Source organism: Plecotus auritus (genome assembly GCF_963455305.1).
Source record: "Plecotus auritus genome assembly, chromosome: 2".
Classification (NCBI taxonomy): Eukaryota; Metazoa; Chordata; class Mammalia; order Chiroptera; family Vespertilionidae; genus Plecotus; species Plecotus auritus.
This window is the reverse complement of record NC_137771.1, coordinates 9,762,612-9,882,422: the sequence shown is the minus strand read 5'-3', so window position 1 is coordinate 9,882,422 and position 119,811 is coordinate 9,762,612. Positions and strand designations below refer to the sequence as shown.

The 119,811-nt window shown below is 54.2% G+C and overlaps 5 protein-coding genes across 15 annotated transcripts; 3 read left to right on the top strand and 2 right to left on the bottom strand.

Moving 5' to 3' along the window:
- Positions 1-4,466: 4,466 nt before the first annotated feature.
- Positions 4,467-23,987, top strand: SDHB (succinate dehydrogenase complex iron sulfur subunit B). Its single transcript, XM_080656854.1, has 8 exons — positions 4,467-4,799; positions 13,160-13,287; positions 15,575-15,660; positions 18,069-18,205; positions 18,786-18,902; positions 21,722-21,823; positions 23,116-23,238; positions 23,782-23,987. Exons 1-8 carry the CDS (start codon positions 4,728-4,730, stop codon positions 23,857-23,859), a joined length of 843 nt encoding a protein of 280 aa, XP_080512980.1. The 5' UTR covers positions 4,467-4,727; the 3' UTR covers positions 23,860-23,987.
- Positions 23,988-34,269: 10,282 nt separating this feature from the next.
- On the top strand, positions 34,270-51,497 carry ATP13A2 (ATPase cation transporting 13A2). Of its 8 annotated transcripts, none has more exons than XM_080656187.1 (29): positions 34,270-34,475; positions 38,901-38,995; positions 39,108-39,290; positions 39,596-39,654; positions 39,818-39,944; positions 40,261-40,340; positions 41,389-41,466; positions 41,672-41,741; positions 42,516-42,650; positions 42,745-42,811; positions 42,904-43,035; positions 43,643-43,798; positions 44,707-44,817; positions 44,904-44,950; positions 45,043-45,231; positions 46,302-46,508; positions 46,972-47,067; positions 47,206-47,305; positions 47,410-47,530; positions 47,644-47,768; positions 48,394-48,554; positions 48,676-48,792; positions 48,921-49,000; positions 49,283-49,435; positions 49,516-49,612; positions 50,289-50,512; positions 50,597-50,748; positions 50,855-51,024; positions 51,105-51,497. In XM_080656187.1, exons 1-29 carry the CDS (start codon positions 34,466-34,468, stop codon positions 51,237-51,239), a joined length of 3,477 nt encoding a protein of 1,158 aa, XP_080512313.1. In that variant the 5' UTR covers positions 34,270-34,465; the 3' UTR covers positions 51,240-51,497. The 8 variants fall into 8 exon arrangements, with proteins under 8 accessions (XP_080512313.1, XP_080512312.1, XP_080512310.1 ...); XM_080656186.1 differs by having other exon boundaries at positions 34,279-34,475; positions 47,146-47,305; positions 50,929-51,024; XM_080656184.1 differs by having other exon boundaries at positions 34,279-34,475; positions 47,146-47,305.
- A 3,772-nt stretch (positions 51,498-55,269) lies between these two features.
- Positions 55,270-61,314, top strand: MFAP2 (microfibril associated protein 2). The gene is made up of 9 exons (XM_080655139.1): positions 55,270-55,330; positions 57,550-57,634; positions 58,748-58,834; positions 59,030-59,056; positions 59,136-59,222; positions 59,342-59,386; positions 60,057-60,144; positions 60,289-60,362; positions 60,557-61,314. The coding sequence occupies exons 2-9, from the start codon at positions 57,598-57,600 to the stop codon at positions 60,658-60,660; spliced, it is 549 nt and encodes a 182-aa protein (XP_080511265.1). The 5' UTR covers positions 55,270-55,330; positions 57,550-57,597; the 3' UTR covers positions 60,661-61,314.
- Positions 61,315-62,236: 922 nt separating this feature from the next.
- Positions 62,237-96,940, bottom strand: CROCC (ciliary rootlet coiled-coil, rootletin). 4 transcript variants are annotated; one of them, XM_080656269.1, is made up of 37 exons: positions 96,828-96,940; positions 96,154-96,295; positions 94,830-94,984; positions 90,158-90,343; positions 89,973-90,056; positions 89,838-89,899; positions 89,586-89,751; positions 88,920-89,026; positions 85,593-85,829; positions 85,109-85,205; positions 84,148-84,231; positions 83,535-83,768; positions 82,742-82,941; positions 81,465-81,647; positions 80,469-80,613; positions 79,675-79,821; positions 79,057-79,287; positions 77,926-78,119; positions 77,535-77,662; positions 76,383-76,552; positions 74,760-74,939; positions 73,939-74,073; positions 73,467-73,610; positions 72,814-73,052; positions 72,202-72,361; positions 71,820-71,987; positions 70,194-70,578; positions 69,015-69,184; positions 68,784-68,904; positions 68,299-68,462; positions 67,221-67,436; positions 66,346-66,570; positions 65,756-65,905; positions 65,206-65,406; positions 64,897-65,028; positions 63,552-63,740; positions 62,237-62,814 (listed from the first exon to the last, which is right to left on the bottom strand). In XM_080656269.1, exons 1-37 carry the CDS (start codon positions 96,885-96,887, stop codon positions 62,728-62,730), a joined length of 6,078 nt encoding a protein of 2,025 aa, XP_080512395.1. In that variant the 5' UTR covers positions 96,888-96,940; the 3' UTR covers positions 62,237-62,727. The 4 variants fall into 4 exon arrangements, with proteins under 4 accessions (XP_080512395.1, XP_080512396.1, XP_080512397.1 ...); XM_080656270.1 differs by having other exon boundaries at positions 94,842-94,984; XM_080656271.1 differs by lacking the exon at positions 90,158-90,343.
- Positions 96,941-104,692: 7,752 nt separating this feature from the next.
- On the bottom strand, positions 104,693-118,751 carry NECAP2 (NECAP endocytosis associated 2). Its single transcript, XM_080655300.1, has 8 exons — positions 118,623-118,751; positions 116,148-116,248; positions 113,685-113,789; positions 113,521-113,602; positions 112,448-112,556; positions 109,990-110,167; positions 106,918-107,002; positions 104,693-105,937 (listed from the first exon to the last, which is right to left on the bottom strand). Exons 1-8 carry the CDS (start codon positions 118,712-118,714, stop codon positions 105,889-105,891), a joined length of 801 nt encoding a protein of 266 aa, XP_080511426.1. The 5' UTR covers positions 118,715-118,751; the 3' UTR covers positions 104,693-105,888.
- Positions 118,752-119,811: the final 1,060 nt, after the last annotated feature.

The following is a 119,811-nucleotide window of genomic DNA, read 5'->3' as shown; positions in this document are numbered from 1 at the left end:
GGTGCACCCCTTTGTGGACTGTGTGTACAGCCTTGTTGTAATTAAGTCTTGATTGTTGTTGGTATCACTGGGAAGAATTGACCTCTAGGCCAGTTGGCTGTAAGGATCAGCTGTGTCTATGCTGGGAGAAGTTCGGTGCTGGAGACAGCCTTATAGGATTAGACTTGCCAAATTGCAATAGCCTCTGTGCTCAGCTTGGATGGGGTAGAGTCTCAGTCTTGGCTTCCCGTCAGCCTTGCCCTTGCGCACACGTGTGCGCCTTCAGACCTCTGCCTTTCCTGGCTCCTGAGTCTCCGCCCGAGAGTCTAGACTCCCCCCACAAGAGCGTGGGTCCCCAGGGGCTCGCCTGGAACTGGGATTCAGTGCAGTCAGAACTGGGGCCCAGTGCAGTCAGGAGCCTCCGACTCCCTTCCACTAGGGAAAGCCTGTGGCAACCTCCGCAGCCTTTGTGCGCACTGGCACGTGCGCGCCTTCAGACTTCTGCCTTCCCCAGCTCCCGAGTCTCCGCCCGAGAGTCCAGACTCCCCCCCGTAAGAGCATGGGTCCCCAGGGGATCGCCCGGAACCGGGGTTCAGTGCAGTCAGAACTGGGGTTCAGTGCGGTCGGGGGCTTCCTTCCCCCTTCCGCCAGAGAAAGTCAGCCAGGCTCTCAGCCGCCCTTCCTCTCTGCGTGCACAAAGCCCCTTTGCCGTACCTCCAATTCTCTGTGAGCTTTTCTCTTTCCTTCTAGTTGTAGAATTTTCACTCAGCCAGCTTTCCTGTGGTTCTGGATGGTGTCCGTTCTGTCTTTTAGTTGTAGTTTTGAAATTGTTGTGCGAGGCAGCAGTTTAGGTGCTTACCTATGCCGCCATCTTGGTTTCTCCAAAGGGGTGCTTTCTTAAGGGAAGAGAAAGTTGGAGCTGAACCCTGAATGATGAAGAATTGGCCACATGGGGAAAAAAAAGGAAAGGGCACTCCAGATCCAAGGCCCAGAAATGAGCCAAGATGTGGAGGTGAGAAACAGGGAGGGAAACAGAACGGGTTTATCACAAGGAAAGATGAGACTGGAAGGGCGAGGGTGGGCCAGCCCTGGAAATCTTGGAGGCTAAGCTGGGAGTTGGTGGTTGATTGGATGTGGCAGGAGGAGAGTCATGGACCACACTGGGTTTCTGGCTTGGAGACCGGATAGATGGTGGAGCCAATAAGAGGAGAGCTAAGCCGAAACCGGTTTGGCTCAGTGGATAGAGCGTCAGCCTACGGACTGAAGGGTCCCGGGTTCGATTCCGGTCAAGGGCATGTACCTTGGTTGCGGGCACATCCCCAGTGGGAGTGCAGGAGGCAGCTGATGGATGTTTCTCTCTCATCAATGTTTCTAGCTCTCTATCCCTCTCCCTTCCTCTCTGTAAAATATCAATAAAATATATTTTTTTAAAAAACTAAAAAAAAAAAAAATAAGAGGAGAGCTAAGCACTCCCCGACGATATGTACAGTTGGGGGCAGGTGGAGTTTCAGAAGCCATTGGGACACCCAAATGGAGATGCTCAGGAGACAGCTGGCCAACGGGAAAGGGTCAACCGGAGAGATGGAGCAGAACAGCAGCGCATTGGACAAAGGCAAATGAAATCCTGAATTTTGGATGAAAAGACCCCTGAATCCCATCAGAGGGATTACCTGGAGGGAGGCAAATAAATCACCCAGGCAATCAAATCATATGATATTATCCCCCCTAAATCCAACCCTCCTTAGCCCTCTGGCTGCAAGGAATCCAGCCAGGTTGCCCTAAATCACAAGACACTAGGTATGTAGTTGATTGTATAAACAGCAATGCTTTTTGGTTTTAATTTTTAATTCTGGACTTGATTCCCAGCCCTCTCAGGGAAGAAAGAGCTCCTGAAGCAAGATTCCCACCCAAGATTGCTCAGCTTTCCCACCCAGCCGGTGTGGCGCAGTGGTTGAGCATCGACCCATGCACCAAGAGGTTTGCTTCCTGATCAGGGCACATGCTTAGATTTCAGGCTCCCAGAGGCAGCCCATAGATCAGCACTGATGTTTCTATCTCTCTACTCTCCCTCTCCCTTCCTCTCGCTCTAAAAGTCAATAAAAACATTTTTTAAAAAGACTGCTCAGCTTTCATTCTCATTTCTCATAAGAAAGTCTGTAACATGGGATGTTATTCCAACCTAAAAGGGTTGTTAAGAGAACTAAGGGAGCCCTAACTGGTTTGGTTCAGTGGATAGAGCATCGACCTGCAGACTCAAGGGTCCCACGTTCGATTCTGGTCAAGGGCATGTACCTTGGTTGTGGGCATATACCCAGTAGGGAGTGTGCAGGAGGCAGCTGATCGATGTTTCTAGCTCTCTATCCCTCTCCCTTCCTCTCTGTAAAAAAAAATCAATAAAATATATTTTTTAAAAAAAAAGAGAACTTAGGGAGACTTTATATGGTCACATTTGCAAATGATGAGGTTCAGCATAAACTTAAAGCATCTAGCAGACTGGGGAAAGCGATACTTGACTTGTTAGATAAGGAGTAACAAACAAACAAAACCTTGGGCCTGGTCACGAGGACACCTTGGGAAGATGTGACAGGAGCGGGCCATGAAAACCTCTAAGTCCTTCTGCAGCTGTGCCTTTCTGAAATCCCAAAGTTCAGGGCGGAGGTACAGCCGCCCAGGAATTTATTCCTCCATCACTTTGAGCTCCCCAAATCCCCATGAAGCCCAGGAATGATAGGACTGGAGGGTGTGTGGGCCCACTGGCACCAAGAGCCTCTTCATAAATCAAGATCTTGATTCTGCTGGCCTCAGGCTGTTTTTTCCAAGGTGACCTAAGCAAAGGGAAAGCGTGGCCACTTATCTAGGAGTGGCACCTGGCTCTGAGATGAAAGAACCTTGAAAATGCCAAGAGGACCAGTTCTCTAGAAATCTGTCCCTTGGAGAAAGAAAACACTCTTCCTTCACCTCAGAAGGTAATTCAGCCAGAAATTAGAAGGAGTGACAGTGTTCCCGTGATTTCAGCCAACTTGGGTGACCCAAGAGGCCCCTTGGGGCAGACTCGGGGGAGCCCTATTCCAGAGCTGGGTCAGCCCCATTGAAAAGTCAAGGTGACCTCAGCCCTGTCACCAGTCACACCCCCACAGCAGCCCCCCAAGGCAGCCATGTGAATCACAGAATCTTAAATCAGCTGGCCCCACAGCCTGATGATACAGGCAAGGAAAGCATAGGCCAGAGATGGGGAGGAACTTGTCCAAGGTCGCCAGCCTTGGGGAGAAGGTTCAAGGTTAGACCCAGGGCACCAGGCTATTTCTCATGGCCTCCTACATATCTTCATGAAGCCACATGGCAATGTAGCTGGGTTCCAGCCCAAGACCTCAGAAAGTTAGCCCCACCCAACCAATTTGTCTGACCATCTAATTTCTCCATTTAAATGAGTTATGAGTGTGAAAAGCAAAGAATATAATATATGACATATAACATATGTCAAAAACAAGTGAGCAGAGAAGGAAAAACATCATTCTTGAAAAACACAGGTACCTGCAGAGTTAATTACCTACATCAATGCCTGAGAAGACTGAAGAGACCAACTGACTTGAAGGACTGAGGCCACATCCTGCCCAAGGTAATCAAGCCCAAGGAGTGAGCCAACCTCCACGCTGACCCATAGAGGAGTCTGAAAAAAAGCAGCGGAGATGACTAAAATGGAGACAAAACACACAACTCTCTCATAAGATAGTTGTGGGATTAAGTAAGGTGACGGATCGTAATGTTCACATCAGTAATTGTTCAAGAAATGGTGTCTGATGCTAAGTGGCTAACTAAGCCACCAAGGGCTGGGTTCCTTCTCACCCTACTTTACAGAAGGAGTGTATTGTAATTGTCCAGTTACTTGCCTATTAGTAAATCCAGGGAGGGCAGTAACTGTAGCAACCCGGCACCTGGCACATAGCAATATTCCATACATTTTTAATGATTTTTTTCATCGATTTGAGAGAGAGAGGAAGGGAAAGGGACAGAGAGATAGAAACATCAACGAGAGAAAAATCTACATCAACCAGCACGCTCCCTACTGGGGACTGAGCCCACATCCCAGGCATGTGCCCTGACCAGGAATCGAACCAGTGACCTTTTGGTGCAGTGGTAGACACTCAACCACTGAGCCCACTGGTCGGGTCTCCATACATATTTTTTAATGAATGGATAACACCTTTGTCTGTCATCTTTGGAATCCCCTGGGTTCATTCAGCAACCCTCCCAATTTCTCTGGGCACGGGACTCGGGACTCAGTGCTGAAACCTGGACAGTCTCGGGCAAACCGCCCTGTGTCTGACAATGTCTGACTAACCCCACTAAGCGACAGAGGTGAATGATAGAACTGAGAAATCTTCAGAAAGAAAGGGCTTAAAATCCGACAGAATTCGGATCGGATGGCCCCGCCCACTCATGGCCTTAGCCCCACCCCTTCTACCGCCAGCCCTCTCTGACTCCGCCCCCTTCTGGGAAGGTCACCTTAAAAAAACGCGGGAGGCCAACTGGGCATGCGCCGGGCACTCCGCTATTGCGTACGCTCGCCTCGGCCTTCTCGGCTTTCCCTCCCCCTCAACCCGGGAAACCGGAAGCCGCCTCCCTCTCTGCGGCTTGGACGAGGCTAGCGGATCCCGGGTGGACCTTGGCTCGGCGCCGCGGTGCTCGGCGGGACGCGGGCGGAGAGCGACCTCGGGGTTAAGGGGTGGGGTTCGCGGTTAGAAGCCAAGATGGCGGCGGTGGCCAGAGTGTCCTTGAGGCGCCGGTTCCCGGCCGCGGCCCTCGGTGGAGCCTGCCTGCAGGTGAGCTCCCGGGTCGCGGAGAAAGGGCGGGCACGAAGGGCTCGGAGACGGCCTGGGCCTGCGGGGGAGGGCGAGGGAGCACCGCGCGGGCTTCGGGGAGGGGAGGGGAGGGCCGCTCCCGCCTGCGCAGTGCTCTGATTTATCCCTGTCAAACTGCTGCACCTGTCGCAGCCTGTGAGTTGTTGAGGACGAATCCGATTTTTAGAAATAAGAAGTTCAGAGAAGGGACTAGAACCGCCCAAGGGCACATGGCAAGTGCGTGACTGGTGGAAGCAGAACGCGATTCCAAACATCTAGGCTCCAAGCCCTTTTTCTGTCACCGAACTGTCGCCTCTGCGGGAGTGTGAGGAGGGGTAGGAACCGGGACGCGAGGCGGAGGGCTCAGGAAGAGGGTCTGGACGGGGATCGGTAAGGACAGGGCAAATGAATTACTGGGGACAGAGCAGGGCAAAGGAGACTGGAGGGAAGTCCAGGCCCCTGGAGGATCCGAACCCTTTCCTCCTGGGGGCTGCGGGAAGGACTCGGTTCCTTACAGCAGGTCCCCCTCAGCGTCGCCGTCTGTAAAGGGCACACAGCAGTACCGACCTCGCAAAGGCTGGGCATGGAGCACATCGCGGCAGCTCGGCGCTGCCCCTAGGTATTTTATTCCGTGTGCAGTGACAGGCTTCCCAGGCCTCTCTTGTTGTCAGGAAGCTACATCCTTCTGATCTGCATTCCTAACGGGAATATGTAGGAGGGGAAGGGAAACTGCCATTGCATACCTAAGGGACTAAGAATTTACTAATCCTTTCCAAGTCTGTCACCTCCTCTGGGCTCCTCAGCCAGCCCTGTTAAGGTGGGCCAGTGGGGACTCTTACCTCCTTTTGGGAGATTTGAAAACTGAGGCTTCAGCAAGAAAATGTGTTAACTTGCGCAAAATGTCATGGCCAAGAATTGGTAGGTCCAGGATCTAAATCCAGGTGTTTGTTTGTTTTTAACATAATAATGTGAGGACCTCCTGGCACAGATCTGGGCACATGGTCGGTGTACAGGGAGTACCCGTTCCTTTCTTGCCTTTCTTGCACTTAGATGAGAATCTCATTGCAAGCACCTGCTCCGGCTGCATAGTACCGTGTACACGGCCGTTTCTAATGCTGGCCTTTTCCAATGTGCTGTCGGTGGACTTGGACACGTTCCTTTTATAGTCTGAGAAGAGAAATAGGAAAGAGGACTGCGACCAGAGCCTCAATCTGGTGTCTTCTGAGCATTAAATTGACGACTGGTAATGACCTTGTTTACCAGTCCCTTTCATAGTCGTTGAGCAAGCCGTTACACGGTGAGAGCCCCACCAATGAGACTGAGTTCCACAGCTCGGCCCTCTTCCAAGAACACAATGTAGAGAGAGCTAGTTTCACCGGTCAGTGTTGTCAGTGTTGTCAGTGTTGTCATTCCCGGTGAGGCCATTGTAGGGCCTCCTGAGGGCAGGAAAACAGAAGAGTCGCCACCCCCCCCCCCCACCCCTTGGCAGGAATGTGCGTTCATATCCACAAAAGCCACTGCGAAAGAATTAAGCAATGAATGCGGTGTTACCGGTGGGTAATACTCAGGTTCCTAGGACTCTAGGACGCAGTAGGATTTCTCGCCTGAATTCCTTTCATGCTCTAGTCTGCCCCGCTAAACCACAGTTATGCCTGTAAGTAATCAGTTGTTCTCTGTGTTGCCTTATTTCTTCATCCAGACTATGAACTCCTTTAGGGCAAGTACCACCTACTTTCCGTCGTGGATCTCATTGCTCCTGGCACTGGCAGAGCTTCCGATACCTGCCTGCCAATCAGAATAATACAAAAACTGATAACGTTGCCATTTGAAAAGTGGAGATTATTTTCTGGACTATATTAGAGCTTGACCCCTTCCAGTTAATCTTATGAGGTAGATTTTAACCCTACCCTTTCACAAAAGAGGAAATGAAATCAGAGAGGTTAACTAATATGCCCGTGAACACACAGCTTCTGGCCCTGGCCGGGTAGCTCGGTTGTTTGGAGTGTCATCCCCATGCGCCAAGGTTACAGGTCCGATCTCCAGGCGGGACACGGGAATCAACTGGTGAATGCATGGGTAGGTGGAACAGCAAGTTGATGTTTCTCTCTCTTTCTCTTTCTCTCTCTCTCTCTCTCTTTCTCTCTCTCTCTCTCTCTCATCAGTAAATAAAATTTTTTTAAAAAATACGGCTTGGATTTGAACCTTGCCACACATTTCTGAAACTTTGCCACACATCTCCCTTCATCTCAGAAACAAGGCTGCACCTTCTGTTTTACTCAGGTTTACACAGATCTCCTGCCCTCCTCCTTTCCATTTGCACACCTTTCTCCTATCTCCCAATCTGAATCTGCTCTAACTAGTTCCAAGCCTACTCCTTGAGGAATCTTTCCTGAAGGAATAACAAGCAGCCTTCAGCATGGATCAGAATTCACTCTTCTCAGTTCGGTTCAGTCCAGTTATCTTCCTTCCTTAAACTATAAACTATGAAGTTAATTTTTTCCAAGGTACACTCAGCCTTGAGTACTCATTAGTTTTATAGATTGAAGGAGAAATGCGTTTTTAATAAATATATTTTTATTGATTTCAGAAAGAAAGACATCAATAATGAGAGACAGTCACTGATAGGTTGCCTCCTGGGAATTGAGTCTGCAATCCGGGCATGTGCCCTGGCGGGGAATTGAACCATGACCTCCTGGTTCCTAAGTTGACGCTCAGCCACTGAGTCATGAAGTAGAAATGCTTTTGAAAAGCCCTCCGCTGTCATGGGTGTATAGTAAATTGCTTGATAGGCAACAAGGGAAAAACCTCCCTGCTTGTGCCCATGTGTTCGTCTTTCCTTCCTGTTATTGGGGAAGAATTGGCAGTACTCCCTTCACTCGTCCTCTGCATCTCACCACTTGTTCAAAGATAGCTCTCCACATGGGCTCGCACACTGAAGAATCTCAAGTTCAATTCCCGGTCAGAGGCATGTACCTCCGTTACAAGCTCAATCCCCGGCCCCCGGCCCCGTTGGGGCACATGTACGAGGCAGCCAATCAGTGATTCTCTCTCATCATTGATGTTTTTATCTCTCTCTCTTTCTCTCTCCCTCTCTCCCTCCTTCCCTCCCCCCCCCTTCATCTCTGAAATCAATAAAAATATATTTTTTAAAAAAACGAATTGTACAATTGCTCTCGCCTGTGTGGTTCAATTGGTTGGAATGTTGTGCTATACACCAAAAGATGGCGGGTTTAATCCTCAATAGTCAGGGTGTGAAAAGGAAGCAAACGATGTAAAAAAAAGAAATCAATAAAAGAGAAAGAAATTGTAGCCAGATCTCCTTCCCCCTTCTTTTTTCTCTCCATAACACTTACCACCGTTGGACATGCTGGAGATTTTATGTGTGTGTCTCCTCCATTCATTGTGTAAGCTCCAGGAGAGTGGAAATGTCTGTCTGTCTTGTCCTTGATCCCCAGGCCTAGAACATGCTTGATCTACATGGTCTAGTCGAGACCTTTGTAGAGTGAATATAAAGCGGACATTTGAGTATTGGAAAGAGGTGTTAAGTTAGGATGCATTGCAGGTAACCATGGTCATCTTTGACAGGCCTTGTGAGAGTGAACCCAAACTGGATCAAGCCAGATGCCTATTGCCCACTGATAATACTATTACATCAGGCTTTAGAACCATAGCTGACAACCCCAAATTCCCAGGTGAAAAGCTTTTTTAATTGGTATTTTTTAAAAGGCATTTTGTCCCTCTCCTCCTACCACCTACCTTAGCACAGTGACCACCCACTGGAAACAGTTTGACAGTTTCTTTAAAAAAATAAACATGCAACCACCATATAGCCCAGCAATTACTCCTGGACATTTGTTCCAGAGAAATTGAGACTTATGCTCACACAGAAACCTATTCACAAATGTTCATTACAGCTTTATTCATGATAGACAAAGACTGGAGACAGTCGAGATGTCCTTCAGTGGATGGATGGCTAAACAAACCATGGTTCAACCATACTCAGTAATAAAATGAGACAACTATTGAGGCACACACAGCTAGGCTGAATCTCCAGAGGATTAATGCTGAATGAAAAAAAAAAAAAAAAAAAAGCCAATCCCAAAAGGTTGCATAGTAGATGATTGCATTTCTATGACATTCTTGAAATGAAAAAATGATAGAAGTGGGAACAGATTCCGATGGCTAGGGTTAAGGAATAAGGGAGAGAGGCATGAGGGCCGTGGGTGTGGCTGTAAAAGAGCAACACTAGGGATCTTTGTGGTGATGGAAATGTTCTGTGTCTTGACTATGGATGTCAATATTCTAGTTGTGATATTGTGCTATAGTTTTGTACAACGTTACTATTGGGGGAAATTGAGTAAAGGGTATGTGGGATCTCAGTATTTCCTATAAATTCATGTGATTCTACAATTATTTCAAAATGAGAAGCATTAACTTTTTGAAAAAGCAACAGACTGGATATACCCAACAACGTGCATGAATCAGAAGCATTACGTTAAGTGAAAGAAGCTAGACACAGATGTACTCTCTGATTGCATTTATATGAAATTCTGTAAGTTTCACATAAATCTGTAGTGATAAAAAGCAGATTAGTTGCAAGGGGGAAGGAAAGGCACTGACTGTAAAAGAACCTGGAGGACTTTTCTGGATGGAAATATTCTATCACAATTGTGGTAGTGGTTATTCCACTTTACCAAAACTCATCAAATTAGTCATGTGCCCACACAATGTTTAGGTCAATGACACCCTGCATGTACAACAGTGGTCCCATGGGATTATAATGGAACTAAATTTCTGGTAAGAAATGAAGGCTATGTGGTTCGGGGGGGTGGGTATCTAACGGGAGCAGTGTCTGGAGCTTGGCAGTAGACTCCCTCTCGCTCACAGCACCTCAATTCTGAGCGCACAGATTGCACCCCAGTCCCTCAGCCACTGACCTGTTTCCTCCCAGAGGAGCCCGTCCCCCAGCGCTGCATGTTCAGAGGGCGCTGCAGCCCCCAGGCCCGGCTGATGGGCTTCGGAGGACCCGGCTGTAGGTGCGCTGTTGAGGACCTAAGGTCCTGTCCACGGACTCAGGCCCACGGGAGCCACCTTAACCAGTATGAAGTGCCACTGCCACTCCAGTCAAAGTTTTCCCTTTCCCTGTGGGACCAGCCTGTCCCTGGACGTTGGAAACATTGTCAGGTTGTAATGGTGTAAAGCATAGATGGTTTTATTTCTTCCATCAACTCAATGCCGGAGAGAGCCTTTTATGCCAGATAGGGCCAGTGGAACCCAAAACAAATTTCCAAAGTCAAAACAGTGAGTTCTGAGTCCTACACTCTCTCCATGTTAACACCCTCTTTTTCCTGAACCACCACAAAGTTCCTTGATCTGACCACTGCTCCAGCAGGCACCAAACCACGTGGCCCTGGCAGTCCTATGTTCCTTACCCTTCCGTCCTGGTTTCTCATTTCTGCTGACCCTCAGGCCACCGTTCACTCCCTCCTGACAGTCACTGTTATGGTGATCGGCGTCCCACCCAGCCAGTTTCTCCTAGCCCACATCCCTGTTCATGGGGCAGCGCTGACAGCTCTGTGTTCTCTCTCTGACCCTGTCGGAAGGAAGCCGGGGAGGACTTGGGGGACAGTGAGATAAAGTCTGCAGTGTGTCCAGTAATGCCCTAGGTCTTCCCACTCACACACTGACTCCCCGAGCATCTTCCAGTCCTGCAGGCTCCAGTCATGGTCAATGCCCTGTACAAGTGTATGTTTTTTTTAAAAAAAAATTTTAATATATTTTTTATTGATTTCAGAGAGGAAGGGAAAGAGAGATAGAAACATCAGTGATGAGAGAGAATCATTGACTGGCTGCCTCCTGCACATCCCCTACTGGGGATCGAGCCTGCAACCCAGGCATGTGCCCTTGGCTGGACTTGAACCTGGGACCCTTCAGTCCACAGGCCAGCGCTCTATCCACTAAGCCAAACCAGCTAGGGCTTTAAATTTTTTTACACTGTATTTTTACTGTACCTGTTCATGTTTAGTTATGCGTAGATACACAGATACCATTGCTGCGTTGCCTACAGTATTCAGTACAGGAACCTGCTGTGCAGGCTTGTAGCCAGGATCAGCAGGCTGCACCTTGGAGCCTAGGTGTGGAGTGGGCTGCACCATCCAGGTTTGTGTAAGTGCCTCTGTGATGTTCGCACAAAGATGCATTTTTGCCTGATGATGCATTTCTCAGAATGTACCCCATCGTTAAGTGGCGCCTGACTGTATGTAATGAATTATACCTCATTAAATCTCACCAAAACAAAAATACTGGTGGGCACTAAGCAGCAAAAGCTGCTGGAACAATCTTCAGGAATCTTTTCTTTTCACTTCCTCTTCACTACCACAAGGTGGCAGTAGCCAAATGTTCCTGTCCATTTGCAAAATGGAGTCTCTCAGGGAAAATGTTCATTTGTAAAAACGACTTTCCTTTTATTAATGATCTAGCCAGCTTGGTAATAAGGTAAAATACAGCTTCCATCTTCACTTTCACTTTTGGTTTCTTCATACACTTTCTTTCCTACTGAAAGCTGATATTTTCCTTTTCAGCTTCACTTAATTTGGGGCACTTTTTGCCAGCAAGTAATAGACAGCATTACTTTCTTGTAATTACTCCGTTAACCTTCAGAGTTTTTACTTTCTTTAACAATTTATAAGATAATTAGCTAGCTTAGAATATAGTCTGAATTTTCTATATAAAAATTGAGGGCTCACCTTATACTAGTAATTGCTATTACTAGACTGACAGGATCCCCCTCCCTGTCACCATAGTAGAAGCTTAGAGGACTTGGTGTGGTCTCTGCCTGAATGGAAAAGGGCTGCAAGGATTGTGGAATGGGGAGGGCTTAGCTGTTGACTTAGGGGTGTTTTTTTATTTTTACTGACTTGATATAGGTTGCACTACTCAGCCTTTTTTTTTTAAATATATTTTTATTGATTTTAGAGAGGAAGGGAAAGGGAGAGAGACATAGAAACATCAATGATGAGAGAGAATCACTGATCGGCCGCCTCCTGCACGCCCTCCGCTGGGGATTGAGCCCGCAACCCAGGCATGTGCCCTTGGCCGGAATCGAACCTGGGACCCTTCAGTCCGCAGGCCGATGCTCTATCCACTGAGCCAAACCAGCCAGGGCGCAGCCTTTTAAGGTACCTTTAAAATAAAACACATTTTTACATTATTATAACACTCAGTTTTTGCTCTTTTCTTCCATCTTTCCTAACCATGGATTGAGCTGCAATATGCAAAGGCCTGGACCAGGGATGCTGGGAGTGTAAAACAACCTGTCCCGTGCTGTGACAGTTCATTTTATGTGTCAACTTGACTGGGCCCTGGGGTGCCCCGATAGTTGGTCAGAATTATTCTGGTGTTTCTGTGAGGATGTTTTGTGATGAGTTTAACATTTATATCCAAAAACAGTGATGCAGATTGCCTGCCCTAATGTGGGTGACCCTTATCCAATCAGTTGAAAGGCTGATTAGAACAAATTCCCTCTTATTCCTTCAATTAAGAGGGAATTCCTCCTGTCTGGCTGCTGTCAAACTGACATCGGGGTTTTCCCTGGGTTTGGACTCAGCCTGAAACATCAAGTCTTCCTGGGCCTTAAGCCTGCGGCCTTGGACTAGAGCTGTGTCATCCGCTCTCCTGGGGTCTCCCAGCGCACTGACTACAGATCTTGGGACTTGTCACCTCCATAATTACATGAACCAATTCCTTATTCTAAACCTATTTTTATATCTGTATAAGTGCATATGTATGTATGTATATGTGCACATATGTATCACACCTTTATGCACACTGCTGGTTCTATTTCTCTGGAGAACACTAATACACATGCCCTCAGGGAGTTTAGGACATAAAGAGAAGACAGCAGCAAGAAGAGACCAGGGAATATTCACAAATAAGTGAATATTTGTGTTTAGGAACATGGGTTGTAGAGTCAGACAGACAGACCTAGATTCCAATTCTGGCCCCACTCAGCTCTGTAAATGTGGGCCCATAACTTGATCTCTGAGTCTCTTTTTCCTGATCTTTAAAATGCAGATTCAGTGGAATCATTCATATAAAGCATTTAATATAGTACCTGGCAATAATAAATAGTGACTTTAAAAATGAGTATGAATTGGCATGTCTGGCATATGAGAAATGCTTAGTATTTGTTGAATATTGGATGACTGCCTTCCCCAAGAAGACTGTCAGTAATGTGCGCGTTTGTATCCAGTATTGCAGTTTACAGTGCAGCTAAGTGAAAGGATTTATCTTGCATTTTAAAGAATTTTTTTTGTTGTTCTTGTGAACTTTTTAAATTTCAGGCCTGCCGAGGGGCCCAGACAGCTGCTGCCGTCGCTCCCCGAATCAAGAAATTTGCCATCTACCGATGGGATCCAGACAAGACTGGAGATAAACCTCGTATGCAAACTTATGAAATTGATTTGAATAAGTGAGTATCTCGGTGAAAGCTGGGTATTTGATAAGTGAAGGTGAGCTCTTCATCTGATTCAGGGACGTGCTTTTCACACCCTTGGAAGGTTTAAAACTAAGGTCATCCAGTGGCTCTGGAAGTTATCATCTCTTTAAAACAAGAATGAGAGGAAATATAAGTAACTTTTTTAAAAGGAGAAGAAGAAAAGAAACAATAAATAAATACAACAAGAATGATGTGGGTGCCTGAATAACTTTGTAAGATTCTTTTTCTTCCCCCAAATCAAAGCATGACCAATTTCTAGGAATCATGGTAGAGTCGGCTTTATGCATAGTGCTTTAAGTCATTTAACACATTATCAATTTTAGAATTCTGAATGTCTTCGTGTTGATTTTATGTATCTGGACCTATGTGTTATATGGTAATGATAAACACCATAAACCTGGCTGGAATGGTGGGATTGAGTTACACTGTGGGTCACCCAACTGATGTTGCAGAATTGCTCAGTATGGGGAAAACACCCACGTGTTTGGTGATGAGAAATGAGGTATTGGAAGCAAGTAATAGTGAGAAAAACATAAGAGTTTTCCCTTTATAAGATGAAAGCTCAGATCTTAAAAGCAATTTCCTAGGATCTCAGTAGACAGAGTCAAAGAACATGCACAGACTGAGTCCACTAGAATTAGTCCAGCAGAGTGAACCCTCCATGGGCAGGAAGTTTCATCTGTTTTGTTCTCTGGTGTATCTCCAGCACCTAGAACGGAACCTGGCACACAGAAGACTTGCAATGAATAATTGGTGAGTGAAGAAAAATTAATGTATTTATTACAAATACTCAACCATTGTAGTTAGTATTCAAAGATCTCAAACACTGAGAATAGCAGAAGTTTTTAAAGGTTACATTTCCCAGTGTTGGCAAAAGTCCAGTGAAAAGGGTGTTTGCATGTTGCTGATAGAAATACGGATCATGCAAATGTGTTAACTAACCTTACTGTGCTAATCATTTCACGATATATACATATATCAAATTGTCACGTCATACACCCTAAATTTACACAGTGTTATGTTTGATTTTTTATCTCCATAAAGCTGGAGAAAAAGAAATACAGGTGATGCTAAAGGATATTTGGGGCGGGGGCATATTTTTTTAAATCCCATGCCTAGAGAAATACTGAAAGGAATCAGGTGGCAACCAGGAAATAAGATTTGTTGAGCATTCCTGTGTACTCCACATAAAAATTGCATGTTTTTATTTAATCTTCATGACAGTCTTGTGATACAATATTAATTCCATTTTACAGATAAACTGAGGCTCAGACAGGAAGCCATTTTCACAGAATCACAGATTCTGCCTGAGGATAATGGTTAAACTAAATGTATGTGGCAGGCAGTGCTCTCTTTGTTTCTTTCCTCGTGTATTCATTCACCAGCCGCAGTCCTGGGAGATGTAGGTGTTGCTCTCTGGGCTTTATAGACAGGAAGCTGATTGATCTGCCTGTAACCTAGTAAGTGTCCAAGGCAGGTTTCAGACCAGTCTCTCAAATGCCAGGCCTGCACTCTGGGTCCCAAGGCCAGGGCCGCTGCCCTTTTTTTTTTTTTTTTTTTTTAATCTTTTTATTGATTTCAGAGAGTAAGGGAGAGAGAAATAAAACATCGATGATAAGAGGGTATCATTGATTAACTGCCTCCTGGAGCCCGCAACCTGAGCATGTGCCCTGACTGCGAATCGAACCGTGACCTCCTGGTTCATAGATCGATGCTCAACCACTGAGCCACGCCAGCCCTTATGTCTTTCACTGCACCCATACGCATGGAGCACTCAGTGCTTGAGATTAGGGGACTGTGGGTGGTCGATCTTTTATTCTCTACCATGTTTTTGTTACGGTTGTGCATTATTATTGTTATTAACGAACCATTTAAAGCTACTTATTGTTTGGGTTCTGAAATTTTTAAATTTGAAATAAATTATTTGGGAAAGCTTTGCAGGGAACTTTAGAAGAAAAAAGAAAAACTGCTAGTATGTGGAAGTTGTTTTCTAACCTAAATATTTTTCTACTTTAGCTTTCTATTTCCTAGAAATGTATATTCAATGTGACCACCAAAATAGAACTCTGCAGTACTCTAAATGTGTAAGGATGTGCAAAAATAAAACGGGGAAATTCTGTAAGTGCCCTGCGAAGGCCAAGCGGATAATAAAAGCAGCTGATTAGGCAAATGTCTCATCTTATTATGATAAAAGTGTATGGAGAGTGAACTTCGCTTAAGTATAACTGGGTTCTTTTGTTGTTCTTTTGGTTTGGGTCAGATGTGGTCCTATGGTGTTGGATGCTTTAATCAAGATTAAGAATGAAATGGATTCTACCTTGACCTTCCGAAGATCCTGCAGAGAAGGTAAGCACTTCCTACCCTGTTAGGCCCCGCATACTTACGTTCTGGTTCCCCAAAGGGCTGGCCAGAGCTGACAGAATACCTAGAGAACAGCTGCAGGCTCTGCCCGCTGACCTGGCTGTGCATTGCACTTCCTTTTCTTGGGTAAAGGGGTCGGAAATTTTAGCTGGTACAAGTTCTGGTTTCTGAGTTTGCTTCTCTTCAAGAGCTTTCTGTCGCGTGCGTGCTGCATCTGGCGGTGCCCGAGAGCTGCTGCTGCCTTCGAGGACTAGCTCAGTATGCTAGCTGGCTGCCTCTGCTCTCCCGGGCTCCTGTGTTAGGGGGCAGTAGAAAGAGAGTAACATTTGTCCAACAGGGAGGTGTGTGGGTCCCTCCAGCTCCCAGCATTACATGTGCACAGAGCAGGTGCTCAGTAGGAATGTTCTGGATGGGAACAGCGTGTCCCATAGTGTGCTGCTGGTGCCACCCGAGCTGATTTCAGCAGTGTGCAGGCTAGCCTTTTTTACCTTAATAGCTATGCATTTATTTACATATTAGAAAAACATAATCACTGCTGACAGTGTAGCAGTGATGCAGGAATGGTTTTTTAATATGAATTTAAGTAAAAATGATTTGATTTAAAGAAAACCCCTAAATAATCGTTCAGGTGGCACTCAGATGTGGCAAAAATCACACAGGGGTGCCGTGAAGCCTGGCTGGCCGGATGGCCGTGGAGCGCAGCGTGTGTGCCAGGCTCCGTCCTGTGCATTCTATGTGAGATAGATAAGTGCTGTTATTATCTACATTCAATGTGCAGATGAAGAAACTGAGCCCAGGGAGGTTAGGGACTTCCAAAAGGACACACAGCTAGTGAGCTGGGAAGCCAGGAGTCAGCCTGAGTTGTCCGATTCCAGAACTGCATTTCAGGCAATGCAGTCTGGCCGGGCTGGGAAAACCCGGGACAAAACCAAAAAGCATAGCTTGGGCCAAGACCGAGGGCTGGGATTGAACTCTCTTCCTAAAATAACCTTCCAGAAAGGAAAAGTCACTATAAATATTGGCCCATCACTTTTTATGTTTGTTCTGCTGTGCATTTCAAGACCTATTTCTAAGACATCTGTTTTGATTTAGCTAATCTTACAGGATTGTAGCAAATGCTGACAGATATTTTGATAGTTGGGCTGAGTCCTGCTGTTCAGGGAACATTCTGCTGTAATTAAACACCAACTTTCCCCACATAAATCCTGGCAACACAGGAAATAGAGATGCTTTTCAGTAACCTTCTTTTCCCCGCTCCCCCCAGACTCAGAGCCAAGAACATCAGGTGTGGCCCATCTGGACTAAAATACCCGAGGCAGGATGAAATTAATTGCCGCTCCTTTTTACTTCCTTATTACTTGTTAAGAGAATTTCCAGGGGAGCCTTTTTAAGAGAACATTAATTGGATTTATTTTTTTAAATTATGTACCATTTCTTTTAAAACACAGTGCTATGTGTTTAATAGAAACACAGTTGAGTGCCAAGTGTACATCAATATATCGATAATATTCAATCTCTTGAGGAGTATTTGCCTAAAACTTTAGAAGTAGAAGAGATCTGTGTGTTCTCTGATGTTCCTACTAAGCTTGACAGGAGAAGGAGAGGGGAGGGTCTTATAAAAGTGGTAACCCAGTGCAAGTTCCATGAGTAATCCCATTTCTCTGGCCTGATGATCAAAATACAGCTCCAGAGAAGCGGTACCAGGGTTTAACTTGCATAGCCAATTTTAAACTCGGATATACCTCGGAAATTTCCATGCACGGGAAGTGAGTCCAGGCTAAGAAAATTCTCATTTCAGGGTCCCTTGGTCAGCACCTCGTTTCTGCTTTGCTTTGCTTTGGTTTGCTTTGACATTAGTCTGTTCTTCTCCTTGGGAAGTTAGTGCTCAGGCTGCTTCTGTGGGTTTCATATCCTCCATCCTCCGGCTGCTTGTCTTGTGGAGACAATAGGGTAAGAGCTGCCTCTGGGTAATCTGTAGCCAGGCCTCGGCCTTCTGGCTTCCAAGATCAGAGATGGGGCATATGGCCAGAGACGGTGGCTTTTAAAAATACAGGCTGATTTTTCTCTCAAAATACGTGAAGCATAAAGCTAGGACTGGTGTTGGGAACTCCGTGGTGCCAGCTGGATCCCAGGCTCCTGTCCTAGTGCCGTCCACCCTCACGGTTGCCTCATGGTCACAAAACGTTTTTGGAATTGGAACTACAGCCCGTAGATCTGCATTCTCGATAAGAAGGAGGGGAAAAGGGCCGCAGGCACCTCTGCCAGAGCTGTGTTGCCTGCCACTACTGCTCCCGGTGGCAGAGTAACTGGCGGCAGTCCGGAGGAAAGAACTTGGAGCTGGGTGACTGAACCGGAATCTGGGTGAGGACGTGTTGGCTGTCTTTGTCGCTCAGGTATCTGTGGCTCCTGTGCAATGAACATCAATGGAGGCAACACTCTAGCTTGCACCCGGAGGATTGACACCAACCTCAACAAAGTCTCAAAAATCTACCCTCTTCCACATATGTATGTGATAAAGGATCTGGTTCCTGTGAGTTTCTGCATCCCTGCCTCCCTTCCCCTCCCCCCCCCCGCCCCCATATTTTTTGCAAGGGTCAGGGGAGAGGTGTGTTCGGGTTATACTATTAGTTCTTTTGGGCAGTTTTTTCCTATCTGACTTTAACTAAGCAATTTGACTGTTGGGAGATAAACAGGCCTGGAAGATCTTCCAGCAGCTCATTTAGTAAAGATTTTATGGGAATAACAGGGCACAAAATTGCAACAGCCCCAGAAACGAAGAATTTGGCCATAACTACAAAGAATTCATGTGGGAAATACCAATTGGGAAGCAACAGTTGATACACATTTTACTTTCATTTCTACCGCCCTGTACTTGACCATCTTCGCTGAGGGTCTTTTCAAGGGTGGGTAGGATGAGGTTCCCGGGGTGAAGAGGAGATTTGCTAACAGCACTCAACATTGTGACCATTTCTCCCTTCTGAATCTCTGCACGGATCCTGCCACGGGGAAGTCTGCCTTCAGTCTATCAGAGGGCAGGAAAGTAGGCCGAGAAATGGGTGAAGAGAAAGCTAGGAGATATAGAACCTGACCTTTCTCCCTCTTCCCCTCAGGATTTGAGCAACTTCTATGCTCAGTACAAATCCATTGAGCCTTATTTGAAGAAGAAGGATGAATCCCAGGAAGGCAAACAGCAGTATCTGCAGTCCATAGAAGATCGCGATAAACTGGTAACTTCCCCCATGTATTATCCTGATTTGAAGAATTTCATTGCAAAGATGTTTTCCAGGAAGTGTGTCTTGAGGGGGTGGGAGTGGTCGGGGCTGGTAAGTGCATGAGGTAATGCAGACCTTTTAGTGTGTTCTGGAAGGAACTTCAAAAGCATCCGCCCAAGCGTTGGACACCTCTCCTCTCAGGGCCGGTGGGAAGTGTGAACCCATGAAGGGCAGAGCAGACCCCGGAGCTGGAGTGCCTGCCCCGGCTAGGAGCAGATTGTTACCATGTTGCAGATGCTTGTCTACAGAAACGTGTGGGAACTGCCCCTTCTGTAGAAGTGACAGCTAATGAGAGTTGCACTTTAGCACTGTCTTATAGGTGGGAATGAAATGGGTAAGGGTGAAAATGGGTAAACTGGGCCTGGGACCCTGTGTTCTCTCCTACCATCGCACGTCTGGCGATTGCCTTCGCAGTCTCTTGGAGCTGCTGTTCTGTGTGAGGCTAGGGAGTCTTTGAAAGTGAAGGAGTTATTACCAAGTTTTCACTCTCCTTCTCCTGTACTACTTTCCCCTCCTCTCAGAAGTGTCTGCTTTGCACGCTCATCCCCTGCACACTTTGTGTCCTGTGGAGAGGAAGAGGTGGGGAGGGGACCAAATGGAGGTGGGTCCCAACCATGGGGCCAAGGACATGTGCTTCCGACGATCCCCACTTCGTGTGCCCCTCCAGTGCAGCGCTGATCCTAAGAGAGTCGTTTACATTCCTGTCCGTTAGACTGAGCCATAGTAGGGATGGTGTCTTACCCCTTCTGGATCCAAGACCCTGGCGCATGTTATTTTACCAAGACATGTTAGTTGTGTGCATGAATAAATGAATTCTACCTTTTCGGTCTTGGGGAATATTTAGCCCCTCTCCTCTTCCCCATAAAACGTTTAAAAAGCAGAGTCCTACTAAGACTGCCCAGCTCTGACGTGGAGACGACGCGGGCAGCACGGTGATGTGAGTCAGCACAGCCCCCACTTCTGACTCCCAAGGAGTCGGACGCATCCCAGGTCCAGGTTGGAACTGGCCACTCTGGCCCAACTAGTCATCCCTCATGCTCGGGTAGCTTGTAGCTAGTAAACATCTCCTTGATGTGTGCTCATTAGGGAATGAAGCACGTTTTCTGGATAATCACAATTTACTCATTTAAATACCAAACATTTATTTACTTAGCATTTTTCACTGCCTTAAATTAATATGCTAAACATACCTTTTTTTGTGATTTTATGTAGCTGAGGTCAAAACATAAATATGCTTTTGTGTCCACGTTTTTCCTTTATGTTATTTGAGCATCTTCCCACATTCTTAGAAGTTCTTCATAAGTGTGAAGCTTGAGTTTACACTTGACTTTCTACTGCTTCAGGTGTGCACATGGTGTATTCTTTAACCACTCCCACTTTGCTGAACAATGAGAGTACGTCTTAAAATTTTTATTACAAAGAAGGTGTGATAAACATCTTTATCCTTCAAGTTCTATCCAAAAGTTTTTAATTTCTTGTTAGATTTTTCTAAAGTAGACTGAAGAATATGACTATAACTAAGGTTCTTAATCCTGTTACCTTATGCTTTCTAGACCAGTGGGGCCACTTTATACTCCTACCTGCTGCCCGAACAGAACATAGATTTTGTTGAAGACTCATAAGGTTTCAATCAGGACCAACAGCTCTTTGTCACCTGTCATCAGCTGTCACTTCAGATGGCGGCGTGCCCTTCTGTTGGGCTGCCTTTAATCAGTCTCTGTCCCCAGAATCCGGAAGTCCAGTGTGTACAACTGGTTGGGCAGATAAGTCAGTGTGACAGGTGATTAGGAGCAGGGCTTCCAGAGTCAGGCTGCCTGGGTCCCATCCCAGCTCTGCTACTTGCAGCTCTGTGACCCTGGGCAAGTGACCTGACCTCTCTGAGCCTCAGTTCCTTACCTGTAAAATGGGAATCTCATAGGATCATTGTGATAATCGAAGAAGGTAAAGTCGGTAGAGCATGAGGTACTCAGTGCAAGTTGGCTATTACTTAGGGTGATGTTGGTTCCCATTGAAAACCTGATGTCTCCTGTGCTGAGCGGGCAGAGGCTGGTATAGACTACTAGAGGCCTCAGCAGCAGGCCCTGTCTGTTTCTCCTAGACTGTATTCTAGGTAATGCATTTTGTTTGTTTGTTTGTTGGGGGGTTAGTGTCCTTTTTTATTTTTGTTTGTTTGTTAATCCTCACCTGAGGATACTTTTCCCATTGGAAAAAAAAATACTTTTTTTTGAGCGAGTGAAAAGGAGGTGGGGGGAGAGAGAGGGAGAAACATCAAGGTGAGAGAGACACATCAATTGGTTGCCTCTCACACGTGCCCCAGCCAGGGCCAGGGATTGAACCTGCAGCCCAAGTTATGTGCCCTTGACCAGGAATCGAACCTGTGACCCTTTGATCTGTGGTCCAACGCCCTATCCACTGAGCAAACGGCCAGGGCTGCGTAGTTTTGTTTTTTGTTGTTTGTTGTTTTCATGGGGTGTTTTTGTTTTTTCATGTTTCTTTTAGATAAGAGAAGCATTCATGACTAAAGGATAAGTACAGTGTACTTGGACTTAAACTCGGGGCTGTAATCCAGCAAATGATTACATTTCAGTTCCAAGCTCTTTTGTATGGCTCTGGTAAATCTCTGCAAACTGCTCCTAGGATTTTCCCAAGAAAACGCACATGCGAGCAGATGCTTTGTTCATGGTCTAACCCCAAATACCACATTTAGTCAACTAAGGACACGGTGGGCTCTTCAGTCCCGGGCTCCTGACTCCGCTTCCTCCTCTCCCGCACAGGATGGGCTGTACGAGTGCATCCTCTGTGCCTGCTGCAGCACCAGCTGCCCCAGCTACTGGTGGAATGGAGACAAATACTTGGGACCTGCCGTTCTTATGCAGGTAAGGTGCTCCGTAATTGCTTCAAGAAAAGCTGAAAAAAGCGTCCAGAAATCCAAGTGCACAATGTGTTGTTGGCAGCCAGACATTCTGAGGGGCGATGGCTTCCTTGATTTGCATCCAGTCCGAACACGGTCATAGATTGCTTTGTCTTCACTTGGCTTTCAGTAAACCTCGGGCTTCATCTGCAAAATGCCTTCGTTCTGGTGTGGCGAGAGGCCCGCCCTGGGTGGTGGCATGCTGGTGGGCAAACCATGCCTTGCTGATATTTAAAATGTGTTTCCTGTGCAGCTGGCTCTTGCCTGCCCACTTGCCTGCTTTCCCCAGACTACATCTGTCATGGCTCCCACCTCCCTCTCACGGGGATTTTAACACGCGAGCAGGGGAGAGTGTAGTGCGTTGAGGGGGACTGCCAGCTCTCAGGTTGGAAATGGTTTCCAGGCTAATGGAAGCCTGGCGGACTGGCTGTAGGGGTTGCTCAGAAGAGAAAGGAGTATTGCCTTTCACTATATGAATAGTTCACTGTAAAGAAAGTCACTGTCTTCGTTCCCAGAAAGCTTATGCATTAGATTTATGGTCCGTGCTTTCCAGACTTAAAGCAGCGCACAAAACAACTTATCATTTCTCATTTTCCCACAAAAAGAGAAGTTATGTGGTTGTGTGACCATGTGGCAGTGTTGATTCCCAGCCATGCTAGAGATTGTCAGCGAGGTGCATTCATAGTTGGCCCTTGAGCCGGTGACCTGAGTTGTTGGGAACATAGAAGTCCTCCAGTAACACTGCAGGGCAGGTCCAGTGATGGGGAGGTTAGTCAGTTCAGCTGGCTGGTCTCAGGCTTCTGGGAGACATACTCTAATTAAAAGAATCAGTAAGTGAAGCAAAGATGATCTCTAGACAGGGCTGTGAAGTCATCAGTTTACTCAAAGACAGGGAGCAGGTGCTATGAAGACAGATAAAGAGTCATTTGACTCAGTGCCTGCCTTCACTAATTCATAATCTGGGTAGGAAGCTAATGAGCAACGTAATAATTAGAAGACGATGCCTGATCGCATACACTTAAGCCCCAGGGTACCAGATGCACTGTGGTTCACAGGTTTGTGGGGATCCCTAATCAAGAGAAGTTCAGGAAGCGTTGGGAGCCTTTCCTTGAAAGATGGCGAGAATTAAAGAGTGTGCAGACAGGGCGGCAAAGCTGAGAGAGTTCCCTCTCCTGCGCTCCTGGAGCTGGGAGGTGAGCCAGAGGCTGCTCTGGCCCCGTAGGTTGACAGCTCAGCTAATCAGCCCCTGGTTCCCAGGCCTATCGCTGGATGATCGACTCCAGAGATGAGTTCACAGAGGAGCGCCTGGCCAAGCTGCAGGACCCCTTCTCTCTCTACCGCTGCCACACCATCATGAACTGCACAAGGACCTGTCCCAAGGTAGGCGGGGCTGGCGGCCCTCAGAGCTGCAATGACAAATGGCCTCTGCTCCAGAGGCAGTTGGCAGAGTGCAAACTGGGTCATTGGAGCAGGAGGGACCAGAGCCTCCTCCACAGCTTTGGGAGCTTGTATGTGCTGGTTTCTGAAGATGAGTTAAAGATCGTGGGAATGTGTAAAACCTTTAGAGATGTCTGGTTAATTGTGACACCAGCTGTAGTCATAGAAGAGAAGTTCTTTCTTAGATATCTTTGAGCATTCAGAACATGGTTCTGCCCTGGGCTCCCTTGCCTGCTAAGGTGAGGCGCACCGTGAATAAAACACGACAGGACCCTTGCCAGAGAGAGAGAAGTGGATAACCTTGGTAAACATCTGAAAGGAGACCGGAGAGAGTTCTTAGCCCAGCCTCTGGGTTTTAGAGGGCCTGGTGTGCATTCACTTTGCTTGGACACTGCACCAGCGGGGAGAGGGGTTCCGCCCAAGGTCATCACTCCTTCCATTCAGTTTCGCTACCATTTGGTATTGATTCTCTTCTCTTTTTTCAAGGGGCTGAATCCAGGGAAAGCTATTGCTGAAATCAAGAAAATGATGGCAACCTACAAGGAAAAGAAAGCTTCCGCTTAACTGTTGTCATGCTAACCATGACCTGTAACCAGCTCAGCTGGACATAATTTATATCTAATCCGAGTTTCCATGATTACAGAATGTAAAATAAAGTTTTAAGAAAAAAATAAATGTTATTCTACTTTATTAACGAAAAAGCAAGCCTATCTTTTACTCACGGCAGAGGAATGTGAAGGTGCCAGAAGGAGGAGCCTCTGGGGGTGAAGGGGTGGTTACAGTGGGTCCAAGCATGAAGCTGGTGTCATGCAGGACCTGGGGCTCCTCCCAACTTTGCCATTCACCAGCTGGACAGCCTTGGGCAAATTCCTTCTCTTTGCTATTCCATGTACCCATCTGTAAAATGGGAGTCATAATTGTGACTCTACCTCACCCTCCTGGCACTTACTGAGTGCTCAGTAAATGTTAGCTTCTGATGATACAGCGTCCCAATTTCTACTTTCAGTATTAGAATTATTTAAAACCAAATCCTGATAAGTCTTTTTTATTTTAATAGGTTTTTATTGATTTAAGAGAGAGGGATAGCTGAGAGAGAAACATCAATCGACTGCCTCCCCCCGCCCCCACCACCACTGGGGATGGAGCCCGCAACCCCGGCATGTGCCCTGACTGGGAATTGAACTGGTGATCTGGTTTATGGGTCAGTGCTCAACCACTGAGCAACACTGGCTGGGCTTGGTAAGTCTTTTTTATCTCATTGAGGCAAGGTTTGAGATTCCCCCAGCATGGAACAGTGACCCAGATCAGCTGTGTTAGTCCCACAGATGCCCTCAAGGGACCTCGCACCACAAGCATGCATTCCCACAGTTGCTGCCAGGGTTCGACACTGCAAGAGGAGTAACTCGCTGAAAACAGTGCACAAGTAGGTCAAGTAAAAAGTGGAAGGGCCCCCCCTCCCCCGCCCGCCCAAACTGCCCAAGTCCCGCATCCCCTGTTGACAGTATGTTAATTTCCTTCCAGATCTTTATGTCATCATGCGTGTGGCATATATAAACTTCTCATCAAAAACAGTACAATGTAATCTGTTAGCAGCTTTCTATTTTTCATTTTTTTATTTTAAAACAAAATTTACCATCTTAGCCATTTTAAGTGTATGGTTCCGTGGTGTGAAGTACATTTACATTATTGTGCAACCATCATCACCGCCCATCTCCAGAACTCTTCATCTTGCAAAACTGAAATTGTTCCTATTAAACAACTCCCCATTCCCAACCCCCAGCTCCTGGCAACCACCTTCTACTTTCTGTTTCTGTGACTGACTGACCCAGGGGTGGGCAAACTTTTTGACTCGAGGGCCACAATGGGTTCTTAAACTGGACCCGAGGGCCGGAACAAAAGCATGGATGGAGTGTTTGTGTGAACTAATATAAATTCAAAGTAAAGGAGCGGAGGGGAGAGCAAGAGAACCGGATGGAACAGCCGGATCCGGCCCACGGGCCGTAGTTTGCCCAAGGCTGGACTGACCTCACATAACTGCAATCATACAGTAATTGCTTTTTTGTGACACATTTTCAGTTAGCATAAAGTTCTCAAGGTTCATTCATGTTGTAGCATGTGTCACAATTCCCTCTGTGGACGAAAGGTGAGAGTAACCTCGCAGGGTGATCTGATCATTCCTAACAGGGCTGACGGGGCATGTAACTTTGCCTTAAGCGAGCCCTGACCATTGTTCCTGTGCATCCTGTGAATACACCTTTGAAATGCCCCCTTTCCAGCGCCTTCTTCCAAAGGGTGGCCACCCTCTGAAGAGCACACAGTCTGAACTCTTCTGTAGGCGATGCCCATCTTGCTCTTTCCCACCTCTGAGTAATCTTACATTGCTCCTTAATCAAATGCAAAGAAGAAACTACAAACATTTCCGAAACATTTATCTCTCTGCTATCTTCCTTCCAGGTGTTTCTTCTGTTTGACTCAAATTTTTTTTTTTTTAATTCTCTACAAGTTTGGACATGCTTACATGGACACTTCCCTTTTTAAGGCTGAATACTATTCCATTGTATGTATGTGTCACATTTTGTGTATCCAGTGATGGATGTGTGTGTACAGAATGTATTTTCTACCTTAGCCTTTTTAACCATCAGTTAAGTGCTCTGTGGTATAGATGCACCATACTTACTTAATCATTTCCCCTGCTGTTTCATATCGGATAGACCCTGTTTTCACTCTTAGGAAAATCCCGAGGCTACTCTTTAAATTGTAGCAATGAGGTAACCAAGGCTGCTTGTGTCGTGAGGCAGGCGGCGAAGAAGAATGTCGGACTCACTGAGAATGAACCTAATGAGTACTCTGGCTCTTAGCTTTGCAGACCAGGCGCCTTCAGCGCGGTATGGCCTGACAAGCTTTGTGGTTGCGTTTCTGGCTTTTTCAAGGGAAGATTCAAAAGCACTGCTCTCCAGTATCCCCAGAGTGGAATGCTGATGCAAAGATGGACAAGATTTGCTCCCTGCCACCTAGGAGCCAAGGTCACTAAGAAAAAAGGAACAAGCATTGAATTGGAATTTTAGAGCACAGGGTCTTTGCCCTTAAGTGTAGCATCTCAGAATCCTTGACCACCTCAGTAAGAACACACAGTACACCGTCCTCTGGTGTTTAAGCTCAGAATTCAGAAGAGAACTGAAAAGAACTCAGGCAGACCCCCCAGGCCCCGTGCGTGGAGGGCAGGAGGAAAAAGCTGCACCTTACTGATTTCTGTCAGCCTCAGGAAGGTCATGCTCCTTGGATTTGTGGAAAATGTGACTTTGCTTCAATCTCCAGGTCTCTGGGGAAAGATGGGTTTTGCTCATGAATAACTCAATGGCGTGTACAGAGGAGTTCGGCAACCCCAGCGACGGGTAAGAGGCAGCGTGTTGTAGGGAGCTGCCACTTCAAATCAGCTTCATCGGGCGTCAAGTGTGCCAGTGTAGCTCACTCTCGCTCTGTTTAAACTCCAGCTAAATTGGGCTGTTACCCACTGAGAGTTTCATTTACTGCTTAGCTAACCGTTCACTGGGTAGCAGACAGCAGGCAGATGTTCTAGTTCAGCAGTCACAAGACTTTCCTAAGAGAACTGCGGACCTGGCCAGGGACAGTGTTGCATGCTTGATGCTACTTCTGTGTCCTGACTGTGTGCAGACAGTCAATCTCCACTCAAAATAACACTGTGGGGTGCTTCGAGTTTCTCTCAGACCAAAGCCGGACATGTCTTCTTCACCAGCTTTTGGGAGTTGGTGCCTTTCTGTGCCTCTTTTCCCATAAAAGGGGAATGAAGAGCATTCACCTCTCAGAACTGTGGTTGTCGGCCAAGTAAGAATAAACGTGGCCCTGGCGGGGTTGCTCAGCTGGTTAGAGCATCCTCCTGATACACCAAGGTTGTGCGTTCAATCCCCAGTCAGCGCACAGTCAAGGGTTAACCAAGACTGTATAAATAAGTGGAACAAAAAAGCAGTGTTCCTCTCTCTCCCTTCCTCTCTCTCTGAAATTAATTTTTAATTGTTTTAAGAATAAATGTAGCCCTAACCGGTTTGGCTCAGTGGATAGAGCGTTGGCCTGCGGACTGAAGGGTCCTAGGTTCGATTCTGGTCAAGGGCATGTACCTTGGTTGCGGGCACAACCCCAGTGGGGGGTGTGCAGTAGGCAGCTGATCGATGTTTCTCTCTCATCGATGTTTCTAACTCTCTATCCTTCTCCCTTCCTCTCTGTAAAAAATCAATAAAAAATATTTTTTAAAAAAAGAATAAATGTAAATTCTCACAAAACCAAAGTAAATATGTGAGGTGTTGGACGTGTTAACTCGATTGGGGGAGTCCTTTCACCGTGTGTGGGTCTATCAAAACATGTCATACACTTTAAACAGCTTCCAGTTTTGTCAGTTATACCTCAATAAAGCTGGAAATTTGTTTAAATAAATAAATACTTAACATATATTCATTTTCCCCAAAAAATGTGAAAAGCATCTAACTTGCAGTAGAGCAAATGCCCCATAAACTCAGTTGAGGGATTTGCCTCAAATACCTACCCGGTGAAAGGCCACCTGCTGGAGGCTGCAGGGACTACAAGATGATCCATTCGCAGCCCTCTGGACTCGACCGTCTGGTGTATTTCTGGCATGACTGGCCAGAGTTAGAGATGTCCTGTCCAAAGGATGGTTTTTCTGTGCAAGGCTAATGCTGCTCGTTTTCCAGCTCTCACATCACCGGACTGCTCAGTGCAAAGAGGAAGTGCTGCCAACTGACCCTCAGTTTTCTTTGGCTCCTTCTCCCCTTTGCCCAGGAAACTCCTAGCCGAACTGCTGAAACTCCACTTTGTCTAGACAGCCAGAATCTTGTCACGGGGTTTGTCACTAGATAAGAAAATCCCTTTTGTTGCAAAAATTTAGTGAAATCTCGAAAAATAGAGAAGTGAGGCAATGATGCTCTAGAATAAACCAGTCCAAATTAGCGACTTTTCAAGCCTTTTGCCAGGCATACTATGTCCTTCCTGTGAACCCCCAAGAGAGCCGCAGCCCTGGGAAGAAACCTCCTCCATCTCCAGCATCCTGACCCCCAGGTGACAGGAGCCCAGCCCACAGACCGCCCAGTGACCACAATGAGAGCTACTTCCCCAAAGATAAACTTGGATAGAAAGCAGGGCCTCCCACATCCTCTGTGGCTTGGAAGGAAGCTTCCTCTGGCCTCTTGCCCCATCAAGGTGATGGGCAAAGGGGCAGGTCCTTCCCAGATGGCTCAGAGGATGGAGCCTCTTCAATGCCAATACGAAGAGTGAGGGGACCAGTCTTGCAATGCAGTCCCCAAACCCCCTCTCTTATGAAGCTTCTAGCCCAGTGCCAGGATCTAAAGAAAGTCACTGGCTCTATCAAGCACCTGCCACCTCATTTCGTTCTCTCAACAGCTTTCATTTTACCAATGAGGAGAGAGGCTCAGAGAGGGAAGGTGACTTTTTCAAGCTCACACAGCTAGGAAGCAACTGATGCACATCCAGACCCAGGTCTCTGGTGCCAGAGCCCAGCCCCTGGCCACAGAACCACACTGTCTCTTGGCAAGGCCATCTGAGCAAGCCTATTTCTAAACCCAGCCATCCTGCCTGCCATGGGGGTCTGGGTTCCCCTGGTTAAGTAAGTGGGCTGCCAGGGATTGGGCTAAGCCCTGGGGTAGAAAGTGGGGACCCTGAGAAGGTAAGTCGTCTGCCCCCACTGGAAATGTCACCTGCAAATGAAACAGGTCTTCTCACCTGAACTGAGTGAGGCCAGTTTAGACAATGCCCCTGGTGGTCAACCTGCTCCACCAGCAGCCTGCGCCAGCTCAGTAAATGGCTCCACTGTCCGCAGGCTACTCAGGCCAGCACCCTGGGGGGCATCTTTGATTGCACACATTCCTGTACCTCCACACCCCGTCCATCAGCAAGTGCTGCCAGCATTCACTCCTTTACCAAATGTATTTACTGGCCCAGCTGGCATGGGTGGTCACAGTTCAATTCCTAGTCAGGGCACATGCCCAGGTTGCAGACTTGAGGGGCATGCAGGAAGCAGCCAATCAATGATTTGCTCTCATTATTGACATTTCTATCTCTCTCTCCCTCTCCCTTCCTCTCTGAAATCAATAAAAATATTTTTAAATAATAATAATCTATATATATAAAAGGCTAATATGCAGTGTCCCCATGGGAGTTCGACTGGAAGACCAGGAGTTTGATCACATGCTATGATGTGCACTGACCACCAGGGGCAGCACGGAACAAAGGGAGGCCCCAGCCAGCAGCTGGGGAAAGGAGGCCCCAGCTGGCAGCTGGGGAAAGGAGGCCCCAATCAACCCTGATCACTGGCCAGGCCTAGGTTCCCTACCTGTGCACGAATTTCATGCACCTGGCCTCTAGTCTATCCTATATAATAAAGCAGTAATATGCAAATTGACCATCACTCCAACACACAAGATGGCCGCCCCATTTGGTCAAAGATGGCCACCCCCATGTGGACACAAGATGGCCGCCACAAGATGGCCGGCAAGGGAGGGCAGTTGTGGGTGATCAGGCTGGCAGGGGAGGGCAGTTAGGGGTGACCGGGCTGGCAGAGGAGGGCAGTTGGGGGGGACCAGGCCTGCAGGGGAGGGAAGTTGGGGGCAACCAGGCCAGCAGGGGAGGGCAGTTGGGAGGGACCATGCCTGAAAGGGAGGGCAGTTGGGGGTGATCAGGCCAGCAGGGGAGGGCAGTTAGGGGTGACCGGGCTGGCAGAGGAGGGCAGTTGGGGGGGACCAGGCCTGCAGGGGAGGGAAGTTGGGGGCAACCAGGCCAGCAGGGGAGGGCAGTTGAGGGTGACCAGGCTGGCAGGGGAGGGCATTTAGGGGTGAGCAGGGCAGCAGGAGAGCAGTTAGGCATCAATCAGGTTGGCAGGGGAGTGGTTAGGGGGTGATCAGGCTGGCAGGCAGAAGCAGGGGCAATCAGGCAGGCAGGCAGGTGAGCAGTTGGGAGCCAGCAGTCCTGGATTGTGATAAGGATGTCCAACTGCCCGTTTAGGCCCAGTGGGATCGGGCCTAAATGGGCAGTCGGACATCCCTCAAGGGCTTCCAGATTGGGAAGGGTGCAGGCTGGGCTGAGGGACACACACCCCCGCCTCCCGTGCACGAATTTCTTGCACCAGGCCTCTAATATATATATAAAAGGCTAACATGCTAAGTGTCTGTCCAACCGGTTACTATGATGCACACTGACCACCAGGGGGCAGACACTCAGGAGCTGCTGTGACACACACTGGCCATTTACAAAGAAACAGCACCACGGACCTGGCACCGACAAACCAATACTCGGCTTCCCCCAAGTAGGACACAGGCCCCGCCACCACCCCAGAGGGACAGCCCACCAAATCACAGCCAACACTGCCAAGACCCCATGGTGCAAAATGCAGTCCACAGCCAGCCCGGCCCGGAAAGGGTCGCTCTGGGAGCCAGGTAATGACATCACATAGCAACGCCTGACTTCCTCTTCCTAGTGACTAGCCTCCTTGGAGTTTCTTCAGCCCAGGAACAGACTTGCTTTATAGCCAGGTGGGAACATTTTACACTTTAACCAAATATCTGTGAAGCGTTTTCCTGGGCCTCATCTCATTTGATCCTCACAGAAGTCCTGGAGTGAGTAGATAGGAGACTCAGTAGAATTCTATTTTCTTTCCATTAGCCGGAAAATGGATATTTAGAAAGTTTAGAAACTTGACCCAACTGAAAAGAAGTAAGAAATGGTGGACCTTGCCGAAACCGGTTTGGCTCAGTGGATAGAGCGTCGGCCTGCGGACTGAAAGGTCCCGGGTTCGATTCCGGTCAAGGGCATGTACCTTGGTTGTGGGCACATCCTCAGTGGGAGGTGTGCAGGAGGCAGCTGATCGATGTTTCTCTCTCATCAATGTTTCTGGCTCTCTATCCCTCTCCCTTCCTCTCTGTGAAATATCAATAAAATATATTAAAAAAAAGAAAAAGAAAAGAAATGGTGGACCTTGAAAATGACTTCAGGTTTTGTCACTGCGCAGAATATAGTCAAACACTGCTGCAGTTAAATATTTTACCCTTTGTTCTCCCTGTGTGATCTACAATAATAATCTGCTTCATGTTGATATTTGCTGCTGTGTTGCTGACAATTACCTGAAAGAGAAGTTGGGGTGCTTCCCTGGGCTGGAAAAAGTTTAGCTAAATCAGAAAGCAGGTCTAATTAAGCAAGTTTATTCTATATCTGTAAAAGGCTAAGTTGACTCGTGCATGTGCAGTACATATAAAGCTCTCATTGGTACCAATCACACGTGTGTTTCGATCTGTCATTATCGATTGTGAATTTGGTTGACACATCTATTATAGAGAAAGGGCAAGTAGCGATATTGAAATATTTCTTCTAATTAATTTCCTTTCAATGTGCACTAATCCATGCACTGGGCCACTAGTAGCAAAATAAAAAAATAAAATAAATAAAAACCAATGTATTTACTGAGCCCTTGGTATGTATCAGGTACAGTCAAGGACTTTCCTGCTGCCCTTTCTGCAATCTGTCCCCCATCACAGCTCTGTCTCCTTCCAGCTCTTTCTGCAACAGGTTATTGTGGGAGTTTTCTTAGGTTTACCTGTGGCTGTTCCCATGTGTTTTATTCATCCTCACATTCCAGCTCTGATAACAGTGCCCAGCACTCCAAAAATTCATACTGGATGAATGACGATAGCTAGGCCCACTCCTATCCTTGGCTCTAACCTGATCCTTCCCTGGTTTGCCCCAGAGCCTGGGGTCTCTGACCCACCCTCCACCTTTGGAGGTCCTTAGTCCAGAGGCCTCTGACCCCGGGATTAGAACACCAGGTCTGTGCCTGTCACTATGAGGCAATGAGATAAGTATGAGATCTCTGGTTCCTTTCAGGAGCCTTCATGCATCCCACCTGTGCTGGTGTGTCTGTGGGTCATGTCATGAGGCTTCTGGGGTCTGGATTATGCCTTGGATATTTCTCTGGCATTTTAGAGGCCTCCTGTGCATCCTCACAGAGTGTCCCTGTGTCCACACATATCCCTGTGAGGCATTTCTGACCATGTTGCTCTGGGCAGGTGTATCTTCCTTCTTTGCCACATATGAAGCAGTGCCAGGCACTGTCCTGCGTGCTTTACATGCTTTTTCTCATGTGATCGTCATAACTCTATGAAGTAGGTATTGCTAATGTCATTGACACCCTATATAGGTTAAGAAATGAGCCCCCCCCCCAAAAAAAAGAAAGAAATGAAGCCCAGTGAGGTTAACTGACTTGTCCAAGGTCACACAGCCTAGAAGAGATTGAGGCCACCTTGAACCAGCATGCATAGTCCTTAACTACTGATGCAGCTGGGGCTGACTCCAAGTGTGCAGTGCATAGTGAGTGGGTGGAGGTTAATATATCTGTACTAGGGGTCCAGTGCATTAATTTGTGCACCTTGAAAGGAACGGTGGGCCACGAGGCTGCAGTAGGCACAGGGGCGGGTCTCAGCCCCCATCCTCCGTGCCCCTGCCCGGCCTCCTCCGTGACCCTCCCCCCGCCCCCGTTCCCTGTCTGCCAGCAGCCCCGCTCCTGCCGCCGCTGCTTGCACCGGCTGACGGCTGACGGCACGGAGCAATTGGGGCCAGCACCAGCAGCGGTGCAAGTGGGGCCAGCGCCATCAGTGGGTGCAAGTGGGGGCCGCTGCCCCAATAGCCCCTCAGGAGCAGGGGGAGGTGGAGAAGCCCTCAGGGGTGATCAGGGCCAGCAGCTACTGCTCGCACCCACTGATGGCTCCAAGTGATCAGGACCAGCGCTGGGCCCCAGCAGCAGGTGCAAGTGGTGGCTCCGGCACCAGCTGCGGGTGCAAGCGGGGCCAGCACTGGCAGTGGGTGCGAGCGGGGCTGGCGCTGGCAACAGGTGTGAGCACCAGGCAGGACCGCAGTGTGCGGGAGCAAAGAATTTTCAGTAACTACCAGAGGGTCACCCCGATGACAGCAACTGGCACCCTGCCTTGGTCTGGTGCCCCCATTCACCTGCTCCACCATCAAGCCATGGCCAATGCCAGCCATGTTCTGCACACACCCCCTGGTGGTCAGTGCACATCGTAGCGACTGGTTGTTCCACTGTTTGGTCTATTTGCATAGTAGCTTTTTATTATATAGGACTAGAGGCCCAGTGCATGAAATTCATGCACTGGGGGGGTGTCCCTCAGCCCAACCTGCACCCTCTCCAATCTGGGATCCCTCTCACAATCTGGGACTGCTGGCTCCTAAACCACCTGCCTGCCAGCCTGATCACCCACTAACCACTCCCCTGCCAGCCTGATTGATGCCTAACTGCTCCCCAATTGCCCCCAACTGCCCTCCCCTGCTGGCCCGGTAACCCCCAACTGCCCTCCCCTGCTGGCCCGGTAACCCCCAACTGCCCTCCCCTGCAGGCCTGGTCACCCTAACTGTCCTCCCCTGCAGGTCTGGTCGCCCCTAACTGCCCTCCCCTTCTGGCCTGATCACCCACAACTACCCGCCCCTGCCAGCCATCTTGTAGTGGCCATCTTTGCCTACATGTGGGCAGCCATCTTGTGCAAGGGCGTGAGGGTCAATTTGCATATTACCTTTTTATTATATAGGATTTCTTAGTGTCACACCACTGTGGATGTCAGTGTCACCTGTGTGAATCTATGTTGTGTGTGTGTGTCTTGGGAGTCTATGTGTGTGTCTAAGGGTTATTGTGTCTTTATCTCTTAAATGTCACATCTCTTCTGTTTGTGAATTGGTGTGAGGGTTGTCGTGTACTTGTGTTTGTGTGTCTGTATGTTCATGTGTCTCAGAGTTTTCCTATCTGATTCCCTGCGAGTCTCCTCTCTGTGAGTGTGTGTCTGAGGGCTGAGGCGTCTCTATCTCTGCGCCTGCGTTGGAGGCGGCTCAGACTACAAGTCCCAGCAGCCCCTGCGGCGCGACGGACAACGTTCGACCGCAGTGGGTGGGGCGGGGCTTGGCGGCGCTCAGAACCAGACTGCGGCACCTTCCCTGGAGCCGACAGCTGCTAGCGCCCAGGCCGCCCGCTGCACTCCCGCCCTCCGCCTCGCGCCCCCGCCGCGGGGCATCGCGACGCCCAGGCCCAGGCCACGGGCCACAGCGCCGGGGCCGGCGATGAGCGCGAGGAACCAGCATGAGCGCAGGTGAGTGCGCGGCACAGGCCACCCAGGAACCGGACGCAGTCCCCGGGCTGCCCGTCGTCACAGTTGTCAGGGGGCGACATCCCACCATGGCGTCGCTAACCAGGGGTGCGATCTCAGGGGCGTCCCCCCGCCCATCCCCTACCCCGTCGCGGATAGTCAGCCCTGGGGCCCTTCCCTGGGAGGCCAGGAGCCTGGGGATGGCGCCGCGCAGAGTCGTCCCCTCCTGCCTTCCTGCAGCCGTGGGAGAGGAAGCTCCCGGTGGCGGTGGGGGCCGTGGCGGGGCGCAGGGAAATGCCCCCGCTCCCACTGCCCTCGCTCCCGCGAATGCGACGGCTATCCAGATGGGGGGAGAGGCATGGAGGCCGCAGCATCCGGGGCCTCTGAGCAGTTTTCCTCATGGCTGAAATAATGGGGTGCCCTGAGGCACAAAAGGCCACTCCCATCCCCTGCCTCGGCCCCCAGAGGAAGCTTATCAACATCCAGGTCCAGGGACCACACCTTGCATGTTAGCATCACAGGCTTCCCAGGCCCATCGTTTCTAGAGTCTAATTTAAATCCCACCTGTTGAGAATGGGGGTCAATCGACCTTTTATATCCAGGAGGTTCTTTCCTCCAAGTGAATCACTCAGACCCCAGACCTCAGCAAAGGGCCCAGCGGGGCTTGAGCATCCTCGCTGCAGCTGCAGGCCCCTCCTCCAGGTCTCTTCTTCCCCAGCTGCCCCCGCAGTCCCCACCCCCAAAACCTAGAATGCACCCAGGGTGAGGGAGGGGAGAGGCTGAGGAAAGATGGCCCCTGGACTTCCGGTCCAGGGATTGGGGTGCTACTGGCAGGTTGTCCCTCAACCCCCTAGTCTGTCAGAGGAGAGGAGTCGCTGGCCACAGGGGAACCACACAGAAGAGGATGCAGCACTGCCTCCCTGGGCTGCTGCGAGATCCCCAGCAGGAAGCCGGGCTTCCGGAGGAAACTCCAGTTGCCCAGTTAGCTTTGACTCCAGCCCCTCTGTTCTGCCCCTAGCATTGCCCCAGGGCTGTGGAGGCAGGCCACGCACAGCTGTGTGGCTTTGGACATGTTAATCAACCTGTTTGTGCCTCATTTTAAATGGGGATCCTAATCCAAGCTTTTCACTAAGGGGTGGCTGTGACGAATGTGCTTGTTTAGACCCATTCGTTTCCAGCGTCTCCCCTTCCAAGCTGTATGACCCTGAACAAGGAACTTCAAAGCTTTGTTCCTCAGTTTCTTCAGCTGTAAAATAGGGATAATTGTCTCTCCCTCCGAGGGTTATGCATGAAGGTCAATTGCTTTTATTCAGAAGAGCAATACAGTCCTCATGAAGGTATTCTTGTCCCACACAGCCTGCATGTGCCTGCTCTGAGCTGGTGGGATGGAGAGATCAGACCCTTCCCTGCCTTCCTGTGACATCCCAGGGGAGACTGAGATGTTGAATAGATAAATAGGCACGTCAGAGTGTTTGTGTCCTATTGGAGAGAGTGCCCTGGGCTTGACCTTGGCAGGAGACTACATCTCCACAGATGTGACTTCCTCCTTCAAGCTCCTCTGCCTTTCTTCTTCCCTCCGTTGACTGGAAGAGCATCCACGGAAAAAGACAATGACGGGTGTGTGATACATCCGGGGGAAGTGAGCAAGTGAGGGTGGCACAAGACGGTCACTGGCAGGACCTTCAAGAGGGGGCTCACTGGCCGCCGATCAGTTATTCTCATCATTGATGTTTCTCTCTCTCCCTCTTCCTTCCTCTCTGAAATCAATAAAGATATATTTTTAAAAAACACACAAGAAGGGGCTCTCACCTCTGCACCTCACAGCTGACTGACCTGAGGCAGGAGGTGGCCATAGTGACACCTAGCATCGTCACGTCGATGCCCATGCAGTGAGATGTGCAGGCATTTATTCCGTCATCCAGTAAGTGCTTCCTGAGCCCCAGCCACGGGTCAGGCACTCTGAGCAGGATGGCCGATGACACTCGTGCAAGCCTGACGTCGTTGGTGGATCCGGGTAAACTGGGCAGAGAGGCCCTTTCCAGCTGTGAGACGAGTCCATGAGCTGTCCCTCCGAGGGTCTTAAGGCACTGGGAGAAGCTGTTGGGTGCATGGGGGAACAGTGGCACAGCTGTGAGTATTCAGGCCGGGTGACAGGAAAGTGGAGGAAAGCCTGGGAAATGGGTCAGAGCAGAGCCACACCTCCCTGGAGGGGAGCCAGCAGCCACCGACCTAGCACGTGCAAGCCCAGGCTTCCGGAACCCCAGACACCCCGGGTGGCTCCCACTTCCTCCTGTGCCAGCTGCTTCGGGGTTAGGATCCTAGACTTGGGGAGTGGAAGCCCCGAGAGGCTGAGGCACCTGCCTTGCAAAAAAAACCACACAAAACACCGCTTGCTCGTTAGAGAGCCAGGAGCACAATTACTGTGGAGATGGTGATGGTGATGAAGAGGCCCTGCCTAAGTGCATGGACCCTAGATCCGAACCCCACCACTCCCTGGCTGTTAGCCTTTGGGCCACATACTCCACCTTTCTGGGCCTCAGTTTCCTGCTCTGTAAAATAGGGATACAATGAGTACCTGCTTCGTGGGAATAAATGAACTAACAGATGTAAAGCCCTTGGAGCAGGGCCTGGACTGTGTCAGCCCCTTACCACATGAGGTGCTCTTCCCCTTAAAGCACACAATCCTCCAGAGAACAGCTGTAAGGCATGAGAAACTACCCACCCTGCCCCCTTCGGAGAGCTGGTCTCCAGGGCTGGTGGGGGACGGTCCATACCTCTGCCCCCCACGCCAGGAACCAGCCTGAGTTTCCCCCGGGCTACACCAGAGAGCAGAGGGGCCGCAGCTGTTTGTCTGAGGGCTGGGGAAGGAGGGAAATGAAGCCTCAATGAGCCTCACTCACAAGCTGGACATGGCCAGGCCTAGAGATTGAAGGGACCACCCCAGGGGACCCAGCAGGGGTCTCTGTGAGCCCCAGGGAAGAAGAGTCCCTGGCCTCCGGCCCCTCAAGCCTTGAGCAGACTCCTGGCCAGAGCCCCTGAAAGTGGAGGGGTGTGTGTGTGTGTGTGTGTCTTCCTGGAGCTGGTGGCTTCCATCTGTCTTCAGAGTCACCTGAGTGGACAGAGGAGTGATTGGCGGTAGGTGGGGCTTGGGCTAATTTGGTTTCTGAGTCATCGCTGTGAGAGCGGCTTCAGGAGGTGCAGGGCATATGCCTGTTCTCTGAAAGTGCCCACATAGATCCCAAAAGCACAGGATCTGGACCCTTGAGTTCCTGGCTCCACCATTTACTGGGGGGGCGGGGGGGGGGGCGAGGGGAGGTGTCTCTAAGCCTCAGTGTTAGTCCCCTCATCGTGTTGCTGGGTTAAATGAGTTAATTTGAGTAGAGGCTTAGAGCAGCTCTTGTCACCTGGGAAGTGCTTAATGGATGTTGGCTGCTGTTATTACGGTTATTACCGTAGTAATTATCATCCCCATCAGAAGGCAAGGACATGTGGGGGGCTGGGATAGGAGACAGACTGCCTGGTCTGATGGGACACATGGCCCCAACCCTCAGGGTGTTCCCAGGTGGTAAAGCAGAGGGATTAAAACCCACCCCACCCTGGGGTCTGCCTACCTGGGGTCTTGCATCCTTGCGCCCCCTGTGGTTGTGTGATCTCGGGCAAGTTACCCAGCCTCTCTGAGCCTCATTTTCTTCTGTAAAAGGGGATGCTCGTTGTGCTTACGTGGCAGGGTTATTGTGGTAACTGTAAACAGAGCCAGGAGTAGAGCTGGCACAGAGTGCCAGGAAAGGTGGACTGCTAAGGGTCGCTGTGGCTCGGGGAAGCTGTGGAAGCCCAGGTTTGGGGACAGCGCAGCTGAGAGGCTGTGATATTGTGACAGTGGCAGGTGCCTGGGACACCCGGTCCTGGGGGCTTGCTCAGCTCACCCCTCCTCTCCGGCCCATCCTCAGTGGCTGGGTCCCTCCTCCCCACTCCCATTCCACTTTTGGGGTGAGGCTGCCCTCAAAGGCGGGCTGACATTTTATCCATCCAAACGGGACTTCTCCGCATCTCCTCGCTGCCAGGCCTGTGCTGGGTTTGAACAAGGATAAGCAACCGATCCTGCCTTCAGGGTGGGGACCAGATGGGGAAGTGGGACACAGCGCTCCCAGGAGGCTGACAGCAGCGTGTATGAGCGCTGTGGAAGCTCAGGGTGCTCCCCAGGCCTTGTCCCCCAGTGCTGGGCCCAACCCCAGTCAGAAGTCACCAGACACACAGTAAACAAGACGCTGTGCCTGAGAACCAACAGACCGGCCAGATAACAGGCCCAGGAAGACTTGAGCTATTGTCCCTATCACACCAGCTTATAAAACGCTGCTGCTTGTTACGTTTAAAGAAAGAAGAGGAAGAGGAGCCCCTGCCCCCAAATGACCTTTTTCTTTCTGTCCACAGACAGCAGCCTTCTGGTGGGCAGCACGGCCGCCAGTTATGGGACCCTGACGATAGAGCCATCTCTCGATCCCCTCAGCTCCTCAGCTTCATCCGTGGTATGTGGGCCAGAGGGGGCAGGTGGCACTAACATCGGGCCGCCCAGGCCCCTGGCTTCCTCCTCCAACCCTCACCCCGCCCCCACGGGCCTTCTCTCCCCTGCGCCCACAGAGGCTCAGCGGCTACTGCGGGAGTCCATGGAGGGTTATAGGCTATCACGTCGTGGTCTGGATGATGGCAGGGATCCCTTTGCTGCTCTTCCGGTGGAAGCCGGCATGGGGGGTGTGGCTGCGATGCCAGCCGTGCAACCTGGCCCGCGCCGAAACACTCGTCATCGAAATAAGAGACAAAGAGGTGAGAGGCCAAGCAGGGCAGCCTAGAGCTGGAGGAAGGTGGCGTTGCGTCAGGTTGGCGGGTGGAGGACGCTCAGGTTCATCCCAGCCTGGCCACTGATTTTCCGTGGGACCTTGCGCAGACTGTTCCCTCTGGACCTCAGCTTTCCCATCTGAGCAGTGGGCAGAAGGGGCAGGTTGGGTGGTTCCTGAGGAAGTCATCTGTATTCTTGATCCTGCCTCCTCCGGCAGGGGCTACCTGGCTGTGTGGGGGAACCTAGGGGGGAGGGGGTCTCCCAGGACTGAGTCCACCCCTCTGTGTTCCAGGATAGTTCGTGGCAGCTCTATACTGTCCAGGTGCAGACTGAGCCCATCAGCGAGGGCAGGTAAGGCAGCCCATCACCCCTTCCCAGAAGCCCCTGTTCCCCGGCCCCCCGCCCACAAAGGCTCTGGCACCCTCCCATCCCAGGGACAGAGGGTGGCTCTGGGGGGGTGGGGAGGTGGTGGGTTAGCTCCCAGAGCTCTACAGTACCCCCACACCCTCCCCAGCCTGGAGCTGCCCCCACAGACCCAGGCGGAGGATGGGCGGAGCCAGGCTGCTGTGGGGGCAGTACCGGAGGAAGCATGGAAGGACACCGCCCAGCTCCACGGGAGTGAAGAGGCAGTAAGCGGACAGGTGGGTTCTGGACAAGTCCTTGCCCCGCTCCCGGCTTTACTTTTAGACTCTGTATTGTGTGTGTGTGTGTGTGTGTGTGTGTGTGTGTGTGTGTGTGTGTGTGTGTGTGCGCGCGCGCACACGGGCGCACGCTCAGGGAGGTGGACTCCATGTTCTCCAGGCACCTTTGGTTTTGTTGTCCCAAACGTCCGGGATGCTGACAGACCACCTTATACTCCTCTCTTGTCGCTCTCCTGTGACACTGGTCCCTGCCCCCACCCCGCATGAGCGCTGCTCCGGGGCTGCCTGAAGCCCAGCCTCTCCTCTCTCCCCGCAGCAGCGGCTGCTGCGGTACTACCTCTTCCGGGGCCAGCGCTACATCTGGATAGAGACCCAGCAGGCCTTCTGCCAAGTCAGGTAGGGGCCGTGGCTCACACCGCCTCCCACAGGGTGCTGCATTGGGCCAAGGAAGAGACCTGGCCTGGGCTCCTCCCAGCTCTGTGCCTTGGCCTGCTGAAATCATGGGCATGTCACTGGGCTGGGGGGTCTCTACAAACAGGGCATGAAGAGAATCCCCGCCTCCGGGGCTGTTTCGAGGGTCAAGCTCCTAAGTGTCGTATAAAGCTTGGCCCAGCCTCTGGACTCACACCATCTGTTTGGGGTCCGGTCCCTACTAAGCGCCTTATAAATGTGAGCTTACAGCACATCAGAGTCGAGCCCCAAGAAGCAGACCCTGAGTCAGGGATTCAAGTGCAGAGTTTGCCTGGACGGTGATCCTAGGAAACTGGGAAGTGAGGTGGCACGGGCAGGCTGCCAGGGGAGTGGTTATCGTGGCACCTGGAGCCCAGTCCACGCGGGGATCTCTGAGCTCATTTAGAGCACACACCCGGGGTGTCCTCACCCACAGAGTGAGAAGGCTGGGGTACCTGCCCATCACCTCCCTACCACTGTTGGTGGTGGGCAGAGCGAGCCCCTGTAGCTGGGAAAGCCCTTAGGTGTCTGCACTAAGCTTTGCATCTCGCAGAGGTAAATGCCAAGGGCATGTGGGGGTGGCACCAACAGCCTCTGCTACATACGAAGAGCAGCAAAGATGGCCAATAGGTTTGTCACTTAGTAAGTGCCAGGCACTGTCCAAGCACTTGGCAGGCTTACCTTACGTAGTCCGCCCGCAGCCCTCTGAGGTTGGTGCTAGCACCGTCCCCATGTTGCAGATGAGAAGGGTTAAGTGACTTTCCTAAGGCATCACTGCTCTTGTCACTACTGAATATTGTCATCGCTCATTGTTCTCTTTCCTGGCTGAGAGGGTTGGGGGCCCATCAGAGGAACCAAAGGAGAGAGTTAAGCCCAGGGTTAGTGAGGGACCTGCTTTCCCTGGGAGCTTAGTGTGGCAGAAGTGAGCCAAAGGGGCTGGGGGTGCAGAGTGCAGGCCCCGTCACCTACACAATGCCCCTCCCCACCTTGCCAGCCTGCTGGACCACGGCCGCACCTGTGACGACATCCACCACTCCCGCTCTGGCCTCGGCCTCCAGGACCAAACCGTGAGGTGTGTGCTGTCCTGGACCAGAGGGCCAGTGCCCTGAGAGCTGGGGGCGCCTTGCCCCCACCCCGCATGTTGCCTTCTTCCAGTCACCTGCCTTCTCTGGACCTCAGTCTCCCCAGTTGTAAAATGGGGAGCTCTCACCCCAAACCCAAGAGGGTCCAGCTGCCTCAACCCCTTTCGTCTGATGGCTTTGCCCCTTCTCTTACAGGAAGGCCATCTACGGCCCCAACGTGATCAGTGTACCGGTCAAGTCCTATCTGCAGCTGCTGGTGGACGAGGTAGGCTGTCCCTGGGCTGTGTCCCACCTCTAGCCTGGACTGGCTGTGTCACCTTGGCCAGGGGCTTGCCTTCTCTGGGCCAGACCAGACTAGCTGTCCCCTTCTCCACCGTAGAGTCATCTCAGACCCAACCCCAGTCAGCTTAGGGTAAGGAGCGGGAGGTTCTGGCCCGGACTGGGGACTAGAAGACAAGGTGAACCCACACAGCCGGAGCCTGTCCGTGCACCACCCTCCTCATTCTCCCACAGCCCTGGGAGTGGGGACACTCTGCTCACATATAAGGAATACAAGCTTCAGAGCGGGGATGTGGCAGGGCCAAGGTCACACAGGGAAAGGGAAGCCAGTGATCCTGACGCTTCGGAGTAGTTACCCTCCCAGCCCTCTGAGCCAGGGACAGATGCCTGTGAAGGGCAGAGGTTCGTGGAGTCTGGTCTGATGTGAATCCTAGTCAGCCACTTGGGAACTCTGTGAGCAAGTGATTTAGGCCTCCTGTGCCTCGGTTTCCTCACCTGTAAAGTGGAGCTGATGGCAGCATCTGCCTGACGGAATTGTCATCACATGTGTGACCCTTAGACGAAGTGCTTCTCAGGGGCCCGGCATGGGAATGCCCACGTCCTGTGCAGAGCAAAGAAGAAGCTGGGGCTGCAGGGACGCCTGGATGGGACTGACAAGGGCTTGGCTGTGGTCCTGTGACCGCTGCAGGGCACTCTGCTCCCTGTGGCTGGGTTGCCCTGGGAACCAAGGGCCTGACACTGCCTCTTGCCCCTCCCCCAGACACTGAACCCCTACTATGGGTTCCAGGCCTTCAGCATCGGGCTGTGGCTGGCTGACCACTACTACTGGTACGCCCTGTGCATCTTCCTCATCTCCTCCGTCTCCATCTGCCTCTCGCTGTACAAAACCAGAAAGGTGGGCGATGTGAGGTGGGTGGGGCGGGGTGGGACAGGTGGGTCCCCAAGGGGGGCTTCACCCATCCACTCCCTACTTGTCCCCCTGATTACAGCAAAGCCAGACCCTGAGGGACATGGTCAAACTGTCCGTGCGAGTGTGCGTGTGCCGGCCTGGGGGAGGTGAGAACCGGGGAAGGGAGGGAGGTGGGGGAGGTGGCTGGGGCCTCCCCTTTCCCGCTCTGGGTCGTACTGAGGCTTCTGCTTGCCTGCAGAGGAGGAATGGGTTGACTCCAGCCAGCTGGTGCCCGGAGACTGCCTGGTGCTGCCGGAGGAGGGTGGGCTGATGCCCTGCGATGCTGCGCTGGTGGCCGGCGAGTGCGTGGCCAACGAGAGCTCTCTGACAGGTCAGCCCACCCCCTGGCCCGTCGGCTCCTGCATTTCCCTCCCTGTACCAGCCCCTCAGCCTTGCAGCAGGACTTCTAGTTTGAGGGTTTTTCCTCTTGCTCTCAGCCAACAACCTGGCTTCAGCATTGCTCATTCCGCACCCCTCGGGCCCTCCGTGAGAGATCACTGCTTTGCCAGGCAGCGGGCTCGGGGCCTTGCAGTGGTTAAGCCCCCTCGTGTCAATACCTTCATTGGTTTGAATGATAAAAATCGTACAGCTTGTCATAAAAGAATTCCAACGGAAGGAGGCGGCCTCCCCCAGCCTCTGCCCCTGCTACGCGTATGTGTGCACACGCACACTCCTGACTCCCCCGAGAGAGGGTTCCTGGTAATTGGCTGGCTGCACACACCCTCCCGGGACTGTCTCGCTGTGTCTTTATGTCGTTGCCCTCTCTGCCCTCAGTGTCCCTCTCTGTAAAATGGGGGCAGTGGCTTTTCACACGTGGTTATGAGAGTTACATGAGGCCTGGGGCTGATGAAACAATTCCCCACATAACTCTTGGTCTTGTTGGCGGGACGGGGGCGGAGCACAGAGGCCGTCATGGGCCTCACACCACATCCCTGCAGGGGAGAGCGTTCCAGTGCTAAAGACGGCCCTGCCCGAGGGGCCAGTGCCCTACGGCCCGGAGACCCACCGGCGACACACACTCTTCTGCGGGACCCTCGTCTTGCAGGCCCGGGCCTTCGTAGGACCCCACGTCCTGGCCGTGGTGACCCGAACAGGTAGGAGTCAGGGAAGCAGGGAGGGTGCTGGGCCCAGCACCTGGAAGAGAGGCCTGTCCGTGCACCACCCTCTTCATTCAGGGGACATGGGGCAGGGAGGGACCCATCTCTGCCGCTGCCCTGCTTGGGGTTGGCTGGAGTGGGAGGGATGTGGCGAGCAGGAAAGAGCCCGCCTACCCATGGTTGCAGTTACCTGCAGGCAGCCACGGCCTGAAAATATTAAGCGGAAAGTTCCAGAAATGAACAGTTGTTTGGTTTTAAATTGCACGCTGTTGAGTAGCATGATAAAATCTCACGCAATCCCACTCTGTCCCACCGGGGACGTAAGCTTCCCTTTGCCCAGCATATTCGTGCCTTGTACTCTACCCGCCCCGTAGTCACTTCGCCGACTCGGTTGTCAGATCAGGTGTCGAGGTGTCACAGTGCTTGTGTTCAGGAAACCCTTATTTTCTTAGTAATGACCCCAAAGTACAAGAGTAGTGATGCTGCCAATTCAGATATGACAGAGAAACGTGAAGCGCATCCTTTAAGTGAAAAGGTGAGTATCTCTACAGGAGGAAACAGTATATATAGGGTGCGTTACCATCCACGGTTTCAGGCAACCACTGGGGGTCTTGGAACACGTCCCTTTCAGATAAGGGGGGACTACTTACAACTTCAGCGGGTTCTTGCCACCTGGGAACGAGACCCAATGTCACCGGATCGGACTTACTAATTGAGTTTTTACTAAACTCTACAAGGACTGGACAAGGCCTGTGGGCTGTCCTGTGTGACCTCAAACTGGGTAACTTTTAACCCTGGAGCATTATGTCTTACAATACCAGCGCTGCCGGTGGGATGGGTAGGGATTGAGGAAACCCATCTTGACCTTCAGCATCCCCTGCCTCAGTTTCCTCATCTTCTCACAGGGTTCTGCACGGCTAAAGGGGGGCTGGTGAGCTCCATCTTACATCCCCGGCCCATCAACTTCAAGTTCTACAAACACAGCATGAAGTTTGTGGCTGCCCTGTCTGTCCTGGGTGAGTGTACCCTGTGCCCCACTCTGCCGTGGTCCCCAAGGCCCCAGCCTAAATCCCGCTGAGTCCCTCCCTTGCTGTCTCCCCAGCTCTCCTCGGCACCATCTACAGCATCTTCATCCTCCACCGAAACCGGGTAAGCCTGGGGGCTGGCTGGGTGGGGGCTGGCTGGGTGGGGGCTGCCAGTAGGAGTCCAGGGCCCTTGGCATTCACGGTGCCCCCTGCCAGGTGCCTGTGAACGAGATTGTGATCCGGGCTCTGGACCTGGTGACGGTGGTGGTGCCGCCCGCCCTGCCAGCCGCCATGACTGTGTGCACACTCTACGCCCAGAGCCGGCTGCAGAGCCGGGGCATCTTCTGCATCCACCCACTGCGCATCAACCTGGGGGGCAAGCTCCGGCTGGTGTGCTTCGACAAGGTGGGGGCCGTGGGTGGGGCTGGCGTGGGGCGGGGCACAGATAGGCATCACGGCCAGGCCTCCCCACCTGCATTCTTCACTCAGCGGCGTTGGCCGAGGGCCTGCTGGATGCCAGGTTCTGTCCTGGGGTGGAAACACAAATGTCTGAAGTCATTAATTCATTTGATTGAGAGCCACCGAGGGCCTACTGTGTGCTCAGGACTACTGGGGACCCATCAGTGACCCGCAGAGATGGACATGGGTATAGGTGTGTGTGTGTGTTTGCGCCTGCTCCCCTCACAGCAAGTGAGCCAGGGAGCACAGAGAGCCACCGGTGTGATGGGTTTTAGGAAGGAAGTGAATGGGGTACATGATGGGTGGCACATGGGGCTCACTCTCTTAGAGAGGGCAGTCAAAGAGCAGGTCCCTGGGTGACCTCAGTGAGGGGTGAACCACACAGATATGGCAGGACAGGGGTGGGGTGTAGGGGCAGTTGGGAAGGAACCAGTGTGACTCCTTGGAGGAATAGGCCATGTGCTTGGGACCCCAGGAGCAGTGGGGAGATGCTGTTCTGGGGGCAGGGGGGCCATGGAGAGTTTTGAGTGGAAAGGGTGGTGTATGATCAGATTCTCAGAGTCTCCAGGCTAGACGAGGAGCCAGACAGGTAACCGATGGAAGTGTAGAAAATGCAGGCATTCCTTCCTTCATTTGTTCATTCATTCATTCATTCATTCATTCATTCAACAATTACATTGACCAGACCTTCTCCCTAATACTGCAGTGAGCAATTGATGGGGTAGCAAAGAGGCCATGGGTGGGAGCCCAAAGCCAGGACACCTGACCCAACCGTAGGATTAAGGAAGACTTCCTGGAGGAAATGATGCCGATGAAACAGCGGGGGCTGGGGAGGGCCGATCCGCCTAAGGATGCAAATGTGCGAAGGCCCCGAGACGAGAGAGGACCTCTTCTGGCTCCAGCTCTGGCTCCTGGGCTCCCATGGGACCCACCTGGCCTGGGGTGTGGGCGCCCAACCCAGCAGGGCACAGCTCATCCCAGGCCTCACCACCGGGCTGCCCCCTTGCCCCCTGCAGACAGGCACCCTCACTGAGGATGGCTTGGATGTGATGGGTGTGGTGCCCCTGCAAGGGCAGGCCTTCCTGCCACTGGTCCCAGAGCCCCGCCGCCTGCCCATGGGGCCCCTGCTCCGAGCACTGGCCACCTGCCACGGCCTCAGCCGGCTCCAGGACACCCCAGTGGGCGACCCTATGGACCTCAAGATGGTGGAATCTACTGGCTGGGTGAGGAGGCCAAACAGGGTGGCTGGGCCCTAGGTAAGCCCACCTGGTCTTCATTCTAGGACTTCCAGGGTGGTCTCTGTTGTGCCACCATCAGTAGTAACAATGCCCAAGGCCACGTGCTCAGCTCCTACTATGTGCCAGCACGCTGTTGTACATCTCTTTCGTGTACTCCTCCCTGTGGCCCTAGGAAGGAAGCCTAAAGCCTGCTTCACAGGGAGGAAGCTGAGGCTGAGGGAGATTTGCAATAGCTTGTCTAAGGTCACCCAGCAGCTTTTAAGTGGCAAAGCCGGAGTTTGAACTTGGGTCTACCTGACCCCAAAGCCCACATTCTTCTGTTCTATCCAGTCTCACATTAAGGAAGTCTTTCATAAGTCTGACTGAATCTCTCCTGCTGCCTCTCTCCATGGGCCAAGGATCGGCTGCCCCAGGCCCTCTGATGCCAACCTCTCTGCCTGCCTCCCAGGTCCTGGAGGAGGGGCCGGCTGCAGACTCGGCATTTGGGTCCCAGGTGTTAGCAGTGATGAGACCTCCAGTTCAGGAGCCCCAACTGCAGGGCATGGTGAGCTGAGGGTGGCCTGTGGGGTGGGAGGGGAGGGCTCCACAGGCCAGCCCCTCAGCTGCCCCTCGAACCCTGCAGGAGGAGCCCCCGGTGCCCATCAGCATCCTCGGCCGCTTTCCCTTCTCGTCATCCCTGCAGCGCATGAACGTGGTGGTGGTGTGGCCAGGGGCCGCTCAGCCGGAGGCCTATGTCAAGGGCTCCCCTGAGCTGGTGGCAGGCCTCTGCGACCCCAAGACAGGTGAAGGGTCCACTGGTCGGCCTTGGCACAGAATGGGGTGGGCGCCCAGCCTCTGTCCCTGCATCCCCCTTCTTGTCCCAGTGACTTCTGCCTCTGCCTGGCAGTGCCCGACAACTTCGCCCAGATGCTGGGGAGCTACACAGCCACTGGCTACCGCGTCGTGGCCCTCGCCGGCAAGCCGCTGCCCATCCCACCCAGCCTGGAGGCAGCTCAGCAGCTGACCAGGTGGACCCTGGAAACCAAGCCTCAGGCGTGGGCAAAGGGAGGCCTGGTGCAAGCAGAGCCCAGAGCTGGGGGAGGGCCTCGTTCACTGCGTGACCTCTGACCCCACCCTGCAGGGACTCCGTGGAGCAGGAGCTGAGTCTCCTGGGGCTGTTGGTCCTGAGGAATCTGCTGAAGCCACAGACCACATCAGTCATCCAGGCTCTGCGGAGGACCTGCATCCGCACGGTCATGGTGACAGGTACCGCGGGGCCTGGTTAGCAGGATGCCCCTCCTGGGCAGACAGAAGATACCTGGTGGCACTTCCTGGGGCATCTCTTTGGGCCAGGTCCCTGAGACATGTCAGGGATCTTTATACGGTATCCCTCCCACCCGGTCAGTGTCACCCCATCTGACATGAGGAAGGTGAGGCTCAGAGGGAGTAGTGACTTCCAGAGGGCCCAGGGGTGGTGTGGGACAGCCCGGCTCCACCCCCACGGCTCACCTGCTGGGTGGCCTCTCCAAGGTCTAGTTTCCACCTCAGAAATGGGGGAAATGACAAAGGTTGTGACAGTTTCATGGAGCAAAAAAAGCAAGATTCTAGCCAGGTGGCATGAGCCCAGTAGGTCTGTTTCCTCCTGACCCCCTGACCTCCCCCACACGCTCTTTCCAGCAAGTCCCCCAGCGCTAACTAAGTAGTATGTGTGGAACTCGCACCCGGGCCCCAGTTTCTAAGGCCTTTGATGCCTCATTTTATAGATGAGAAAACCGAGGTTCACAAACATTGATAACCTGTCCAGCCTCAGTGTTCCCATCTGTGAGTGGCAGGGTTAGTGAGGGTGGCCCCTGGCAAGCAGCTGGACCCTGACCTTGCCCATGCCCTCCAGGGGACAACCTGCAGACAGCAGTCACTGTGGCCCAGAGCTGCGGCATGGTGGGCCCCCAGGAGCGTCTGGTCATCGTCCACGCCACTGCCCCCGAGCGGGGCCAGCCTGCCTCCCTCGAGCTCCTGCCCGTGGAGTCCTCTGTGGCTGTGAACAGGGCTAAGGTGAGGTTGGCCCAGAGTTCCTGCCACATACCCAGCTGGTGATCTCACTCCGTGTCACCTGATCCGCCCCAGCAATCGGGGTGGGCAGGGGGGAGCTGAACTGAGCTTCCTGGGCCCCTAGGATCCTGAGCAGGTCGCAAGCTACACCGCGGAGCCGGACCCCCGATCCAGCCACCTGGCCCTCAGCGGGTCCACCTTTGCTGTGCTTAAGAAGCACTTCCCCAGGCTACTGCCCAAGGTAGGGCTACCCTCCCCACCCCCCCAGCCTCCCTGGCCACCCCCACCTCCCGCTGCTCTGCTCCTTCCTCTTGGCTCCCCCACCCCCATCTTGTGGCTGCCTTACCCCCCACACACTTGTGCTCCCAGGTCCTGGTTCAGGGCACCGTCTTTGCCCGTATGGCTCCTGAGCAGAAGACAGAGCTGGTGTGTGAGCTGCAGAAGCTTCAGTGAGTGCACATGGAGGTGGGGGAGGGGGAAGGGGGTACATGCTGTTCCAGGAGTCCCTGTCTCCCACCTCAGGGGTCAGAGAGAACCCATGCAGGCTCCTGGGGCTATCATGCCAAAGTAGTCATTGTACCCATTTACTGAGCACCTACTATGCACCAGGCACCATGCAGGCAGTAGGGATCCAGCCATCCCTATGTTCTCCCAGCAAGCCCGAGAGGCACCTCACAGGCTCAGAGCCAGCTCGTTAATTCAGGCCAAGCCTGCCCATCCCTCTGTGTCAGGTACTGTGTGGGCATGTGCGGGGACGGCGCCAATGACTGTGGAGCCCTGAAGGCAGCAGATGTGGGCATCTCGCTCTCCCAGGCCGAAGCGTCGGTGGTCTCGCCCTTCACCTCGAGCATGGCCAGCATTGAGTGTGTGCCCATGGTCATCAGGTGAGGCGAGCAGGGCCCGTGGGCGAGGGCTGGCCCATCAGCCAGCCCAGGCGCCCTAATGCCCATACCCTGCTCCCCAGGGAAGGCCGCTGTTCCCTCGACACGTCCTTCAGCGTCTTCAAGTACATGGCCCTGTACAGCCTGACCCAGTTCATCTCCGTGCTGATCCTCTACACGGTGGGCATCTGCAGCGCTCCCTCCCAGAGCCGTGCCTGGGAGCAGGCCCCGTGCCAGGCCCAGGGAGAGGGACATTCAGGGGAATGGTTAGGAGCCCAGCCGGTTCTGGAATAGATGGTGTGGCCCCGCCACTTTCTAGCGTGTGGCTCCTGAGCCTTGTGGCCAGGCTAGTATGCGAGGGTGAAAGCACAGAGCCTGTGGGCCCTCGGAAACTGGAGAGTGGTTCTGCCCTCCTGGAGCTCCCCGTCTGCAAGGGACACTGAGGCAGAGCCCAGGCCGCGGAAGGAGGTGGAGGCAGGCGTGGGACAGAGCCAAGGCCCCGGCCCTTTCTCACGTTTCCCCGTCAGGGGCAGCTCAGCCCCTCTCTGAGCACATGCCACGCCCCGTGGAAGCCATGCTACAGCAGGTCCTTAGTGTCTGGGGTCTGTCCCGTGTCCACCTGAAGCCCGGGGCTTTCTGTGGGCAGGAACTGTGCCCGCCCCTAACCCAGTGCTGCACGAGGCAGAGCCTAAGTCTCCCCGAGGCCAGGACTTCCCTGTGAGGAGGGGAACCTGCCCATCAGTTCAGGCCTCGCAAAGTCAGCAGAGATGGGAGAGGGGCTCCCTAAGGGCGGGGCTGGGGCCTCCCCTGTCGGACTAGCGGCTGCCTTTCCTTCTGCCCTTCCTCCCCGCCACAGATCAACACCAACCTGGGTGACGTGCAGTTCTTGGCTATCGACCTGGTCATCACCACCACAGTGGCCGTGCTCATGAGCCGCACGGGGCCGGCGCTGGTGCTGGGGCGGGCGCGGCCGCCGGGGGCACTGCTCAGCGTGCCCGTGCTGAGCAGCCTGCTGCTGCAGGTGGCCCTGGTGGCCGGCGTGCAGCTGGGGGGCTACTTCCTGGCTGTGGCCCAGCCCTGGTAAGTAGGGAGCCCGTCCCCAAATCCCACCCTGCCGTGTCCTCTGCACACTCATCCCCTGACCCCTGGTCCCCATACTCTCAGGTTTGTGCCTCTGAACAAGACAGTGCCCGCGCCAGACAACCTGCCCAACTATGAGAACACAGTGGTCTTCTCTGTGTCCAGCTTCCAGTACCTCATCCTGGCTGCAGCCGTGTCCAAGGGGGCGCCGTTTCGCCGGCCGCTGTACACCAACGGTGCGGGCGGGGTGGGACAGGGAGGGTGGGGGCTGGTGCCTATGGGGGGGGTCCCCAGGGTTTGTGTGTGTGGGTTCCCTGGCCTGACAGACTCCCCTAACCCCAGTGCCCTTCCTGGTGGCCCTGGCGCTCTTGGGCTCCATCCTGGTGGGCCTCCTCCTGGTCCCCGGCCTCCTGCAGGGGCCACTGGCACTGAGGGACATCACCGACACCTGCTTCAAGCTGCTGCTGCTGGGCCTGGTCGCCTTCAACTTCGTGGGGGCCTTCATGCTCGAGGTGGGGTCCCAGGGACTCTGGGCGGGGGGGACCCACACGGCCACCCCCCTGCACTGTCCCTGTTCTCTCTCTCTCTGCAGAGTATGCTGGATCAGTGCCTCCCAGGCTGCCTACGGTGGCTGCGGCCCAAACGGGCCTCCAAGAAGCGGTTCAAGCAACTGGAGCGGGAGCTGGCGGAGCAGCCCTGGCCGCCGCCCACCCGGCCTGGGAGGTAGTGCGCCCTGTCCGCCCCACTGGACTAATCCCCTGCCTCTGAGCCACCGACGGCCCCATCTACAGACACCACGACCACTACTGCAGCCCCGAGGTTGGCGGTTGTCACACTCCTGCCCCAAGTCTGCCAGCCAGCCTCCCTGCCCCCACCTGGAGAAATGCTAACTGTGTCCTCCTCTGCAAACACCCCCGTAGAGACAGCAGCCTCCAGCCCCATCAGCCGCTGTCAGTGTAGCAAATAAAGTCATTATTTTATTGGCTTGGCAGTGCTGTTTCCTACCTGGTACCTGAGCCAGGTGCCCAGCTGGCAGCCCCTGCCACGTGTCTGCTCCTGGTGCCCCTGATTTTTCAGACCACAGTAGACACCTCTCTGGGCCTCCGTTTCTGTAGCAATATTTCTGGGTGCAGCTGTGCCTGGTGCTGTCGCCATGTTACAGACACAAACGGGCTTAGAGGTCACACAAGTCAGAGGTGGGGCCAGATGGCTTTGACTCCAGGATCCACTCTTAACCTGCCTACATTCCTGCTGGGGCAGAAAGACAAAGGACCTGCCTCAGGCAAGTGCCAGTGCCTAGGTGGCATTTAACGGGGCAGTTCCCTTCTCTCCCCACCCCACTTCCTGGGACAGGTTTGTGGTCCAGTTCCTCCCTCAGGTGAAAATCCAGGCTCTGAGCCCACATCTCCCTGCCAAAACCATGTGTACTGTCCTCCAGGGAAGGGTAGATGCTTCTGACCTCACCCCACCGGCTGGACAGTGGCCAAGCCCTACTCTGGGGATGGAACTCGGTGGTCGGCCCATCTGGGCTGGGCAGGGAAGAACAGGAAGCAAAGGCTGATCCCTGCCCTCCAAAAGCCCTGCCAACCCCTTTACTGGAAGCCCTGGCATCATCCCCAGCCCTGCCCCAGCAGGAGCTCAGTAAATGTTGAGTCAAACTGAGGAGAAGGGATGGTGGGTGTGAAAAGGTAACGGAATATCAGGCACATCCACAGAGCGGCAGTGGGCACTGAGTCATCAGCCGGCAACTGTTCAGTGGCATTTGCTGTTCAAGGGGAGGTCAGAGGACACGCTGAGAGGCCTGGGTGTGAATGCCCCCTCCACCCTTTTCATGCATTTGGTGGGCAGTCATGTGCCAGGCACAGTGGTGAACACAACCCAGCCTTTGCCGGTGTGTAGCGTGTAACTGGTGTGAGATGATTAGGAAAGGAGCAAATCTGCCCTGCCAGCGTGGCTCAGTGGTTGAGCATTAACCTATGAACAGGAGGTCACGGTTTGATTCCCCGTCAGGGCACATGCCCGGGTTGCGGGCTTGATCCCCAGTGGGGGGCGTGCAGGAGGCAGCCGATCATGATTCTCATCATTGATGCTTCTATCTCTCCCTCTCCCTTCCTCTCTAAAATCAATAAAAGTATTTTAAGAAAAAGAAAAAGGGGGAGCAAATCTCCAGAGCACACACCCCCACTACTCCTTCCTGAAAAGCCACCCCCTCTGCTTAGGCCCTTTGGGCCCGGGGCGTGGGTAGAAGCAGCAGAGAGGATCTGGAAGCCAGGACACGAGAGTAGGCAGCTTTGGGGCCTCGATTTCCCCCTTTGACAAGAGAAGGGGGTGGGATTTCTACCAGGCCATTTCCTCTCCTACTTAAGTGGGATTGTGCCTATTAGGGGTGAAGGGCTAAGGGAGGGTACAGAGTGCTGGTGTGGCCCCCAGGGACCATAGCACTCCGGGTGACAAAGGTAACAGACACGGAAGGTGGCAGGTATTCATTCATTCCACAAACCAGCACCGACGAACAAGTGATGCGTGGGACATAACAGCAGTCTCCCTTATCCACAGGGGATATGTTCCTAGACCCCTAGTGGAGGCCTGAAACCATGGATAATACCGAACCCTATATACACAGTCTTTTCCCATGCATACCTATGATAAAGTTTATAAATTAGGCACAGTGGGAGATTAAGAACATAACTAATAAACTAGGTCAGTTGTAACAATGCTATAATAAAAGCTGTGGGAAGGTGGGTTAGTAAATAAAATAAGGGTGACGAACACAAGCACTGTGCTACTGTGACTGGGTCTGAACTGAGACAGCTACTAAGTGACGAACAGGCGGACAGCACGGACACCATGGACAAAGGAGGATTCATGTCCAGCTGGACGGAGTGAGATAGTTTGAGATTTCATCACGCTACTCAGAATGGTGTGCAATGTAAAACTTATGATTGTTTCTTTCTGGAATTTTCTATTTAATATTTTTAGACCGTGATGCTCCAGGGCTAACTGAAACTGCGGAAAGCAAAAGCACAGATAAGGGGGGACTGCTGGACTTAGTCCTGTCTAATAAGATTCAGAGTCTAAGGCAGGGGTCGTCAAACTTTTTAAACAGGGGGCCAGTTCACTGTCCCTCAGACCGTTGGAGGGCCGGACTATAGTTTTAAAAAAAAACTATGAACAAATTCCTATGCGCACTGCGGGCCCGGGACGAGTTGGCTGCTAAGCAGGACAGGCAGTGGCACCCGGCGGGCCAGATAAATGTCCTCGGTGGGCCGCATGTGGCCCGCGGGCCGTAGTTTGAGGATGCCTGGAAGGAATAGGCAGTTGTGGGGAACATGGGGTGAGGGCCTGAATCAAGGGGTACCCCAATCTCCTCCTCCGGGCTGCAGCCCCCTGCCTCAGGCCTAGGCTCCCACGACTAGGCAGGACCAAGGACTGCCCCAGAGGCAGAGGACCTGCACCCCGCACTCAGCCAGTCTCTCCCAGGAGAGTCAAGTGACATTCATTCATTCATTCATTCCACAGATGTTCCCTGAAGAGCTGCTGAGCCTGGCTCTGTGCCTAATGACAAAACCGCAGGCTGAACACAAACTTGTCCCTGTCTTCATGTGGTAGACAAGCTCATCGAATGGTCCCACAGACACGGGCAACAGGACAGCTGTGAGCAGTAAAGCGGAAGGTTCTGGAGCATGACAGGGAGAAAGGGCAGGCTCCTCTGAGGAAGGGAGGGTTCCATCTATAACCAGGAGGAGGAGGACCGCACAGTGTTCAGGAGGAAGAAGAGCTTGAGCAAAGGCCCTGTGGCAGCAGAGAAAGGAGTTTAGGGAGACACGGCCAAAAGGTCATGTGGCTGGAGGGGGACCAAGCAGGGAAGGAGGCAGAACCAGACCAGGATAAAGGGTAGGGCCCTTGCAGGCCACAGGGAAGCTTAGCCTTTACCCTAGGTACCATGGAAGTGGAGGGACGGCTTTATGTAGAAGGGGCCAGGGTCTGAGGCGGGCAGGGGAAGGCAGGGCCCACCTGGAGGTTGTTACAGGGGCCAGGCAAGAGATGGTGGTGGCTTGCACCGCCATGGGGGCAGAGGACAGACTCAAAAGGTATTTTGGAGGCAGAGTTAGTGTCTGCAGCTGTGTTGGATGCAGGTGCTGACGTCAATAGAAACCAGAGTAATAGAAGGATGGTGGGGCCACTCTGGGAAGGAGGACACCTTCCAGGGCCAGGTCTGGGGGAGGGACAGGGGGTCCTGAATTTGAACTTGGGTCCTTGCTGAATCTGATATGGCTTGGGGGACATTGGCAGGCCAGACCTAGCAGGCTGGAGCCCGTGGGCTGAAAGAAATGCTGGTTATGGAAGCCACTCAGCCCAGAGATGATTAAGACGACCCAGAAGGCACAGCCAGAGAGGCAGGAGCAAAAGCAGGCCAGGGAGGGTGTCCTCCAAGCTGGGAGAAGCAAGGCTTTCTTCCGGCTGAGTGGCTCTGGGGGAATCCCCTTTATGAGCCTTGGTTTCCTCCTCTGTAAAATGGGGTTCCACTGACTGCGGGCCAGATGTGGTGGGAGAGAAGGAGAAAGCGTCCTGCACAATTAGGTGCTGAACAGACCTGAGGACCGCTCCGCGGGCGCCTCCCTCCCCAGGTCCGCCCCGAGAAGCCGGTGGAGGACCCGAGGGCGCGGCGACCTGGGCAGCGGCTCTCGCGTTAGGACCCAGCGGATCCGGGGCTGGAAGGCGGACGCCGGCCGTCGGGGGCCCGGAGGGGGGCTCGCAGCGGGCAAAGGGGCGGTTCTGGCGGCGGACTCGGAGCGGGCGGCGGAGTGACCCGGCCAGGTAGGCGCGGGCCGGGCTGCGGGACGCGGCCGGGAGCGCTCGGGGGTCCCGCGCCGCGGGCCGTGGGGGGCGGTGCTCGGCTCTGCGTGTCCCCGATCTGGGGGCAGCCGCTGGCGTCCCTGAGTCCCGGCCATCTGAGCAGATGCTAAGAGGCCACTTGGAAAGTTTTGGGATCGCTTTGGAGGACGCGAGTTGGGAAGGGAGGGGAGCCCGAGTTTGGGGGGGAGCCAAAAGTGGGGGCGTCAGGGACGGGGGCTGCTTTTGTTCTCCCTGGGAGGTTGGAATGTGGCGGGTGAGGTGGGGGTGCGCGCAGGAACCCCGGGAGCGGGGAGACAAAGGGAGATGAGAGGCCGGCAGAGCGGGCCGCCGCTGATTGTTCCCAGCTGTGCGGCCGCAACATCTGGTTTCCTCCCGCCCGGACCCCAGCCCGGCCTCCGCGGGCAGAGCCTCCCCTGGTGAGCTGTGGCAGGCTCTGGGTAGGCCCGCATACCCGCCTCCTGCAAGGGACGCGAAGGGGAGGGGGTGCGCGGCTGTGGAATGGGGTGGAGGTCCTGGTCTCCCCCACACCCCCAAAGCCCACAGTCTGGAAGTGCTGGGAGATGTCCCTTGGGAGGATGCATTACTCCCACCGGACTCTCCCCTCTACAGCCACACCCCTTGCCCTGGGGGCCCCTTTCCCCAAGAAGCCTGGGCCTGGGTGCCAGACCTTCTGGGGAGGAAAAGGCTCCCTGCAGGGGGCTGAGAGCCCAAGGAGGGGCTTTGGGGACAGAGGCCGCCCCCCCACACACACCTCTTAGGGCCCCTTAGGCCCCAACGCGGGGCCTCCTCCCGCGGTGACAGCTGCCGCCAGCCTGGGGCGAGGATGGGATAGTGTAGCCCTGTCCAGAGTTGCAAGGAAGGAAGGGGTCCAGGTGGTTCAGGCCCCTTACCAGGAGGAGGCCAGGGTTTTCAGAATGGGGGTGTGGGGAGCCAGATCCCTGCCTCTGCGGCAACTTAAGCCAAGAGTCTCATCTCTTTCCCTCTACCCCCTCACCCCCCCCCCCATCAATTTCCTCACCCACGTCATCCCGTTGAAGTGAGGGTTAAGGAAGGGAGAGATGATGAACACCTGAGATGGACAGGGAGTCCCAGAAGTCTCAGGGTTGGGAAGAGGGAGGGCACCAGGCCAGTTTCTGCCCCTTTTCTTCCCCTCTCCCTGGTAACACCCCCGGGGCAAAGGTGGCAAGGTTAGGTTTCTGGTTAGCTGTCTGGACGAACTCCCTTTGTTGTGGCGGGAGCGGGGGGCATTCCTGGATAAATGAGCGGCGGGCTCCCTCCCAGCCCTCACAGCTGAAGCTGACAGACTGAGGCTGCCCTCCGCTGAGCTGGGACCGGACGCGGGGACCTGTAGGCTCAGCCAAGTCCACGCTGGGGCCAAGGACTGGAGGCTGCACTCAACCAGGAATTCTTAACTTCAAGAGCCTGGGGGAAGCCATGACTTACTGCGCTGTCCCTACAAAATTACACACACAGCACTTGTCATACAGTGTCAGGGGTACAGCACCCCTAGACTGGGTGACATCATGGCCCCCTCCAGCGCTGCCCTTCTAGGAGCCAGAGAAGCCCTCCTCAGGCTCCACCCTAAGTGCTTCCTGCTGCTGCAGACAAACAGACCACAGTCTCATGAGTCTGATGCACAGCCAGGTCTTGGGAGGCCTGGCAGGAGAGGAATCTTCTAGGGGTGGGAGCCCTGCCCAGGCCTGACTGCCGTAGGGGCCCCTGGGGCCCGTGCACGCATGTGGTGAGCCGTGATGTTGGCCGGACAGGGCTGGGATCCCAAGCAGGGGGCCCGGGGTCAGGATGCACACGATCAGTGCCTTAGACACCTGGGGAGGTGCTGAACCAGAGCGTGGGCATGGGAGTGGCAAGGATCGCAGGATCAGGGCTGGTGGGGGACTAGGGGTGTCCCCTTGCTGGGCAGGGCAGGGTAGGTTCTGTCCATTTGCCAAGATCAGCCCTGGAGCCGAGTTGGAGGTCTTGTCCCTTGGGACTCGAACATTCGATATTACTCCAAGCTAGTCCCTCCTCTAGACTCTGGGCCCTCCATATGCCTGGCTGCTATTCAGGGTGCCGCCTTCTCCAGGCTGCATGTGGGGGCGGGGGGGGGGTGGCGGGGAGCGGAGGTGGGCTCGGCAGCCCCGGTTAGTGCCCTGGGATACAGTTTGCCCCTCCTCTTCCAGCTGTCCTCTGACACCAGCCCCGCCGCCTCACAGCCTCACAGCGTAGCCATGAGAGCTGCCTACCTCTTCCTGCTGTTCCTGCCTGGTGAGTGGCTCCTGGAGACGGGGCTCCCCTTCTGTGGGTGAGCGGGTGAGCGTGAGGCTTGCAGGGGAGGGGGATGGCAGTGAGTCTTTGCTGTGCCCCGTCACCAGAACTCAGCTCCCAGGGTCCCAGGGCCTCCTACCTCCTGGACCTCAGACTGGACTGGCCAGCCCCTCCCAAAGTATGAGGCATTTCCTGGGCCCTTACCCCAGCCGTCCAAGTGGCAGGCAAGGGGGATTCTGGAAAGTGGGAACACACCCTGGCACCCCGAGTCCATGCCTTTCCTCTTACGTACTGACCCTCCCAGAAGTTGATGTGTAGGAGTTGGGGGTACCCAAGGCAGGGAGTCTAGACCCGTTTGGGGCTCAACCCCCTATACCAGTGGTCGGCAAACCGCGGCTTGCGAGCCGCAAATGGCTCGCGAGCTGCAGTTTGCCGACCACTGCTCTATACAATCTCGACCTTAGAGGGGTCCCTGTTGGTCAAGTGAGAGGTTATCAATGGGAATGAAAAGGACCTGCCTCGTCCATCACGCATTCATTTAACAGATATTTGTTGAGCTCCTACTGTGTGCCAGGCACGGGGCTAGGCCCTGGGGATGCAGCGATGAACCAGGCAGACAAGTGCCTGTCCACATGGTGCTGCCAGTCTAGGGAAGGGAGGGCTATATTATCAAGTAGATAAATGTCAGATTGTACTGAGTGCTAGGATAGAAATAAGCAAGAGGATGAGCTAGAGAGGATGGGTGGGCCAGCAAGAGCCTCTTAGCAGAGCTGAAATTTTATTTAAGACCTAAAGGAGAAGGTGACCAGGATCACAGGCCTGGGAGAGTCAGGTGCAAAGGCCCTGGGGCAGGCAGGAGAGTGCTGAGTGCCGGGAGCAGCCATGATGCCAGCATGGGGGAGATGAGCAGGATGAGGTCAATGAGGTGACACAGGACCAGGGAGTGTAAGGGCCATAATGGTTGAGGAAGGAGTTTGGATCCTGTAGATCTAAGAGTCTGGTTGTAGGATGTTAGGGTCTCTTTTACATGCCTGTCTGACCTCCCCAGAAGTGTCTCAGGGCCCCTTGCTGTCCCCATGGGGCACCCCCTCATGCTTTCCCTTCCCACGGCAGGCCTGCTGGCTCAGGGGCAATATGACCTGGACCCACTGCCGCCATTCCCAGACCACGTCCAGTACACCCATTATGGTGACCAGATCGGTAAGGCCTTGCCCTCCCTCCAGGGGCCCCAGACTTCCATGTCATCAAGCTCAGCCAGGGACCTGGTGGGGTTAAGTGATGGGAATCTGGGTTGGGGGTGAAGGGGGTGGTCCCTAGCTCAGTGGTGACCTCCTTTGCCCCTGGGGCTGGGAGATAGCCTGACCCCCACCAATTCCCATTCATTTCTGTTTTCAGACAACCCAGACTACTATGATTATCAAGGTAAAGGGGAGGGGCTGGGTAGGACGGGTGGGCATCTGGGCGGGGGAGGAGCAGGCCCCCTCATCATGTCCTGTTGCAGAGGCCACTCCTCGGCCCTCTGAGGAGCAGTTCCAGTTCCAGTCTCAACAGCAAGTCCAGCAGGAAGTCATCCCGGCCCCCACCTTCGGTAGGCGGCACCCCTGGGAGTGGAGGTCTGTGTGTGTGTGGGGGGGGGGAGCGGTGACCTCACTCGGCCGGGAACAGACCTCTCTCAATGATCTCTGCCTGCCCCTCTCCCAACACCAGAGCCAGGAAACGGGGAGACGGAGCCCACAGAGCCAGGGCCTCTGGGTAAGAGCTCTCTTGTTCCCTGGACTTGGGGTGAAGTGGGATGGGACGCTGGTAGAACAGAGACTGCCAGGCCTTGTGCTCCTGCCCGGGTAGGTGGGGGGTAGGAGGCCTGCTTTAGGCGGCCCCCCTAGGCAGCTCTGGGAAATCCCCCAGCTCCCTGGGCCTGGCCTGAGGTTGAATTGGCAGCAGCCTCAGAGGGGACCTCTGCTCCCAGGCGCTGGGGCGGGGCAGGGAGCGGGTTCCCTTCCTGCCAGCGGTAGTGCTCTGGCAGGCAGGTGACGAGGGGCAGGAAGCCAAGTCTGGCTCAGCAGGCCCCATGCTGCCCCGCATGAGCTCAGTGTGGCTCCTGTGAGGTGGGTGTGGACTTCTGTGACAGTCTGGGTGGGTGTGGATTGGTGTTTGAATTTATGTGTGAATATGTGCTTCTTAAGTGCGGGTGCGAATTTGTCTTTGTATAAATACATTGTACAAAACTGGGCGGCCTCAGGTCCGACAACACTGTGTATGCATGTGTTGGGTGTATGTGTGTGTGTATGTGTCTGGGCCAGAGGGTGCAGAGCATACCTAGACTCTGAGATGAGAGCCAGTCTCTGGTGGGCAAAATCGGGGGCTCCCCCCAGTTCTGGGCCCTCAGCTGCAGCCCCCCAATCTGATCCCACCTGTCACCCAGACTGCCGTGAGGAGCAGTACCCGTGCACCCGCCTCTACTCCATACACAAGCCCTGCAAACAGTGTCTCAACGAGGTCTGCTTCTACAGGTGAGCACAGGCCGGGCATGGGGGAGGGAGCAAAGGGTGAAATTTGGGAAAAGATAATAAATCCTGGAGTTGATTGAGGATTGAGCCCTGGCCTGCGGGGCTGGGCCTGGGTGGGGCTGACACCTCCCTGGCCTCCTCCCCCAGCCTCCGCCGAATGTACGTCATCAATAGGGAGATCTGTGTCCGCACAGTCTGCGCCCACGAGGAGCTGCTCCGAGGTAGGCAGCCCCCGCCCCCAGACCTCTCCCCGCTCCTGCTCACTTGTTACCCATCCTCCTGTCCACCACCTGATGTTTATTAAACAGGTGCTTTGTGCGGGGGGCCACTTCCAGGGGATCCTGAAATCAGAGTGGGGAGCAGTTCCCATCACCCAGCCTCACCCTGACCCCAATTCCTTTCTGCCCCCCAACAGCTGACCTATGTCGGGACAAGTTCTCCAAATGTGGTGTGATGGCCAGCAGTGGCCTGTGCCAATCCGTGGCGGCCTCCTGTGCTAGGAGCTGCGGGGGCTGCTAGAGTGCAGTTGGCACCCCGAGCCCTGGCTCCTCCTCAGATCGGGGCCCTTGGGCCCTGCCTAACCTGGTGCTTTCCTTCCCGCCTGACATTCCTTTTATTCTGTAAAAAGTTAGTGGACTGCGGCCCAGGGGGCTGTCTCAGGCCCCTCCCCAGGCTGTGACCACCCCAGAGGCACAATGGGGGCTCCCCACTGCTCAGTTTTTACCCCCAGATGGGGGGCATCCCAGGCCTCAGTGGGACTGGGCCTCTGAAGTGCCTTCTCGGCCCCTGAGGTAGGCTGTGCCCCTCCCCCCAGCTGGTCTGCTTGGATTTCCTACAGCCCCTGGGCATAGACCACCTGTTTTATACAAAATTAAAACCAACTTTTTACAAAAGATTCAGTCATTTTTCAGAGAACACAAGGTGGGTGGTGGCCAGGTGCCTCCCTGGTCTTGTTATTGAAAACGCTAAGAGGCCCTAGCTGGTGTGGTTCAGTGAATAGAGCGTCAGCCTGCAGACTGCAGGGTCCCGAGTTCGATTCCAGTCAAAGGCACATGCCAGGGTTGCGGGCTCGATCCCCAGTAGGGGTAAGCAGCCAATCAATGATTCTCATCACTGATGTATCTATCTCTCTCTCCCTCTCCCCTCCTCTCTGAAATCAATAAAAATATATTTTAAAAAAACACAACAACGCTAAGAGGCTACCTGGCCTCTTGAGAAGGGACCGTCCAGGCGACCTCAGTTTTGCCTCTGCTGTCCCAGTCCTGCCTCCCCACCCACCGATGTCAGCTCTGACCTGCCAGAAAGATGGCATGGCTGCTGCCCCCAGGGTGACAGCATAGAGAGAAGGTTTAGGGCACAGCTTTCTTGTTGTCAGGGCCCGAGTCCCCATCATCAGAGGGTGCAAGCCCAGGCCGGAGGCGCCAGGACGGAAGCATCAGGGTGTAGGGTGTAAGGAAGGTCAAGGTAGGTGGGCGCTGAGATCAAGGGCTGTGGGAGGAGCGGTTCAGGGTAGAAACAGGGCAAGCCAGTATGCCTCCCTCCGACAGCCTGTGGGGCAGGTTCCCATTCACAGGTGAGCGAGCCAAGCTCTGACAGGTTAAGCCAGTGGTCCGCAAACTCATTAGCCAACAGAGCGGCAAACCGTGGCCCGCGAGCCGCAGTTTGCCGACCACTGGGTTAAGCACCTTTGCCCAAGCTCACTCAGCTGAGCCAGGACCCCACATCCACCCCCAGGCCTGCATTTGTTCACCACGCGGCCTGAGGGGTCCATCAGTATCCAGAGGGTGGGCCTCACCCGGGAGGGGCCGAGGAAGGGACGAGAAAGCTGGGCCTGGAGTCAGGCCGCACAGGTTGGGCCACTGCTCCAAGCGTCAACATCCCCCTGTTAAATGGGGCGGGCGACCCTGGACCCAGGAGGCCTCCCACCCCCACATGCTGAGGGTAGTAAGCACCACAGGCCTTTCTGAAGCTTCCCCCTCCTTGACCCCTCCCTGGGGCGCCCATCCCTCTTGCCCAAGGCCCTACCTGTGTCTCCTCCCATCTACCAGGTGGTCGAGGCACTGATAGTAAAAAAACACTCGGTACAAACCATTTTAGAAAATAGGGTCTTGTAAAAAACACAAACAGTTCTCAACAGTTAACATTATAAAAAGGTACAAAAATACAGGGGCTCTGAACTCTAAGGAATTTCCTGACAAACACTCTGAACTAAGGCAGAGAGACCCCTGGGAAGCCAGGGCAGGGCCTGGGTACCCCTCCTCCTTCCCATGAGCCCATGCTCCAGGGGCCTGCTTCAGGGCCGGCCACCCTGACCCTGACTTTGGCTCAGCCACTTAGCAAGGACCTAGTAGAGTCTGGAGTGGCTCACCTGGGAGGGGCTGGACTGAGGGGGGCCCATAGACAGCACGTGGCTCTGATGATGCTGAGAAGCCACTGCTGGATCGGGCCTGCACTGGAGCCCCCCACCTCCCGGAACTGCCATCTGGCTCATCCTCGCCCCATCTGAGCTCTGGTGGCCCCGGCTCTTGAGTGGATTGTGCTGGAGAGGAGGCTCTCTTCTGCCCCAGGTACCGGCCGGGAAAGGGCTCATTTCTCTGGGGGCCCAGAGGCGGGGGAGAAGGACGCTGAGCTCCTCCGAAGCTCCTGCTGCAAATGCCCCTTCAGTGTGGACACCTGGAGAAGAGAGAGGGTAGAGCCTGACCGGCCGGCCCAGGTCCTCAGCCTGATTGCAGAGAAAGGGGGTGATTGCAGCTGGGACCCCGGGAAAAAACTCTCATTTGGAACCAGGGTGTTTCCTTCCCTTCTCATTCTATTCCCCGGTATAATCAAGAGTCCTCTGACTGCTCAGCATCTCTTTGGGGCCACCCCATCCCCTCATCACTCAGATGGGCCTGGCACTAGCCTGACTCGGGGTGGAGCGCAGACCCAGGCCTGGTTTAGCGAACCAGACTTCCCTGTAGACACGTGCCCAGGTGGCATGGTCAGTAAGGGGCTGGGATGGAAGCTGGTCAATGAGAAGCAGCCCTGGGACCTTTGCTGTTGCTCCACTCCACCCCCCACCCCCCTCCCCCCGGGATCAAGGGTGGTTGGAATAACCTGAGCGGGAGCTCCCGAGGCCACCTGCACTCAGGGAGAGGGCCTGCCTGGAGCCGGAGCCAGAGCCATGGCAGGGGACTGAGTTCCAACGACAGCACTTAAGCTCGTGTTCAGCCACGGCAGACACCCACTGGACCACTTTGTTTTGGATGCCATAGGTGGCGTATACCCGAGAGGTCACACCCAGCCCTCTCCCCCTCCACCTTCTCTTCCTTCTCCAGCATCACACGCCATGCTGGTCCAGCTTCCCAAGCAGGGAGTCCTGCTGGCTCTGCAGCCCCAGGGAGGGCCGGGGCCCAGTCAGGCCTGAGTACCTGCTCCTCCAGCCCATGCACCCGCTGCCGGTGGGCCCGCTCCCGTGCCTCCAGGGTGCGTTCCGTCTGCACCTGGGCACTGCGCAGGCGCTCGACCTCCTGCTGCAGCTCCAGCTGTTGCTGCTCCTCTGCCTCCAGTGCCTCCAGCCCAACTGGGCTCCGGTCCTGCTCCAGCACCACCACCTGGGCCTGCAGGAGAGGCCGCCAGTCAAGAGTCTGACCGTGTGTGTGTGTGTGTGTGTGTGTGTGTGTGTGTGTGTATGGGTGTGTGTGTGTGTGTGTGTGTGTGTGTGTGTTGTATGCACAGGAGGTATCCGGCACCTCCCCAGGGGCCGCCAGTCAAGAGTCTGACCGTGTGTGTGTGTGTGTGTGTGTGTGTGTGTGTGTGTGTATGGGTGTGTGTGTGTGTGTGTATGGGTGTGTGTGTGTGTGTGTGTGTGTGTATGGGTGTGTGTGTGTGTGTTGTATGCACAGGAGGTATCAGGCACCTCCCCAGGGGCCGCCAGTCAAGAGTCTGACCGTGTGTGTGTGTGTGTGTGTGTGTGTGTGTGTGTGTGTGTGTATGGGTGTGTGTGTGTATGGGTGTGTGTGTGTGTGTGTGTGTGTATGGGTGTGTGTGTGTGTGTTGTATGCACAGGAGGTATCAGGCACCTCCCCAGGGGCCGCCAGTCAAGAGTCTGACCGTGTGTGTGTGTGTGTGTGTGTGTGTGTATGGGTGTGTGTGTGTGTTGTATGCACAGGAGGTATCAGGCACCTCCCCAGGGCAGGAACCTCAAGGCCCTTGGGGCAAAGCCAGTGCAGGCGGGGGATGCAGGAGAGATCCTTATTTGTTCCCGACCCCCCGGCCCTCCTGGTCTGCAATTAGGATACCTAGTGACTCCCACTCAGATACATACACATACACACACACAGACATATTCAAACACAGGCACAAAAGAAAGCATGTTCACCTGGGTGCATACATATGTGCAAAAACCTAATACTCCTAAATACATGAAGACATCTGTACAGACACACACAGACATAACATATTGTTAATACTCAGACTTGCCACATCTGTGCAAGATTTAAGCACCAGAATATACCCATGAACACTCATACCTCTACATGTCCACAACACACATCAACACACAGACTCAGGTGCTAACCAGCCATCAGCATCTCTTTTCTCTCTGCTTTGGGGGACCCCTCCCTCTGGGACCTCACTCTGAGCCCTAGGATCCGGGCTCAGGGGTTGTGGGCTCTGAACTGGCTGATCAGCAACTCCTGACTCTCAGGCTGGGGTGGGGCGGGGTCATGGGTTAGGGAGATGGGGTATCCAGGACTGGGTGGGCAGGGACGGGACCTCCAGCAGCTGGATCTGCCTCTGGGCCTCGGCCAGCTCCAGCTCGGCCCCCGTGAGTGTGCGGTCCAGGCGGCCCTTCTCGGCACTAAGCCGCACTGTGTCCTCGTGGCTGCGGAGCTTCTCCCGCTCTACCTAGGTGGGGAGAGCAGGAGGGGAGCAGGGTGCCGGAAAGGAGGGAGGCCTGGGAAGTGGGGGGCTCCAGGAGAGTGTTAGGTTAGAGGCAGAAGGACCAGGGACCCTAGTGACATGCAGCTGGACCAACCATAGCTATGCCCTAAAGGGAGGGGAGGGTGCTGGGAAGCAGCCCACCTTGTCCAGTGTCTTCTTGAGGGCCACCCGGTCCTTCTCCAGCCGCAGGGCTGACCGCTCCACCTCCCGCTTCTCAGCCTCCAGCTGAGCCAGAGCGCGCTGCAGGCCGCCCAGGCGCTCCTGTAGCCGCTGCCGCTCGTCCTGCAGCTTCTGGACCGTGTGCAGGGCCGCAGCCTCAGCCTCCTGCCGCTGCCGCAGCACCTGCAGCAGGAGCAGCAAGCCCCTCATTCCTCTGGGCCTCAGTGTGTGCATCTGAAGCTCGGGAAGGGCAATGCCAGCCTGCCGTGCCCACTAACTCGGCAGGGCAGCTGTGAGGCCCGCACCAGGAAACTGTCTCCTGAGGCCAGACAGCTCTCCTCTCTGGGCCTCAGTTCCATCTCTGTCATGGGGGTACCATGCTTCATCCCTGGGCTTGTGGGCTGTGGGGGGTTCCTCCTCCCAGGAGACTGGGCCTGGGTTTGGGGTGAGGGTAAGATAGGTGGGAAGGTCCCCAACTCATCCTGAGGGCCTCAGCATCCTGGCGACAGAAGGGGTCCCGCCTGGCCCTTACCTCCCGCAGCTGTTGCAGCTGGCCCTCAGCCTCCGCCCGCTGCAGCTCCAGGTCCGCCATCTCGCCCCGCATCGTCTGCACCTGCTCGGCCAGGGCGCTGCTCTGCTTCCGGGCCTCGGATAGCGCCTGCCGAGCAGCCTCCAGCCGTTCCTGAGGGACAGGGGCTGATGATGCCGGGCTGGGCACACCCTCTACTCTGTATCTCAGGCCAGTTTCACAGCCCAAAAAAGAGGTGTCATCTCACCTGGAGGGTGAGCCAGACAGCAGGACTGGCCCACAGCCTATACTGAGCTATAGAAGACCAGGACCCCTCAGAACCCATCTCTCTCCCCCACTAACCCTGCACCGAGGTCCCTCAAAGCGGGTACTAGTAGGCTGTTCTCTTATTGCCCCCCACCCCGCAGCAGAACCTCCTCTTACTGATTGATGCTCTTATTAAGCCCACCCCTCCCTCTCATTGATTGGCTCCTTAAGGTTCCCAACTGACTGCCTCATTGGCTGGTTCTCTACCAGACCCCTCCAAGCCTGTCTATTGGCTAACTAACTCTCTTACCCGGCCCATCCAGCCAGACGCCGGAATCCGTCTGTACCTGGAGCACTTGGCGGTCATGTTCACAGGCCGTCAGGGCCTTCTGCAGTTGCAGATTCTTGTCCTGGGTGCTGGTGAGGCTGGCGCTGTTCTGGGCCAGGACCTCCGTCAGGCCATTCACCTTGTCACGCAGGGCCCCCTCGCTCTCCTCCACCTTGGCTAGGGCCCCGTTCAGCCGCTCCACTGTCAGCTGCAGAGTCCCTGCCTTCACCTCACTGTCTGCCACCTGGCAGGAGTGACAGGGTGGTAAAATGGCTGTTCTCACGGTGGCCTCCACAAGGAAGGTCCAACCCAAGCCAAACCCTTCCCCTCTCTCTAGGCCTTCATCACTGATGCTCACTGTTCCCACCCACTCCTACTGGCTCAGCCTACTCCCACCTAGGCCCGTCCCACTGCTGGTCAACTACCCCCACCCACAGCACCATCAACCTGATTGTCTCAGACCCCATGGTCTCCTCCCTGTTCTCATTCTCCTCTCCTCCCTGCTACCGAGGAGGAAGAGTATCTACCACAACCCTGGAATTTCTGTTCTTGACTTTGGTGGGTGATTGTGCAGGGCTAGCAGAATTACTGAACAGTCCAGTTAGAGATGAGCTTCCTGGCAGCCAGGGCAAAATAGGAAATGTGTGAAATCTACTTCTCCAACTTATCCAGCATGCTTCCTATGACTGCAGGTTCTGTCATCAACCAGTCCTAAATTCTAATGTTGGCTCTGCCTCTTATTAGCTACATGTTCTTGGGCGATGACATCACCTCCTGAGCCTCCATTCATCCATCCATGAAATAGGGATGATAATATCTCACAATCCCTAAGAGGATTACATAGTCCCTGTAAAGCACTTGGCACTGGGCCTGCAAGTGGGGGAGGGCACCTACCTGTCTCTGCAGGGAGTCCACCCGCTCCTGGAGGACCTGGGCCTGGGCCTCCCGGTCGCTCAGGCCCAGGCGGCTGCGCTGTAGTTCCCCCTCGAGCGAGCGCCGCTGCAGCTCAAGCTTGATGGTGCGGCTCTCAGAGGCGTCCAGCACCTCCTTCAGGCGCCGCTTGTCACTCTCCAGCTTCACCTCATTGGCCTTCATCTTGTTGATCTTCTCCTATGGGTGGGGGAGGGCTCAGGCCCCAGCTGTCCAGCCCACCCCTGCCGCATCCCTCAGGACCCTCTGGAGAAAGTGGGAAGCAGCCCAGAAGCTGCATGTGTGACCCGAGTTGAGCTGGGCAGGAGCCCTAGGCCCCCGCAGAGTTTAGGGTCTGATGCTCCTCCCCCCAAAATGAGTTCAGACTGTGAAGGAGACTAGGGGAGTGGGGACAGGTCAGGAAGACAGACTGAGGTCCTTCCATCCCTGTCAGCATCCTGGAGACAGGGCAGGTCAAGGGGATGTTCTTACAACCACCCCCCCAGGCCTGGCCCCTGTCCCGCCCTGCTCAGAGCCCCAACCCTGCCAGGTCTACACCCGGCAGCCCCACGCTGGCTCCTGCCCAGCTTTGTTCCTGGCCTCCTCCCGCGGCCCCTGTGGCTGGGCCCAAGGCCAGCGCTGGAGCCGCAGACACAACAACCCAGCTCAAGCTGGGCCTAGAGCCAGAGGCAGAGGGTGGGCTGCGGGGGCAGTAATGGAGGGCCGGGGAGGAAATGGGGGAGGGAGAAAAAGAGGGGATCCAGATCCATGGCTGTGCAAAGGTCTCAATTCTTCGGCAGCTTGGACTGTCACCACCAGGGCCTGTGCACCCTGCCCCCTGCCCCCCCGTCCTCCACACACAGATGCCCACCAAACACATAAAACCCCCAGAAATCCACTCATGTGGCTCTACAGACGAAGGGAACAGAGGTCCCGAGTACTGTCCCTTCAATGGGTGCTGAGACCAGGCAGAAACAGAGATGCATGCACACAGTAGGACTTACAAACACCTATTCAGACAGCAGATCCTCCCCTCATCCCACTGGCCCTCAGCCCTGCCTACCTGGCTGGCCCGGAGCTCACTCTCGGTGGCCTGCAGGCTCCTCTCCAGGGCAGCCACCTGGTCAAGGGCAGCCCGGCGCTCCCGCTCGCTGCGTCGCACACTGTCCTCCTGCAGCGCCAGCTCCGCCTGGGCCCCGCTCAGCCGCCCATCCACACTGCGCCGAGCTGTGGCCCCCACCCCAAGGGTGAGGCCTGGCCAGGCATAGCCCAGATGCCTGAACCAGGCCCCAAAATACCCAGCCTGCCCTCCACCCACCATGGGACCTGCCCTCCGAGTCCTTGAAGGTCTGTAAGTCTGGACACGGGGTGGGCCTGATCAAGGAGGGTCCCCCAGAAATGACAGCCCCAACTGTCCTATAGAGCATGATGCTCCTGGTCACAGTGGCCAGAGCAGGGATGCAGGAGCCGCTCAGGGCAATCCCACAGCCTTCCCCCTCCGCCGCTGAGAGCACGCGAGAACAAAGCCAGGGCCTGGGTCAGACTCACCTTCCTCACTCTGGGCCACAGCCTTCTGCAGCTGCCTCGCCCTCGAGGTTGCGCTGTCCCTCTCGGCCTCCATCTCCACCAGCTGGCGACTCAGGGCACTGGTCTGGGCCCGAAACTCATCCTGCAGTCCCAAGGTCAGGGGAAGGGGAGGACCCCTGCTCTGACAACCTGCAGCCCCTCACAGCGTCTCAGCCGCCCGATTCCTTAGCCAGCCCCGCACACCAGCCTCACCCGTTCTCTCTGGGTGCTCCGAAGCTCCTGCAGGAAATCCCGGAGGGCCCCCCGCACGGCCTCTGGGTCCAGGTCTGTAGACGTCGGGGAGTTAGCAGGTCCTGGAGACGGTGGCTCAGATCCAGAGCTACGTTCCAAGGGGCCGGGGCTGCTGGGTCCTTCCCCACTTCCTAGAGGAGAAGACCTGCTTAGGGATGCAGGAGCCATGGCCTCTCCTGCCGGGATGGTGCCTGCAGGCTCTCGACACATCTCCCCCAACCCTGCTATGCCCAGCAGCCCACATGAGCCCGTAGCACAAACTGGGTCCCCTCGCCCTCCTGTGTCACCCTTCACCAGCCTTCAGTTAAGCCCAACTTCCATGCCATCACTCAGAGGCCCTGCTGCTCACCCCCAGTCCAGTATGAGCCTCTCACCCTTTACAAGCTGGCCACTCCCCATCACCCTCAGCTCTATGTTCTAGAATATTCCCTCTTCCAGCACTAGGGCCTTCGTACATACTGTTCCCTTCTCTCCCCACGACTGTGTTGGGGTGAATTCATCCCACCCTCGTGGGGCTCCAATGCCTGCTCCCACCCAGACCACGCCGCCTTGATGGCTGTGTCCCCAGGGCCCAGCCCAAGTGTGGACACTCCATCACCTCGACATCTCCCTGTACTGAGTGCGGGCACTGCGATGCTTTCCCTACGTCCCCTCCTTTCATCCTCACAGTAATCCCCTGAGAGGTAAGGACCAATCCCCCCTTCACAGGCTGGGCGGGCTCAAAGCTGTTAACTGATTTGCTTGGTCTCAAAGCTGGGAAGAGGATGGGCCACAGAACCGGGAGGGGCAGAATGAACAGAGACAGGACGGCACCTAGAGGTCAACATCAGAACTGCAGGACGGGCTTCAGCCTGTTAGCATCCTCTGCCATGTGACACCCAAATTGCCCCACAACTCTGTCAGCACCCAAAGGACCCACATTTACCCACTGTGGGTGGAAGGGGGTGGAGCAGATGGGTGGTTTTCCGCCAGGAGTCCGGGACTAGCCGAGGGGCGGGTTTTGAGACTGGCAATCAAAGGAGGATTGGGCCCAGCCTAGAGCAGGGTCTTCTGCAGGACAGACCTAATCGTGGGGGGCGGGGACTCCTCGAGGCCCGCCTCCCGCTCTCCCCTCCCACCCGGCTCTGGCGCTTAGCTCACCTCGGGTGGGTGGGCTGCGGGCTGAGGAGGCGAGCGCCTGCGGCGCGGCCGGACTCGGGGCGGGACTGGGCGCGCGGCCCAGACCCAGACCCCGGCGCAGGGCAGATCGCAGGCCACCCAGTTGGGCCTCTGCCGCGCGACGCTGGGCCTCCACGCGGGCCAGCTCGGCCTCCAGGCCTTGCCCCCGGCCCTCGGCCGCGCTCAGCCGCAACCCCAGTTCTGCAACCTCGGCTCGAGCCGCCTCCAGCTTCAGCTCCAGGCTGCGTGTGTGGTCCAGCTGCTGCTTCTCCGCGCTGCGCGCCTCCTCCAGGTTGCCTACCAGGCCTCGCTCGCGGGCTCGGAACTCGCCTTCTTGCTCCTGCAGCTTCCGCTGGGCTCCCTGGAGCTAGGGCAGGGGCGAAGCCCGGAGGTGACAAGGTGAGAGCCAGCAAGTCTCCCAATCCTAGGCCCTGAGGCCCCAGGCCTAGCCTAGAGCGCGCCCCTTTTATGCCGCCGCCCCCTCTCCCCCCGCCCCGCCGCCCAAAAGTGGGGAGCACAACACCTATTCCTTTAGTGGTCTCCATCCAAGCAGGTGAGGTCCATCCACGGCGTGGGAGGGAACTATTAGAATTTACCTCCTCCTTCTGTGTACATACCCACTAGTTTATTACTAGTAAACTAACAGCTAACACTTGCATAGATAGGACTTATCAATGGCAGACACTAGCACTTTCCAAAAACTATTAGCTCTGCCAGTATGAATCATCTCTCTTCTGCGAATGAGGAAACCGAGGCTCAGAGCAGTTATGGAACCTGGCCAAGGCCAACAGCTAGGAAGCTGAAAGCTAGGACTCAAGGCCAGGCACTCTGGCTCCAAGGACTGTTCCCTGCACCACTAGACCACACTGCCTTTCAGTGCACATAATCTATCAATAGGCCACACAGTGGGGGCATGAACTAAAAACGATTCACTGATGGAGTTCACGATCTCTCTCTCTCTCTCTCTGCCTGTTTCTCTCTCTCTCTCTCTCTCTCTCTCTCTCTCTCTCTCTCTCACAGCTCTCTGGTACAGAGTGAGTCAACTCCTCCCAAGCATCAGTTCCACTGCTCTGAGCACCAGCTGGATGCCAGGATCTCTGTGTATAGCTCCCTGCTGTGCTAGCCCCTGTCCCCTGAGTGCTCTGAAGCACAGAGCGGTTAAGTGACTTAGTCAAGGTCACGCAGTAGATTCAATGCAGTGAAACAGCCAGAAAAGACAGACTTTGGATTCAGACAGACCTACGTGTGTGGCCTTGGGTAGATCCCTTATCGCTCTGAGCCTCCGTGTTTGGTTCTCTCTGTAAAATGGGGCCAACTGTACCTACTCCTGAGGCTGCTGGGAGAATCAAACCAGGTTATAGCTGCAGAATTCCCCCACCCTCCCACCCCACTCCTGCTACACGGTCCTTGCAGTTGTTGTTACTATTACATCTGGGGAAGATTCTCAAGGAATCGGGTCAGGGGCAATGCCGGGTAGTGGTCTCAGAATGACTCCAGCACTAGAGTCCCCGCCTGCTTCTCCAGAGGGAGGGAGGAGAGAGGCACAGAGCAGCCTGGCTGCCTCCTAGGACCCTCTCCCTCCAGGCAGCCTGCCACCCACGTAGTTACCTCCTGTCGCAAGGCCTCCAGGCTGGCCTCGCCCTTCAGCAGCTTCTGTCGGAGGCCCAGGGCTTCCCTCCGTCCCTCCTTTTCTGCCCGCTCGCCGAGTGCCAGGCGGCCCTGCAGCTCCACCAGCTCCCTGCCCAGCCTGGCGTTCTCACTGTCCAGCATCTTCATCTGTGAGAGAGTGGACGCAGGTAGGACCGAGGACCCAGTCTCAGCACCACAGCCCCACCTGGCCCAGGGCGCTGGTGAGTGCTCAAAGCTTCCAATGTTATAGTTTAAGCCCCTGGTTTTACATATGGAGGGCGCTTGGCTCCAGAAAGGGGGTGCTCCTGGCCCAGGGGCATATACCAAGTGCCCAGGGAGGGTGCTGCGTTGCGGAGGGTACCTGCCGCCGGAGCTCCTGCAGCTCCCTCCGAGCCTCCAGCCGAGAGCGCTCCACCTCCTGCAGCCCGGCCCGCAGGTCCCCGGCCTCCTTGCCCATGGCCACCCGAGCCTCTTCGAGGAGCGCCAGTTTCTGCTCCTTGTCCTCATTGGCAAGCTTCAGGCTGAAAAGGGCAGAGGTCAGAGGCAGCCTAGGTTCTAGGAAGAGTCTAGTGTGGCTCTACACCAAAGTCCCTTCCCGTTATTTCTGGAATGGGTCCGACTGGCTCTTGGCCTGAAGGTGCCCCAAGTTGTCCATGTGGCCCTGTCCTGAGCTGACCCCTCCAGGGCTGGGCCCAGGCCCTCAGCTGGGAGAGACGGACCAGTGACTGGGGTAAGGGGCCACGCACTAAGTCTCCAGGGAGATGCCACCAGGTGGGGTCAGAGTCTGGACCCAACCCTGCCTGTTGCCACCTTTCCCCTTCCATCAGTGCCTGGCTTGGTTCAAGGGCAAAAACTGCCCACCTGTGCCATTTTCCCTGAACCTTGGGGGTGAAGTTAGCTTCCAGGGACAAAATTCAGTGTGAAGGTCAGGGCTCAGTGAAGGACTCCGGGCTGGTCCCTCCTGTCTCCCCACCTGATCCGCTCGCTCTCAGCCTTCTTCACGGCAGCCCGCAGCTCCTCGTTGGACCGCCGCAGGGCCTCCCGCTCCTTGGCACCCTCACTCAGGCTGCGCCGCAGCTCGGCCGCCTCCTGCCGCTGAGCCTCGCGGCCATCCTGGCTCTCTCGTACCTTGCGCTGGGCCTCCAGCAGCTCCCGCCGCAGCCCATCACGGGCATCCTCCAGCAGGCGCAGCTGAGTCCGAAGCTCCTCTGCCTGTGAGGACGCTGGTGGTCACTAGACCGGGGTCGGGCCCCACTCAAGCTGGGCCTTGGTGGAAACCAGCCCATCCCCAGATCCCTGGCCTTGGGACACCTGCCCCATCACTCTGCATAGACTCAGCCCACAGGCGAGAGTTATGATTCGGGCAAAGCAAGCTGGAGTCAGCAGTGTTTGGGTCTGAAATAATCAGGATCATCCTATGGACAGGGCAGGGACCACCTTGAGTGCCCCAGTCCCACATGTTCATAACAAGGACTTAACACAGGCTTCCTGCCTCCTTTCTCAGCTGGCTGTTCATTTGCCCGTGAATGCAGGCAAGAGCCTTACATTGTTCTGGACCCCCACCGCACCAGGCCCCCAGCAGCATTTAGGGGGTGCTGCCTGGAAGGGTGTTGGCGGACGGCTCACCTCGCGCACGCAGGATTCCCGCTGCCTGCCCAGGTCTCGGGCCTGCTCCTGCAGCCTCTTCGCCTCCTGAGCATGGGCCGCGGCGGCCTCTTCAAGCTGGGCCCGCAGGTCCCGCAGCTCGGAGGTCAGGGAGTTCATGGTGCTCTAGGACAGATGGGCTCCTCAGATGGTGCTGTGCCCCCTTCCCCAGCACCTCACTTTCAGCTCCGAGCATGGCCCCTCCCGCTGGCTTGCCAGACCCTCTGTGATCCCTTGATGCCTAGAGAGTGCTGTGTACATAACTCGTCTCTCTCAGACTAGGGGTTCCCCAGGGCAGAGCCGTGCTGCCTCCCTCAGATGGGGACTCCCAGGGAAGGGCTGAAGCTTCCCACACAGTCTGGAGGCTTCCCCAGGGCAGAGCCGTGCCTCCCCCTCAGACAGGGACTCCTCCAGGCAGGGCTGTGCCTCCCGGCTCAGACGGAGGCCCACCTACCCGGTCCTGCTCCTGCCGGCTCTGAGCATCTCGCTTCTGTCGCTCCATCTCCAGGGAGATGGCGGTCAGGCTGTGCTGTGTTCCCATCAATTTCTCCGACAGCGCCGTCTTCTCAGACTCCTTTAGCGACAGGGCCTGGCAGAGGCAGAGAGCGAAGGGCCTGGGGGGTTACTTGGTCTTGGGGGCATGCTCGGGCCTTTCCCCCACCCTGCCCTGGGAAATGTGCCCACTGTGGACTTGGGGGCATGACTGGGCCACCACAGGTGGACCCAGGACAGAGGTACAGGCTCACGCCTCCTAAAGCCCCAGAAAAGGACACAAGAGTAACAGGAACTGGACATGGACACAACTCTGTCTCACTAACAGCTACAACCCTGAAGCAGCGCCCTCCATTATCCCCTTTACAGATGGGGAAACAGGGGCTCAAAGAGGTACAGTGACTCGCCCAGGGTGACAGAGCTGGTGAAGAGAAGAGAAAGATGCAGTCTGCCCTGTCCTCATGACATTACGGGAAGTCAGGAGTTAGTTCCTTTTGAGGAGGGTCAGCTGACGCATGTGGGCATTGTGGAGACTGCTCAGAAAGCTGCCGTGGGGACGCCATGCCCAGCCTGGGTGGGAGGGGGGATGGGAGAACGTGGGGCAGCTTTTCTGGAACCAGTGCTCATGGTGTCACGACCGTGGCTGCCACTCAGTAGGCTCCGACTGTGTAGCAGGCATGGCTATGGACTCCTAGCTCCTAGCTGGTGGGTGGCTAGGTGGGAACCAGCCCCAGAACCCGGGCCCCTCGGGCAGCAGCGGGGGCCACACCAGGGCTCACGAACCTGCTGCTTCTCACTCTCAGCCAGGAGGAGGCCCTCGTCACGCTCCTGCTGCAGGGCAGCGATCTCCTCGCTCAGCTCCTCCTTCTCGGCCTCCAGCCGGGCCAGCAGCTCCTCCCGCTCCCGCTGCAGCTGACTCTGCAGTTGGGCCCGTTCGGCCTCCAGCTCCCGCCATGCTGCCTCCTGGGGGCCAGGCCCAAGCACATGTGACCCATGAGGCTGCAAGGCCCCCTGTACCCCAGACCCTGTGAGGCAGGGGATCAGGAAAGTACACGGTGGGGTGGATGGTAAGGGCTGTGGCTGGGACATGCCAGGGTTGCATGAGCCCCTAGGAGCAGCAGCCGTGGTCTGGGGGTCGGAGAATGTTTCCGGGAAAAGAGACAAGTAGCAGTCAGCCAGGAAAAGAGGGGAGAAAAGAACCTCAGGCCCCGAGTACACCCCCAGAGATGGCCTGGAGGGAGGAGAAAGCACAGCATGCAGGGACATCATAATAAGTAAGGGTCACTGGAGTTTGGACTACGAGGGGAACATGGTGAGCAATGGGGCCAGAGCCAAGGGCAGCAACCAGGGAGGGGTGGGCCCGACACTGAGGACAGCCGGGGCAACAGAGTACCTGAAGCCAGAGTGATGAGCAGCAATCTAAATTTTAGACTAGGGTTGTTCAGGAACTGAGAAAAAAGAACCTGGATTGCAGGTAGGGGTTGAGGGGAGTTGGATTGGCTGTGAGGAATAAAAGGGGTTTAGGGTTGCGGGTGGCAGAGTAGCAGGGAAGAGTACAGATCTGGTGACATGAAGAGGTCAAGTCAGGCGAGGCAGGGAGAGTAAAGACCGCACCGGAGTTTGCTCCTTGGGGACTGGATGGTGGACCCCACAGGAAAAGAACACCCCACCGAGGGGTGAGGACAGTGCCTGGCACCTTTGTGAAACTTCCAATGCTTCACTGCCACCTGCTGGACGAGTGTGATACTACAAGGCCAAGACTACACAGTGAATGGCGCCCCCTGGAGTCCTGCAGGACAGACTGAACCTCTGACACAGGCAGCCCTGTCCACCCCGGTCCTCTCCTCCCACCGTAAAAATAGCAACCAGCATTTATGCAGCATTTACAAAGTGCCAGTCACTATGTTAAGCCCTTTATATGGATTATCTCACCTCATCCTCACAATACCCTTATATCATCCTTATCCCCACTGTTACAGATGGGAAAATGAAGGCACAGAGACCATAGGTTACATAACCAATATGCGGCCTAGATCAGATCCAAACCCAGGCAATATGACTCCAGAACCAGTGTTCTTAGCTCTGTTCCGTCTTGTAGTGACCTGGCCCCTCACTATGTGTTCAGGTCCTAGAGTGGTCCCTCATATGCAAACGGCACTTCTTACAAATGAAAGTGCCTTCCTGAATCAGGATCACCAGGGCTGGACCAAATCCGGGGCCTGGGAATCTGTATGTTTGGTAAGGAGTCCCCAGTGTTTCCTCCCAGCTGCTCCCAGGGCCTCCGGAACAGAAATAAAGTTCTATTTCACAGAGGTGGAAACCGAGGCAGAGGGGGAAGAATGACTCGCCTGAGATCACAGAGGAGATAGATCAGAGCCCTGCCCACCCTGACCCAGCCACCCGAACCTTCTCTCGCTGGAGTCGCTGCAAGTCCTCCTCGTGGGCTGCCCGCTGCTCCCGCAGAGAGGCCTGGGCCTCCCGTTCAGCCTGCACCAGCTTCTGGGCCATCAGCTCCTTGTCCAGAGCCGCCTTCTCCTCTGCCGTTGTCACCTGCTGCCGGAGGCCTGCCAGTTCTCCTGCACAGGAGGGATGGTGGGAGGGGACAGACTTGGGTCGGAACCTCCCTGTGGACCAGCAGACTCAAGCCAGGTGAGCCATGTAGGCAAAATCCCAGAGGAGAGAGGGCCCTAGGCTGGGTTCCCTTGGAGAAGTTCCTCGCCCTCTGGGCTTCAGTTTTCCCATCTGCCGCCCGAGCCCACGGGCCCTGCCCCACGCCCTCCCTCCCTGGAATGGCATCAAAGAGATGAAATGTCTGATGGGGAGGCTCCCACAAATGGGGAGGATAGCAACCCCCATGATTGACTGCTTCCTACGGGTCATTTACAGATGAGGATATGGAGGCTCAGAGGGGCAGGCCATTTCCCAACGCCGCACAGCTTTCCATGAGCGTCTCCTTTAATGACTAACTGCCAGAGACAAACTTGGTGAGCTCTTAGCACTAGTGGAGGGACCACGGGGAGGGTACACCCACTGTGGACAATCTAAAAACCATTCCCACCATCTTTCAGCGTTTCCCTTTCTAGTTCTGTCTGGCTCAGGTGGACGAGGACGGGAAAATTAATTTTCATGGTCCAAGAAACCGGGTGGGGCAAGTGGAGAGAAGCAGGGCTGGGCCTGTAGGGCTGAGAGTCATTCAGAAAAGCAGTGATGGCTCCACAGAGAACTCAGAACTCTCTCAGCGCCCCGATGACAATAAGCAGCAGGCACCATTGGCTGAGCCAGGCACTGTGACAGGCCTCAAATGCTTGCCTCACCCCTTCCTGGCAACAGCCTCAGAACTGGCAATATCACCTCTAACTGTCAGATGAGGAACCTGTGGCCCTGGGGGGAAGGGGCTTGCTCGAGAAAGCTCAGATCTAAGTGGCAGCGGCAGGATTGGAACCCAGGTCAGCCAGACTCCAAAGCCAGTGCTCCCAACTTCTGTGAGACCCCAGACCTTGACAGGTTAGTCTGGGCTGGAGCCAGGTATTCCTCACCCACCCCCTGGGCCCCCCATACCAGTCAGGGCCTCCTTGGCCAGAAGCAGGGCCTGCCCATCAGCTTCCAGCTGCTCCCGACGGGCCTCGAGCTGGGCCAGCTGCCGCTGCACCTCAAACAGGCTGCTCTCCAGGGCTTCCTTCTCCAAGCTGCAGCACACAATCCCTCAGGCCTCAGGACTCAGCCTCCCGGAAACTGTGGATCCTAGGGCGTGGCCAGCCATGGGCCAGGTGCCAGCCCACCTGCCCAGCCGGTCCCACACTCCCTGGGGAAGCTTGAGCCATAGCTAGGACGCATTGGCAAGCCCTGCTCCTCAGTAACTGTCTGCGGGCCAATGCCAGGGTGTGGCTGGAGGCCCCAGGCAGACCCCCCCACCCTCCCGGAGTGGGCTGAGCAGAGCCCAAAGCCTTACCGCAGGCGTGTGGCTTCTTCCAATAGGGTTCGGCCTTCACGCTCAGCTGCCGCCAGCTGCACAGCCAGACCAGCCCGCTCCTTGGCCAGCGCCTCCTTCTCCCGCGTCGCCCGCTCCAGTGCCTCTACCTGCCGTTGTGTCTCCCGCCGTGCCTGCTCCAGCTCATGCTCCCGCCCGCTCAGCTGCCGGGAGAGCTGGCGCCCACCCAGGCACTGTGAGCACAGCCCTCCAGAATCTCCCAGCCTGCCCATCAGGCAGGACCCCAACCCTGGGCCTGACCCAGCCCTGGCCCAACAGGCAGGAGAGCAGGGTTCAAGCCCAGTCTCCACCCTGATGTGCTGTGTGTCCTTGGACAAATCACAGACTTCTCTGAACCTGCAATACACACACACACGAGGGTCCTCACTCAGTTCGGGTCATAACAGAACCTTTCCACAGCCTTGACCTTCCAGAGAAGCTGAGTGTATAAAACAGCCCCAAGGAGCGCTGCTTTGCAGGCCTCAGAATGGGACATGGAGCCCCGCTCCCTGCAGCTGTGGCCCATACCCCAGAGGCCCCTCCCAGGAGCCAGGCCACCATACAAAGGTCACTGGATCCCTAAAACCCTAAGGTCCCTTCGTCCCTTCCGGCTATGTTGTCCCAACAAGTCTCACATCCCAGTTCTAAAATTCTCTACCTATTATCACATTGGGAATTGTTACTGAGTGACTCAGCTGCCAAGTGCTTCCATAGGTGTCCTCTTCAGAACAACCCTTTGTGATAAGAACAATTAAGCCCTAGCCGGTTTGGCTCAGTGGACAGAGCATCAGCCTGCGGACTGAAGGGTCCCAGGTTCGATTCTGGTCAAGGGCACATGCCCAGGTTGTGGGCTCGTCCCCTGGGGACGTGCAGGAGGCAGCCAATCAATGATTCTCTCTCATCATTGATGTGTCTGTCTCTCTCTTCCTCTCCGAAATCAATAAAAATATATTTTTTTAAAAGAATTATTAGCCCCGTGTTACAGATGGGGTGACTGAAGCATGGGGAGGTTGAGTAGTTTGCCCAAGGGCCCAGTTAGCAGAGGTGGGGCTGAACCTAAAACCATATTCAGGCTCCTGAGCCTGCGAGTTCCCCATCCTCCATATCACCCACCTGGGCCAGCTGCTCCTGAAGCCGACAGCGCTCCTGGCGCAACGTGGGGACCTGGTGCTCCAGGGCCTCCCGGGCCTGCTCTGCCACCCGCAAGGAGCCCTCCAGGCCCTGTCGATCCACCTCCTGCTCCAGCCGCAGCTGTTCCAGCCGCTCCTGCTCCTCCCTCGCCAGGGTGGCCTCCTGCTCCACTCGCCGCTGCTGGCCCAGCAGGGCTGCCTTTTCCTCCTCCAGCTGTGTGGCCAGTGGGGGTGGAAGTGAGTCAGCAGATCAGCCCAGACCCTCCACCTGGGGAAAGGGGTCCCACCCAGGACCAAGGGCCACCCGCCCACCTATCACAGACAGCCCAGGGAGGCTCCCTCGGGGGAAGGGGCAGTGAACACTGGGGAGAGGGAAGAAGGGAGAAGGGCCCACAGAACTTCCCTCTCAGACCGTGAAAGAGAGGACAGACAGACAGACAAAGTCAGAGACAGAAGGACAGAGACAGAAAGGCAGGGAGCGAGACAGAGAGGTATGGGGACAGAGGATGTGGGCCAAGGCTGGGCCTGAGAAGCCTAGTGGGGTCTCTGAGTGGGGGGCACAGGTGGGCAAGGCAGGTGGACACGCTGGCACACGGCATACCTGGGCGACGAGGTGGTTCAGACCCAGCTTGTCCTGTGCGAGGCTCTCGTTGAGGGCGCTCAGCTTGGACAAGGAGTCCCGCAGAGAGGCCTCCTCTGCCCTCAGCTTGGTCATTGAGAGCTCGAGGTCCATGCGGCCAGCCTCAGCCTGCAGTGTCCAGAACGGGGCAGCCAGAGACAATCAGATGGGGAGAGATGGCAAGAGAGGGACAGAGACGGGAGCGATGGGAAAAGATGTGCAGAGACATGGAGAGATGGGGAGAGGCAAGAGGGTGGGGAGAAACAAGAGACACAGAGACGGGGCAGAGGGACAAGGGAGACACAAGATGAGAAAATCACTGCAGAAGGCCTGCTGTCTAGGAAGCTCCTTAAAAGCAGCTGCACACCGCAGAGCAGGGCAGAGGGTTCCCCAGAGTGGGGTCTCGGGGTGGCACTGCTCAGGGCCCTAGACTACAGGGAGTGGGACAGGCACTCGCTAAGGACTGTGCCCCAATTTTCACAGACCCTAGGCCCATGTTCAGAGATGGGCCTGGATAACCTGAATTACAGGCACTGCCCAGGAGCATCTGGAAAAGCAGGGATACAGCCACTAATAGAGATGAGTTCACGTATGTCTGAGGTCAGAGGTAGTATGTGGTCTGGGTCAAAGGTTAGCCTGAGTCCAAAAGGAAGGGTTCTGTCTGTGATCAGGGTCAGAGGTCAGCCTGAAGTAGGGGTCAGTCTGTGGCCAGAGTGAGAAGGTCTGGGGCCTAGGGCAGAGGTAGGTTTGTGGTTGTGGGACAAACAGGGACACACCTTGGTCAGCGCCTCGGCCACCTCGGCCTTCTCAGCCTGCAACATGTCCCGCTGCAGCGTGGCACAGCTCAGCGCCTCCCTCACCTCCACCAGCTCCTTCGCCAGCCCTGAGCGCTTCACTTCCAGCTGCTCTAGTTGTCTAATGCTGTGGGACAGAAGGCAGGGGGAGCCCCATGTCACTTCCCTGCCCTGCGTCTCCCGCAGCCAGGCAATCTGGAACAGGCTGGGGGTCAGGACTGAGGCAGGAGCCCTGGTGGCAAGAGCCTTACCAAAACGACAGCCAGGGTCACCGCCTTTTGGCTCTGTGACTCTGGGCCTCAGTTTTCACATCTGCAAAATGGGCCTCACAAAGTTGGTATAGGGATACATGACTTACTTACGGATACATGAAATATGTAAGATAGTGCCTGATATAGCTCTACAAGGGCCTTTAGAAACAAGAATAATGTACTGGATATCATTATGACTTATGTCTCAGAGAAGTAAACAGTGCAGTGGTTAAGAGGTTAACTCTTTAGAGTGATGGGCAGAATGCTTGGGTTCAAATCCCAGCTCTTTTACTAACTAGCTGTGACCTTAAGGAAATTATATGATTTCTCTGTGCCTCAGTTTCACCATCCATAAAATGGGGCTAATAATAGCTCCTATATCATAGAGTTATCCTGAGGGTTAAATAAGATGATCTAATTGCTTAAAATGATATTAGTACTAATATTACTGTAACTTTAATTTTAAAAAATGTTAATATTACTACTATTATTTTAATTATTATTACCATCCACACTCTTCCTCCCTCCAGTTCTCAGATCCCAGGGAGTGACTACGCCTCCCTGAGCCTGTTTACCGAAACAGGACTGATCAGAAGACCCTACATCGGAGGACTTCTCAAGGCGGGAGGAGGCCAGGACGCAGCAGGTGCTCTCTAACCCCAGGGACACTGTCAGGAGCCCCAAAGCCCATTCAAGTGGCCTTGGTAGGAGGCCAGAAGCCACGCACCTCCGCTCGAGCTCCCTGCGTGCCCGCGCACTATCCTGCACGGTGTCCTCCTTCTCTTCCTCCAGCTGGTCCCGCTGGCGCCGCAGCTCCTCCTGTGTCACCTGTAGTTTTTCCCGCTCCTGCCGCAGCTCCTCAGCCTGCTGCTGGGCCGCCTGCAGGCTATGGGACAGGCTGTCCTTCTCCCTGCAGGACCAGGCGTAGAGGAGCTGAAGGGGATGTTGGGGCTGCTCCCATCGGGGCAAACAGCCGTGCTGCTGTCCGACATGTGAGCCACATCCTCCGTCCTCTAAGGCACGTGCCTCCAGGAAGCCTTCCCTGACCTTGCCCACGGCCAGCTCATTTCATCTACATCTCCCTGAAGCTGACTTATCCTAGCAGAGGGAACCTGGCTTTCCTTCACCCCCAAACTGCCCACTTGGGGGCTCAGTGGAACAGACGGAGGCAGTGGCACTATCTCCACCAGGATGAAGAGGTTAGGCTCCTGGGATATGTGGGCAATTGTGCTGCCAGCTTGCTAGTCCATATGACCAGTAAATGCCTCTATAACCCCCCCAGCCCCCGTCCATCAATTCTGGGACGCCCAATGGAGCTGGGTCTGTCCAGATCTCAGAGCTTCCTGCTGCACAGGCCAGCAGCACATGGTAGCCAGAGCAGGACATGGAGAGGCAGCAACTGGGAACTCTGACAGTCTGCAGCGTGTTGCCATTCTCCCAACGCCGGCAGTCAAGCAATGGGGAGGGCGTCTCCTTCTGAGCCAGCTGGGTTTCCAGCGCAGGCTGAGGGCTGATGGTGGTCATATCTTTCACTGTCCCACCTCATTGCTTGAAGTAGCAACCCTTAAGCATACGAGACATGAAAGCTGGCAGTAGGTGGGAAAACATACAACATGATAGTAAGTAAAAATAGCAGAATGCAAAGTGAGGTGTTCATTGTGCACACGATATAAAAGCCTTCTCCTTCCAAGGCATGGGAAGCATTGGTTTTGCTATCAGTTCCAATTCCTATCCCGGCCACATCCTGTGAGCTTAGACAAGCCTCTCAAGCTTTGGCAGGAAGACTAATGGCAGATAATACCATACACATAAAATGCCTGGCAACAAGCCTGGCACACAGTAGGTGTACAGGAAACGTTTGCTACCTCACTGCCAGAAAACATATACACATGGCTAGTTATGACCATATTGGTGCAAATCTGCACGCTTACAGGTTTGGGCTGGTGTTGGGCCCAGACACTGATTATTATTCTCCGAGGCCCCCACTTCCGACCTCCCAGGCACCTGTTCAGGAGATCGATGGCACTGCGCAGACGCTGGGCCTCGCGCTGGGCATCCTCCTGGGCCTGGGTGGCCCCATCGGTCTTGTCCCGCAGACGCTGCAGCTGTTCCTCGAGGGCACGGCGCTCACCCTCGCTGTCACTAAGCTGCTTTCGCAGTGTGCCCAGGAGGTCCTGGCTGGCCTCGTAGCGCCCACGCATGTCCTGTGGCATGGGAACCGCTGAGTCGGGGGAGCCACTGAGCCCTCAGAGCCCCCGCTTCTGTGCTAGTTCCAGGGATGTACAGCAGCTTACTCTGTGGCCTACGCCTGAGGCAGGAGAGTGGCTAGGTCTCCACTCCCTATGCTGAGCCCTCCACCTGGACTCTGAGCCTCCATCTCCCTGAGGTCCCCAGCAAACCCAACCTCAGCCCCCAGGATGCCAAACCACTACGCACATTCCCTCTCCAGGGCGCCTGCCCTTTGCATCCTGGTTCAGACTTTACCCCCAGGCTCCTCTCATCCTGGGCAGCGCCTCCTCCCAGGCCTTTTCCCAGGTCCTAGCTCTGTCCTGTTAGGGAACCTCATCTGCTTTTTTATACCAGGCTCCTCCCTCCACAGGCTCCGCCCCCAGCTGCCCAAGCCCCGCCCACTCAGGGCTCAGATTCTACCCCTGAGCTCTCAGCCACCGCCGTGAATCCTGACTCCTTTCTCAGGGCTCTGACTCCACCCTGGGATGCTCACGCTCCGCCCCCAGAACACTGGCTCCGCCCCTGCGCTGCCCTAACCTCTCCCCCAGGACGCTAGGGCCCTTCCTACCTGGACCTGTAGCTGGCGTTTGTGCAGGGCAGAGTGGATAAGGGCGAGCACAGAGGAGTCCGAACAGGCTGGGGATGGGCCTCGGCGCGGGGAGCGACCGCGGCCAGGCGAGGAGCGCCGCGACGGGGATGGGGTCCGGGGGCCCGAGAGCCCCCGCAGACTGCCGTCTGACGCATCAGCGGTGTGCTCCGAGCCACTTAGCTGCACACCGCTCTCCATGTCTGACAGAACGGCCTGAGGGGTGGGGTAGGGAGGCAGAAGGAGCGGGGCCACAGGGAGGTTAGTTGGGCAAAGACGCCCAGTAGGGGCAGAGGGGTCACAGGGGTCATGTGACTAGCTTCATCCCAAAATCTGCAGCACAGCCTAAGCTCCCTTTCAACAGTCTTCCTGATTCAACTTCCACTAGCTCACAGCCCTCAGCCCGCCAGGTAAGGCCTCCCATGACATCACTCAGCTTTTCTCACAGATGGGCCCAAACCTCTTGCAGGCAGGGCCCCCAGGTTCCCCAACCACTTGCAGTTCTGGTCAAGGCCACCAGAAGAGGTGGCGGCCTGGCCTTGCCCTGCCCAGGGCTCCCACCCTCTGGCCTCTTGGGCTCCCTCCCACCTCACACCTGTGCCAGGTCCCTCAAGGTCTGCTGCAGCCCCTCTCCCTCCTCTGTGTCCAGGGCGGGCTGCTCCTGGAGCTGCAGGGATTCCTGGAGTGGTGGTGAAGAGACGCAGAGAGGGTGGTCAGGGTCTGTGCCCTAATCCGAAACCTACTCATTTCCCTCCCTGGGCCCCCACCCATCAGGTAGCCTCGAAGGCCATGACCATGGTCTGGCCGCTCGGTAACCTCACAGCAGCCCTAAGTGCCCTGAACAGACTAGGCCCAGAGAAGTGCAGTGTCCCACCTCAGGTCACACAGCCTACTGGGGAAGAGCTGGACCTAGAACCAGACCTGGCCCCACACAGAAGGGTGACCAACCCAGGCAGCACCCTTGAGGGGTGTCCCTCGGGTGGGGAGGCAGCTGAGTTCCAAGAGAAAGAGCCCTGGACTAGCAGATTACAGGCATGAGCTCAAGTCCGGACTCCCCAGTCTGAGTCTGGAAAAGTATTTCCCCTGGGGCCTTGGGTTTCTCATCTGTATAATGGAGATCCTGCTATAGGGCTGCTGAGAGGATAAAATGGGATAAAAGAGGTAAGTGTGCTCACACTAAGCCTAGCACACACTAGATCCCTGGTCAGCAAACTGCGGCTCGCAAGCCACATGTGGCTCTTTGGCCCCTTGAGTGTGGCTCTTCCACAAAATACCACGGCCTGGGCGAGTCTATTTTGAAGAAGTGGTGTTAGAAGAAGTTTAAATTTAAAAAATTTGGCTCTCAAAAGGAATTTCAATCGTTGTACTGTTGATATTTGGCTCTGTTAACTAATGAGTTTGCCGACCACTGGACTAGATGCTCAATTAATGAGGGGTGATATACTCTGAGTGGGATGCGCCAGGGTGGCCCAACAGCCCGGCCCTCAGCCTGTGTCCATGGGTCTGGTCAGTGCCCCATCCCCCCCTGCCACACCTCGAAGGCAGCTGCATCTTACCAGGGCCTCAAGCTTCTCAGTGAGGGCCTTGTTGACCCGATCCTTCTCCAGGTTCTGGTTCTGAAGGCGCTCCACTGTCAGGGCCAGCTCTGTCACTCTGGAGGTGGGGGAGCAACAGAGGTGAATGGGAGACCCACCCCAGCTTGTCCTTAAACCCTCCAGCTCTGTGTCCTGCACGCTTCCCCAAACCAGAGGCAGGGACCTGAGGATTCACTTCCCTAGTTGTATGACCTTGAGCAAGTCACTTCTGTCTGTAAATGAGATGAGGTTGCCACCCACTTTGTCTCCTGGGGAAGCACTCTGGGGCGTGTCTAGGTTGCAGGAGCTGGGAGCAAATTTGGTATCAGAGGTTGAACTGCTTGTGATATGCCCTGGCCAAGAGCCCTCTGGACCTCAGTTTCCCACTCTGCCAACGGGGTGTCTAGGAAGACTGGCTGAGCTCAAGCCCGTCCCCTGCCTCATGTGGTACCTACCAGGCACCCACCTGGCATTGAAGTCGGCCTTGTCCAGGTTGCTTTGCATCTGCAGCTGGGCCAGGCCCTCCTCCTGCAACACCTTGTCCCGCAGCTGCTCCTCCAGCTGGGCCTGCAGCAGTGCCTGCTTCTCCAGGGCTGCCTCGGCCCGGCTCTCGGCCAGCTGCAGGCCCACACTCAGCCCCAGGCCCGCTTCCTGGATGGCTCGTGAGGTCCGGGCCAGCTCCCCTCCCAGCTGCAGCAGATCTCTAGTGGAGAGAACACAGAGCAGGGATGGAATGGGGGTGGGCTCCCAAGCGTCAATTAAAACTACACTGGGATTCCATTTGTCACGATTAGAATGGGGGGAAAGTCACATAATGCACGGCGTGGGTGAGGCTATGGGAAAATAGACCCTCCCCCACACTGCTGGGAGGGCAACCACAGCTGAGGGCAGTTAGAAAGAGCTCTGGAAACGACTAACTGATCGGCTCTTTGACCCACCAACTCCACTTCTAAGAATTTATCCTACAGAGATGCCCCAACACATGGAAAATGGCCTGTGTATAAAGTGATCCCCTGCAGCATACTCAGGCAAAAAATGCTGGTGGCAACCTAAATGGCCATCAAAAGGGACTGCTCTTAAACACATCATGACACATCCATTCTGTGGGGTATCTGCAGCCGAGAAAAACGAATGGGGAGGCTCTTCAGAGCCTGAAATGGAACCACTCCCACTTAGAACTCAGTTATAACTGTGCGGTGACGAGAGCATCTTCAAGCCCTGGCTGGTATCCTGGTTGAGTGGAGTGTCTCCCCAGTGCACCAAGATTTCGGATTCAATCCCCCGTCAGGGCACATACAAGAATCAACCAATGAATGCATAAATGGGTGGAACAGCAAATCGATGTCTCTCTCTCTAAAATAAATTTAAAAAAAAACATCTTCAAGAACTGCAAAGATGAGCCGAAACCGGTTTGGCTCAGTGGATAGAGCGTCGGCCTGCGGACTGAAGGGTCCCAGGTTCGATTCCGGTCAAGGGCACGTACCTTGGTTGCGGACACATCCCCAGTAGGAGGTGTGCAGGAGGCAGCTGATCAATGTTTCTCTCTCATCGATGTTTCTAATTCTCTATCCCTCTCCCTTCCTCTCTGTAAAGAATCAATAAAATATATTAAAAAAAAAAAAAAAGAACCGCAAAGATGAAATGCTACCAAGAATATATAAAAGGGTATGTGTGTGTGTGAGAGAGAGAGAGATCTGCTGTATTTGCTTGTATAAAATAAGCCTGGAAGGTCATTTAGGAAAGTGATGGGGCATATTGCTTGCCTCCAGGAGGGAGGGGAGAGGAGTGTCTCAGGCCGGGGGGGGAAGGGGTCTTTTCACCATACACCCTTTTGAAATTGGAATTTGTGAATATATGAATTATTCAAAAGTAAAATATTGGTTGAAGCGTCATCCCATACACCAAAAGTTAGCAGGTTCGATTCCCAGTTAGGGCACATGCCCAGGTTGCGGGTTCAATCCCCGATTAGGGTATGTGAAGGAGGCACCCCAATTTCTCTCCCTCTCTCCCTCTCTCCCTTCCTCTCTCTAAAATAAAATTTTTAAAAAGTAAAATAGTAAAATTTTAAACGCTAATTAAAAACAGATCATATTTAAATACATCAAATATGTTAAATCCTCTCCTTTCTTGAATGAACTGTACACTAGGTATCTAACACAAGGCGAGGAGGTGCCTCATTAAGGAAGAATCCCAACTGAGACATGAAGGAGTGACGGGAGATGATCACAATCTTGCAACCCTGATGAATGTCTGGGCCTTGGCACTGAGCATCTGAGGCTGCCGGTGCACACAGACACCCAGGCATTCGGGGCCTCCTGATGAAAGAGCACACAGCACTTATGAAGACGTCTTGTAAAAAAAAAACCCAAAGAAACAAACAAAAAAAACCCCTGAACCTGAATCTGATTCCAGTCTTAAATCCAACATCCATTTTACAAGAACTACAGGGTACAAAGGTGTTAAGTGACACCACGGAATCCAGACTGTGGGAAACTTCGGACAACTGTCCCAGTTTCCTGAACAAATAAAAGAGATTAAAGGACAAATCAGCCCATCACATTTTGTGAACATCTACGGGTCCTGATTCCAATAGTGTAAGGACGAAAAGTGAAACAAACCATCTGTGACATTGATGAGTCCACTGGGAATCTGGACACATTGAATATTTGATATTTTAACAAAAGATCATTAAATAAATTTTTAATGTAAAAAGAAACAAATTGGTCTCCCTGTCTCTGGGCTCTCCCCGCAGCCTCACCTGCTCAGCCAAGCAGGACCAAGCCCCCTGCGGGAACATGCCTTTGAGGTTCTCCTTTCCAACCAGCCCTCTGTTCACCTGCCTCTCTCTCCAACCCCCCAGTGCCATTTCTCCCACCTCCAAGCCTTTGCTCAGGCTGTACACTCTGCCTGGAGGGCCCCAGCTCTGCCAGTTAAAATCCCACCCATCCCTGAGGTCAGTGCAAATTCCACCTCCTCTATGAAGCGTCTTTCTGACCCTCCCATCCTTGTGAGAACTGAGGACATTCTCTCTGTTCCACTTTCATGTCACTGACCACTCACTTCCTTGGTCTAGAATTTGGGGGGGGGGGTCCTATTTCTTTTTATCACTAGAGGTGGTAAGGTCCTTGGTAGTAGAAGCTGAATATTCTAGTGGATTAAAAGCAGTTGTCAATCCTGACTCAGCCACTGTGTGACCTTGGAAAGGTCATTCTATCTCTCTGAGCCTCAATGTCCTCATCTGTAAAATGGGAACTATTACTATTCCTACTTCACAGAGATGCTGTGGAAATGAGATGAAATGAAATGTACAAAGAGCCTAGGTCAGAGGAAATACCTAGTAAATGTTGACTAACACGATCATGATGAGTTCATTATTATAGTTGCTTCTGCATCTCCAAGGGCCTGCCCCACAGTAGGTGTGCTGGGTTGGACTGAAGTTCAACTGAGTTGAGCTGAATTCAACTTAAAAAGTGGGTGCCCGCCCAAGCTGGTTTGGCTCAGTGGATAGAGCATCAGCCTGCGGACTGAAGAGTCCCAGGCTCGATTCCGGTTAAAGGCACATGCCCAGGTTGTGGGCTCGATCCCCAGTGGGGGGCATGCAGAAAGTAGCCGATCAATGATTCTCTCTCATCACTGATGTTTCTATCTCTCTCTCCCTCTCCCTTTCTCTCTGAAATCAATAAAAATATTTTTTAAAAAGAAAAGAAAAATTATGTTTAAAGAAAAGAGTGGGTGCCCCCCAGCTGCTGCTGCAGTATCTCCCCACATCACCCCTCCACCAGTCGCGCCTCACCTCTCAGTAGACATCTTCACGTCGTTGACCAGCCGCCGGACCCCCACAACCTGCCTCCAGAGGAGGAGCAGGCGGCTGTGCTCGTTGCTGAAGTAGGCGTTGAAGGACTGGAGGGAAGACAGGTTGAGTGAGGGCTGCGGGGAGGGCCACCCGCTTCTGCCCCAGCACTGACCATCCTGGGAGGCACTGTTGCCCAGGGAGGGGGGTCTTCCTGTGGGTCAGGTCTGGGCCTGCACACAGGGGTGTGTCGAAACTGTCAGCCTCTCACTCCCAAGCCTCCCTCTGGCACTGGAAAATGGATTTCAATGGCTCTACAGTCCCAAGAGGCAGTGAGAAAGGGCAGAAAGTGCTGGCACTGAGGTTTGCACCCCAGCCACATGGCTGGGCAGGTTACATAACCTCTCTTTAAAATGAGGACGATAGCACCTACCATGCCCAGCTATTCTGAGAAATAGGGAAGAAATGAACACACAGCACATGGAATGTGCAACAGGCCAACTCTGATTATGACAACTGTTTACCTCTCCTAATGGGCTCACGTGGCTAGCAGGGCCCTCCCACTCCTTCTCCCGAAGCCGGAGTCCTCTCCACTATACAAAGACCCTTCCCCTTGGGTCAGGCTGCACCCACCAGGCCCCACTGGCCTCCCAGAACCCCGGTGCCCACCTCCTCCTCACGCCTCCACGCCACCTCCCGCTGCTCCAGCTCCTTGCGACTGCGTGTCCAGTCACTGGTCACCTTGCGTATGTCCTCTCTCAGAGCCTGATTGGCTGAGCTTGCCTGGTCCAGCTGCTCTCGGAGCATAGCGTTCACCTGGGCCAGGCTGCTGCTCCTGGGTGGGACAAAGAGGGACCAATGGGCTCATGGCTGGAGAGGACCGCCCTGCCAGCCATCTCCTCTTCCTGCTGGGTGCCCCACCTCTGCTGCTCCTCCTCCAGGCGGATGAGGGCGCTCTCCAGGTCTCTGCTGTGCTCTGTGTCCTGGGTGGGAGAAGTGGGCATCAGGTTGGGCACGAGGAGGAAAGGGCCTGCCCTGCCCTGCCCTGGCACCCACCCTCAGCCGCTGCTGCTCCAGCTCTGTGGATCTCTCCAACAGCTGCTGCTCCAGCTCTGAGCCCTTCTTCTTGTACTGGATAATCTGGGGATGGGTGGTGAGCAATGGTTAGCCCTGGGGGGGTGGGGGCAGGGCAAAGTGAGCAAGCACATGGGTAGGCAGGAGCAGGAGTGGGCGGCCCTGACCTTGGCCTGCAGCCGTTGCACAAGCTGGGCTTGCCGCTGCTGGCCCTCCTGGTAGGCCTGCAGCTTTCGCCGGTAGGAGGCCTGCTCCTCCTGCAGCTGCCTCCGCAGCTCCACGCTCTGCCGTACCAGCCCCCTGGGCTCCTGCGTCTCCAGCTCCCCAGACTCCAGCCGCACAGCCTGCTCCAGCTGCAGGGAAGGGCCCTGGGTGAGAGTCCTCGGTCTCCAGGGAAGGCAGACACAGGCCTCTGCAGGGAGCACCAGGCTGGGCCCAGACCCACAATGCCTTGCAGGCACATTTGGGCAAGCCCGGATGCAATGCACATAGGACGGCCTAATGCAGCCATGCATAGACACACAGATGGGGCATGCACGGACACACAGACATGTGCATGTAACACACAAAGAAGACGCACCTGGGGGTAAACCTTAGAGGCCCTGGGTGCACTGTGAGCCTCTCTTCCAGAGCAATAACCCCATTGTGGTTGATGATTATTAGATCCACGCCCATGTCTTCCCACCCCAAACCCAAGGGAGCTCAGGAAAGCCTGTTGTTCCCACTGTATCTTAGGCCTACAGCAGTGTTAGTGGCATGTTCATTAGGATCATGAATTAATGGCATAAGCACATTGAATACATTCAAACAGAGGCATCAATGCATGCATCCTGAGCTTAGAGACATGCACACACACAAGGCACACAGGCGGTGTCAAACTGCCCAGGGTGACACAGATGAACTCCTTGGCCTGCCCCCACTCCCTACACACGCAGCACTCAGATTTGTAAGAGGTACACACGAATGTTCTATACCGCGTGGCTTATGGATGCCTGAGCCCCGGCCCAGCCTCAGGCTCCCACCTCTCCCTGACCTTATGGGAAGCCTCTGCTGCCAGCGCCCTTCCTTTACCCCCAGGTGGCTTGCAGCCGCTCCTCATCAGGCCCTGTGGCACAGGAAGACGCCTGCCTGCTCCAACAGCCTTGGAACCCTCTATCCTCCTTAGGCACCCGTGGGTCCCAGGGGCCCCTCAGACTCCACCTGTGGGGGAAGCCACTGAGGATGAGTGGGACTAACAGAGTGACAGTGCCCAGGGAGAGCCAGCAGGAAGACAGCCCAGCCCAGTGGACTCTGGCACCAGCCCACCCTCACCATCTACAGCCTGGGCAGGGCTTTCACACATCCACCCATGCCCAGTCCCAGCGACACCAACGGCCAAGACAGCTGCTCTCCCCGCCACTAAAAACGGGGCCAGGCCAGGTTAGTGGCAGGTGCAGGTTCCCTCCAGCTGTTCCCTGCACTGATCCAGTACGCCCAGGAGATGCTGAAGGAGCCACTGAGAAAGCTGCAAACAACTTCATCTCTGCCTCCCCCCTCCTCCCTCCCCCCAAGGACAGCACTGGGGCAGGGTGACTGTGGCCACTGGAGCCACCCACAGGGAGGGGCTGGTGGGGGCTTCCATTCAAGTTGGGGGAACAGCTCGGTCTGAAGGTGTGGGAGGAGGTGGTATGCAGGTCTCTGCCTGAAGGCTGGGCTGCAGGCCTGTGACCAGTGTCTGCACGCAGTCCACCTCAGTCAGGGGCCCGGCAGTGTCCACATCGGAGCGTGCCAGCAGTGGCACTGAAACGCTGTGTGTTGTGCATCGATGCAGGTGTATCTCACGGGGGTGAGTGGGGAGTATTTTGTCATTGGTCTCCACCTGGGACCCTGAGCGTCTCCGTGTCTAGGCCTTCGGGGGACCTGAGAGAGGTGGTGTCTGTGGTCGCAGGTCTACATTGTGGTGCAGGTGGATACGTCTGTGTGTACCCGTGTGTTCACATGTTTGTAGGTCTGTGAGCACAGCTCTAAGTGGCGTGTGTCTGGGCTCTGAGTGTCTGTGATGTGTGTGTCGGTGACTCTGTTGTGCTTACCTTTGGCTGTGTGTGTGCACAACATGGGAGACAATGTGCTGTGTTGTGCGCAGGATGGATACATCATGGTGCTGTGACTGTGCACCTGGGTGAGACATTCCACACCGGGTAGGATTGGGTGGTGTCTGGCTGTGGGTACAGATTCTTCTGTGGTGTGTTTTGTGCATTTGTGCATGTCTGTGTGGGTTTGACTGTGGCCTGTGCTGTGTGTGTTTTACACAAGTGTTTGGACCGGGGGTATGTGCTTCTGTGATTTAGAGGGGTTCAGGTAGTCCTCAGGTACTCCACTTGCTTCCCCAGTGCGCAGAGCTAGGCCCGGATCACTCCCAACCATACCTCACCCCTTTCCACAAACTTCACCCCTCACAAAACAGCCTTTCAATTTTACTCGTAATTCAAAAGGAAAGAAGGGTGTCTGTCACCAAGCCAGGGATGAAAGAAGTTTACAGTCTCCCCTAGCAACCACTGCCCTAGTACCGTATTATTATTATTCGAGTCACTCTGTCCAGGTTGCCATGGACACAGGGAGCCCAGGGGGCCCATCCTGTAGAATCCAGGGGGCGTGGCCATTCCCTCCTTCCCATCCCAGCTGCCTCACCCAACACCTGCTCCTCAGGGACAGGAAGAATGGGGTGGGGGGTGGAGGGGCTCCACAGGGAGCGTAAGGGCCTCCTTCTGAACTTGGAGGTGGCTGCTGGGAGCCCTTTGCCTGTTTCCCTACATGCAATCAACAGGACACAAATCTCTACCTCACCTCCACTCTCTTTTCCCGGGGACGCTGTGGGGTTTAAAAAGTCAGAAAACCTCGCTGACTGCCCGCCAACCTAGCCCACATGCAACAGTTGTGGCCACAGGGGCAAGCCTGCCACCTGCAGCATGGGGACAAGGGGGCAGCAGGGACAGACAGTGCCACAGGCCCTCAGAGCCCAGACCAGGGGCCTCATCCCAGCTCCACCACTGACCCTGGGCCTCTCACACTCATTTCTGGGTCTGTTTCCCCACCTGCAGTAGGTGATCGCCAGCTCTGAGGTTCTCTGTGGACCCACGCCGCCCCAGGAAAGGCCTGGAGGTCATGCTCATGCGACCCCTGCCTCCAGGTGGGGCACTGACACCATCTCCCCGAGGACAGTCAAGCACCAGGTTCATTCCACAAGTTACTCGGGGTCTCCCTGGCCACATGATGGAATTTTCTAGGCTTAACACAGACCCCCTACTCCCGTGCCGAGGCCCCAGCCCCAGCAGCTGTGTCCTAGTAGAAAAAGGAACCTGTCGCCTGCCCCCTCTTCTTCCCTTCTCCTGCCAGCCAGGGGGGGCAGTGCTGGCTTCGTTGTCAGTCAGAAGCTGGCATTGAAGAGGCAGCCCCCCATGAGCCTGGCAGTGTGCCAAGGGCCAAAAGATGAGAGGCCTAAACTGGGAGGGGGTTGGCTCAGGACCCCATCATCACTAACCAAGTGGAACTCGAGCCAGTTGGCCCTCCACACCCCCTGCAAACCTGGGGAAAACTGGCTCTGAGCTCTCCCCAGTGCTGGGGGCCTGCTCCCTGCAAGTCCCAACAAGTCAGGGGCTTGTCCGGGTGGGCAGACACCAGGACACAGGCACAGCCTACAACCACACTCAGAACTGCTTACCCCTTTCCCCACAGGGGTATGCAAGCCCCGGCATGAGCAGGCTGGCGCAAGGTCCTGGTACCACACAGGGGACCCTGAGCAGCTTCAGTCTCCCATCTGCAGCATCAGAACGTCATGTCTGAGGTCCTTCCAGTTTCCCAGGGGCCAGCTGCCCCCTGGAACTCCCAGCCCAACTGTCTCTTCCACACCCAAGAAACAAAGCTGTAATGCAGAGCCTCTATTACCTCCTCTGTTAACTGAGCATCGCCATGGTCCCAACCTTGGTGCATTACATGTAAAGCACCCAGCACCTGTCTGGCAGGTAGGCATTCGATAAATGGTGGCTGCTACTATGACTGTTATTAATACGCATGCATTTTTCATCTACACACATTCTCCTTCCCTCACGCAACTCTTCCACTACTTTCAGCCACTACCACCTCCCCAGGGTCACCTCCTAGGAGTCTGGAGGTCCAAAGAAGACAGTGTACAGAGAACAATCTGCACCTCTGGCCCTGGCCACACCGACCTCCTGGCTGAGGCCCTGGGACCCCCCGCAAACCTGAGGCACAGTTCCCAGGGGAAGTAAACCCATCTGGACTTGGAGGCAGGCCTGGCTTCTCCTCCCATGGCTGGGCCTCACCCCTACGGGGAGTGGTGGCAGGTCTGTGGCTGCCTGTGCCTACCCCAGTCTTGATGCAGAGCCCAGCCACTGTTGGGTGAACCCCAAAACCCATCCCCACTACAGAAAACAGACTCCGAGCCTGGCTGGCATGGCTCAGTGGTTGAGCGTCAACCAATGAACCAGGAGGTCAAGGTTCGATTCCCAGTCAGGGCACATGCCTGGGTTGCGGGCTCAATCCCCAGTGTGGGGCATGCAAGAGGGAGCCGATCAAAGATTCTCTCTCATCATCAATGTTTCTATCTCTCTCTCCCTCTTCCTTCCTCTCTGAAATCAATTTTAGAAAAAGAAAAGAAAACGGACTCCAAGAGCAGAGTGATTTGCTCAAGGCCATTCAAGTTGACTGAGCCACAGTTCAAACCCAGGCTGGCCTGAGTCCAGGCCCACCTTTTTGCCTAGTGTGCAGGCCTGCCCTGGACATCGCCCTGACCTCACAGCAAGGGAGCAGCTGACTCAGCTCTCAGCCCCAGGCAGCACCCACCCTCTCGCTGACCGCGTTGTACTTGATGGCCAGCTCATCACGCTCGGCACGGCTCTGGGCCAGCAGGTCCTCCACACGGGACAACTCCTGCTGCAGCAACTGGTTCTCCTCCTGCAGCGACAGCATTGATGCCATCTCTGTGGCCGACAGCAAGGCTGGAGAGGGACAGCAGGCATGTGGTTAGCTTCCAGCTGGGTCCAGGAGGACATCTTCCCCCTCCAGGTGCCCTACCCATCAGTGGAGGCAGGAAGATGGGCCAGGACCCAGGAGGAGTCTGGGTAGGAGTGGATATAGCACCAGGTCACACAAACAGAGAACAGGAAGGTGGGCAAAGTGACAGGCCTCGGGCTAGACTTAGAGTGGACACAAGTACAGCTGAAGTGTGGCCCCAGAAGGCCCAGGAGGTGCAGGAAGGAGGCTCATTAGGAGTTAGGAGACTAGGCCCCAAGTTCTAGCTCCTTCCTTCTGCAGCTACTACTCTTGTCTGGACCTCAGTTTTTCAGATCTGTAAAATGGGTGGAGTAGTAACAGACTCAGGAGAGCAGGTAACTTCTGAGACCAGGGCTCAAGAGAGTGTAGGTCAGGTTGTAAGGAAGAGAAGGAGGAAGTAGAGGAAAAAAGGAGAGGCCAGAGGGAAAAGAAACCCTATCCTGTGGGCTCCCTTCCACCTGATGGAACTGGACAGATGCCATCGGCCTCTCGGCTCTTCCACCCGGAAGGGGGGAGGGCTTTCTAAGTCCCTGTCTGTGGCTCCCAGGGGCCCCGAGGAGGCTGAGGTTAGACAAGGACCATGGCAGGAACACCAGAAACACCCCAAGGAGAGCTGCAACCCTCCTGCTGGGACTAAGTGTGCCCCTCCTAGACGCTCAAACTGTGTATTTGGTGTGAGTTCCACACCCACCAGAAGGAACAGGGGCCCATCAGCCTTTCTGGAGGGGGGAAGAAGGGAGAGGGACAGTACCACCCCTTGGATTTCTGCAAAGCCCTGAGCTAAGCTGAATTACACCCCCCCACCACCCCTTCCCCGCTTATAATCTTGGGTTCAGCCAGCTCACACCTTCCCTAGTAGAGAATATGGCGTTTGGGGTTTAAGTCTTTGCAGCAAGGAGGGAATGCTCAGCCCTGCCTTCTAGCAGCAATACGTGGGGGAACACATCGGGGCAAATTACACCTCTAAGCCTCCACTTCCTCATCTGTAAAACGGGTGTACCTGCCCCCCATTGGGAGACATGGAAGCTGCAATCATTGTTGTTATGACTATTGAGCAGGGCTGTGAGAAGAGGTAGGATGTGGGCAGTGGCTGTGCAGGGGTGGCAGGAGGTACCTGGGCTCTCCGGCTTGGAGAAGTTTCGGGTGACAATTTCCCTGAGGAGAGCAGGCAGGTGGGCGGGCTGACAGTCCTGGGCCGGGTCCTGCACACTCAGGCTGGTCTCCTGACCCGGCCCCAGGACGCTGCTCTCCAGTGTCTGCGGGGAAAGAGGGGGTCTGAGGGAAACCTGGGACCCTGGGCTCTGTGGCCTGAGTGGGAAGGAGCCAAGTCCTGTCGCCCAAGATGTGGGTGCCCAGGAGACCGTCAGGAAATCCCCCAAATGGATAGAAGCCTGGGAGTTAGAATCACAAAAACCGCCCCATGAAGGACACGCTTGTGTGCCTCGTGCCAGGAAAGGAGGCGCCTCCAGGGCCAGAGAACCAAACCCCACCGCTGGCTCCAACCCAGATAGGTGAGGATCCCACTGTGCGTGCCAGCAGAAGCCACCCTAACCCTAAAATCTGGGAGGGACCCCCATCCTCCGCAGGGCACTGGGATAAGGGAGCCACAGCAGCTGAGCCCTGCACACCCCTCTACCCTGAGGCCAGTCAGGCTGGGAGCTGCAAACTGGAGCCCCTGTGCACCTCACCACCACACCTCTCCCACCACTGGACCCCCAAGATGCATCCACTCCTCACCCGCTCCTTCCAGAGCAACTGGATGGGGTGAGCACAGCCCTCAGGACCCACCTGGATAACGGTCTCCAGTGCCAGCTGGGCCTCCAATGACCCCCCCAGCCCCAAGCTCATGGGGGGAGGCTGCGGGCACCCCTCTCCAGGCCCTGCTGCCAGGCCCCAGACAAGCTCAGTCCACACAGACCACCCCACAGCCAGACTGCAGTGCTGAGCACTGGGCAGCTTAGGCGCTAATCCGTGCCCCCATGTGACCACGGGTGGGAGGGGCTGAGGGAGAGGGAGGGGAGGGGAAAGCAGAGGAGGGGGGAGAAGGGAGGCAGAAGGGAACAGAAGGAAGACTTAGATATAGAGGGGGAGGGGAATAGAGAGGGGAAGAGGTGGGAGAGAAAGGAAAGGGAAAGAATGGAGGGGGGAAGGGTAGCGAAGGGAGGGGAAGGACCATGAGGAAAGGACTCTCAACACACACACACACACACACACACACACACACACACACACACACATACACACACACACTCCCCAAATGCTGGGTCCTAGAGCCCTCCAAGCTCAGGGAATGGAGTCAGCATCCAGGAGACAGAAAAGGCCCGAGTTTTCCAGTTTTTTAAGAATGTACAGGGGTGAGCAAACCTAGGTTCAGGTCTGAGTACAAAAAGCACAGAGTTGCCCTGGCTGGGTGCCTCAGTTAGCCTGGTGCCATCCTGTACACCAAACGGTGGTGGGTTTGATTCCTGGTCACGGCACATACCCAGGTTGCCAGTTCAGTCTCCGGTCAGGGTGCATGCAAGAGGCAACCGATAGGATGTTTCTTTCTCACATGAATCAATCTCTCTCTCTCTCTCTCTCTCTCTCTCTCTCTCAAATCAATAAAAACATTTTTAAAAAATCCCCCATGAGGAATTGTGTATCTCCTTGCTTGCCCACCAGCTAGAAGGAAATACTGTTGAGGTCCCAAGGCCAGAGCCACAAGCTGGAAGGGATCTGGGTCACCATGTAGAAAGCCACCTGCCAAATACCCAACAGGGCTTTTCATGAGCAAGAAATAAGTTTCTGTTGTGTTGAGCCTTAGAGATTTCTGGGTTTTACTATCAGCTAGTAATATCTTTTTTAAAAAATATATTTTAATTGCTTTCAGAGAGGAAGCGGGGAGAGGGAGAGAGAAAGAGAAACATCAATGATGAGAAAGAATCATTGATTGGCTGCCTCCTGCAGGCCCCACACCGGGGATGGAGCCCACATGTGCCCTGATTGGGAATCAAACCATGACCTCTTGGTTCATAAAGGGGCCTGGCTGGGCTCAGCTGGTAATATCTTAATCACTACACACTGTTAAATAGTGGATAAGTGTCAGCTATGGTCTGTTATCATTACTGTCATTAGTATTACTGTCTTCCCAGTACCCAAACCAGAACCTTGTGCCTGGTACACAGTAGACCCTCAACCATTTCTTTGCAGGTCTAGAGGCAGGAGCTAGCCACGAAATCCCTCCAGGAGGACTCGCGAGTTTCAAGCATACCAGTAGCTCTTGCCCACTTATCCCTTTTTCATTCTCCAGCTGCTGGCTAGAAATTATAACAAAAACACCGAACCAACCATGAGCCAGGCCCTGTGCCCCAAACTCTGCATCTGTACTGTATCTGTTCTAACATTCTTGGCAGCCCTGTGATGTGACACTGTTCTACCCACTTTACACCTGACAACACGAAGGCTCAGTGAGGGAAGTTAAGTAACTTGCTCTAAGTCACCCACCCACGAAGGGCTAAAGCCACCAGACAAGGTAAGACCCAGATATGCCGGGAGCGGGGGAGGGGGAGAGATCAACCAGGGGACTTGTATGCATGCATATAAGCATAACCAATGGACACAGACAACAGGGGGGTGAGGGCATGCGCGGGGAGGTGGAGGGCAATGGAGGGATAAGGACACATATGTAATACCTTAATCAATAAAGAAAATAAATTTAAAAAGAAAAAAGCTTAACGGGGCGAGGGGGGGGGGCGGGGGGCCTGGGGGAGGTAGACCCAGGTATGCCTGGTTCCAAAGTTTTAAACAAAAGCCAACCATGGCCCTCGCCGGCTTGGCTCGGTGGATAGAGCATCGCCCTGCGGACTGAGGGGTCCCAGGTTCGATTCTGGCCGGGGGCACATGCCTGGGTTGCGGGCTTGATCCCCAGTGGGGGGGCGTGCAGGAGGCAGCCGATCCATGATTCTCTCTCATCGTTGATGTTTCTATCTCTCCTCCCTTCCTCTCTGAAATCAATAAAGAAATATATTTAAAAAAAAAAAAAAAAAGCCAACCATGGCTACCATGTGTGGTGCTTACTGTGTGCCAGGCACCACCCTAGGTCTCTGGTGTGTATTAAAAAAGCCATCAAGCCATCTCGCCCTAGCTGGTTTGGCTCAGTAGATAGTGTCAGCCTGCAGACCGAAGAGTCCTGGGTTCAATTCCAGTCAAGGGCATGTACCTGGGTTGCAGGCTCCTCCCCGGCCTGGGCCCTGGTTAGGCTCATGCAGGAGGCACCCAATCGATGTGTTCCTCTCACATAGATATTTCTGTCTCCCCCGCTCTCTAAAAACCCATGGAAAAATATCCTCGGGTGAGGATTAAAAAACAACAACATCCCACCTCTTGCTGGGACTGCTAAGATGGCTCCTCAGAGGTCTCCCTGCCTGATCTCTCGTCCCCTACCTCAGTCTATTCCTACACAATCAAGATCGACTCCCTCTTCTATTCAACCCCTACCCTACAGGCTCCCCATCCAACTGCCTCCTAACACATTCCAAAGAAAATTCAAAGTCCTGCCACAGCCAACAAGGCCTGCCCCATCTGGCCCAGGCCCTCCTCTCCCATATCATCTCCTTCCCTCTCCCGCTGCTTGTCCTACCTACTCCAGCCCTGCTGGCCTTCTTGATGCTCAAACACACCAGTCTCCTACCTCAGGGCCTTTGCACTGCCATGTTCACTGCCTGGAATGCTCTTCTCCCTGCCTTTCATGGCTGACTCCTGCTTGTCAACCAAATCTTGGCTCAAACATGTCACCTCTGCCTGGCTGGTGTGGCTCAATGGTTGAGTATCCACCTATGAACCAGGAGGTCACTGTTCCGTGTGCCCTGACCAGGCTGCAAGCTCAATCCCCAGTAGGGGACATGCAGGAGGCAGCCTATCCATGATTCTCTCTCACTGATGTTTCTATCTCTTACTCTCTCTAAAATCAATAAAAATATATTTTTTAAAGAAACCATACCCATGGGCTTTAGCAAGATCATACCGGGCAAGTCTTGGCCATAGGTGATGTTGCCCCCAGCCTGGGATCTGGCAGGGACCTACAGTGAACACATATCTAACACCTGCTGCATCCCAGGAGTTCAGGGCAAAAACCAGGCAGTGCCCCCTCCTCCCCCAAGGAATCCTGGGTGGGAGGGGTGCCTAGTCTCCAGGAGGGGTGCCCATCCCCAGGGCTTGAGAGAGACCGGAGAGGAGGAGCTGTCAGAGAAACCCCCAAGATCTAGGGGTTCTGACTCCCGAAGTCTTTCCTGAACCCGGCTCCTGACTGAGGAGCCCAGTCTACCTTTAACCTTCGGTCTGCTCCTGGTTTATTTATTAAGCAACTGCTGTGAGCTCCGCTAAGAAAAAGAGGAAATCTCAGATGAGAACCGACAGAAGGTACTCCCATGGGACCTCCCCGCGTGTCCCATTCGTCCAGACAAGTACCGGCTTCATGGGAGCTGGGGAGCCTGGCCACCACAGGGCCACCAGAACACTGAACTCGAGGGTTTGCATAAAAATCACGAGGGAGCCTGTTCAAAATGCCAACCACAGAGACGGGCACGGGGGCCGCAGGACCCATTTTGAGAAACCCAAGGAGTGGAGGGCCCAAATCCCTGCACAGGCTGTGTCGTCTTGGACAACTCAATTGACCGCTCTAGGCCTCAGTTTCCTCATCCCTAAAATGGAGCCACGTTCGACTGGTAGGACTGCACTGACGGTGAAATGACATCCCACACCGTGGCCGGCCCACAGGAAGCGCAGGAAGGGATCTGCTGTTTGTGGTGACCGTTGGGAAGGGTCTCCTACCGCAGCTCTGCCCCGTGGAGCGAGGAGAAGCCCGGAGCCGAGGGGCGCTCGCTGGGGGCCCGCAGGCCGCTGCGCCCGAGCAGGCCCTGCCTCCTCCCGCCCAGCCCGGCCCACGAGACCCGGGCAGGATCGGAACAGGACGCGGCAGGATGTCCGCAGGGCCCGCGGCGCGCGCTCGGGCCGCCGGGCTGGCGGCGGCGGGTGCAGCGAGTGCGCCCTGAGCGCCCCAGGCCCGGGACGCGGCTCCAGCCCGCCTGTGCGCGCGCCCGCCTTCCCGCCCTCCCGCCCTCCGCGCGCCGCAACCTCAGCCCTGCGGCCCCGCCCACGCGCCACCGCCTCCACTCGCGCAGCGCACCCCGCGTGCCCGCGACTCTTGGCCCGCGGGAGCGCGCGCAGGCCGATCCTACCTTCGCGCGCCGCCGCCACCGCTGAGTCCAAGCGGGTCCAGCCGGGCGGGGCCGGGGGGCGGAGCCTGCTCCCGACCCGCCCGCCTCCCCGCGTCCTGGAGTCTCCCGGACCAAGATCGCGCCTGGGGGTGGGGGTGGGGTGGGGGTGGGGTGGGGGCGGGGTGGGGGTGGGGGTGGGGGTGGGGGTGGGGGCGGGGTGGGGGCGGGGGCGCGGCCAGCTGGCCCCGGGGTCTGTCTAGAGAGAGTTTGCTTGGGACAGGCACTTGTTGAGGGCTCTTCATCGGTCGCATTTACTGCTTCCCACAACCCAGCAAACTGGGATTATTAGCTCTTTTGCATAAAAGGGAAACTGAAGATTAAGCAAGTGGAGCAGTGTCCCGCAGCTGCAAGGTGGCAAAGCAGAATCGGAACCCACAGCCAGCTGCCTAGTCCCACTGCGGCCTCGGCCTCGGCTCCTGCTTCTGGGCCTTAAAGGCCTTAAACTAAGCTCTGGCCTCAACCAATCACCCAAGCAGCCTGAGGGAGCATTTCCGCCCCCCCCTCCCCCCGCCCCTCGGAGCCCAGGGTAGCAATACTGAGGTTTCAATAATTTGACCTGCAGGGAGAACGTCTTTGCTTTCCTGATTGTCCAGCAACCTTGGATGAGGTCCTCTGCCCTCAGTTTGTTTATCTGTGAAATGGTGGAACCCCATCTGCTGCCCCTTCCTTCTCACAAACTCATGTGCCAACTGCAATGGGATAAAACCACGCGGAAACCTTGCTTTAGAGGACTGACCCGTGCTTTCGTTTCTATTTGTAACAATACATTCGGCACTACCTGCCCTTCCTCTGTCCTTGAAGGCAAATCATCCATTTCAAAGGTGTAGGCTGGTCTGCAGCTCCCCGGCTGAGGGAGGGCTGTGTTTTGGTTGAAAACGGAAGTTGAATTTTATGATTTTGTGTTTGGAAAACAGTAAATACCCAGAAAGAACAGCAGCAGACCTGTGGCTGATGGTTCTGTCTTTCCCATTGGGGGGCGACCAGGAGTTCACCTTTGTCAAAGAGGAGCCTGCTTTTTACATCTGAGAAACCTCGCTAGGGGCTGCCAATGTGCCCTTGGGGCTCTGTGACCTAGGGATGGCGCAGCAAGGCTGTGGCGTGGGCCAGGGCAGAGAGAACTATTCGTCAGGGAGATTTGGTTCAAACCCTGGGACTTGGAGAATGGAGGAGGGCGAGGTTAGGAGAAGGGCACAATTTCCCTGAGGTGTCTCTGTCTCAGCCTAGGGAGGGCTGACTGGCCTCTGCCTGTAAGCCCCACCAGCCCTCAGGTGCCCCAGCCTGGCCCAGGTCTGTGTCACCCTGTCTGGTTCCCCTGACCTGCTGCATCCCTACCCAGTCCACTTCTGATCCTGCCTGTCCCTGCAGGGCCCTCATTCCAGAGTGTTCCTCATCGCACCCGGAACCCATCCTTGCCCCTCCCTCCAGAAATACCTGCCTGATGCCTGGGCCTACGGGGCCCTCTATGTCAGGCCTCCCTTGGTGAATAGTCCCTGCACCTCACAGGCAGCCTATACTGGCTGGTACCACACTGTGCTGCTGCTTCCTCTTATATTTTCTCACTCTCTCCTCAGTCCCTTTGAATATTTCTGCAAAGCGGGACCTACACTACTGAAACTACATAGCCAGGCAAAGCGGGTTCTAGGATTATTTCCATTTTACAGGTGAGGAGACCGAGACTCAGAGAGGTGCAGTCACTTGCCCAGGGACACACAGCAGGAGTTTCAGGGGCTTCCAAGCCATATCTTTCCTATAATCACATGAGATTTTTGGAGGGCAGCAGACACAGCTCCTTTCTCATTGACCCTCCTACCTCCAGAGCCCAAGGAGGCTCCTGCTGGGAGGCGGGTACTTTTACCAGCCTCCTCCTCGGGAGGCCTCTGGCTCCCTTTTCAAATGAGGATGCTGGCGGCTGGCGCCCCTGTTGTGCTGACTCAGTGCTTCAGCTCAGCCTGCCTTATGGTCATTTGAATGCTCAGGGCCGCTGCCCACCAGTCACCCTAGCCCATAACCAGGTGGTGCCCAGTCCAGCGACCCCTGGACCAACTACCAGAAGGGAGGTGTGCTCACTGCAGAAGATTCTAAATCTGCAACTCAGGTAACTGGGAAACAAATGACAGAGTTACTCCCCAGGTTGCTAGGGCCAAGAGCCTGCCTTATCCGGGTGCTAAGCTGGGTTGGACTCTGCCCCCCATCAGCAAAACCACATTAACCGGGAGGCTTACAGTTCAGGTGTTCCGGTTAACTGGATTTGATGGATCTCTTTTTTTTTTTAGAGAGGTAGACAGCCTACCAGGGGTGGGCAAACTTTTTGACTCAAGGGCCACAATGGGTTCTTAAACTGGACCGGAGGGCCGGAACAAAAGCATGGATGGAGTGTTTGTGTGAACTAATATAAATTCAAAGTAAAGGAGCGGAGGGGAGAGCAAGAGAACCCTCCGCTCTTTCGGCTCCGCGGGCCAGATAGAACAGCCGAACGGGCCGGATCCGGCCCACGGGCCGTAGTTTGCCCACGGCTGCCCTAGACCCAAAGCCCTGATATGTCTCCAGAACCCAAGTGCTTATCTCTGATGGTCTGTACTGCTAATGAAGAAGGGATCCCCCAAGGTCTAAACTTCCTCACTCTCAGCTTCCAAGCGTTTAGAAAGATGGGAAGTGACAGGAAATAGACAAAGCTTTCTCCTCCTGAGAATCCACTGATGCAATTTCCTTATCCTTATTCATTGGGCACGAGGATCCTCAATTCTACTTTTGTTCTCCCTATACTGAGTGGTTATTTCCATAGTAAGAAATAAAAACGTTTTTACAGAACCCTCAGGAAAGAGTGCCATGGCCTTTTTGAATTTTATTTGTTGGCCTCTGGATGCCTGTATGCCCTTAGTATTTAGGGAGATGCTTCCATAGGGAGGTCATGATGGGGCAGAGCCCCCCTCCCCTGTTGGGAGGCAAGGAGACCAAAATGTCCCAGGATGGCAAAAAGGTTATTCTCTTATAGATGCATGGGAAAGAAGTGACTGGTTGCCTTAGAGCCGTGGTCGGCAAACTGCGGCTCGCGAGCCACATGCGGCTCTTTGGCCCCTTGAGTGTGGCTTTTCCACAAAATACCACGGCCTGGGCGAGTCTATTTTGAAGAAGTGGCGTTAGAAGTTTTTTAAAAAATTTGGCTCTCAAAAGAAATTTCAATCGTTGTACTGTTGATATTTGGCTCTTGTTGACTAATGAGTTTGCCGACCACTGCCTTAGAGCAACAGGGCCCAATTCTCTCACTTTGGCCAACCTGAGACCCTGGCCCAGACTTTAAATCTGTACACGTGATCAATGGGGAGCAGTGGTTGTGAGCTAGTCGTAGCATCCTGGACGGTTTAGGGGCTATGCCCCCAAAAACAGGTTTGTCTTTGACATACATTGACAGAAGTAAAAATATTTATTTTTTTATCTTAGAAAACTGGCCCCAGAAAATGGCCAATACTTTTTTCAGTTCATCCTGACCCTTCAAAAGAGAAATCTTTTCATTAAGAGGTAAAGTATGTTGATAAAAGCAATTTTAGAGGTGTGCTCAGATAAAATTATTTTGTATAAACCAGCAATACAGGCAACCCTAAAGTTCAGTCTGAGCTCTCTGTCATGTACAGTCCATGAAGGAGAAAAGAAAGTAAGAGGTTGTCTGCAAACAAGGCCCTTAAGAAACCAAGAAAACTCCAGTCCACCAGGAACTGCACCGTGAGCCTGTGAACCCCCCGAGTTGCCAGGAAGGCTGAACCCCCACCTCCAAGAGAGCAGCTTCCACTTTCCTGCCCAAACACTTCCACCTGGCTTCCAGCGCCTGCCTCGGCCATGCACTGCCTACCTGGCCTGGAAGACTGGAAACCAGGCCACGTGGCTGCGATGAACGCCGCTGCCTGAAGCTCCGAGCACCACCTGCGGCCCACAGTGAGGAATGCGTTCAGAGGCCCTTCCGGGGCACATTGCAGGAACCGTTCCTTTTGCAAAGGTAACAAGTTAGTGCAGATCAGGCCATGAGCAAAGCAAATATTAAAAATTTTAGAAAGCTGGTTAACGCTCCCAATTTCCTTCTGATTGTCTGTTCAAGCTGCAGCCTATAACCTGCTGGAAGCCAGAAGGAAGCCCTCCCCTGAAGGAGCCTTGCCGGAAGTGGCTGCAGCCAGCGGGAGTGCAGAAGGCTCCCCTGCGCACAGGGATCCCGAGGCACTGGTAATCCCCGAGAAGGGCTCATCTGAATCCAGGCAGCACACTGAACCCCTTCTTTTGCTTTTGGGGGCTTGTGTTTATTACAGGTCACTGTGGTGGAAGTAGTAGTCTCAGAGTCTCTCTCATGTCAGAGGACAGACAGGGATAGGGATCCTGGAGCTTGTCTTCTCGTGTTCAGGCTGCACAATTAAGTCCCAGGAAACAGTGTGACATGGTGACAATTTACTGCCTAACATGCCCAGTCTGTCAAGAGAGTCAGGCAAGGAAGAGAGGAGCGAGTCACGCTCCAAACAGGCTGGCCAGGGAGTGCTTTGTCTTCCTTCCTTTGGCCCAGATGGGGCAGCTCCTTCCCAGAAGTTGTGTGAGGATTAAGAAGAGTTGTACTCAGATCAGAACTGGACCCAGTCTGTGCCTGGCTGAGTCTGGCTGGAAGTTGCCCTGTGAAGGGAAGACAGGGAGGGGTGAGAGGGTTTAGATGTTTGAAACTACAAAGCAGGTAAAAGGTGGCTTCTCTCTGGACAAGAGAGCTCCATCAATAAGTTGCCACATTTCTGCCATCTTCTCCAGAAGTCAGCTCTGAATATTCTAGAGCAGAGGTCAGTAAACTGTAGCTCAGGGACCAAATCTACCCCCCTTACTTTACAAATAAAGTTTTATTGGTACATAGCCATTCATTTACTAGTACATATTGTCTGTGGCTGCCTTTGAGCTGGAAGAGCAGAGCTGAGTAGTTGGAACAGAGACAATATGGCCTGCAAAGTCTAAACTATTTGCTATCTGGTCCTTCATAGAAAATGTGTGCTGACTCCTGTCCTAGAGCCTGGTGCAGTAGGGTTTTAGCATCTTTTCACCCCGACCCCAGGTAGCGGCTTGAAATGTTATGGGGTCAGAGAGGCATAAGGGTGGGCCTCAGGGGTCCCAGGAGAGGCCACGGCTAGCAGCCAGGCTAATTCTCAGTGCAGAGCTCTGGGTGGGCTGGGCCAGGAGGGAGGAAGGAGGTGCTGGGAACAAGCCAAGCACTTGATGAAGGAGCGTAAAGACCAGAAAGAACTGCACGAGGCGGCTCCAGGCCACCTAGCAGAGGAGAGCAACAAAAAGCCTTCCTGGAGCCCTGACCGGTTTGGCTCAGTGGATGGAGCGTTGGCCTGCGGATCGAAAGGTCCCAGGTTCGATTCCAGTCAAGGGCATGTACCTTGGTTGCGGGCACATCCCCAGTAGGGGGTGTGCAGGAGGCAGCTGATCGATGTTTCTCTCTCATCGATGTTTCTGACTCTCTATCCCTCTCTCTTCCTCTCTGTAAAAAATCAATAAAATATATTAAAAAAAAAAAAAAAAAAAAGCCTTCCTGGAGAGAAATGTGCCACCCACACGGGTGCTCTGGGGCTCTGTCCCCCCACAGAGAATGGGACTGTCCTCACCCTGTGGATTTTGCAAAGTCTCCCCAGATGTCGGCAGTGGCAGTAGTGGCAGGCGTGGGCTGCGGCCAGGACACAGTGGCACCTCCTATTGATGTCCCCAAGTCCGATGGGTAGGAAGAGAAGAGAAGGAGACAGGAGTCAGAGATCTTTTGGGTTGTCTCAGTGACCCTGAAATCAGTCTCATAATTCCAAGTGGCTGAGAAAGACACACACAGAGACATGCTTTTGGGCAACTAAACATCAAGTTGCCACATTTCTACCATCTTCTCATGAGCCCTTGAGGGCTCCTGGAGAAAAAGCAGAAAGCCACATACAAGGTGGAGGGGAGGGGTGCCAGTGAGGATGGGTCACACATATCTGAAGTTGACCCCATTTTTTAACAGTTTATATTGAAAATCTGTTTAAAATTTACCCTTTCACCCTGGCAGGCATGGTTCAGTGGCTGGAGTATCAGCCTGTGCACTGGAGGGCCATGGGTTCAATTCCCAGTTAGCACGTACCTGGTTGCAGGTTCGATCCCCGTGGGTGCATGTGAGAGTGAATCAATTGATGTGTCTCTCTCACATCGATGTTTCTTTCCCCCTCCCCTTCCACTCTCTAGAAATCAATGGAAAAAATATCCTCACTCCTAGGGTATTAAAAAAAAAAAGTACCACCTCCTGCCCTGGCTTCTTGCATGGAAAATGCTCACTCAAACTGCAAGACCATCTTCCCATAAAGCCCTCAGTCCAGTGTTGGGATCATCCAGCTAAGACAATTGTGTGTCAGACATGTGCCAAGTCCTGAGAGCTAAACTGATTGGGGGTCGGGAGAGCATCCGGAAAAGGCACCACAGAAGCTGCTGTCTGTGCACCTCTTTGCCGAGGTGGGGGGTACAATGGGGCCTCAGGGCCTGCTTTTGTGCGTTTTAGGCACTTCCCTGGACAGTGCTGCCAACTGTCCCTGTGCCTGCCATCCTCTGCCTTCCCACCAATTTGTTATTTCTAATCTGCTCTGGGCTGAGACCAGATAAAACTCAGGCCCTCAACAGTTTAGTTTTATAGTCCACCATGTGCTTTAACATCGCTTATCTCCTTGGAACCTCACCACAGTGCCTGGGGAAGACACGCCAGGACCAGCTGCGTGACTTTACACAGACCACTAACTCTCAGTTCCTTATGTCTGAAATGGAGACAGAACAGTGACAGAACAGGACTGTCTAAGATTAAATAAGTTAATTTATATGGAATGCTGAGGACAGGCCCAGCACAGTGACAATAATAACATTAGTAAAATGGGGCTAACAAATGTGAGCACTTACCATGTTCATAAGGGCTATCTGTGGACTTCACATTTGATCCCTACAAGGGACCTATATTGTAGGTATCATTACTACCCCATCCTACAGATGAGAAGGCTGAGGCACAGAGAAGTGGCAGTTTTCTGAATATCACACCACTGATAAGCTAGAATTTGAACTCAGCCAGTCTGGGTTTGGAGCATACAGTAAATGCTCAATAAGTATCAGCTAGTCATGACTCTCATCCTCCAACACCATTTAGTTTGTAGACGCTAATTGCCTTTTGTTCACATCAGCACATAAACCCTTGAGAGCAGGGACTTGGTGTTATATTCACAGTATCGCCAGGGCATAAAATGCTACCTGGCACATAGCAGGTTCTTCATATTATCTGCTACAAGTGCACCAGCAACCGAGGGAAAGCCTAAGACAGTGGCTCTCAGACCTTAGTGCTCATACAAATAACATTAAGAACACCGATTCCTGCCCCCGCCCCCAGCGATGCCCAGGCAGGTGGTCCTGTGACCTTACTGAGACCCAATGCTGAAAGAATAATTCCTGGGGCAGGACAGGGGGCTCGCTGCCTGCTGCTCCCGCCACTTCCCTGGGCTGGGGTGTCCCCACAGTGCTAAAGTCTGAAGCCTGACCTCCAGATAGGGGAGCCAATGTCCACGAGCCTGAGATGGAAAGAAAGCAGGCTTCCTGCCTGCATCTTGCCTCCAGCTGGTGAGCAGTGTGTGGAGAAAGTGGGCTGGTAACAATCACCCAGCCTGGGGCCGGCCAGGGCATCAGGCTGGGCTGGGAGGCAGGGTGGGGAGGCCAGCACTAGGTACTAACTTCTGGAATTCCGGGGTCTCTAGAAGGCATTCCTTACATCCTGGAACAAGCACCACACAGCTTGCTGGGGGAACTGCCTCTCAGCTTCTCAGCACCCTGATGGCCTTGCTCCAAACGAAATGTCCAATTTTATTTCTCACCACTCACCTTGGCCTTCCTGTGCTGCATCCACCTCCCTCAATACACCAGGTGTTTAAAAGTCTGAGCCTTGCCAAAACCGGTTTGGCTCAGTGGATAGAGCGTCAGCCTGCGGACTGAAAGGTCCCAGGTTCAATTCCGGTCAAGGGCACGTAACTTGGTTGCGGGCACATCCCCAGTAGGAGGTGTGCAAGAGGCAGCTGATCGATGTTTCTCTCTCATCGATGTTTCTAACTCTCTATCCCTCTTCCTTCCTCTCTGTAAAAAATCAATAAAATATATTTAAAAAAAAAAAAAAAAAGTCTGAGCCTTTTCAGCTCTTCTCTCTGAATGGAGTCCCAAGTGTCCCCTGCCCCAATCTCCTTCCTTCAGGGCCCAGCTCAATGTGACCTCTTTCGTGAAGCCACCCCGCATCTTGATGGCTGGCAGTGAGTCTGGTCTCCAGTCTCTGGCCTGCGGCTCCTGTCTCCTACTAGCTCTCAGTGCCCTATGAGCACAGACTGTGTCTCCATCACCCACTCACTCAATACCCACTGAACCAGGGACCATGTGATGCCTTCACAAATGAGTTGAAGTCCCTGCCCATCAGGGAAGGACAGACAAGACACCCTAAGAGGAAGTGGTGGGAATCAGGGGAACAGAGGAACCCTATACCCAGTGTGGGCAGGATCAGCTGTGCTGTGCTCACCTTCCTGTTGGTCACATACAGCTACTAAATGACAGATCAATGAGTGAAGGAAGGAAAATCAGCTGCCAGCAGGGAGAGGAACCCACAGGCACAGACTTAGCAGTAAGTACAATCACCCCCAAGCACTGACCTGAACTGGGAGCAACTGCTGGCTGGGCGAGGGACCCCTCTACAGACAACTGCTCCCCGGGGGGAGGGATGAGGGGGGAGGGTTTCGCCCCTGGGGGAGGGGGCAGCAGGCTCAGTCCTCCTGTGCTGGCGGGCCGTGCTCGGGGAGTCCCAGCTGCTCCTTCCTTCTTCTTCATGTTCTAAAGAGAGGAGAGGAATGTGAACCAATCAGTTCTGCTGGAGCCCCACTGCTATCAGAAAACCCCACAAGGAGGGCCAAGGTGACCCCAGTCCCCAAACGTGTAAAAACAACAGATGGTCAAGACCCGTCCAGCACTTCCATTGTTACGAGATGTATTCAACGCCTCAAATTCTAAAGTTATCACAAACACAATTAATTTTAACACCTGAAATTATTAATCATCGGGAAAGGCAAAAATCAAACCTACCATGATACACCGTTACGTACCCACCAGAATGGCTAAAACATAGAACATAACTGCTGACAAGGGTATGGAGCGACCAGAAGACGCATACTAGTACACTGCCCAGGCTGGTGTGGCTCAGTTGATTGCTGGTTCGATTCCCGGTCAGGGCACATGCCCGCATTGCAGGCTTGATCTCAGGTAGGGGGCATGCAGGAGGTAGCTGATCGATGTTTCTCTCTCTTTCCCTCTCTCTCTAAAAATCAATAAAAATGTTAAAAAATAAAAAAGAGCACTCATACACTGCTGGTGGGAGTGTCCGGTGGGTAAATGCCTTTGAAAAACCGTAGAAAGCTGGGCATCTGAAGTGATGTCCCTGCACAGACCAAACAGAAATGCCCACATCTGTGCACCGAAAGACATGCACTGGAACATTCTTAGCAGCACTACTTGTAATAGCCCCAAACTGGAAGCTACCCAAATGTCCGCCATCAGTTAAATGGGTAAGTCACTGGATACATTCTCACAATGGGATATGCCACCACAATGAGAATGATTCATGCAACAGTGTGGAGGCCTCGCAAATACCACATCAGTAAAAGAAGGAAGTTGTACACAATAGAGTACAGAATGTATGATTCAATTAATAAAAGTTGAAAACAAAATTCAGGGTATTCGGTCAGGTAGTTACTCGAGGTAGGCAGTTACGAGGAAGAGCAGGAGAGGGGCGTACAGGGCGCTGATAACCTGCTTCTTGACCTGGAGGTGGGTCTGTGTGGGTAAATTCTGGTTTTAAAAATTCACTGAGCTCTGCCCTTCTCTGTATGAGTATCATACTTCAATAAAACATTAAAAAAAGCAAAAAGAAAAAACCTGACACCAAGCGTGAGCCAGGAATCCGGAGAGGTTACAAAGATGAAGACGACCTGGATCCCTACTTGTAAGGAAAGCAGCAGTTTGATCAAATGCTACGACCACAGCCCCAAGTCAAAAGCCCTCAGAGGTCAGTGTGAGTCCAGCTAGGCTGGCCTCCATTTCCTCGCCTGTAAAAGGAGAGAATATTTAATTCAGATGAGAAAGTGCCTGAAAACACTACCTGGCACACAGCTGCTCAGTAAATGTTAGTTTCCTCCCAGCAAGAGAAAGAATCACATCCCAACCAGTCCTCTGCATTTTCTCTTAAGGGCAAGATAACTCCAAGGTCCCAAATCATCACTAGCACGAAGCAGAAGAGAGGAGAAAGAGATAGTAAGTCAAGAGGAAGAGCATTATTTTAGGGTTACAAAGTTTCTTCAAAATCAAATCCATTTGGTCCTTGGTTCCCCCAAATTATTTCAACTCCACCCCAGTAGTCGGTCAAGGCCAGGTCTTGGCAACCTAGCCAGTCCAATAGCAACTAACAAGGAAAAGCCAGAAGCAGGGCAGCTCAGGACAAGGACACAGGGAGCCAGGACCACACCACCAGCAGAAGGTGCCCACAACTCCCTGTGCCCATCTTGATGTCTTCCTGCCCACAGCACCCCCAAAGCTTCCTTATTCAAGGTGTAAGGCCAAGACGCAGCTTGAAATGGGCACACTGACCCCCAATGTAACAGCCAGGACAAAATCCCCAGCTCTGGCAATGAGTGACGGATGTTCCTTCTCAACTCAAAGGCTTTGTACATGCTGTTCTCTCCTCTGGAGTCACCCTTTGACCCTTCCTCCCTTCTTTACAGGTCACTTCTTCCAGGAAGCCTTCCATGAATCACGTAACTCTGGGCTACAAACAAACCTTTCCTCTAGGAACTCATGGCACTGAGGACATCCCTAGGTCATAGAACCCCTCCAGCCATGTTGTAATCACATCTTGACTTGCCCATCTCAACTCAACTTGAGAGGACAGCAGAGCCCTCTCATTCACCCCCATGTAGTAACTGGCCCAAGGCAGCTGCTCAGTAAGCATCTGCTGGACTGACAGAGCTGAATGTGAGAAAGAGGGATGGGCTCTGGACTGGGCTGTGTGGTGGCCACACGTATCATCTGATCGTGACCAACAGAGCCACGGGGGGGACTCACCGCAATGTTGAGCTTGATGGTCTGGCCTTCCTTGAAGCCTAGGTCCAATTTGGGGCCTTGGTCTGGGTTCTGGGCTTGTTTTGCAAATTCAAATTGCTGTTTCACCCACCTGGAGGGAGGAAGACATGGTGAGGAAAAGACCAGCTGCCCTGCATCCACACTCACTTCACTACCACCTGCCACCAGTCCAGGACGAGGCTTTTATTGCAGCAGGTGGTAGAGGAACGCAGGCTGGGGAGTGAGGCCTGAATTCAAATCCCGCCTGTGACACGTAAGTAGTTGCATGCATATCAGTTTCCACATCAGCAAAATGGGTTCAACAGTCTATGTCTTAAAGCCCATTACAAGAATTCAATGAGATCACTTATGTAGAGCATCCTAATGCTGGTCTTCAGTCAACCTGAGAACTTGGCCCTCTACCCCCAGCACTTGGCATGAGAACTAAGATAAGGACTCCACACCTACCCCCACCCCAGGGCTTATAAAGCAGATGGTGAGACACGACAGATGCTGGGAAGGGGAGAGCAACACCAAGGTCTTCCATAAAACACCCATCCATAGCCACCTGGGGCAAGGGCCCCAGCACAGGGAAGAGCCAGAGAGGCCTCCTTGTGAGCAGCCACACATTCCCCACTGGCTGGAAGCCAGAGGTGGAGGCCTGCGGATGGCAGGAAGCAGTCTTCCCTGCCCTGCCTTTGAGCTTCAGAAAGGACCACCAGGGCACCTGTTGGGTGGCCTGGGAATCCAAGCACCACTTACTATATCAGAGCAACAGGCCCAGAAAAGCCACAGGAACCTGACAAGGACTCTGGCTGCCCAGGAGCTTATAAGGGAAGAAAGGTGACCCCTCAAAGTCTGGGCAGCGGAATGAGGTGGCAGAGATGGGCCTGAGGAAAAGGACATGACTTCAATGCGGAGAGGAGGCCTGGAAGGATGCAGAGAAGCCAGCCGGTCCCAGAAGAGAAGTGCGTTGTCCTGAGGCTCTGCTGGAAGACTAATCACACACCCACCTGCGTACCCTAACCTGGGAAATCATTCTGTCCAGGGAGAGAAGGGCGTCCCGAACCACTCACTTGAAATGGTCCTGCAATGCAACGTTGAAGTCAAAGGCATCACCTCGGTCCCCAAAGCCAAGTCCAATGAACGCCCGTCGTCCTAGAGGACAACACGTGATCAGTCCCACGTGGAGGCAGAGAAACCTTTCTCACGAGGAGGAAGCCCCGAGACCCTCACGTACCATTTTCATCTTCGATGCGGATAACGAAGTACCTGCTGGAATCCGTCACGCTCTCCACGGCTGTGCCAGGAAACTGATCCACTGGGGCCTGAGCAAAGAGCTCCCCTGCAAGCACAAGTTAGGGTGAGCCCTGAGCCCACTCCAACCTGATGTTCCTATCATCCTACTGGGGCCTTTTTCCTGTGAGGCAGGTGGGCAAACCTTACTCTGGGATTCAAATCAAATCCATTCTGGCTGAAGGGAAGACACGGAAATATAACTAACGAAAGGTTTAAGTCAGATGCGACTTAGTTTTAATATTTTTCATTTAACCATTCCATCTGCCCACCCATTCCATCTGTCTTATACATTTACATTACCTGCCTGCACCCCGAGGGCCCTGATACAGGTATAGCACGCCTTCGGAAAAGACCTGATACCTGAGGCAGGACTGTAGAGGAGCCGGGGAACCCAGTGGAAAGGAGGGAGAAAGTTCTTGCACCCATAGAAGAATCTGAAGCCGATTTAGTCTCAGAGACAGAGCAAGAGGGACTGGCTTTAAAAGGAGCCCTTGTGAAATGCAGCCCCGTGTCAACTACAGCTCTCCAGGGTGCAGTGCAACACACACTTCTGTGAGCATTTGTGACTGGCATCATTGCCCCGTGTGATCTTTGTTGGGGCTTTAAATATTTAGCCAAATATTTCCTACTGAAACCTGTGGTTTAGAGGTGACGGCAATCAAGGGTGAGCTGAATCAGAATCTGTGGGCCTAGAGTCCGTGGCTTCTTGTTAATTTCTCTGCCCCACCCATTTGGTACCTGGGCATCCGGGACTCACCTGGATGTCTTCAGGCTGGAGCAGTGGTTCTCAATCAGGGATGGTTTTACTCCCCCTTCCCCCAAAGGACATCTGGCAATGTCTGGAGACATTTTTGGTTGTCACAACTTGGGGGGTAGGGGAACTACTGGCAATTAGTTGGTAGAGGCCAGGGATGTTGCTAAATATTTTAAATTTGACTTGACAGCCCACAACACTCGTCTGGCCCCAAATGCCACTAGTGCTGAGGGTGAGAATCCTTGGTCTCTAGAGTGACTGGAAAGCAAGAGTCCAACATGACCCAGTGGGCATGACTCCAAGCTAAGAGCATCCTGGGTGAGGCTGTCCTGAGCAGTGGCTGGCTATTACATTAGGTGGTTACCTTAACGTCCGTTTCCAAGGGAACAAGTGTTGCCATTCCTTTGTGACACCACCTGGCACATCCCAGCAAATCTCACAGCCAAAGTTCTCTGGCCTAGCCATGGCAGCTATCTCTTCTAACTCCTCTGCAGACAATACTCACCCAGCCAACCCCATGCTCCAGAACAAATCAATGCTTTGGGTCACCTTGCAGTTCACAAAGCAATTGGATGGGTTTCCAACAACCTGGTGAATTAGGAACTAATGTGATCCCTAGTTCAACAAAAAGGAGGCCAAGGCACCAGAGGTCATGTGACTCGCCCAAGGTCCCACAGCTCAGACACAAATGACACAGTTCTGAGAATTCATTTGCCTCTGAATTTTTGCACTTTATACCACCACACGAAGAAAAATTTCTACATATTAGAAAAACAGGCAACCGAATGTCGAGGCACCTGACTGAGCAGGCACTGTGCCCGATCCCTGCTCTGGGGGCTGGGCTATTCCAGGCCATACTGCCCTCCACAGCCCACCCAGAGGCACTGGTGGCACAAAGCTTCCAGAGAGATTTCCCCAAAGGGACACCTGCCAGCTGACCCCAACACCGGCCACCCTGGCTCGTCCTCTCACCACAGAAAGAGCTAAGGAGGCAGTTCCAGCTCTTCCAGTTAATGGGCGTGGTTGGTCTGGGGCAGTGGTCGGCAAACTGCGGCTCGCGAGCCACATGCGGCTCTTTGGCCCCTTGAGTGTGGCTCTTCCACAAAATACCACGGCCTGGGCGAGTCTATTTTGAAGAAGTGGCGTTAGAAGAAGTTTAAGTTTAAAAAATGTGGCTCTCAAAAGAAATTTCAACCGTTGTACTGTTGATATTTGACTCTGTTGACTAATGAGTTTGCCGACCACTGGTCTGGGGAATCACCATTTAGTCGATAAACGGAATTCCTGAGCAGCAGAGCTCAGCGGCAGAGGGCTGTGTCTTCACCCAGCGTGTCTCAAGGCAACCTCTGGGCATTCCCACTTGGGACCAACCTGTAGGTCTCCTCTCCTTGGGCTCCAAAATTAGTATTTTTTTAAGGACCCCCCAAAAGAACAGGTGCTTGGCAAGAAATACCCCCTTTAACTTGTGGAAAGTGGCTACTACATCTAAAGGTGGGGGAATGGAGGAGGCTTAACGGTGCACTCGGGTCTTCGATTTCCAGGACAGGTTCCCATGACCCCCGAGAGGCCTTATCAGGCCCGGGCTGCCTCTCCCTTTGCAGAGTGGGAGGCATGGCACCTCAGCCCCGAGCAGGCCGCCCTTGCCTTTACCTGAGGTCCTGTCCTCCAGCTTGATGTAGGCCACCTGCCCTTTTGCAGTGATCCGCAGCCGGCCACTCCATGACGGCTGGTCCAGCTGCCACTCTGCAGCCCTAAGGGGACAAAAACCATTGAGCCTCTGCCAGAGGCTCCCGCTCCGTCACTCCAATGCCGAGGGCGGGGATGGGAAGGGCATGTGGGCTGCTTGCTCTAGACCAGGGGTTGGCGAACTTGCTCTAAAAAGTGCCACACAATCTCTGTCTCAACTACTCTGCCATTTAACAGGGAGAGCAGCTATACCCAGTACATGAGCGTATTGGTGCTCTAAGGGTAGTAACCAAATGGCCTGAGTGTGGCTGTATTTCAGGGAAATTTTGTTAACATTGAAATCTGAAGTTCATATAATGTATAATGTTCACATCATGAAACAGTCTTCTTTAAAAACTCCCCCAACCACTTAAAAATGGAAAAACCATGCTTAGCTTGTGAGCCATACAAAAACACCGTGGGTCTGTTTGCTGACCCTGGTTCTAGACTAGAAAGACCTTCTCTGAGGTAGGACTTCCAGTTTTCTTTCTGTGGAGGAAGTAGCTCCTGGGGCCTGTTTGTTTTAGGACATTGCTAGGCAGTGGTGGTCAGAGTGACCACTGGGGATCACTGAGACCAACTTGGAAGAAAAGTAGAGAGGGGAGCAATCATTAGTAGAGAAAAGGAGAGCAAGAGAATATACACATGAGAAAAGAATGGATGTTGAAGAAACATTCTCAAAGGCATCCTAGACAGAACGAAACCCAGGGTGCAGCTCAGTGGTTGAGCATCAAACCATGAGCCAGGAGGTCTTGGGTCCATTCCCGCTCAGGGCACATTCCAGGGTTGCCAGCTCCTACCCCAGTAGGGGGCGTGCAGGAGGCAGCTGATCAATGATTCTCTCTCACCATTGATGTTTCCATCTTTCCCTTTCCCTTCCTATCTCTGAAAATAAAAATTAAAAATTAAAAAAGAAAGAAACCAGGACCTATTGCAATGGCCTCTTTTGGCTCTTTTAAAGCAGTAAGAAGCAACTCCGAAACACCCCCAAATAGCAAGAGCCTTGGGTGTTTTCACGACGCTTTCCGTGGAAGTCCCTAAATGTAATGCCAGAGAAACCATTACTGTGGCCACGGGTTGTCTGGAAGGCCACACAAATGCAGACTCTCAATTCACAAGTCAGCGGACTCCGTTTCAGTTCCTCTTACTGGGGCAAAAGGCCTTAGACTCAGGCTAAGCAGAGCTCTGAAGTTGAAGTGCAAGGGCCAACAGCTTCCTCTGTCAAACCAGCCAGCCCTGACAGTTGGTATCCTCACTTTCCGGGGGTCCAAGAAGGGCCAAACTTATTTTACTGAAGGGGACGGGGGTCGACGACCATTCCTGGTTTGGCGGCCCAGGTCCAGCTTGATGATAGAAAGCAAATGGTTTTTTGGCGCTACTACTGTTGCTTTCATACTATTTTAAAATTACATCATGGATGTAGTCGGTGTTCAATAAAACATCTGTTCACTATAAAATCATGGGCTATGAGCCTGTGTTAACACAATCGGAAATGAACAAGAAGCCAGATCTGTCGACACCCCATCATTCTTGTGGTGCGGGCCAATCCCGATTTCTGTATTTCCAAATAACTTGAACAAACACTGCCTTTCAAGAGCCACCCACCCCACCACCCCACCCCACCCGCCCAAGTGGCACAAAATAGCCAAAGGCTAGGTTGTCTGTACCAGGTACATCCTTTTTTCTTTTAATAGGGTTCGCCTTCTTTTGATAGGTAATACATACACATGGTAACATGATGCCAATAGGACAACAAGGTATACAGTGCAAGGAAGTCCCCTCAACCTCCCACCTTCACCCGTTCCGCTCCCGTGGGGCAGTTCCTTCCAGACACCCTACATGTACTAGTACATGTGTGTTTACTCGTCTCGGGAACATTTCGTCAGAGAAGTGCAGATGGATTCCTCCCAACTGCCGAGGCTGTGGGAAGGCAAGAAGTTCACGCGAAGAGAGCTGGGCAGGGAGGGGGTCCTGGCTTCCGCCATCAGCTTACAGCTCCCCGGAGCGATCCTTTAGGCCGGTTCCGGGCTCCCTTCCTTCCCCTCCGGGATTTCCGCCGGTGAGAGGGCCCCTCCCCCCTGAAAACTGGTCAAGGATCCCTTCAAGGCCATCAGTTAGCTTTGAAAGAGAAAGGTTGGTGACACCACCACCGCCGACCACTTTTAAGATACCTGGAAGCCATCGGGTCCCCAAGAGCGAGACCAGGCTTTAACGCCCTCCCCACCACTGGGAGCCGGTGCATCCCTGCTGTGCCCACCAACCGGGGGCCGTCGCAGCATCAACTAAACATCCCCCCTCGCCCCTCAACCGGCCGGGGCCATCCTCCGCTCCCACAGTGGGCGTGTCGGGCGGAGGAAAGGGGGTAAGTCGGGGTTAGCCTGGCCCGGCGGCGGCGGTCACCTGTAGCCACGGTTGGTGGCCCTCGGCGGGATGCGGTAGACATGGACCTCCGGCTTGACACACAGAACCGACTCGTACTCGCCCTCCTCCATCTCGATGCCCACAGCCCGCCAGACTTCCGGCTCCTTCCAGCCCGGGGGCCGGAAGCGGCGAGACTCTATGACCCGGGTCGGGCTAGAGTGGCGGCTCGCGGGCCTCAGCGCCTCCAGCGCCCGCGCGCCCCCTGCTGGAAACCCTGGTTTAAGACACACGGCGGACCCAAGAGTTCGCTTGGGGACTTCCCTCTCCCACAAGGCCTCATGGACCGCAGAGTAAACGTCAATACTGACTCCACCACCGTTGTCTGGTTGTGGATTATCCCTATCGCTTGGACACTTACATCTGGGACCCAGTTGCCTGAGATTCAAAGCTGTGGCTACTTACACAGCTCACCCTGAAGACTCTCTCTTGCAGCCTTTGCCTCCTCCTCCTGACTCTGTAAGACTCCACTGAGGCTTCTCCTCCTAGAGAAATCCATACCTGACCCACCATGCTCAGTGAGATGCCCTTACCCCGCCACCCTTATCCTAACCCACGTGCCCAGGGCCTATTGTGGCTTAGACTCAACAAAGAGTTGTATTCAAAGAAGCAAAGTTTAGTAACATAAGTGTGAAACTGAATAAAGAAATACCATTTAAGCCCTGCCCAGCATGGCTCAGTGGTTGAGCGTTGACCTATGAACCTGGAGGTCATGGTTCGATTCCCAGTCAGGGCACATGCCCCCCGTTTGTGGGCTCCATCCCCAGTGTCCCCAGTGTGGGGTGTGCAGGAGGTAGCCGATCAATGATTCTCTCTCCTCATTGATGTTTCTATCTCTCTCTCTCTTCCTCTTCCTTCCTCTCTGAAATCAATCAATAACAATATATTTTTTAAAAAAAGAAACCCCAGCCCTGGCTGGTTTGGCTCAGTGGATAGAGCGTCGGCCTGCGGACTCAAGGGTCCCGGGTTTGATTCCGGCCAAGGGCATGTACCTTGGTTGCAGGCACCTACCCAGTGGGGAGTGTGCAGGAGGCAGCTGATCGATGTTTCTCTCTCATCGATGTTTCTAACTCTCTATCCTTCTCCCTTCCTCTCTGTTAAAAATCAATAAAATATATTTAAAAAAAAAAAAAAGAAACCCCATTTAAAGTGGAGCCAGGATGTATATGGT

Excerpts from the sequence above, each read along its gene's own strand:
- SDHB (XM_080656854.1), top strand. The coding sequence starts at position 4,728 with ATGGCGGCGGTGGCCAGAGTGTCCTTGAGGCGCCGGTTCCCGGCCGCG. Across the intron at positions 13,288-15,574 it reads TATGAAATTGATTTGAATAA|ATGTGGTCCTATGGTGTTGG; the intron begins GTGAGTATCTCG and ends GGTTTGGGTCAG. Across the intron at positions 18,206-18,785 it reads TGATAAAGGATCTGGTTCCT|GATTTGAGCAACTTCTATGC; the intron begins GTGAGTTTCTGC and ends TCTTCCCCTCAG.
- ATP13A2 (XM_080656184.1), top strand. Across the intron at positions 39,655-39,817 it reads GAGCCCATCAGCGAGGGCAG|CCTGGAGCTGCCCCCACAGA; the intron begins GTAAGGCAGCCC and ends CACCCTCCCCAG. Across the intron at positions 41,467-41,671 it reads CTCCAGGACCAAACCGTGAG|GAAGGCCATCTACGGCCCCA; the intron begins GTGTGTGCTGTC and ends CTTCTCTTACAG.
- MFAP2 (XM_080655139.1), top strand. The coding sequence starts at position 57,598 with ATGAGAGCTGCCTACCTCTTCCTGCTGTTCCTGCCTG. Across the intron at positions 59,387-60,056 it reads CACAGAGCCAGGGCCTCTGG|ACTGCCGTGAGGAGCAGTAC; the intron begins GTAAGAGCTCTC and ends CCTGTCACCCAG. Across the intron at positions 60,145-60,288 it reads AACGAGGTCTGCTTCTACAG|CCTCCGCCGAATGTACGTCA; the intron begins GTGAGCACAGGC and ends CTCCTCCCCCAG.
- CROCC (XM_080656269.1), bottom strand. The coding sequence starts at position 96,887 with ATGAGCTTGGGGCTGGGGGGGTCATTGGAGGCCCAGCTGGCACTGGAG. Across the intron at positions 94,985-96,153 it reads CTCCAAGCCGGAGAGCCCAG|CCTTGCTGTCGGCCACAGAG; the intron begins GTACCTCCTGCC and ends GTCCCTCTCCAG. Across the intron at positions 84,232-85,108 it reads CTGAGAAGCTTGAGGCCCTG|GAATCCCTGCAGCTCCAGGA; the intron begins GTAAGATGCAGC and ends CCACCACTCCAG.
- NECAP2 (XM_080655300.1), bottom strand. The coding sequence starts at position 118,714 with ATGGAGGAGGGCGAGTACGAGTCGGTTCTGTGTGTCAAGCCGGAGGTC. Across the intron at positions 113,603-113,684 it reads CCGCATCGAAGATGAAAATG|GACGACGGGCGTTCATTGGA; the intron begins GTACGTGAGGGT and ends GTTGTCCTCTAG. Across the intron at positions 107,003-109,989 it reads AGCAGTTGCTCCCAGTTCAG|GAGGTGCCACTGTGTCCTGG; the intron begins GTCAGTGCTTGG and ends GGACATCAATAG.